Here is a 144179-nt window from a genome sequence, read left to right on the forward strand (position 1 = left end):
ACATCTGCCTAGCTCAGAAAGGAGGTGGTCAAATGCAATCTATAATATAGAATGCAATCTCAAGTGTCATGGAAATTTAATATTATATTTCTTTCCATTTTAGAAAAATAAAATTATAACAGAAGGAAATGACAGTAGTTGCACATGAGTTGCTTTTCCATATATATATGTGTGTGTGTGTGTGTATATATATATATACACACACACACATATATATGGAAAACATATATATATATCTTCCACCTAAATAATGTATATATATTATATATATACATACACACATACACACACACACACACACACACACACACATATATATATATATATATGTCATTGGTTACTGTGAATTTTGACTCTGCTACTAACAACACGACCTTTCCCATGTGATATATCCTCTTTGGGTTTCATTTTACTGAAGTGCAAAATGAAGAGTTTGAAAGTATGCAGAAAAGGACACGTAACTCCATAGTAAAGAATGTGCCAAAGTCATGAATTGGCATTTCAGGAAAGAGAAAATATAAATGGCCAACAAACATGATAGATATGTTCAACTCACTAGCAATCAGGAACATGCAAATTAAAGCAAAATAATATATCATTTTTCCCATTAGATTGGCAAAAAATAAGAAGTCTAACAAAATTATATGTTGGTGACAATTAAGATAATGAGAAAATTTGAAGATTATATTGTAGTACAGTTTGAAATTGACAACATGCATACCTTATAACCCAGGCATTTTACTTCTAGGTATATATTGTTGAGAATCTCTCAGTCAAATAGAGAAGAAAAACAGAATATTTATAGTAGCGTTGTTTGTGATACAAAAAAAAACTGGAAACAACCCAAATGTCAACTGGAGAATCGATAAAGAATAATATAGCCATACGACAATGAAAAACCTGGAGAAGAGATAGGCATAGTTATTAGAAATTTGCAAGTCTTCAGAATGTACATAGTAATTTAAACTTTAAACCTGAATAAAATCATACATAAAGCCCTGTACAGTGAAAAGAGAAATGGGTGGAAAATGACAAGGAAGAGGGACCAAAAAATTCCCTTTTGAAAAAGGCAGAGGAAACAAAGACATATAAACCTTTGTTGTAGGGGTGCCTGGGTGGCTCAGTTGTTAAGGGTCCGACTTCAGCTCAGGTCATGATCTCATGGATCATGAGTTCAAGCCCCGCGTCAGACTCTGTGATGACAGCTCAGAGCCTGGAGCCTGCTTCAGAATCTGTCTCCCTGTCTCTCTGCCCCTCCCTGTTCATGCTCTCTCTCTCTCTCTCTCTCTCTCAAAAATAAATATACATTAGGGGCGCCTGGGTGACTCAGTCGGTTAAGCATCCGACTTTGGCTCAGGCCATGATCTCATGGTCTGTGAGTTCGAGCCCCGTGTCAGGCTCTGTGGTGACAGCTCAGAGCCTGGAGCCGGCTTTGGATTCTGTGTCTCTTTCTCTCTCTGCCCCTCCCCAATTTATGCTCTGTCTCTCAAAAAATAAATGTAAAAAACTTTTTAAAAATAATAAATATACATTAAAAAATTAAACCTTTGTGTTTTTTACAATTTTTTTAAATGTTTATTTATTTTTTGACAGAGAGAGAGACAGAGCATGAGCAGGGGAGGGGCAGAGAGAGAGAGAGAGAGACAGAGAATCCAAGGCAGGCTCCAGGCTCTGAGCTGTCAGCACAGAGCCCCACGCGGGGCTCGAACTCACAGACCTCAAGATCATGACCTGAGCCGAAGTCGGACACTCAACCGACTGAGCCACCCAGGCGCCCCTAAACCTTTGTTTTAATAATCATCTAGTATCAATTTCCTTTTTCCATTGTAGATAAAATGCTATTTTCTGTGTCTTTTGTAAGGTGTCTTTCATCAGAAGTCCTTTTGTAATGTGCAAAATTATTTTATAATTAGTCACCATCTTTTTTTCCTTTCAGAATGTATTGGGTTTGGGGCCCATGGGTGGCTCAGTCAGTTAGGTGTCTGACCCTTGATCTTGGCTCAGGTCATGATCTCACAGTTCCTGGGTTTGAGCCCCGCATCTGGCTCTGTGCTGATGGTGGGGAACCTGCTTGGAATTCTTCTGTCTCTCCTCTCTGCCACTTATCTGCTTGTGCTCTATCTCAAAATAAGTAAATAAACTTAAAAAAAAAAAGAACATATTGGGTTTCTAAACTTAAGACACATCAATTTGGAATCATTTTATTCTTTTTATTTTATTTATTTTGCTAGAATATAGTAAATTAAATTTTAGAGGTTTCTTGAAGACACAGGTTATGCTTTTTACCCAGTAGTAACTTGAATATAGACTCTTGATTCTGATTTATCCCCTTTATGATATCCTTTCTTTGTAGATGTTAAGAAAATTCTTTGTTGAATTATTCACTCAAACAGTCAAAGAGAAATATGAAATTACTTGAGAAGATTACATTTTATTGACACCAAGGATACTTAGGCCACATCACCAAAAAAAATTATGGCAACATCAGTAGTGCCTTTTAAATTAAATGACAAATTGGAAGTGTTTAACAACATATGGTCGCTTTTCCTTGACATATATGATTAAGAATATATCTTTTTATCAAAATGTAAAATACCATCTGGCAGAAGTAACAATTATTTTATTGGCCTTATACATTAAATTAATTCACTGTACTTTAAAGAGTAAATATTTTCCTATTTTTCCTTTTTCTTGTGCTAGATCTATATTTATTTATAATACTCAAAAGCTGCATAACTTAAAAACTATAATTAGGTATAACAATCAAATTGATTTTAAATTTTGAGCAGAAAACAATGTGTTTCTTAAATTCCTTCCAAACATTTCTTTAAAATTCAAATGGCAACAGCTCTTTTCTGATATTCATAATTGTAAAGCTTGGCTATCTGGAAATTTACTGTTATAATTTCTTATTAGACACATGGCCAGACTTTGCATATGAAAGGGCTTATATGTATATGTACATAGTGCCCTTTACAAATAGGAAGACATTTTTATAATAAGGATGAGACATTTTGAACAGCTATGTAATAATGCTACTAGCCAGAGTTATCCATTCATTTAACAAAACTCTCAGGTTCAGAAGATACCAAATGAGCAGGAAACTTTGTCTCTGACACAGTGTACATTACATATTTAATAAAGTGAACTTTGGCAATTTATCATTTTAGGAAACATGTTAAACATTTCACAGTTCTGTTCACTGTAGTGTGTTCTCTAAAGCCACGTTGGGATTAATCCAAACAATGAATGCTTTAAGCATTAGCCTGTAATATTTTTTATCAGATATGTGGCCATTTAAATTCCATAAATTCAATTGTTTATTTTTAAAGAATTGATTATTTCAAGAGGAGCTGTATCTGGATTTAAAATGTTTCCAATCCTTTTGAGCATAGTTAGGAAGCAAAGTACTTTGATAAGTAATACTTCAATATTTAATAACAATTTTGAATACCTATTTTTGATGAGGCCATGTTCTCTACTCTGAAGAAATTTAAAGTTTAGACGGGAAGGCAGACAAGTACAAAAAGAGATTATAGAGTAGGGTTATAGGGTAAGATACATGAGTATCTCTCCAAAACTATGGGGTGGAGTGTGGGGATAGCAGATGGGAGAAAGGACATTTCAGGTAGGAGAAACAATAGGTTTGAATATTCTTGAGGCATAAAACAACGTGATTTAACTACAAATACTTCGGTATAAACAAGGAAAGGGATAAAATAACAAATTTGAGGATTTTTTCTTCTTTTATTTATTTTTAATGTTTACTTATTTATTTTGAGAGGGGGAGGAGGTATAGAGAGAGAGAGGGAGAGAGAATCCCAAGCAGGCTTTGTGCTGTCAGCACAGAGCCTGACATGGGGCTCCATTCTCACAAACTGTGAGATCATGATTTGAATCAAAATCAAGAGTTGGATGCTTAGCCAACTGAGCCAACCATATCTGCCAAGGATTTTTTTCTTCTTTCAAATAAACTTTGGGCATAAGAGACTCTTAAAAACTGAGAACAAACTGAGGGTTGATGGGGGGTGGGAGGGAGGGGGGGGTGGGTGATGGGTATTGAGGAGGGCACCTTTTGGGATGAGCACTGGGTGTTGTATGGAAACCAATTTGACAATAAACTTCATATGTTGAAAAAAAATAAAAATAAATAAACTTTTGGTAGTGTAAATAATATGCAATCAAATGTACCCATTTTAAGTGTACTGTTTGATGAGTTTTGACAAACACACACCACAAAAAAGATACATGCATATATATATATATGTATATATATGTATATATGTATATATATGTATATATATATATGTATATATATATCTTTTCCAAGAACCCCAAAAGTTCTTTTACACTCCATGCAATCAATTCTCCCATCTAATTCCACTTCAAAGCCCCAAGATAACCACTGATCTGCTTTCTGTTACTATATATTTGATTTCATTTGTTTAGAGTTTGATTAAAATGATGTTATACAGTATGTACTCTTTTGGTCTCACTTCTTTTCCTCAGCATGATGTTTTTGAAAGTCATCTTTGTTGCTGCACCTATCAGTTTCCTTTTTATTGCTGAGTATTATTGCATTATAAGGACATATTATACTTTATCCATTTACCATTTGGGAAACATTTGGATTATTTCCAGTTTAGGGCTATTATTAATAAAACTGCTATAAACTGTCACATGGAAGTCTTGGTGTGGATTTATGTTTTTATTTATTTATTTATTTTGGTAAATACATACAGTGGAGTTGCTAGGGCAAATGGTAGTTGTATTTTTAACTTTATATAAAAAAAAATAGGACAATGTCCAAAGTGGTTGTACCATTTTAGTTTCTGTTTGCATAGTATATATGTTTTTCATCTTTTTAGTTTCAATATTTTTTGTGTCTTTGAATCTAGAATGTGTCTCTTGTACTGCAGATAGTTGTATCTTTTTAAAAATGCATTCTGCAGGGGTGCCTGAGTGGCTCCGTCAGTTGAGTATCAGACTTAGGCCCAGGTCATGATCTCATGGTTCGTGGACTCAAACCCATGTTGGGTTCTGTGCTGATGGACCAGACCCTGGAGCCTGCTTCAGATTCTGTGTCTCCCTCTCCCTCTATGCCCCTCCTCTGCTTATGCTCTGTCTCTCTCAAAAATTAACAAACATTTAGGAAAAAGTAAAACATAATAAAAATACATTCTGCAGATTTCTGCCTTTTAATCAGAATGTTTAATCCATTTATATTTAATGTAATTACTGTTAATGTAGTATTTACACCTGACATTTTGCTATATATTTTCTTCATGTCATCTGTTGGTTTTTGGGTTTTTTTTGCTGTTTTTCTATTCCTTCATTACTGCTGCCTTTTCTGTTCAATACATAAAATCTAGTGTACCATTTTGATTCCCTTGTCATTTCTTTTATTATATATCATTTAACTATTTTCTTAGTAGTTGCTTTGGGGATTACAATTACTTCCTAAGTTATAACCATATAGTTCAGATTAATAGCTACTTTTATTTTTATTTATTTATTTATTTATTTATTTATTCATTTATTTTTTAAAGTTTATTTATTTTGAGAGAGACAGACACAGAGCAAGTGGGGGTGGGGCAGAGAGTGAGGGAGAGAGAGGACCCCAAGCAGGCTCCATGCTGTCAGTGCAGAGCCTGAGTCAGGGCTCAAACTCAGGAAACCTTGAGATCATTACCTGAGCCAAGACCAAGAATAGGATGCCTAACCAACTGAGACACCCCGGTGCCCCAATACCAACTTAATTTTAATAGTATACAAAAACTTTATTACTATATAGCTTTCTTCCCTCCCCCCTCCTTTGTGTTATTGTGATACAAATTACATCTTTATACATAATATGCCAACACAGAATTATTATTATTGCTTTATGCAGTTATTTTTTAAGTCATGTAGTAAAAACTTAATTACAACAAAAAATACGTTTAAACTGTCTTGTACATTTACTTATTTAGCTGTCTTTTCAAGTGTCCTCTATTTCTTCATGTGGCTTTGCGTTATTGTCTACTGTCCTTTCATTTCAACCTGAAGGACTCCCTTAAATATTTCTTGCAGGGCACATTTCCTAGTAATTAATTATCTCTATTTTTGTTTATACGTATATTTTGGGAATATATTAATTTCTCCTTCATTTCTAAAGAATAGTTTTCCTAGATATAGAATTCTTGGTTGAAATTTTTTTTCTTTCAGCATTTTGAACGTCATCCTACTGCTTTCTGCTTCCACAGCCTTGGTTGTAAAATTTATTGAGGATTATGTGATGAGTGGCTTTTCTCTTGACACTCTCAAGATTTTTCTCCTTGGCTTTAGCTCTCAGTAGGTTGATTATAATGTGTCCAGGTGTGGATTTCTTTGAGTTTATCCCATTTGGAATTTATTAATCTTCTTGGATGTATAATGTTTTTCATCAAATTTAGGAAGTTTTAGACCATTATTTCTTCAAATATTTCTGCCTTTTTCTTTTTCTGCTAAGACTCCCATTATACATACGTTGGTATGCCTGATTATATTCTACAGACTTCCATGACTCTATTCATGTTTCTTCATTTTCTTTTCTATTTGTTCCCCAAACTTGATCATCTTAACTAAATCTATATTCAAATTTGCTGATTCTTTTTTCCATCTGCTCAAATCTGATATTGAGCTCCTGTAATAAAATTTTTACTTCAGTTATTATACTTTTTTACTTGACAATTTAAAAAAAAATAATTCCTGGGGCGCCTGGGTGGCGCAGTCGGTTAGGCATCCGACTTCAGCCAGGTCATGATCTCGAGGTCTGTGAGTTCGAGCCCCGCGTCAGGCTCTGGGCTGATGGCTCAGAGCCTGGAGCCTGTTTCCGATTCTGTGTCTCCCTCTCTCTCTGCCCCTCCCCCGTTCATGCTCTGTCTGTCTCTGTCCCAAAAATAAATAATGTTGAAAAAAAAAATTTAAAAAAAATTCCTGTTTATTGATTTTATCTATTTGGTGAAATATTCTCCTCATACTTTCCTCTAGTTCTTTAGACATGGTTTCTTTTAGCTTTGTGAATGTATGTAATTTTTTTTTTTTTGAGAGAGAGAGGCCGTGCAAGGAAGAGGCAGAGAGAATCTTTTTTTTTTTTTAATGTTTAATTATTTCAGAGACAGAGAGACAGAGCACAAGTGGGGGAGGGGCAGGGAGAGCCAGAGCCAGAATCTGAAACAGGCTGCAGGCTGAGGCAGAGAGAATCTTAAACAGGCTCCACATTCAACGTGGAGCACAACACAGGGCTTGATACCATGACCCTGGGATCATGACCTGAGCCAAAATCAAGAGTCAGACACTCAGTTGACTGAGCCACCCAGGAGCCCCTAAAATATCTTACATAAAGTCTTTATGTAGGAAGTTCAACACATAGGCTTTCTCAGGGATAGTTTCTATTAATTGCTTTTTTCTCTGTGTATGGGCCATACATTATTACTTATTTGCACGTATTATATTGAAATTTTTTTTTTTTATTTTGAAAACTGGACATTTCAAATAATATAATGTGAGAACTTTGGAAATCAGACTCTCTCTCCCCAGGGCTTTTGTCTGTTAGAGTAGTTGTTGATTTAGTGACTTTTTTGAATGCATTCCTTAAAGTCTATATTCTTTGTTGTGTGTAACCAGTGAAGTCTTTGCAGTTAGCTTAGTGATCATCTGATGACTGGACAGAGATTTCCTTAAATGTCTTCAACCAATAATTCTCCTAGTCTTTGTTGAGGGGCTTAGTAAATGTGTTGGGGCAGGCCTTCAACACTGAGCCAGGGGGTTTACTCCTCTGTTTTAGTTTTCACTTCTTGCTTTTGTAGAGCCTCAAGGTCAGACAGAAGTGAGAGCTCGTGGCCTTCTCAGGTCTTTCCCAGCATTCACAGGGCCCTAGGTAGGCACACGCCCCTAAGCATACATATTACCTTCTAGATTCCCAGGAATGACTCAGAGTTTTTCATAGACCCTATGGACATCTCATTCCTTAGCTAAATACTTTCGTATGGCTGGAAGCAAGAGTGTTCTAAACAAAGTTGAGAGATTTTTGACCTTTGTATTGATTGTTGGCGGAGTCACTGGTGAAATTTTAGGCAAAGGGGCATGACTGTACTTATGCAGCTGGAAAAAAAAACTTTGTTAATTAAATGGAGAATGCATTGAAGGGGGACAAACTGAAGGCAGGGAGATTAAAATTATTGCTGCATTCTAGGAAAAAAGTAATGAAGGTTTGAGTTAAGGTTGAAGCAGAGGGAATGGTAAAAGGTGAGTGGTGGATCGGAAAAGGTCTTTTATAGATTTAAATCCTTCATGATTTCTAGGGTTATTAGTTGGGAGGCCAGTGGGAATAGGTGAATAAGAGGGAAATGTCAACTCGTAGGTCTGATTAGGGAGACCAGTTGAAGGATAGGCTCATTCACTGAAAAAAAGCAAATAGAAGAGGAACAGGTTTGGGGGTAAACATAAAGATGTTGATCCAAATATAGTATTACCTATGGTTAAAATAACCCATGTTTTTGTTTTGGTTTTGGTTTTTTTAGATAGAAATGGACTATCTTTAAGAGGAAAATTCAGTATAATTATGCCTACTCAAGTAGCTTTGGATTCAGATGCTGTAATCCCTCCTTTCCCTCTATCCAGGGCATTCATCATTTTTGATTTAGGAATGCTTTAAAGATGCTCATTATTTGGAATATATTTGATAAAGTGAGAGGGACTTGGTGAACATGTTGCCCTAAACAGAGCCTGTTGCGAAGTATGATATAAATTCGTCAGTAATCAGTCATTTCTTGGGTGGTTTTGCTATCTGAAAACCTAGCACAGAGCAGATAATGGGTGAAACGTTATTGATGCTAATTCTATGGAGAAACGTCAGTAAGTGTTTTTTTTGAGCCCTGTAAATTGGGCTTAAAATAGGTGGATTTAACATTTGGGAAACGTTGGTTTTCCTTGAAATCCAATCCCTGGAAAGCGGCGAAAACAAGGAGGCGGGCAGACTGCAGTGTGGAAAAGAACCCCTGACCGATTTCCCCTCTCTTTACACCCCTCCCTTTTCTGCTTCTCAGATGACCGAGTTCAAACGAACCTTTCAGTTTTTGAGTAGGACTGTGGTGAACACCCAAACGAAAGGGGTTCTGGTTTCTGCAACCCGGTAGTTACATTTCCTAGCCCGTCACCTCCTGGGCCCGGTAGGCGGGCGTCCCAAAGCTCGACCGCGGCCTGGACGCGAAGAGGAGAGGAGAAAAAGGTGGGGGGGAGAAAAGGGTGAATGTCTGAGGGGCGGGAGCAGCGCCGGCGCTAACTTCCGTCCCGCCCTCCCAGCCTCGCCTGGAGAAGCGGGGTTGCCCGCGCCGTCCGGGTGGCGCAGGCCTCCGGGACGCCCGCCGAACTCCCGAGCCGTCTCCAATTGGCCGTCGGGGGAACGGAAGCCGAAGCAGAGGAGTGAACCCGGAAGTGCTTCGCCGCGGAGGCCCGGGCGACTCTTTTGAATGGAATCGGGCTGATTCATCGCCGGTTCGCGGAGCCAGAGCCCGGCGGAGTCTGAGTCGCCGCTGCAGCTGCTGCCGTCTTCGCCGCCTCCGCGTCACCGCAGGTGGGAGACGAGAATCCAGACCGCGGCCTCCCGTCCCCGCCCGCTTTCAGGTAAGACGGGGAAGGCAGGGCCCCGGAGGTCCGCGGAGGCAGCCGAGCTAGGCCGCCGCCGGCCCCGCGCCTTCCTGAGTCACGTTGCCCAGCCGGGTTGCCGCTGGAGGCCTGGGCCCTGAGGGAGGAGTCCAGGCTCCTTCGTACTCCTCGCCGGTTATTCGGGCCTCTCTGGATGTAGTCTCCTTCTTCCAGGAGTTTCTGCTTCGCTGAATTCATCACATTTGGGGGACCCTCTTCTCCCGACACCAGGAGAATCCTTGTGTATGGCCTCTGTGTGTGTGTGTGTGTGCTCTATTGATAGTTACTCCGGTGTTGAAAAACTTCAAAGAAGGCAGAGGAAACAAGGGGGAGAGAATTAAATTAACTTTTTCAGTGAAGGCATGCTTGCTTTATCACTTGTGCTACCCATGGGCCTTGACCCCTTTTTTTCTTAGTGTTAAGATTTCAGCTCCCTTTAAAAAGCGGACAAAAACCCCAGAGATGCACTGGTGTTTAGCCTTGAAACTTTCCAAAGCAAGTGTGGTTTTTCGGCTATGCTTTTTAGCTTACTTTCAATTTGTCCTAATTGAGTAGTTGTTGGTGAATAGGTAGCATTTCCTGTTTTCAGTAAAGTAGAAATCTGCTCTGTGTTACCTCTTGGAACTTTTCCTTGGGACGTACTTTTGTGTCTGTCAAGAGAAGAAAAAAATGTAAACTTTTCGGAAGAGTTGGAATGTAAATTTGGTGACCGAATGAAAAAGTCTTGAAATAAAAAATGGTAACTTAAAAGTTGATAAAGATTCATGGGAAAGGCAGGGAAGAAGCCTTAAAAATTAGCATAGAAATGCAGTTCTAAGGTGTAAGTTTTTTTTTTATTGCTACAAAAATATGTTTTTTATCACTAAGTTAATGTTTATGAGTAAAGGAATAAGTCAGCCACTATAATGTCGAAATAACAAAAAAGAACTGAATACAATGTTAGTGGAGATAATTAACACAATGGTGGCTTTCTTGTTTTGTCCAGTAAGGCTAGCAACTGGCTCATTTAAAGTTTATATGTTTTAAACAAATTTAACAGAAGTGGGACATTAACTACAGTTAAGTTGTGTTCAGTGAAGTGATACTTAGTGAAAACCCTGGATATTGTCAGAAAACAGTTTTGAAGTCATCTTTCAATGAAGCCTCACCTGTTGACTTTGGGAGATTGTTTTTTCTCCTCAGGGTTGCTTGGTAAATAATATTTTGCTGTTTTAATGTAAAGCTTATTTTTGCGTTTATTTTTATGCTTGTGATGTAAACCTTGTTTTTAGTATGTAGGTTGACAACCTATGTTTGATTATCAGTAACAAGAGATTGTGCTTTTGTTTTCCATTGTATAGAGTGTTCATTTCATAATTCAGTGTCCACTTCTGAAAGTCTGACCTGAAAATTCACATGATTTATTACTAATGAACTTGTCATATACCCAGTTTGTTGCACTCCTTTGACATTCATATCCTGCTTCGTGATATTTTGGTGTCCCCATCTGTAAAATGAGAATTGGATTAAATAATCGCTTCTGGCTCTAAGATGATCATAACAATAGCAGTAATTATTGAGTACCTTATAAATGTTCCAGGCACTATAAGAGGTGCTTTGTATTTTTTCTTACACTGATTTGCAAGAGGTAGATTATTACCCCATTTTATGGATGAAGTCTAGAGACGAGAAGAAGGTAACTTTTTACAGATCGTACGGAGAGTAGGTCATAAAGCCCAGATTCAAATTGAGGTATGATAGCCTTCAGAGCCTTTCTGGCTCTACCCTGCTGCCTTTCACTATATGTATTTTTTTATGGGTTTATATCATGCCTCCCCAGATAGAGTATAAATTCTTTCAGTGAAAGGTAACTGAGTTTCTTAGTGGCTCTATTTCTGTATCACTTTATGCACAAAGTAGTACAAGTTTTCCCTGCTATCTGAAAGTTAGCTTTACCCCACTTCACTTTTACAGAAGACCTGCATTATACCCATTTTTGCTAACAGATAGAAATCTGAAGAGGATTTTCGCTTTTACTAAATGGTAACTGTTTTCTTCGATTTATACCATTTCCACTTAGGAAGATTTTCATAGGAACATTCTGCTTTTGGATAAGAGAGGGAAACTTGTATTTAATGAATGTTTAATTGAAAGTTGTAATTAGGAGACAGCACAAGAAAAGATATTTGTAACAGTTCCATCTTTACTGTTCTAAAATGGAAAAATCTTGCTTTCAAAATCCTATTTATATAATTAAAAGTTTAATATTGACTCTGTTTCTTCCCCTGAAGAAAGCCTTTAAGAAAGTAAAAAACATTTCCAATTACTTTCCACAAATCAGAGTAGAGGAATTAGAAATACAGTGAGATCACAAATATGGAGTAAAGGATTTAGCATCAGTCTGAAAAGTAATGTAACTGTAGCATGGATTGGGGAGTAAAAAATGAAAATTGAACTAAGAAACAATGATAAACTCGAACAACTAAGGCCTTCATGATTTGTTGAATTTTATGAATTACTAGGAAAATGGTGTCCCTTGTCCCTTGTGAAAAGATTGAAGAGTTAAAAAATTGCCACATTCCAAATCCGGATTAAGATAGTTTTGAAGGATCTGTTTTTAGAGTTATTCATAGTTCCATACATTTCCTATAATTATTTGAGAATTGATTTATTTTAATTCCATCAGGAAAACAATCTAACTGTGTCAGGTTCTAACCAGATACTAACTTAGGGAGATGAAGAAGTAGAAAATCATCAACTTTTAAAAAAAAAATTAAAAAAATTTTTAAATGTTTATTTATTTTTGAGAGCGAGAGAGACAGAACATGAGCAGGGGGCGGGGGCAGAGAGAGAGGGAGACACAGAATCTGAAGCATTCACCAGGCTCTGAGCTGTCAGCTCAGAGCCCGATGTGGGGCTTGAACCCACTAACTGAGATCATGACCTGAGCCAAAGTCGTATGCCCAACCCACTGAGCCACCTAGGTGCCCCGAAAATCATCAACTTTTGATGTACAACCTTTTGAAAGTACTGATACTTATTTTGTATTGTTACCAATTTGGATTGTAAACATTATATATGACATATTAGTTACAGCTAAACGCTTTGTTCATATTATCTGATAATGTTTTAAGTAAAGTTAATCATATCGTGAATGAGCTCTTGGGGTCCTCTGCTTTTTGGTAGGTGTAAAAACTTGGTTTAGATCCATAGGAGTTTTCTATGGCCGGCCTTTCCTTCCTTCCTTCCTTCCTTCCTTCCTTCCTTCCTTCCTTCCTTCCTTCCTTCCTTATTTTTGAGAGAGAGAGAGGGACGGGCAGAGTGAGGGAGACACAGAATCTGAAGCAGGCTCCAGGCTCTGAGCTATCAGCACAGAAGTCTGACGCTTAACTAAGCCATCCAGGCGCCCCTGTTTGGCTTTTATTTTGAAGAATTGGAAGTATTGTCTTTTATGTTATAGTTTAACACTTTAATTTTATAAACCCTTTTGCTAAAATCTGCAAAATTCAAGTCCCTCTTCTCCAGTGTAATTCATTTAGTACTGTGAAATGTACCTATTGTTTTGAAATTCAGTAAGTGGTAAAGCATGTGGGAAGAAAAATCTTTGTTGTATGAACTGTAGCTATACTAAGGAAAGTGGTGCTGAGGAGAGCTGCTAGCACTCCTTGTTTACTCACTATATGTCAAGCATTATGTTAAGTGTTGTTTATGTCCATTGTCTTCTTTAATCCAAACAACTGTATAAGGTGGATGCTGTCCTTATTCCCATTTTGCAGATAAGGAAGCTGAGTCTCAGGGAGGTAACTGACCCCAGGACACAGAGCTAGTAAGTATTAGAAACAAGATTTGAGTCCTGGCACTTGTAACACAGAGTCATAGATGTTAACCCTCATATAAAGTATGCATAACATAAAATTTATCATTTTAATCATTTTTAGATGTATAGTGGCTTTAAGTACATTCACGTTGTGCAGCTGTCACCACCATCCATTTCTGGAACTTTTCCATTTCCCAATTGCAATACTTTTGAAAACATTGATAGCTCATAATTTTATTGAAGAGAGGATGGCTATCATCTCTGCTCACAAAATGTTTTTTGCTTTTAGATTTATAAACACCAATAGAGTTAGTCCAATGATTTTTTTCATTCTACATTATCTGTTTACTTTTGTTCATCTTTGTGGACACTTAAGCATTTGTCCACATATGAGCTTCATCAACATCATTATACATCTCTTAGCAAAACAGGTTCTTGTTGTAAAATAGTCTGTAATGAAGTCCTTCTTGTTGAATTCCCAACTGGATGAGAAAGTTTTTCTTTTTTAGTCTTAGAAATATTGTTCACTCATTGATCTACTTAAAAAAAAGTTTTTTTAATGTTTATTTATTTTTGAGAGAGAGAGTGAGCAGGGGAGGGTCAGAGACAGAGGGCAAGAGAGAATCCCAAGCTGGCTCAGCACTATCAGCACAGAGCCTGATGTGGGGCTGGAACTTAGCAACCGTGAGATCATGACCTGAGCCAAAATCATTCACAGTGTTGTGTAACTACCCCATCTCTATCTAGTTCCAAAACAATTCCATCATTCTGAAGTAAAATCTCTTACCCCTTAAGCAGTTTCTCCATTTTACACCTTTCCTGCAACCTCTGGCAATCACTAATCTGCATTCCTTTTCTATGGATTCATATATTTGGGATATTTAATATAAATGAAATCATATAGTTTGTGACCTTTGTGCATGGCTTCTTTTATATAGCATAATGTTTTGAGGTTCATTCATAATATAACGTGATGGTACTACATTCCTTTTTATAGCTTAATAATATTCCATATATTCCATCATGTGAATTTGTTTATCCTTCCATCTTTTGATGGACATTTGGGTTGATTCCATCGTTGGGCTGTTGTGAATAGTGATGCTATAAATCTGCATGTACAAGAGTTTGTTTTGAATACCTATTTTCAGTTCTTTTGGATATATACCTAGGAGTGGAATTGCTGGGTCATATGATCATTCTTTGTTGAACTTTTTGAAGAGTTCCCAAACTGTTTCCAGCGATGATTGGTTCTTAAGATTGAGAAGATCTAGGGTATTGTCATTTGAAGATGTATAGCCTGAGATTTTGTTTATATCAGTGGTTCTGAACTGGGAGTGATTTTTGCCCTTCCAGCAGACATTTGGCAATGTCTGGGGACATTTTTGATTATCACGACTTGGTACGTATTAACGGTACCTAATGGGTAGAGGCCAGGGATGCTGCAAAACATCCTGTAATGCACAAGACAGCCCCCTGTAACAAGAAATTTGGTTCTAACTGTCAATAGTGCTGAAGAAACCCTGGCTTATACCACCAGTTTTATTGTTATTGTTAGAGACTAGAATGTTACCTGTTTTTACATTCACCTTGTGATTCTCTAATAATTGCAAAACTTTTTTTCTGTCAGTTTTCTCTTGGACATTATGAGTATAATATGCAAAGTTCTGACTTCTTAGCTGTGCTCAAATGAAAGCTAAAAAGACTACAAAGGTGATGTCTCTTGTCCTTTATGTGTTTTTGAAAAGTGGTAAATGTTTTGGACAGCACAATAAGAAGTGAAGGATGAAGCAATAGCAATAATGTATTTCACTATTGCATCATTTTGGATAATTCTTATTCTTCCATTTTCTTGGTTTTTTTTTGTTTTTTGGTTTTTTTTTTAGTCTTTTTGGTGTAGTTGGGAATAATTGACTAAGAAATGACAAACAAATTCCTATGATAATGAAATAGCAAACTTTGAAATACAGGAAAAATAACATTACTAAGATTCCATAGTACATCATAGGTTTGTATGTAATGTGCAGTGGACCTATATAGTAATTGCACAATAGAATGTTCTATTTAAAAATATGAGTAAGTTTTCTCTGGTCTTTGAAACACCTCTAGAAAGACTAAAAGTCATAAAATGTCAATCCTTACATATAACTAAAACTGCTCAAAAAAGAAACTTAGGAACAAAATTTGGATGTGGGGTCAATCCTTTGCTCTGTAGCTCTCTGGGATGCGATTTCTTCCATATTCTTCTGAAGTTGGTGATTAAAAATCAATTTTGAGTATTTCAATTTTAGGAATTTTGCTTCGTTTAAAGCTCTTGGCATATTTTCCTCCATAGTTCTCAAAGTAATCATATCTTATCTTATTTACTTTTCTAGGAGAGAGAGAGAAAAAAAGTACTTGGGAAAAGTTATACCTGTCAGTATTAGCAGGAGCTTAAGAAGAAATTTGTCAAACAACGAATTGGAGCTTAACACCACAAGAATTGTAGTTGCTGACCAGGTGAGAATTAAGAATGTATATAATTTTTGCCTACTGTTTTTAGGATATGATATATGAAAATGTATCTAAAACAGAAAATGTATCCTTTTTTTTTAACATACATCAAATTATAAATAAGTGATAGATGACCAGATTTAAGAGCTCATGAAAGTCATTTAGATAACTAGCATTTTTGTTCTTATTTGCTTTCTATAAACTCTTAGATAAGTACATAAACATTAAAATTTTTTTAAAAAGTAGTGTGATTTAGAACCTTTATCAATGTATTTCATTTCCAAATGTTAATATTTTTATTAAATCTCATTATGTTATCTAAACTGTTTTAGTTTGTTAAATATTTTTTCCTGTTTGCTGAGACATCTAATTTTGCTAAAAACACAAATTTGACCTGCCAGATTTTCTTTCCCTCTGCTCCCCACATCGCTCATGTATATTCACAGCATCTGGAGTCTGTGTAAAGTCATCAGAAACAACACAGGGGAAATAGATAAACTGAACACAGCTGGGAATCGACTTTGGCCTGGAATGTATATAATGTCTAAAGTATACTGTATGTTATTAGTTTTCTTACCATTTCTTCTTTAAGTTTATAAGCTAGAAGTGGTACAAAAGAATTTTTTCCTTTGGTAATATATTCTAGAGAAATGTCTTTAATATTTTAAAATATTCACGTTCCCCCCACCCCCCGTTTATAGACTTTAAAAAGTGCCATGTATTGAATGCTATATTTGAGTTGAGGAATTTTAATGAGAATTTGATGGAGATTTTGTTTGTAAATGTTGCTATTAGGAGGATGTGTTAACGTTGTAAAGCAGAAATTTTATCTGGACTATCAAGTTTTCTTGTGTGCCTTTCTTTTTTTTAAGTGAATTTATCCATTGTGAATCTCACAGACTTGTTGATATAAAGTTGTTTATAAATTGTTTATATAAAATTCAAAAACAACTAGTTTATGCCATTAGAAGTTGGAATTCTATCTTTGCGTGGTGGTAGGGACTCGAAAAAGGGGCATGACAGGTGTTTTTAGGTGCTGATAATGTTTCTTTATCTAGGTGGTGGTTATGGGAGAGTATTCACTTTGTGAAGATTCCATGCCTATATCATTTGTGCAAGTTTCCTATATGTGGACTTGAGTAAAGTTTAGAGTATTAACATTGTTAAATATAGAAGTAAATTGTTAGCAAGATTCAGCAAAAATGATTAGGCTGTAATGATCTTGAGTATATTATTAAGTTTTAGTTTGTATAGCAGTTCTAACTAGTAAAATAACATGAACAGATGACTAATTTGTTAGCATTTAATATAGAATATAAATTGTAATACCATTTTCTAAAGCATACATTTATTTTTTAAAAATTTTTTTATTAAAAAAAAAATTTTTTTTTTAACGTTTATTTATTTTTGAGACAGAGAGAGACAGAGCGTGAACAGGGGAGGGGCAGAGAGAGAGGGAGACAGAATTTGAAGCAGGCTCCAGGCTCCAAGCCATCAGCCCAGAGCCCGACGCGGGGCTTGAACTCCTGGACCGCGAGATCGTGACCTGAGTTGAAGTCGGACGCTTAACCGACTGAGCCACCCAGGCGCCCCACTAAAGCATATATTTAGAAAGAAAAGGAAATTTTAAGGCACTAGCGGTTTTCAAGTAGAAGAAGTGCTTCATTGCCATGTTTAACATTTAACAACATTTAGCTGTACTGATATTAATTTTTTATCATTTGGTTACTCTTTTTTTTCATTTGAGGTCATATTGGTACTCTTGCTATTTCTTTGATTTCTTCTGAGTTTTTCAAGCTTATAAGAATGTCTTCTATAGTTATTCTAGATTGATAAAATTAATCTTTGTATTGATTAACTCTAAAATTATAATTGAGACAGCAGTTGAATTTCCTCAGTGAAAAAGGTATATGTCTACACAACATCTGAAATAATGCAAAATGTCTGCGTAGGTTCTAGAACACTATCTTCATGCATTTAATGTTTACTTTATAATATTTCTTTTAGTATAATGAGTTCGTTTTAAAAAAGGCTTTGATGCTAATTCAGAGATCCATAATCTGCTCACAATGTCTTTCACATGTAGTTTTGATGATAACTGACAAGCTGTAAGTTAATTAGCACAGAACTTACTAATGAGGATGTTAAAATTTAATTTAAAAGTGAGGATTTTTATTTGTATACTCTGGACAAATTGAAGGAAATTCAATCATACATATGATAAGCATTTCAGGCACTTTTTCCTCATTTGGGTACTTTATTAGATAACAATGAGGAAATATAATTAACTTAATGATAGCAAAGTTTTGAAAGTATGCTAAGATTGCTTGTCTTTAAAATCGGGGATAACCCAAAACCAAAGCAGTAAAGTAAGGTCTGTTAATTAGCATGGAAGACAGCTTCTTGAATTAATATGTGGTGTTAATTAACAGGAAGTCTGATGTTGTGTTGTAATTACCACCAATATTTTTGACATACTGAGTGACTGAAGGTGAATTATATAGATAGCAATTGAGTAAACACTTTTGTGCTTAGGAACGTTTTCCTTTGTTTCTGTTTCCTAGAAATATGGACAGACTTCTTAGACTTGGAGGAGGTATGCCTGGACTGGGCCAGGTTAGTATATATAGACCTTTAGTATTTTTTTTGTGTGTAAACTACATGTCTTTCTCTAGTTACCCAAAGAGAAAGAAATCACTCCCAAGAAATTGTCTCACAGATAACCTTATGGTAAGAAGCTTACCTTATTGCCGGTTGTTGTATTGCAACAGTAAATAACATGTGGAGAACATTTTCTATTATCTTAATTATTTTCTCCTAGGAATAAGAATTTTCTACTTTTTAATTTAAAATTTGAGTGTATGTGAGAATTGTCAATCTTGCCTTTTAGTAAAAAAAAAAAAAAGGACTCAAAATGTCATATTTCTGGGTTTACAATGTAGATTTTAGAAGTAGCACATGAAAAAGTAAACATGGCATCCTCTTGGCAACATTGAGAAAACTGACCCATAGAATGTTTGTATGTACAATTTTAAAACTGATGGATTCCTTATAGTAGTTATGATACATGGGTGAATTAATATGTAATATCTCTTGTTTTTTAAATTTGGTATATACGGTTTCTTACATTCCTATTAAAACTAAATTTGTTTTCACTTTTAATACTATATTTACCTTCGTGCTGTTGGGCAAACAGTCTGTAGATAGATTTTTTTTTTTTGTCTCAAAGTATTTATTCTGCTTTTAGCTGAAGAAGAAACTTTTGCCATTTTTTGAGTTCTGCACTGATTATCTTTCCAGTCCTCCATTCACAAAAGTGATAACTATGTGTTGTTCTTTTCCTGAGACTTTTATGTAATATGTTGTTTAATGACCAAATTTTGGGAATTTTTTTTCCTAAAGTTTATTTATTTTCTTAGTAATCTCTACACCCAGTGTGGGGCTTGAACCCACAACCCTGAGATCAAGACTTGCATGCTCTTCTGACTGAGCCAGCCAGGCACCCCTGGGAATATTTTTTTTTTTAATTTTTATTTATTATTATTATTGTTATTATTTTGCCTTCTGTTGGGGCTGGTTTGTAGACCCGAGAATATTTTTATAACCCTTTTTTTTAGTTACCAGCTTTCCCTCATTTCCATATCACTGGCAGTGAGTTTGTCTCCTTCATTTAAAGTAGTCTGTATTTGGTGAAAGAAAGTTTTGTTTGGGATTTCATGGTATTTTCAGTGTGGAGGCACTTTTACCCAAATTCCTTGAGTAGATCTATTATGGCTTCTACTAATAAACTTTCTCCTGTTAGAAAACTGGAATCATTTTGTGATTCTGTATTGCATCCTTGTGTAGACATCAGCTGTTTTTACTTTTATTAGTGTTGAATATTTCTCAGGTTCATTTACTGTCAGCATGTTTCTTTATGATTCTTCATTTTTGTAAGAGCTGTGTAATCCATTCTAAGAGGACTGAGCCTCTCTGAATTTGACCCTTCCAAAGCTGTGTCCATACTTTTATAAGCATTCTAGATAGCCTCTAGAATTCCCTAATGTATTCTGAAATGAGCAATAACAACATTAAGGCATATGAAAGTGTCAGAAGTGAGCTGAGGTAGTATGTAGGTAGGTACTGCAGTTTTACCTGCAAAATGTAGGCAATGGTAATTGCCTTAGTAGAATTTTTTTCTTTTTTTGCCTTAGTAGAAGTTGCAGCAAATTTAAATACCAAAGTAATTTTTCTTAAGCATTAGATGCAATAAATTATATATCCATGCTGGAAATCCAAATCCATGCTGGGGAAATTTCTGGACGTGAAATAAGGTTTTATTGACCACAGATTGAGCTATATTGTATCTCAGTGACCACTGCAAACCTTTGCAGTAAGTGAAAAACTTAAGTTTGGTTCAATAACTTCTCCTTGGTTTCTGATACTTAATCGCCTCATGTGTCCTCTGTATTCTTTTTTGAACTTAAAAATATGTTGTTTGAGAATCTGTTATTTCATGTATGTGTTTCATCTTCCCAGTTAGATGACAAACTCTTAAGGGAGAATTTGTGGAGTGCTAATTTCTGTGATAACTCCTTTATCTAATACTAGTGTGCAATGATTAATTTTTTTCTTAACATTTTATTTTACTCTTGTTCTAGACTTATTTGACAAATACTTAAGTGTTCCTTTTGCAACAAGTGTTATAATAACAAATAATGTTATCATAACAAATGTGTGTTACTTTTCAATAAACAGGAATAAAATGTTGTGTATTGTTTATTTTTAATAAAGACAAAGATATTTGGATTGGTAATAACTACTCTTTCCATTCAATAATGGATAGTAGCCAATAAAAGTAAAAAAGGAGACATAAGCTGCTTTATCCCTCCAAAAATAAATGGGGAATGTTACTTTCTTACTATTTAACAGAAAAGTCATAATGTCGTTACAAATAGGGGCAGAATACTTGCTGGTAAGTTTGCAGATGCCCCTTTTAAAACGTGAGACTACAAACAGAACAGAGTTCTTCATCTTAACAACTCTTAACTGTCTCTGAAATTAAGTGATTTTCTTTTCTCCATGGCTAATCTTTCCACTTATTCTCTGATCCCATCCTCTCTTGAAACTTTGCTCTTTTCAATTGACCCCTTTCTCTGCCTACAAAAATGTTTGTCTTCTGTATCCAGGAACAACAAAACTTCACTGCATTCTGCCATTAAGCCTTTTCTTACATTTATTTCTAAAATTTCTAAAGCAACAGCTTATACTCAAAGATTCTACTTCCTTACCTTTATCGACTCTTGTGAGGTTATATACTGGCCTCTTGCATTACTGTTTTGGAATTGCTCAAATTGCCAAATCTATTGGCCTACTTTAGTTCCCTTTTCACTGGGCTTCATTATTTTAAAACTGTTCACAATGTCTTTATTAAAACTTTACCTTGGTACTTTTTCCTAGTTCTTCATTATTGTGTCCATACCTACAAAACAACTAGAAGCTTTATTTTTTTTAAATATTACATTAAAAAAAACTTTTTTTTAAATGTTTATTTATTCTTGAGACAGAGACAGAGCGTGAACAGGGGAGGGACAGAGAGAGAGGGAGACACAGAATCTGAAACAGGCTCCAGGCTGTGGGCTGTCAGCACAGAGCCCAATGCGGGGCTCGAACCCACGAACTGTGAGATCATGACCTGAGCCGAAGTCAGACGCTTAACCGACTGAGCCACCCAGGCGCCCCTAAATATTACATTTTTAAATGTTAATACTTGAACAGTGATAGGCTAACATCATTAAATCTATCCACAGTCTCCTATATAAACCTATCAGTAATTTGAAGTAGAAACAAGCAGATGTTTTATTAGAACTATTAAAATTTGTAAACTAGTGGCTTTAAATTTCAAATGTATTTTTTTATTTGCTAACGTGCTTACAAACATGAAATTACTGTAAGACGTGAGATGATTTATTAAATGCATGTACTGTTGTAAATTTGGCTACTTGATTGTCTTTATAACTATCCCAACTTAGGTCTTGACTACTAACCTTTCTGCAAGCTGTGAGGACAAAACTCAAGAGATAGGTATAGCTAAAGCATAATCTCCAGTCTCTTAAAGTTTTAGTTTAAGTCTTTGGGTCTATTTTAGCTTTAGAAACAGGGCAGTCTTTTCAGATTTTAATCTTCTCAAGCTTAAAAGTAAATGAATTCTTTTTTTTCTTTTATTATTTATTTATTTTGGGGGAGAGAGAGAGAGAGAGACAGAGAATCCCAAGCAGGCTCCGCACCGTCAGTGCAGAGCCTGATGTGGGGCTTGAACACTCAAACCATGAGATCATGACCTGAGCCAAAATGAAGAGTGGGATGCTTAACCAGCTGAGCCACCCAGGCACCCCAAAAGTAAATGAATTCTTAAGTAAAATGTCGGTAGCATCTGTTGGCTTGTCTTGTATTTGAAATTGTTAGGCCAGTATATTGATTTTCTAAGAACATTGTTACTTAACCTAGGTATCTTACATTTTAGTAGACGCATAGCAATTATGTTTAAGTGTTTGGCACATATTAACTACTTTGAGTGGATACTGGTGCTCATTAAAAACAATATGATTTGTAAGTAGAGTGGATGTGGGGTTTCTAACTTTTTACACAATAAAGGTAAATAAGACAATTGAGAAGATGATGTTTGAGCTAAACTTTGGAATGAGCATATGGCAACACATATTCAAAATGTTGGAGAATAAGTGATGTAAGGGAAAACAGTGAGGAAAGAATCTGGTAAATGAATTTGGAGTAGATTGTGAAAGGGTTGAATGCCATTCCTGTTGATTCTTGCTTTTTCTCCCCATAGGCATTATAGTTTATAAACTTTTTTTTTTTTTTTTTTGTAGCAGAGTTACGAGGTAATTCAATCTGTATTCTTGAAAAGTAATTCTAATGGTAGTTTGCAGAATAGATAGAAAGGAAGAGATTGAAGTCAGAGTCCTCAATTATATGAAATACTTCTGACTTTTAACCTTTCAGGCACATAGTAGGATTTTACTTCTCCATAATTTTTTAAGTTAGCCTGAACGTGATTTTGCTTTGACCAATGGAATGTGAGTTGGAAATTAATAGGTCACTTTTATGTGGAAGCTTTAAGTATGATTTGCCTGTCCTGGTAATCAAGGAAGCATGGAGATCTTTGTTAGCTGGGTCCCTGAGAGGGAATGAAAAACCTGCAAGTCAGAAATCCTGGACTTTTGTGTGAAATGTCCTAATTATTTTGGTCTCTGGTTTTTGTTTTAAGAAACATGATGTAGGCCAAACTAAGCACGTATGCAGACCTGTGTTGCCTATAAGTAAGTTATCAGTCGGTATCTTTTCTGATACAGGCCCTTAGTGATTTCCAGATGCAAAAATAATGGACAATACTATAGATGAATGATCAGAGGAGGCTTTCTGAAAGTGGTGAGATGTAAGCTGAATTTTGAAGGAGTATTTCGGGTAGCGTGATTTAAACAAAATAAGTTCCTGAATTGGATGTGTTCTAGTGTATTTGTTATAACTCTCAAATCCATGCAGTGTATGGCTTTTGTATACATAACTAATAACGAGTTTTCTGTTTCCATGGGTCTTTGAGTAGAAATGTTTGTTCAGTTGTTTGTCTTTTGAATTTTGGTCTAATGTTTTATAGAAAGGATTAACTTAACATAGTAATGGGAAAAAATACTTGGAATAAATGAAGAAATAATACCATTTTCATAGATAAGGAGTTTTAATATCAGATGCCAGTTTTCCAATTTAATCATAAATCCAGTGCAGTTCCAGTAAAAATGTCAACCAGCATTTTCATGGAATTAGAAAACTGATTCTAAAATTCATATAGGTGGGGTACCTGGGTGGTTCAGCTGGTTAAGCGTCCGGCTTCTGTTCAGGTCATGATCTCGTGGTTCATGGGTTCGAGCTCTGCATTGGGCCCTCTGCTGTCAGCACAGAGCCTGCTTTGGATCCTCTGTCTCCCCCTCTGTTTCCCCCTTCCCACCCCCCAAGGGTGCTCTTTATCTCTCTCAAAAATAAACATTTTAAAAAGTATGAAATTCATATAGGAAAAAAATAATCCAAAAATAGCAAAGAAATTGTTAGAAAGGAAAAGGAAACTTGCTCTACCAAAAATCAAAATATATTTTAATATTATATGCCTCAAGTAGTATAATATTGGTATGTAGATAGATCAGTGCAATCAATTAAGAAGTCCAGAAGTAGAATTATGCATATATGGGAACTTGATTTGTGATAGAAATTGTACTAAAAATTAGGAAGGAGAGGCCTGTTCATTAAATGATGCTGGAACAAGTGGCTTTCTATATTGAGGGAAAACTAATAGTAGATTCCTACTTTATTCTATATACAAAGATGTATAGCGCATGGATTGAAGACATGACTATGAAAATCAAACTTTATAAGTTTGGAAGACACACCAATTAGGATGGCTGTTATCCCAAAACAAAACAAAACAACAACAACAACAAAAACAACAAACACAACTAGAAAATCACAATTGTTGATTGGGATGTAGATAATTTGGAACCCTGTGCATTACTGGTAGGAATATAAAATTATGTTACCTCTGTGGAAAACAGTATGGTGGTTCCTCAAAAAATTAAATGTAGCATTACCATATGACACAGTAATTCTATTTCTGCTTATATATCCCAAAGAATTGAAAGCTGGGACTCAAAGATTTTTGTACACCGATGGTCATAGTATTATTCACAGTGGCCAAAAGGTGGAAACAACTTGTATCTTACTGATAGATGAGTAGATAAACAAAATGTGATATGTACATGCTATGGAATATTATTCAGCCTTAAAAAGGAAGGAAAAATCTGACATACCGAATTCAACATGGATAAACCTTGAAGACATGATGCTAGGTGAAATAAGCCAGTCACAAAAGGACAAATATTGAGTGATTCTGCTTATATGAAGTACTAGTCAAATTCACTGAGACAGAAGGTAGAGTGGTTGTTGTAAGGGGTTGGGAGACCTAGTGATGTGGTTGTTAGTGTTTAATGGGTACAGGGTTTCAATTTGGGAAGATGAAAAAATTCTGGAAATGGATAGTGGTGTTGGTGGCACAATAATGTGAATGTGTGAATGTACTTAAAGCCATAGAACTGTATACTTAAAAATGTTTAAATGATAAATTTTGTGTTGTGTGTTTTTTACCACAATAAAATTTTCAATTACTGTATTTTTGTAATGAGATTAATACCTACCGTAGATGTTTCTTAAAAGGATTAAATAAACTAACGTGTCAGTCACACAATAGACAGACCTCATAAAATTTTTTAGAAGAAAATTTTGCCTTTATGACCTCAAAATAGGAAAGCAAAATCATAAGGTTGCTAATTTGACTGCTTCAGTACATTACTATCTCTTGCCCCAGCAAAGACGTAGAAACAAACTTAAAAGACAAGGGATAGAGAAGATGTTTGTAACACATTTGTCTGCAACACATTTAGCAGAACCATAAATCAGTAAGACAATAAAAGACAACCTCAGAAGAAAGAACATGTAATGGCAATTTGTAGAGCAAGAACTGCCAGCAAGTAGGAAAAGATACTCAGCTTCACTGTACATCACAGAAATGAAAATTAGAACAAGTATTAGAGTTTTTTAAAAACAAAAGTCTGTTAAGTGTTAAGATTTTGGAAAGCAAAGATTTTCCCGTAAGTTTTTTCCCTTTGGTTAGGTGTGGGTGTGCAGTATGGGTGTGGGAATTGGTTAAGGATTGTATATCAGTGTTTTAGAACATTACGTGGCAAATAGAGAACCATAAATATACGTTGAATGAACACACTGTGTATGGAGTGTAAATGCTTGAAGTCACTTTGGAAATTAATTTGACGGGTATGTAGTAAAATTGAAAATGCCCTGACTTCTGTGACTCAGCAATTCCATTTATTCACTTTAGAGAAATTCTCACACACATGTGTCAGGACACATGTTTAAGGATATTTATTGTGACATTGTTTAGATTATTGAAAAATTGCAAAACACCTAAATTTCTGTCTGTGGGAAAATGTGTTACTGGGATATAATGGAATGGAATTATTATACTCCAGTTAAAATGGACTAGATTCTTAGACTTATAAACATATGAAGGGAAAAAGTCAGCTTGTAGAGACATATACAATATGAAAGCATTAATGTTAATATAAAACACAATACTTTTTTAAAGGGTACGTAACTTAAGTAAAAGTATAACAAATTCTACAGCAACACTATCGAGTAGAGCTTTCTGCGATGATGGAAATATTCTATATGGACTCTAGTACAATAGCCACTAGCCGTATTTGGCTGTTAAGCACTTGAAATGTGCTTAACAACTGAAGAACTGAATTTTAAATTTTACTTAATTTTAATTTCAATTAATTTAAATTAAGTCTCCTCGTGTAGCTGTTCAGTCCATGAAGTATGCCCAGTGTGATCTGAATTTTTAATTTTAATTAAATTTATTGTTACATGTAGCTAGCAACTACCTTAGGCCTAGATAAACCAACACAAATTCATGAGAAGGGAGGGAGGTAAAAGGAACTTTTACTTCATATATACTGTTTTTTATTTTTACTTTTTTTTTAATTTTTAAAGTTATTTGTTTGTTTTGAGAGAGAGAGCACAAGTGAAAGTGGGGGAGAGCCAGAGAGAGGGAGAGAATCCCAAGCTCTGACAGTGCAGAAGAGCCCGATGTGGGGCTCGATCTCACGAACTGTGAGATCAGTCATGACCTGAGCAGAAACCAAAAGTCAGAAACTTAACCGACTGAGTCACCCAGGTGCCTCTGTTCTCTCTTCTTAATAGACAAATGAACAAACAAAAAATAAGCAAAAGAACAAGTCAGTGAGTACCACTAAATGACGTTAAATAACATTTTCTTGTACTTTTTTAAATGCTGATTTATTTTTGAGAGAGAGAGGGAGACACAGAATCCAAAGCAGGCACCAGGCTCCGAGCTGTCAGCACAGAGCCTGACTCGAGGCTTGGACCCACAAACTGTGAGATCATGACCTGAGCCGAAGTCGGACGCTTAACTGACTGAGTCACCCAGGCACCCCTCCTTTAGTACTTTTTTTTCAACGTTTATTTATTTTTGGGACAGAGAGAGACAGAGCATGAACGGGGGAGGGGCAGAGAGAGAGGGAGACACAGAATCGGAAACAGGCTCCAGGCTCTGAGCCATCAGCCCAGAGCCTGATGTGGGGCTCGAACTCACGGACCGCGAGATCGTGACCTGGCTGAAGTCAGACGCTTAACCGACTGCGCCACCCAGGCGCCCCCTGTAGTACTTTTTTTAAAAAGTCACCAAGTAAAACAAAACCAGAAATGCATCTTAATTTATTTTTCAGTACTTCTTTTTCATGCCTTGCTTAGGCATTCCATATAAATCTAGAGAGGTTGCCAGAGGCTAGACTATGTAGGGCCTTGTAGAAGATGCTTTTCCAACTGATTGGAAATCATTAGAGATTTTTCAGCAAAGGAGTTAATGCTTGAAACATTTTTTAAAAACCTGGGTACTCTGGAGAGGAGAGGTAAGATGGCAAGAATGGAAGCAGAGACAAAAAGGCTACTACAGCACTATTTTAAGATAAATTACAGATTTTCATAAAAGGCTTTTTTTTATATGTTCCTTGAGCTCTTTAGCTTGTTTTGACAACTTTTATATACTGATGGATGCTTCTGGTTACCTTTTTTTTTCTTTGATTCTTTGAGTATTCTATCCTTAGGTGATCCTCTGAACACTTACAAAGAGCCCTTCTAAACATTGGTAGATTAATTTGGCCATTTTTCTGCCTATTAAGAAGTAGGGAAGGGTCAAGAAATTGTATTTGTTTTCTTTGCTTAACTACAAATAAATAGTGATTTTGCTTTAGAAACAAAGCAAAAATATAATATGCCTTTATTTTTTTCATTTGCTGTGCTTGCCAGGTAATAATTCTATTATTTTTAAAGTATAGTTCCTAATTATTCATGTACTTGAGCTGGTGTTTCTACTGTAGAAAATTAGGAAAGGTCAGGTCAATAGCAAGCTAATTAGAGTATACTCTTTCTAGTTGTCATTGTAATGTAATTCTGCTGAATAGATATTAAGCCCCATGAAAAATGTGGTGCTCTTGAGAGGTCTCAAATCTACTCTTGAGAGTTCTCAAGTAAAAGGAAAACAAATTCCTGGCGGGTGCATTGTGGTTACTTTCTGTCATCTTGTTTGAACTTTCTAGTGAGTGGTCTTTCAAGGGGAAAGATCTTTGACACTTGTGAATGTTAAACTTCTAATTTGATGTGAAATTACCATAAATGGTTTTGTTTGAGTTCTTTAAGGGGAGCAGTTATTTTCTTCTTTCTTTTTTCTTTTTCTTTTAATTAAAATTTTTTTTCCATTTTTTTAAGTTTATTTATTTATTTTGAGAGAGATAGGAGACAGTGCGAGCGGGGAGGGGCAGAGAGAGAGAATCCTAGGCAGGCTTCACACTGTCAGCACAGAGCCCGATGTGGGGCTTGAACCCCACAACCGTGAGATGATGACCTTAGCCGAAATCAAGAGTTGGATGCTCAAACCGACTGAGCCACCCAGGTGGCCCGGGGAGCAGTTATTTTCAATTACAGTGAGATTATCTTCCAAACTTACATTCTGATGAAATAGAGCATCAAAATTATGAGGAAAAATGAAACATTAAAATTTTAAATTTGAAGTCAAATATATGACGGACCAAGACATTTGATACCATTTTTGGTAGAAAAAGTATATGGGATGAGAAATAAGAGAAGATACCCCTGTTTAATATAGGAAACTAAGATATTGCAATGTAATCTCAATATGCCAAATGTGTGGGATGTTACGATCTTGAAAATCTGGTGTATGTCGTTTTCTTCCCTACCCTCAACATTGTTTTGCGTATTTGATTTATTGGCCGTCTTGCTCATTTGGAGCACTGATCTTTGGGTTTCCAGTTTTAAACTTTTGTGATGTAACTTGTAACTTTTCAGATCATATTACCATTTGGACAGTTTTCTAGATAAAATACTAATACTCATTTAAAATCTGGACAGATATGGTTAGTGTTCTCTCCCACAACACATTCAAGGTGGTTCTTTGTTGGATGTTATCTGGGTTGAGTGCCGGGGAAGCATATGCCACCAGAGCAGGGCAATAGTCTCCCTCAGGCAGCTTCCCAGCGCTGCTCTTCACACTGCTGGTGGTTTCACGGGCTCTTCCTGCCGGGACACTGAATGCCTATGTTGAGCACAATGGGAAGGCTTAGGGACAATAAAGAATAAATTAATGATTTTGATAGTTACACTTTTCTCTTACTCCTGTGTACATTTTCCCTCTTTTCACCCAAATACATTCTTACCTGCCTATGGTAGCTCTCTGTTAATTAGTTCTTTGTTCTCTAGCATTCTAAACACCAGAGCCTAAGTAATTAATTGAAAGCAAAATGCCAATCAAAAGTAGATAAACTAACAAAATCTAGTTTTGGTAAGGCACCCTTTAATGTTTTATAGAAAAGGTGTTCTTTTACTTCATGGAAACTGCTTATTTCATTACCTAGTAGAATATATTTTTGTTATCTTTAAATAGCCATATCAGTATAGGGAGACCATTTTGATTTTACTTTAGTTTGCACCTGGTTCCACAGTTTCAGGCTATTATTTCCTTCCCATTTTACCCTCTGATTTCTATTTAAATTTTTTTTAATTTTTAATTTTTTATTTTAGAGAGAGTGAGGGAGAACGTGAAATGGGGAAGGGGGCAGGAGAGAGAGAAAGAGAGACAGACAGAGAGAGAGAGAGAGAGAGAGAGAGAGAGAGAGAGAGAATATTAAGCAGGCTCCACACTGAGCAGGGCTTGATCCTACAACCCTGGGATCGTGACCTGAGGCAAAATCAACAGTTGGATGGATGCTCAACCTACTGAGCCACCTAGGCACTCCCCTAGTTTCTGTGTTATAGACTAAATGAGATCTTTGAACATTTTATAGTTCAGTCTTTCAACAAGGCTCTTCCTTAGGGGTTTCCTTCAGGGCTGTGAAAATTGTAGCAATATAGGGAGATAGCCAAATACTCCGAAGAGGGAATGTAATTGTCAGTGGGGTCTAGGGCAAGTGTATGGATCCATAAAGAGAAACCACATATTTTTACAGTTATCAGGATTCCCCTAGAATTTATAGAAGTGGTCTTATACCGAATATGGACAAATGCCGAATGCTTCCCATGTTTTGATGTGAGCTGTTCTATGTACTTAATCTCCTCATTTAATCCTCATAACAATCCTATATGAATGGGGATAATTATTCCTGTATTATAGGGTTGAGTCACAGAACTAAGAAGTGAAGTTAGACTTGGAACACAAGTCTGATGCCAAAGTCTATTCTATATCAACAACATCTATATCAGGTAGATAATCTTATAGTGTTGTCATTGGCTACTTGCTTCATAAATTAAAAAATCTTAATTAGTCTGGAAATTTTTATTGCAAAATGTAGGTGAAGAGTAAGATGCTTGCTTTTTAAATTTTTAGGAAACCTAAAATATTGGAGAGGATTTTTCTTTATTGTGACATGTAATATCAATTTCATGTTTTAAGAATATTTAGGGATTGACTGCTTATTTCATTTTATTCCCTATGATAATGTATAATGTATACCTTGATATATTGGCAAAAGCAGAGTATACAAATAGGACAACTTTTTAAAGAAGGTTTATGTTCCTTTCTCCTTTTAGTTTATAAAACATTTTCCTTACTATTCAGAAATTGATTAGTGCTCTAAATTGACTGCCAAAATAAAGTTGTTATATTAAAAAAATTACTTTTGGAAAGACGTTCTTTACTAAGTGAATTTGAATGACCAGTCTTGTTGTACCTTGACTTGTAATAATGAAAGAAGAGGTACAGAGAGCTGTTTTATTTGAATAATAGACTTGCCAATTAGCCATCAAGTGCTTCCATCTGTGAAATTTTTGATCAGATGGGTTAGCTGGGATGTTTCCAGACTAGGGCATCATAAATGGCACTTGAAAACTGTCACTTTGATGATGAGGTTTCAAGTATTACACTGCTTGATGCTGTGGAACCTTTTTTTTCCTTTTGCAGTACCATGTTTTTTTAGAACATACTGATCCCACTTATGAATTCTGTGGCATCAAGAGAACTTGGGAGACCTGCCACTGATGTAAAGTTCTGCTTAATCTGCTGCTCTGCCCTGTGCTGAGATTAGTTTTTAAACCAGAGTATTAACAGCTTCTTTAATGGCCTGCACAGTAACGTTGGTTGGAGATCTGACTGGCACAAGCAGGCGATGCTCATTGCCCATGAACCATGAAGCTGGCACACACTGGCAAGTTTCTTTGTACTTTCCTGGTAACATACATTCATTTTCAAACGTCTCCCTCCCTTAAATAAATGTAGAGTAGTCTGAGGCCACTTAAGTGTTGAGATTTCTACATGTAGCAGTTGTATGGAATGAATTGAACATCTGTCTTGTATATTTTTTAGGATTTAAATTACTTACTGGTAATTATTACATTTTAAGATTTGTTTAGTAATTTGGAAATATAGATTTCTGGAATAATTGTCATATGTTTTTTTCTCACTGTGCCATATCTTCCTTGCTTGGTCTTATAATTAAAAAAATTTTTTTTAATCTTTGTTTTTGAGAGAGAAAGAGACAGAGTGCGAGCAGGGGAGGAACAGATAGAGAGGGAGACACAGAATCCAAAGCAGGTTCCAGGCTCTGAGCTGCCAGCACAGAGCCCGATGCAGGGCTTGAATCCACAAACTATGAGATCATGACATGAGCCGATGTCAGACACTTAACCGATTGAGCCACCCAGGTGCCTGCTTGGTCTTATATTTTATAGGATGTTTTCCTTAGTAAGTTGACTTCTTCGAATGCTTGTGGATATGGTTAGATTATGGAGTCCCTCTCTGGTCCTCAATTTGTGTAGGGACATATTCATGCCTTTGTCATTTTGTGGACACCAGCCTGGCTTTCTCTCTGCCTTGGCACAGATCTCTGATCTGTCTAAACTCCCTGAGAAAGGCAGTAGGCAACGATGAAAGCCCACATTCTGGAACTAAACTAGATCTGAATGGCCTAGAGAGACTAGAGAAAATGACAATACAGTAATATCATCCTCAGTCCCTTCAACCTCTCTGAGTGGACTTTGTCCCAGTGAGAAAAAAGTATCAATTCAAATGTTTTGTTGTTTGTTATTTTGGATTACCTAACCACTGTGCCCTTTTTTTATTCTTAGGTTTGGCTTTTCTTCCCTCTCCTAGGCAAAAATGTCCAGGAGTTCATAAATAGCATTGATTAAGCAACAGGTTTCCATTTTTGAGGCATATGGCAATTAAGTAACTATGACATTTGAAGGAAAAAATAATGATTTCAGAGTGGAACTGAATGACTTGCTTTTAGGTGTTCCTATGTAGAGCCTTAAACAACAGTATAAATGGATGTGACAGAGTGTGATCTTTGCCTTCCTTCCCAAAAGAATAGAATTTTCCCCTGGGCGTTTTGACCACAGCTTTAATGCTCTGTAATAAGTTTTGGTTGACTTTATTTTTTTTCCTGTCCCCGTTCCTTTAATTCCTCTGAAATAAGAACTCTGTAATCTTTTGGTTGGTATCCCAATTGTATTGGGCATAGATGAATGTTTAATGACGTTAAGGCAGAGGTCAGTAGTATTTCTAGGAAATCTTGGAGAGATGTTTCCTATCTCTTAATCTCTTATCTGTTATGCCTCAGAACTTCTGAGATTTTTATGCTTCTAACCAGCATAAATCAAGGAGTTTTTTTGAGAACTGAACAAAGTAGTTTTAAATAGTTACTTTTAAATAGGTAGTATGACTTCTTACAGAGTTCAGAAGTTAGAACTGTTTATAAGTTGAATAAATGCCTTGCCATTTCTGTCATCTTCTCTAGAAACAACCACTGTTAGCAGTTTCTGTCCTTCTAGAGATACTCTGTATTAGTGCTGTCCAAGTAGCACCTTCCGTGAACAAAGAAACATGTTATACATAGCTGTGCAATATGGTATCCACTAGCCACATGTGGCTGTTGAGCCCTTGAAATATGGGTGGTATGACTGAAGAACTAAATTTTTAAATTTAATTTTAAATAATTTAAGTTTAAAAGTTTATTAGAGAGAGAAAAAATGAACCAGCAGGGGAGGGGCAGAGAGAGAGGAAGACAGAGGATCTGAAGCAGGCTCTGTGCTGAATGCAGAGAGCTAAATATGGGACTCGAACTCATAACCAATAAGATCATGACCTGAGCCAAAGTTGGACGCTTAACTGACTGAGCCACTCAGGGGCCCCTCAATAATTTAAGTTTAAATAACTACAATTTAGCCAGTGGGTACTGTATTGGACAGTGGGAATATACATACTTAATAGTATATCCTGGATATTGTCCCCTCCCATATTCAGTACCTATAAAGCTACCTCATTTTTCTTTAAGTGATTGTTTGCTATCCCCTTTTATGGATGAACCATGACTTATTTAACCAGTCTTCTGTTGATGCACACTTAGGTTGTTTCTTTTTTTTTTTTTTTTTTTAGTATTTATTTATTTTTGAGAGAGCGAGAGAGACAGAGCATGAGCAGGGGAAAGACAGAGAGAGGAGACACAGAATCTGAAGCAAGCTCCAGGCTCTGAGCTGTCAGCACAGAGCCTGACATGGGTCTCAAACCCATGAACTGGTGAGATCATGACCTGAGCCAAAGTTGGATGCTTAATCGACTGAGCCACCTAGGCGCTCCTAGTTTGTTTCTCGTATTAATGTTTATGAAAAGATACTTACTACAACATTGGCAGCTTTGAATTTTTAGGTGTCACCACTTACCTTGATCACTTTGCACACATTGGTTAACTTCTTTGAGCCCCAGCTTCCTCATTTATACTACAGGCACTATAGTACTTATTTTGCAGGATTATGTGATTATTAGAAGTAATGTTAGGTAATGGACCTCCAGAATGGTGCTAGAAACCCATATTAGGAGTGGTAGATAATGATAGCCTTACCGTTAACTTATTTTAATAATGAAACCATAACAACTCAGGACTGTATTTAATGTTGAATTATGGCAGAACATTCAAAAGGCTTCAGTTAGCCTAATTTAGGTTTGTAAGTGCAGATAGTTTCCACCTTTTATTCAGCCGACTTCTCTGAATTGTATATAGCCATCTGTAGATTACTTTTCATTTGCTAATCTAGAACTTTTTTATATCAGCTGGCAAGTTGTACATTTCAAGCTCTTACATAGTGCCTTCTTTGTCAGACAATGGTTAAATTTAAGCAGGGTCACTGATTTTTTTTTTTTTTTGGTAGTTGACATTCAACATTATATTAATTTCAGATGTACAACATAGTGATTTAGCATTTCTTTGCATTACAAAGTGATGTAGCTGCCATCTGTCACCATATGAAGTTTTCATAATGTTATTAACTCTGTTCCCTGTGCTATACATTGCTTCCTCACATATTATTTATCTTATAACTAGAAGTTTGTACCTTTTAATCTCCTTCCCCTATTTCGCCCTCCACCCCTCTTCCTTGGCAACCACCAGACTGTTCTCTGTATCTAAGAGTCTGTTCTATCTTGTTTTATTCATTTGTTTTGTTTTTAGATTCCACATGTAAGTGAGATTATATGTATTTCTCTGACTTATTTCACTTAGTATAATACCCTCTAGGTCCATCCATGTTGTTGCAAATGACAAGATTTGATTCTTTTTTGTGGTTGAGTGATTTTCCATTGTATATATACTACAGCTTTATCCATTCATCTGTGGATGAATGCTTAGGTTGATTCCATATCTTGGCTATTGTAAATAATGCTGCAGTGAACATAGGGGTGCATATATCTTTTTTAATTAGTGTTTTTGTTTTCTTCAGATACATATCAAGGGATGGAATTGCTGGATCATATGGCAGTTGTATTTTTAATTTTGGAGGGAACCTCCATATTGTTTTTCATAGTAGCTGCACTAATTTACATTCCCACCAACAATGCACAAGGGTTCCTTTTCCTCCACATCTTTGCCAACATTTGTTTTTTCTTGTCTTTTTCATAATAGCCATTCTGACAGGTGTGAGATGATATTTCATTGTGATTTTGATTTACATTTCCCTGATGATTAGTGATGTTTCATGTGTCTCTTGGCCATCTGTATGTTTTCTTTGGAGAAATATCTATTCATGTGCTCTGCCCATTTTTAAATTACATTGTTTTTTGGTATTGAGTTGTGTGCGTTCTTTATATATTTTGGATATATATCCCCTTATTTATATCATTTGTAAATATCTTCCATTCAGTATGTTGCCTTTTTGTTTTTTGGTTTTTTTGTTGTTTTTGTTGCTATGCACAAGCTTTTTTATTTTGACGTAGTACCATGTGTTTATTTTTGCTTTTGTTGCCCTTGCCTGAAGAGACATCCAAAAAAAAATATTGCTCAGACTGATGTCCAAAAGCTTATTGCCTATGTTTTCTTCTAGTTTTATGGTTTGCGGCCTTACATTTAAGTCTTTCATCTATTCTGAGTTTATTTTTGTATATGGTGTAAGAAAGTTGTCTTGTTTCATTGTTTTGCATGTAGTTGTCCAATTTTCCCAATATTTTTTATTGAAGAGACTGTTCTTTCTCCATTGTTTCTTGCCTTCTTTGTTGTAGATTAATTGATCGTATAATCATGGGTTTATTTCAGGGTTCTTTATTCTGTTCCATTGATATGTGTGTCCATTTTTGTGCCAGTACCATATAGCTTTGACTACTATAGCTTTGTAGTATTGTTTACATTTGGAACATTATATACCTCCAGCTCTTTTGTTCTTTCTCAAGATTGCTTTGGCTATTCATGGTTTTTATGGTTCCTTACAAATTTTAGGATTATGTATTTGTTCTAGTCCTGTGAAAAATGTCATTGGTATTTTGGTAGGGATTGAACTGAATCTGTAGATTGCTTTGGATAGTATGGACATTTTAACAATATTAATTCTTCTAATCCATGAACATGGTATATCTTTCGATTTATTTGTGTCATCTTTAATTTCTTTCATCAGTGTTTTATAGTTTTCAGAGTACAGGTTTTTCACCACCTTGGTTAAATCTACTTCTAGATATTTTATTCTTCTGGTGCAATTGTAAATGGGATTGTTTTCTTAATTTCTCTTTCTGACAGTTCATTAATAGTTCATAGAAAGAGAACATTTTAATTTTGTATCTTGCAGCTTTATTGAATTTATTCTAATAGTTTCTGGTGGAGTCTTTAAGTTTTTCTATATGTAGTATCTTGTTACCTACAAATAGTGACAACTTTTCTGATTTGGATGCCTTTTATTTCTTTTTGTTCTGATTGCTGTGGCTAGGACTTATAATGTATTGAATTAAAGCAGGTCACTCTGTTAATATAACACTGTATTTGAATATTTTATGGTATATTGGAATATTGGTGAATAACAGGGATATAAAAAGGCGGTAATACTATTTAGAAGCAGCTGTAGATCCTAAAATTATATGGATTATGGAAGCATATTATGAGTTTTGTTATAATTTTTTTTCTTTAGTATTTTCAGTGCTGTTGCTTATTTGAAATAAAACCTATAGAGTTATATTGAAGAAGTAAACTTTTTTGAGCACAGTGTATATCTCTTTATTAAGGTTTTAAATTTTTCTCAGCAATTTTTTGTAGTTAAATGTACAGAATTTTCATGTTATATTATATTTATGTTATATTTCATATTTTTGATGCTATTATAATAAGTAATTTTATTTCATTGATTATGTTGTCTGTAAAACAGTTTTACTTCTTTCTTTCTAATCTGGATGCCTTTTATTTCTTTTTTTTGCTGAACTGACTGGAACCTGCAGTTAAATGGTGAATAGATGTAAAAGTGGGCTTTCCTGTCTTGTTCCTGATCTCAGAGAAAGCATTCATTCTTTTACCATCAAGTGTATTAGCTATGTGTTTTTAAATAGGTGGTTTTTATCAGGTTACAGAAGTTGCTCTTTAGTTTTACTTTATTTAGCTTTCATCTAGAATGGATATTGGCTTTGTTAGATTCTTCTTTTGCTTTTGTTGAGATGATCACATTGACCCTTTATCATTATATAATGAGCTTCTTTAAATTGTTATTAACACAGATTCCAGTTTTCTTTTTATTTAGTGGTAATGTGGTACATTTTTTCCAGTGAATTTATTTGGGTCTTTATTTAACCTACTTTCAGTACCTTATAAGCAGCATATAGGTGGGTCTTGTTTGTCTTCAATCTAGTTTGCTAATCTTGGCTTTATGTTTTATTTCTTTTATTTTTTCTTTTATTTATTTCTTTGTTCCTTCCTTCCTTCCTTCCTTTTTAAGTTTATTTATTTTGAGAGAGAGAGAGAGAATGAGTGGGGGAGGGACAGAGAGAGAGGGAGAATCCCATGTAGACTCTGCACTGTCAGCACAGAGCTGATGCAGGGCTCAAATTCATGAACTGAGATCATGTCTGAGCTGAAATCAAGTTGAATGCTTAACCGTCTGAGCCACCCAGGTGCCCCAATCTTGGCTTTTTAATTGAGATATTTAGGTCATGTATATTTAATGTAATTATTGATATGGTTACATTTAAATCTATGATATTACTGTTTACCTATTTTTCTCATATTACAATTTACCTATTTTTCTCAAATATACATGACATAAAATTTACCACTTTAACCATTCTTAAGTATACAGTTCAATGGCATTCGGCATATTTTCATTGTTGTACAGTCCACCACCATCCATGTCCAGAACTTCTTTATCTTCCCAGACAGAAACTCTGTACTTATTAAACAATAATTCCTCATTCCCCTCTCTCCCAAGTCCTTGGCATGCAGCAGGAGAGGGGCAGAGAGAATGGTGAGAGAATCCCAAGCAGGCTTCACGAACTTGAGATCATGACCTGAGCTGAAATCAATGCTAAACTGACTGAGCCACCCAGGCACCCCAGGACATAACATTTTTTACATGCTGGTCTATTGCCCATTTAAACAATTGAGTTATTTTTCTTTTTAATATTGTGTTGTAAATATTATATTTTATATATTTTATATTAAAGATCTAAATATCTTTATATATTATGTTTATATGCTCTTTTATATAGTTTGCAAATATTTTATTCGAATCCATGGGTTATCTTTTCACTTTCTTGATGGTAACTTTTGAAACACTAAAATTTTTCATACTTATTTGAAGTCCAGTGTATCAGTTTTCTCTTTTATAACTTGTGCCTTTGATGTTGTACCAAGAAATCACTGTCTAACCAAAGTTCGGGAAAAATTACTCCTCAGTTTTCTTCTAAGAGTTTTATGATTTTAGCTCTTAAATTTATCTTTGTGATCCACTTTGTGCATGTTGTGAGGTGGGGATCATGCTTTTGCATGTAAATATTCTTAGCACCATTGAAAAAACTCTTCCTATTGAATTGTGTTGGTCCCTTTGTTAGGATTTATTTCTGAAATTTTAATTCTGTTTTATTGATCTCTGTATTTGTCCTTACTGTACTGTAATACTTTTAAGATTTTTCTCTTTATCACTGGTTTTTAGTTATGGTGTGCTCTATGTTGATGTTGTTCATGTTTCTTGTGCTTGTGATTCTTTGAGATTCCTGTATCTGTAGGCTTATTATTTTCATCAAGTTTCAACAAATTTTGAATTACTTCTTTAAATATTTTTCTGTTCTCCTACCACCTATCCACCATTCAAGGATCCCAAAGACATGTATATTTTTTCTCATTGTAGTTGACCTATAGTTCATTTATGGTTTCTGTTAATTTTTTTTCCTATCTTTTTGGTCTCTGTGTTTCATTTTCTATTGCTGTGTCTTCAAGTTAACTCATTTGTGTGTGTGTGTGTGTGTGTGTATGATTTAATCTTCCATTTATCCCATCTAGTGTATTTTTTATCTTAATATTTTTTCACCTTTTGGTCACCCATGGGCACCCTAGGGTTAAAGCGCTACCATGCCTCTCAGAATTCACCCCTACTTCATCCTATTACCACTGATAAAATTACAGTTTTCACCTCAGGAACTTTTATTTGGGTTGTTTTATGTCTTCCATGTCTCCACTTTTTAACAATTATAACATTTTAGTATCCTTGTCTGCTAATTTTATTATCTTTGTCAGTTCTGAATTGGTTTCGATTGATCTTTGCATGCCTGGTCATTTTTCACTAGTGCCTAACATTGTGAATTTTGCCTTGTATGCTGGCTGTCTTTTATTCTCGTAAATATTCTTGATATTTATTATGGAATGCAGTAAGTTACTTCAATCTGTTTGATTCTTTCTAGTTTTGCTTTTAAAAATTATTAGGTGAATTTGGAGCAGTGCCTAGTTTGGGGCTCATTATTTTCCACTATTGAGGCAAGACCCTTCTGTCTAATTAATGCCTCTGCATTTGGAGATTTTTCAGTTTTGTTGGTGGGAACAGGCACTATTGCCAGTGCTATAGGAGAGGTAAGTATTCTTCTCTCTAATCCTTTTGGGTGGTTCTTTCCTCAGCTCCTGGTAGTTTCTTCATACATGTGCTTATCAGTACCCAGCTGAATACCCAAGAAGGAACCTCAAGGTCTCTAGGGTTTTCTCTCTTAGCAGCTATTTTCTCAGCTATTATCAGTACTCTGCCCTGATAGCTCTGGCTGCTTTGGTCTCGCAGTAATCTCAGCTCCATCACCTCAACTCAGAGGGTCCACTAGATTCTGCCTGTTTTCCTTTCCCCTGCACTGTAGCCTGGAAACTATCTTAAGGCAGTCAGCTTGGGTGGTAGTAAGGTTCATCTCTGTGTTGCCCTGTTCTCAGAAATCATAGTCCTTTATTACTTGATCAACCATGTCTTATAAACTATTGTTTTATATAATTTTATCTTTTTATTTGTTTTAAGTGGGAATGTAAATTTAGTCTCTGTTATTATATCTTGGACATAAGCAGATCTCTCTTTTATTTACTTTTTATTTTAAAAAAAAAAATTTTTTTTTCAACGTTTATTCATTTTTGGGACAGAGAGAGACAGAGCATGAACGGGGGAGGGGCAGAGAGAGAGGGAGACACAGAATCGGAAGCAGGCTCCAGGCTCCGAGCCATCAGCCCAGAGCCCGACGCGGGGCTCGAACTCGCGGACCGCGAGATCGTGACCTGGCTGAAGTCGGACGCTCAACCGACTACGCCACCCAGGCGCCCCTATTTACTTTTTAAAGGGTAAAATTTGTTTGGGACTAGATATTCTAGATGCGGTTCTATTTTCTACTTGAACTTTAGAGAGATCAATATTAAAATTATACTGAATAAAAAATGCTGAAATTGAATAATTAATTGAAATCATGTTAACTGAAAGTGCCATTCTTAGCATTCAGAGGGAGTAATAAACAAGATAGGTTGAGACCAATATTACTTTATGGACACATAAAATTGAATGTATAGGGCTGGATTTCTTAAACAAGATAGCATGAATACTAACAGGATAGGTTGATAAATTAATTTACATTGGAATTTAAAATTCATTTTCCTCCAAAAACACCATTATAGAATAAACAGTTAGTATTTGTGGAGCACTTGTACCAGACACTCTTCTAAGTACTTTATATACATTAACTCATATACTCTTTACAACAACTGTATGAAGTTGGGTTATGTTGTAATCCTCATTTTTCAGATGTAGCTGAGACATGAAGAAGGTTACAAAGCAAAATGGTGAGCCACAGATTGGAAAGAGGTATCTAACATATAGTGGAGAAAGCACTGGTTATCAATATATATATTTAAGAAACCAGAAAGATACCCATTTTTAGGTGGGCAAAAGATACAAACATTAGAAGAGACATGAATATGAACTATAAAAAAACTGTAAAAGTGTATAATCACCTTGCTAAAATCTAGTAATGATAAAGATTTGCCTGCTCTACAACCTAGCAGATCTTTTCCTAATTATGTTCCCTGGTGAAAGTCTCCCACATGGAGACAGGAACATTCATAACAGCATTGTTTATATCAGGGGTTGGTACCCTTTTCTTAAAGGGCCAGATAGTAAATATTTTAGGCTTGTGGACCAAATGGTCTTTGTTGCAGTTATTCAATTCCACCCTGCCACTGTAGTGTTAAAGCAGCCATATGTAAAAAAAAAAAAAAAAAAATGAATGGGCCTGGCTCTGTTCCAGTAAAACTTCATTTTCAAAAACAGTCAGCTGGCTCACCCACAGGCTGTAGTTTGCTGATCTCTATTTCATAATATCAAGAAATTGAAAACAGCCTATTGTCCATCAGTAGGAGAATGTGTACATAATTTTGCTTAACAGTGGAATTTTGTAAAGTAGGTGATCTTCACATACCAACATGATTAATCCATACTTATATAATGGAAAAAGCAAGTGGAGGAATATTACATTCTATATGAAGTTTTTGTATACAATTTAAAACATGAAAATGCTAATCTATATTTTATCTATGTATATTTATATTTGTATAGTGAAAGTATAAAGAAATGCATGATAATCACCAAAATTAGAGTAGTGGCTATACCAAGGGTATGGAGAGGATGCAGTTAGAAAGGATCACACAAGAGCTTCAGCCCAACTATTTAGTGATGTTTTATTTCATAAGCTGGGTAATGAGTGTATTACATTATTTATTACATGTTTTTGGACCTCTTAAATATTTTATATAAGTTTTAAAAGAAACAAAGTTTAAAAATAACAAAATAACAATGATTAGTTAGAAAAAACATTAGTTGTTCACACTTTGGATGTTTGTCACTTGACTCTCTCTTCCTCTCGTTGCTGACTTAGGAGTATCATTTGCCTCTCTTACACCCAAGAAAGCAACTTTCTACTCTTAGTCCTAAGATCAGCTCTCAGTATGAATAACCCCTGTGCATAGTGTGCTGCCAACTTGGTTTACTGTCTCAGTCTCTTGTTCTCTTTCTAGTATGCTTCAAGCACCTTAATTTCCTTTTCTGTAGCCTCTCATTTATTCTGCCTTTTGGATGTATTTATCCTTCTGGGAGAAGGGATCTAAAGTTCTTAATGGAGACCACACAAGCAAAGGATTGCCTTTGGCATTTTCATGTATGCTTGGCTCACAGAGGCATCAGAATGCCTGCTGGCATGTTTGTGGGTGAGATAGTGATCAAAAATAAAAGCTAAAACTGCATTTATTTATAAAGAGATTGAAGAGTTATTTATTGAGCATCTTTTTTGTGGGTGTTGGGTAATCTTTATCTAGTGTGGAATTCTTTCAATTACATCCATAACCTTCTCTTAACGTTTTGATTTTTCTATAAAGATACTCCAACAGGGAGGGGTGTGTGGGTGGCTTAGTCGGTTGAGCTGAGCGTCCCGACTTCAGCTCAGGTCATGATCTTACAGTTCGTGAGTTCAAGCCCCACCTCGGGCCCTGTGCTGACAGTTCGGAGCCTGGAGCCTGCTTTGGATTCTGTGTCTCCTTCTCTGCCCCTCCCCCACTCATGCTCGCTCTCTGTCTCTCTCTGTCTCTCTCTCACTCTGCAAAAATAAATAAACATTAAAAAAAAAAAAGATATTCCAACAGGGAGCAATAGTATTATGCAGAGCATGCACCCAGATGCTGTGTGGAGTTACAAGTGAATGCAAAGCCCTTACAGAGTGTTTTACTTAATGGAGACTTAATGACATAAGAGTTTGTAGTAAAGAAAATCTAGTGGTGCTAAGGCGCACCACTTAGAGCCTGCGTGGAGAGTCCACTGTTAACCTACGCTAGAGACAGTATAATATGAATAGTGAATGTTTTCTTGCCTAAAGTAAAAGACATATTTCTTGGTTAATGAAAAATTATTTTAGCATTTGGTAAGAGAAGACATTTCAAAGTAGATGCTGTTTTATGACAAGAACAAAAGTATCATGTGTATATCATAAAATGTAAATTTCATTTGTATTCTTTTTATTAGAGGGAACTGCGGGACCTTTTAGTCAGGTGCTTTAGTCTTAAAAGTATTACTTATTTAAAGATAAAGAAGTAAAAAAAAAAAAAAGGCAGGGGGTACCTGGGTGGCTTAGTTAAGCATCTGACTTTGGCTTAGGTCATGATTTCACAGTTTGTGGGATCCATCCCTGCTTCAGGCTCCGTGCTGGCGGTGCAGAGCCTGCTTGGGATTTTCTCTCCCTCTCTCTCTGCCCCTCCCCCACTTGTGCTGTCTCTCTCAAAATAAATAAATAAACTTAAAAAAGAAAGATAAAGAAGTAGCATTAGGTTTTGAAAAAGTTACTGTTATATGTAGTAGTATAAAGTTGCCTCTGACTAGCTTAAGCTAGGCATAACAAATAAAATGGGAAAGAGACTTCCAATATGGACTTAAATTAGAAAGTACTGTACTTAATAGTTACTTGGGTATAATAGAGTTACCATATTTAGCAAATAAAAATATGGGATGCCCAGTTAAATTTGAATTCTATTTGAACAATGAGTATTTTTAAAATATAGATATGTCCCAAATATTTCATGGAATGTACATATTTAAAATATTCATTTATCGAAATTCAAATTTAACTGAGTATTATGAATTTTTTTATCTATCAACTCTGCTTGGGGATGAAGAACTTTAGTGGTTTAGATCAAGAGGGAAGAAAACTAGTGTTATTAAGAATAGATGTTAGTGTGTTTAATTTTGAGTAAATAACTGATTGTTATCATGATTTTTGATAGTCTTAAATTGTTCCTCTTTAGGCAGGCCTAAACCATTGTTTGTATACTGTATATAATGCTATTAAAGTTGCATTGGATTGAATTTTTTTTAAGTTTATTTTAAGAGAGAGAGTATGCATGAGCAGGAAAGGGGCAGAGAGACAGGAAGAGAGAGAATCCCAAGCAGGCTCTTTGCTGTCCGCACAGAGCCCCACATGGGGCTCAAGCTCATGAACTGTGAGATCAGGACCTGGGCCTAAATCAAGAGTTGGATGCTTAACTGATGGAGCCACCCAGGTGCCCCTGCATTGAATTAAATTTGAACTTTGTAATGCCAGGTCTTGATTAATCAGTGTGATAGAAAGGAACAGAGAACTCAGATCATTTCTTTTTTTTTTTTTTTAAATTTTTTTTTCAACATTTTTTATTTATTTTTGGGACAGAGAGAGACAGAGCATGAACGGGGGAGGGGCAGAGAGAGAGGGAGACACAGAATCGGAAACAGGCTCCAGGCTCCGAGCCATCAGCCCAGAGCCTGACGCGGAGCTCGAACTCACGGACAGCGAGATCGTGACCTGGCTGATGTCGGACGCTTAACCGACTGCGCCACCCAGGCGCCCCCTCAGATCATTTCTAATAAGAGTAAAAACAAAAACAGTTATAATGAGATATGGATGGATTTCATGTCCCTGTAATATTTATAACTATCAGAATGCTATGGTGGTAAGCAGTAAGATTCTGTTGGTAGGAAATAGTTAGATTCTGGAGATTTTGGATATGGCTTGAAGGTATTTCCTATCTTGATTAATGGTATTGATATTTGCCCCGCTTCCCCAGGAAAAACATGCAATCGCAGTGTGCTAATCCATTTCCTCTACATAGTTAGTCCTCAAGATTTGTAGTATGGGGTCTGTTTTCTAAAAGTCTCTTGAATGTATTTCTTCTGTCATTGTATCTGCTTAATTCAGACCTTTACATAATTTTTATCTGTACCCTTCTTGTCATAGTATCCCATAGTAAATCTTGCTACTACCAGCAATACAAGTCCTTTTTAAGATGTAGAGCTTATTATTTTATTCATTTGCTTAAACATTCTTTGTAAGGCTTTAGTCATCTTCACTGTAGGGTAAAAATTACAGTCCTCAAGCCAAACTCTAGTGATTCTTGAGGATTTAGGGAAAGGGGAGTGCCATCTCTCCTAAAAGTGGATCAGAATCAACTGGAAACTTTCTAAAATGATATGTAAAATAGTATGTCATTGTTACTGGTGAAAACGCATCTTCTCACTTAGGTGTAACAGGGCAGAGAGAAGATTGAAGACTAGTATGTGAACCGCTTTGTGGAATGGCTGCTTTGATCCTTTTTTGAGTTGATCTCTTGTCTAGATATTTAGTTCCTTGTAAGTTGTCTTTTTCCAGCTTTCTCTTGTTCAAACCTTCTCATATCTTAAACTAGCCCTATTATACTATTCGGTAATTCTTCAGGAGTCCAGGTCATTCTGCTTCTATTCATTCATGACTCATTCTCTTGAAACAAATGCCCCTTGCCGCCATTGTTTGTCTAATGAATTGTACTTTTTTTTTTTTTTTTTAAGTAATCTTTATACCTCATGTGGTGCTTGAATTCACGACTCCAGGATCGAATGTTTCATGCTCTTCCAATTGAGCCTGCTAGACACTCCTGAATTACACTTCTTAACTTTCCTTCTGGACTGCTTAAATAATCTTCTTCCTCTGGACATCTTCTATGGTGTGTCAGGAAGGCTGGGTTATGCTTCAAGAACAACCCGTAAATCTCAGTGACTTAAATTTTTAGAACTCAGTGAGTTCTAAAAACTTCAAGAACAACCCGTAAATCTCAGCTCCTTTGATTAGTGATTCAGCTAATCCTAGCCTTGAACTCTGTGTCTTCTTTTCCAGCGGTACCCATTGCTTGAATGTCGGGTAATCAGCTTTTTAGAATACTGTTGGTTACAATGACTTAAAACTACAAAGTTTTCCTTTTCACTTACACTGTATGTCTGTCATGGATCAGTTAGGTGCCATTTGGTGGTGTCATCCTTACTCTGGGACTCAAGCTGACAGAATGCTATCATTGAGCTCTGGCTCTTAAAAAGCTTTGACTGGAAATGACAGGTCACCTCTATTTATATTTCATTGGCTAAAGCAAGTCACATGTACCCACCTAAATTCAAGAGGTCAAGGAGGTGTAGTCCTATTATGTGCTGGAGGGAAGGACCAGAAATAATTTGGTGGATAACAGTAATTATCACTTATGATGTCTTCAAACCTGATTAATCTCTTACTTCCTACTGTAGCACTTTGTAAAACCATTCCATTTCACTGAGTTGAGATTATAATAAAATCCTATTGTAATGTGATTTGTGTATGTGATTTGTTTGGGGATTGGCTGTAGATCTCTGAAATTCCTCGCCAATTAGCCAGACAGACTTACTCCAGTCCTTTCATTAACCTCAAAATAATGAAATCCTTTGGTTTACAAGTTTGTATCAGTGGTTCTCAACCTTGGCTGTATTTTAGAATCACTTGGAATGCTAAAAAATAAAAAAGATTACTGAGCCTCACTCCAGAGTAATTTAAATCAGAGTCTCTGAGGGTGGGCCTAGACATCAGGATTTTTTAACTCCTCCAGGGGATTCTGAGGAATAAAACAAGGTTAGGAACCACTGGCTTACGTGTTTATTTCTTTGAAATAAAGGGGAAGGCTCTTTGAAAATAGGCCTTGTTTTTATTACATCTCCAAAGCTTGTTCTCTTTCCTATTATTTTGAGTTATCCTTTGATAACTCAAGTTACAATTATATGCTCATTTTTATTTTTACTTGTGTATTGTCTGTCTCCAACATACATTTTAAGGACTAGCACCACACCTGATTTATTCATCATATACCCGGTGCATGTCATACATGGTGTGTCACGCACAGAGCTTTCCTGTCTTTTTTCTTTTCCACCTAACCATGCCTATATTCACCCATGTTTTTGGATTTCCTCCCCTGTGTATGGTGCTTTCCTATATTGTTCTTCGTCTTTATTTTTTTCCATGAGGTGATATAAATAGCATATTTGAAAAATACAAAACAAGATAAGATACACCCACGCAGGCCAGGTTATTAGTATTCTGTGTTAACAACTCTAGGGCCTGCTTTTATGGCTGAACATTTAGTGGCTCTAACAGCTGATCACAGTAGCATCCACTTACTCTCCAGCTCCTTTGATTAGTGATTCAGCTAATCCCAGCCTTGAACTCTGTGTCTTCTTTTCCAGCGATACCCATTGCTTGAATGTCGGGTAATCAGCTTTTTAGAATACTGTTGGTTACAACAATATTCAGTTCTGAGAACTATATGTGAAAGGGAAATTGTTCTTAGCCTTAGATTTAATATTTGTACAAATTCTATAAATTAAAGAAATATTACATATTATTATAACATTTTGTATAGAAAAACACATCTTCTTTACTGTTTTATAACTGTATATTATTTTAAAACATGTCAGAGAATTCCAGACTGTTTGATTTATATTCTAAAGTGCTAAATATTTTTTGTAAAGGGAAAAGTAAGGATAGAAAGAAAAAGCATCTTTTAAAGATGGCCTTTTTTTTTTTTAATTTTTTTTTTTAACGTTTATTTATTTTTGAGACAGAGACAGAGCATGAACAGGGGAGGGGCAGAGAGAGAGGGAGACACAGAATCGGAAGCAGGCTCCATCCAGGCTCCGAGCCATCAGCCCAGAGCCCGACGCGGGGCTCGAACCCACGGACCGCGAGATCGTGACCTGAGCTGAAGTCGGACGCTTAACCGACTGCGCCATCCAGGCGCCCCTAAAGATGGCCTTTTAAAAAAAGTCATATCTTCAGGGGCGCCTGGGTGGCGCAGTCGGTTAAGCGTCCGACTTCAGCCAGGTCACGATCTCACGGTCCGTGGGTTCGAGCCCCGCGTCGGGCTCTGGGCTGATGGCTCGGAGCCTGGAGCCTGTTTCTGATTCTGTGTCTCCCTCTCTCTCTGCCCCTCCCCTGTTCATGCTCTGTCTCTCTCTGTCCCAAAAATAAATAAACGTTGAAAAAAAAAATTAAAAAAAAAAGTCATATCTTCAGAAAAACACCCATTGAAATTGAAGCACTATTAACTTATATTTAACTTAAGAACTCATGCTTTAGCAGCCCATTTTATTGTTTAAAAAGCTTTGAACAGAAATATGCAGGATGATCACTGTTTCATATCTCTGTGTCTTTCAGTATGTCTTTTTTTTTTTCTTGGAATACCTTTTCCCAACATTCCTCTCCCGTTTTTGTTTGGAAAAGTTCTGCATATTCTTTAATTCTTAGCCTATGGAAAGATTTTATCAAGTAGATTGCTCTGACTTTTGTGTCCCTTATATACGCCTCTATTTTTGCACTTAATCTACTGTGTTGCATTTACAGTTTTGTCTCTTTCTTGCCTACCTCCTAGTTCATAAACCTTTTGCGGGGGTGGGGGGGGCATGTTTGCCTTTGTACAGCCAGCAAGTAGGCTCCAGTTTGTGGTTGTTCAGTGAATAAATAAAAACATACATTCTGTGTATGTGTAAGTAACATACCATACATGTATTGTGTACTAATTCAGAAGGTGGGCCAATAGATTATGAGTGCTTCCCAAAATAACCAGTTTGTGGCTGACTTATGTTTTACATGTTTTGTGATTTAAATTCAGAGATAAATAGTAACATTGAACATTGTAAAAGAAAAAAGGGGCACCCATGACTACAAGAATTTTAAAGTCTGAGCTAGTTAGTAGTAGAGGGTCTCTTGTGGAACAGTTTGGATAACTTCATGTTCTGTTGTAGGACATGGAAGGTTCTGCTTGATTCTGGGAATTAATTTCCAGTTATAAAAGACAGCATGTTTTAGCTACTCAGACATTTGTAGTTATCTTACAGTTTCTGAAGTTTGACTACCTGATCTTCTGTGAATGATGCTTCTGTATAACAAAGGTAGTCAAGCATTGTGCTTGCTCCTTCCTCATTGCTGTGGGGCAGAGTGAACGTAACCCAGAGTGGGAGATAGTAGATCCCTATTCCGGAGGGACACATTTCTTAGATATCTAAAGTGATTGATGCTTACAGTATATTTCACATACATATTTTTAAGTACGTAAAAATTATTTCAAAGTGAGTGTCTTAAAAGAGAAATGTAACATTGGGCAGTGTGCATTAGGCCTCCAGATCCTTTGTTACTTAGATTAGTTGTCTTTATAACCAGGTAATGTTGTCATCTTACCCTCTCCCTTACTATTCTGTAGCCCCACCCTACTGCCTTTTTCCCCACTGAAATTTTTATATTCTCAAAGTATTGGTTCCATGGTAGCTATTTAGGTTTGCTGTATTGGAGGAGGTCAGTAGACCTAAGGAAAGAAAATCTGTTTGCATAGAGGAACTGAGTTTGTCAAATTGGAAGACTTGGAAGAAGAGTAGGGTGAGGTAGGGAAAGGAATATAGAATTGGGTGTAGTATAATTTCTATTTTTTATATCCTTGAACCATTATATTGCCCATTGTTATCTTAGCCCTTGCTAACCAAGTTTTTAATAAGCATATTTTTAGTTGTAGTTACTCAAGAGTCCAGCTATATTACAACAGTTGATGAAATTATGTCTGTATTGTCATGTTGGTAATTTTTTATTGATCACAAGTTACATAATTTTAGGTAGTATAAGTTTTCTGATGTTTAGTTCTTACTCTTACTCTTTTTATTAAAGGAAGTATTTTCAGGGTGACTCAGAGATGAAAGACATAAATATGTTAATTTAATTGTAATATTTAAAATGTTATTTATTTAGTTGAATTTTATTTAAAATGCCTGTAATGCTGAAGAATATATAAGAATATTAGTATTTATGAATACAGCATTTCAAAAGCAATGCATCATTATTTTGATATTTTCATTCTTATTTTTCTTTCCTTCTTTTTGTATTTTTTTTTTCCTTAAGAATTAATGTGCCATCTGGAAACCTCTGAGATCATGCCATAAAAGGAATTTAGGCTTTTTGGCAACCAGTCATTAGGATATGCTGTGACTATGCACCTTATCAGAATAATAAAACATAATTAGAAAGGTGTTTAACTCATATATATTTCAAAATATTTTTAAATTGAGGATTCGTGTATGGACATTATGGGAGTGAAAAAATTAATATTACCCTATCCTAACGGTAAGGTGATTAAGTCATCACCATAGGACAGTTGGATCCTTAAATGGAAATGTAAATCAAAACCTTATATGATTAAGTGGTTCCAAGCTATTTCTAAACACTATGTCCTATATCTTCTTTACAGTGTTAAAATAAGCAAATATAACTAGTTTATATGTTTTTTAGAAGGGAGAGTTGCTATTTTACATTGCAGTTAACTTGCTCTATTCTTCTCTTCTGAATAATATAGTCATTGGAACTGTTAGCCAAAGGACCTTTTTGGGAGGAACACTTTTTTTTTTAACTCTAAAAAGTAACAAGTTTTTTAAATTAATTGAGAGAAAACAGCTGAAATCATGCATTGAAGGGGTTAAGTCGACATGAAAGAATTCATTTCCACTTTAATGACCTAGCCTTGCTGGGTTAGGACGATGGGGAACATGCTTCTGACTTGTACTCCTATTGCCAATTAACACCTCCTATAACAGGTTGCCTCAGCTAGTCATTGAAGCTCAGGCAGTAGAAATAGTTTACATGCAGCTTGTTTTTCACACTAGTTGTTTAATACTCACAAAATTAAAGTATTAAAAGGTTGTTTCTTACCTTGCTGGATAGGAGATAAACAATACCATCGTGGTTATTTGTAGGTGTTTGAATTTGCCTCTTGTGGTCAGTTGGTTTTTTTAAGGATGTTTTAATTGCAGAAACTGAAGGTCGTTCATCAAATTTTTAAATATTTGACAGAATTTGTTAAATTTCAGTTATATTGGATACTATAAATTAGAAAATATTTTCTGTCAACTATTCAGTATATGTTTAGGTTTTATTTTGTTTTTCAAATGTAGTCACCTATTTGTTAATAAAATTTGTTTTCTCTTTCTTGAAAAATACATATTTTAACACACTTTTAAAAATAATTCTGTGATGCAGGACCAAATATACACCTTTAAACAACCATTGTAAAAATAAAGCCTGTGTGATATTTTAACCCTAGAACAACTTTTTAACGAATTTTGAAATGTTTTATGTCGTTTCCCAAAATAACTTTATATTTTTAGATAGTTTTAGAACGTTGCAGTTCAGTGATACTATTTATTTTACATTTCTTTTAAGTGACACTTTGGTTCGTGTTTAATCAGCAGGTATTTTAATAACATAATAAAATTGGCTAAATAATTGATACCAGTTCACACTAAGAGAAAGGTGGAGTAATATAACTAATAGTGTTAACAAATTTGTTAAAAGGCCTGAGTAGGTAACACTTTGAGGCGTTAGTTTTATCCTGTTATAATGGCAAATGCCTTTTTTTTTAGCACTTAGTCAACAAGGGCTGCCCAAGTAAAAGTCACAGCTTTTTATGCTGGATCAGATTTTAACCTTCTAAATGGGGGTGGGGTGTGGGGAACCATGTCTCATTTAAATGAACCACATTTAAAATTTGTGGATCTAGAAGTTAATTTTTGTTTTACTAAATGTGGCAGATGAAAACTTACTGTACAGAGGTTAGTTTAATGCCTTTGTGGAGTCCATCATAGGTATTATAACACTGGTTGGGTAGATTTTCATGGTATGTATAAAGGCGCTGTTTGTGCGTATGGTTCACCTATTTTCTCTGATTTTATACTCTTAGATTAAAGGTAGAGACTTTCTCTCCTTTTAAAATAAACTTAGTTTTGAAGAGTCAGACTTATGTAAGTGATTTTAAAGTTGACTGTAGGAATTGAATATTGAGGAGTTGTGTAGAAAATGTATTGCATTTCAATTTCTTGTTTATCCTAGGGGTATATTTTCGTTATGTGTCTTATACAGCAATATATAACTAAATCATATTTCACTTTTTAAATTGTAACGTTAATTTAAATTTTTAACAATAGACTATAAAGCTGCAGAACATTTAGGTTTTTTTCTTTTTTTACAGTAAACTCTACCCCCAATATGGGGCTTGAACTCAAGACCCTGAGATCAGGATCTACCACAGACTGAGCCAGCCAAGGGCCCCATAGATGTTTCTTATTTTACTTACCTGTTATCAATGATACATGCGTTTCTATTTTGTAGTGGCATTGTGTGACATACAGACCAGTTTTCTTTAGTTTTTTATTTTAGTTTTTCTTTTGCTTAATACCACGTTAATAATACCAGTGCCTTCAGTTATTCTATTGCTTTTAAAGAACCTTGAAATTTAAGTTACATCATGTTCAATCTCCAAAAAAATGACCTTCTGTACTTGTTTATCGTGGTAGTAAAATCATTATAAGGTCAGCAGAGAACTTGAATAGTTCACACACTTTATAAGCTGATTATTTTAGAGCTATGCTGTTTGACTAAGCACCAGAAAGAAAACATTTTCTCTATTATTTTTTATAGTAGTAAATCCCAAGTTTAAAAATTCAAAAAATATTTGGGTTCAGGTTTTCATTTGCTTTAATCATTGTATAATTTTTCACTTTGGTTTACCCAGCATTTAGCTTAGTTTCTTAAATATAGTAAGTTCTCAAAAAGTGAAAGATGATTGAAGTAATTCCAATTCTGTGCATTTATTCAGATTTTTTTCATCCTACAAGTGGGACATGGATGATTTGTTGTGATCACCACATGTCCATTTTAGTTGAATGTAAACAAAGGCTAAAAATAGTTAACTTAGGCCTAACTTAAAACAATTTGTATCAATTTCTACTTGTGAAATCCTTTGTTTCTCATTAAAGTCACAGGATTGCATATGTGAGATGTGAGGGCAGGGCTAGTTAAAGGGACTTGGAAACGTCAGTGGATAAGGGAAAAAACCATTATGTCTGTGTTTGCTGGATAGTGCCTCACAGTCCTAGGATTCTCATTACTACCTCATTACCCTGATCACTCCTGCTCTATACATTTCCCCTTCTTGAAGTCAATGACTCATACATTTTGTTTTTCTTAAGTTATTTGAAATACAGCTATACCTTGATATCTTTGCCTAGGGTATAGCCATCTAGCACCTGAAGTATTTTGAGATCTCATCATAGGGAACTTTTTAAAAAATTTTTATTCAAGTTAATTAACATACTGTGTTATTAGTTTCAGGTGTACAATATAATGATTCAACAATTCTTTACATTTCTCAGTAGTCATCAAAATAAGCGTAGTCTTGGGGGACAACTGGGTGACTCAGTCAGTTAAGTGTCTGACTCCTGGTTTTGGCTCAGGTCATGATCTCACAGTTTGTGAGTGTGAGCCCTGCATCGGGCTCTGTGCTGACAGTGTGGAGCCTGCTTGGGATTCTGTCTCCCTTTCTTTCTGCCCCTCCCTTGCTCTCTCTCCATCTCTCTCTCAAAATAAATAAAAATAAACTAAAAAAAAAAAAAAAAAAAAAAGTAAGTGTATTCTTCATCCCCATTATCTCTTTCACCCATCCCCCAATCCACCTCCCCTCTGGCAACCACCAGTTTGTTCTCTGTATTTAAGAGTCTCCTCTCTCTCTCTCTCTGTCTCTCTCTCTCTCTCAAAATAAATAAGCTTTATGAAAAAAGGGGAGAGCCCTGGGTGGCTTAGTTGGTCAAGCATCCGACTTTTGATTTCAGCTCAGGTCATGATCTTATGGTTCATGGGATTGAGGCCCATGTTGGGCTTTGCACTGGCAGTGCGGAGCCTGCTTGGGATTCTCTTTCTCTCAAAATAAATAAACTTTGCTAAAAAAAAAAAAAAAGTTTAAAAAGTCTTTTTTGTCTGTTTTTCTTTGTCCAGTTGTTTTGTTTCCTAAATTCCACATGAGTGACATTGTATGGTGTTTGTCTTTCAGAGAAAGGGATATTCAACAATATTCTTTAATTATTGTTTTTTTTTTCCTAGATTTATTTGTTATTAAAAGAAGCGTCATGAACATTCTGGTTCATGCAAACATCTCAGCTTATTTACTTAAATAATTTCTAGGAGTGCAAAAGTAGGGTCAAAAAGTTTGTGCAGTTGTAAAGCTCTTGATACACAGATTTTCTGATGGATTATACCAGTTTACATTCTCACCAACAGTGCTCAGAGTATTTCTTTTATAATACCATCTCCACAATTGGGTATTATAAAGCTCATGTGATAGAAAACAACAACATCTTAATGTGTTAATTGGTATTTCTTAATTAAAGAAGGTCAGCTAGTGAGGTTGAACATTTTCATATTTATTTCATCATGTATTTATGTAATTACTTGCTTTATATTCTTTGCCCATGTTTCCATTACAGTTTTTGTATTTTGTTTGTTAATTTATATATTGACTTTTTGTCATAAATGGGGCAACTATTTTTTCAGATTTTTTCTTTTTAGAAAAAATTTTAGATTATGTTGTCAGTTTTATATTTTATATGTGCAAATTAGAATGTGTTTCCTCACCCAGATCAGATATTCATGTATAAACACACACACACACACACACACACACACACACACACACAAATACCCGTATATATATGTATATAAAACTCTTCACACTCCTCTTCTGCCAGCCTCTGGCAATCACCATTACACTTTCTGTCTTTTTGATTTTACTACTCTAAGTACCTCATCATATAAGTGGAATTATACTTTGTTTTTTGTGATTGGCATATTTCCCTTTGCATGATGTTCACTTCATTCATATTTTAGTATATTGCACAATTTCCTGCCTTTTTAAGGCTGAATAATATTCTATTGTATGTATATACCACATTTTGCTTATCTTTTATTATTTTTAATGTTTATTTATTTATTTATTTTGAAAGAGAGAGAGTGTGAGCAGGGGAGGGGCAGCGAGAGGGGTTGGGGGGGAGAATCCCAAGCAAGATCCACACTCAGAGTGGAGCCCGACATGGGGCTTGATCCCACGACCGTGAGATCATGACCTGAGCCGAAATGCAAATCAGATGCTTAAGCAGCGGTGCCCCCATTTTGCTTATCTTTTAATCTCTTGATGGATATTTGGGTTGTTTCCACATTTTAGCTATTGTAAATAATGTTGCTGTGAACATTGGTATACAAATATTTCTTTGAGAACCTGCTTTCAATGTTTTTGGGTGTATATCCAGAAATGGAATTGCTAGATCTTATAGTATTCTATTTTTAATTATTTGAGGAACTGTCATAACTGTTTTCCATAGTGACTTTACTATCTTACATTCCTGTCAGCAGTGCACAAAGGTTTGAATTGTTGTTTCTGGGTTTTTTCTTTTCTTCTCTCCCTTTCTTTCTTTTGATAATAGCCATCCTAATGGGTATAAGATGGTATCTCATTATAGTTTTGATTTGCATTTCCCTTATGATTAGTGATGTCGAGCATCTTTTCATGTGCTTATTGGCCATTCACATATCTTCTTTGGATGAATGTCTGTTCAAGTTGTTTGCCCACTTATGAATCAGGGTTTTTTGTTGATGAGTTTTAGGAGTTCTCATATAATCTAGATATTGAACTGCGGTATTTTCTCCCATTCTGTAGGTTGTCTTTTACACTGTTGATAGTATCTTGTGATGCACAAATTTTTAAATTTTGCATGAGGTCCATTTATCTGTTTTTTCTTTTACCTGTGCCTTTGGTGTCATATCCAAGAAATCATTGCCAAATCAACATTGTGAAGCTTTTGTCCTTTGTTTTCTTCTCTCATTGTTAGATCTTATATTAGGTCCTTGATCCATTTTGAGTTAAAATTTTTAAGGTGTTAGGTAAAGTTCCAGTTTCATTCATTTGAATGTGGATATTCAGTTTTCCTAGCACCATTTGTTGAAAACACTGTCCTTTCCCATTGAATTGTCTTAGCACCCTTGTTAAAAATTATTTGACCATATATGTAAGGGTTTATTTCTGGGCTCTCTCGGCTCTTCATTGGTCTGTATGTCTATTTTTTGTGCCAGTACCACACTTTTGATTACTGTAGCTTTGTAATAAGTTTTGCAGTCACGAAGTTTGAGTCCTTCAGAAGGTTTTGTTCTTTTTCAAGATTGACTTGGCTAGTTACCATCCCTTGAGATTCCATATGAATTTTAGGTTGGGTTTTCTGTTTCTGCAACAGTCACCATTGGAATTTTGATAGAGATTACATTGAATCTGTAGATTGCTTTGGATAGTCTTGACATTTTAATATGAAGTCTTTAGATCATGGGCTGTGTTTCCCATTTCACATTATTTATTTATGTTCTTTAATTTCTTGCAACAGTGTTTTATAGGTTTCTTCATAAACTCTTTGATGTCCTTGGTTGATTGCTAAGTATTTTATTCTTTTTGATGTTACTGTAAATGGAATTGCTTTTAGAATTTCTTGTTTCATTTTGTTTTGTTTTTTAAGTAGGCTCCACACCCAATGTGGGGCTTTAACTCAACCCCAAGATCAAGAGTCCCATGCTCTATTGACTGAGCCCGCCAGGCGTCCTGCTTTTAGAATTTCTTTTTCAGATTGTTCCTTGTTCATGATAAAAATCAATGCAACTGATTTTTGTGTGTTGACTGTAGCCTGCTATTTTGTGAATTCATTTATTAGTTCTAATAGTTTTTCGTGTGTGTGTAATTGTTAGCATTTTCTACATGTAAGAGCATCTTATCTCCAAACAGGGACAGTTTTACTTCTTCCTTTCTAGTTTAGATGCCTGTTATTTCTTGCCTAATTTCTTTGGCTAGAACTTCCAGTGCCATGTTGAATAAGTGGTGAAAATAGGCATTCTTGTCTTGTTCCTGATTTTAAAGGAAACACTTTTTGTCTTTTGCCTTGGAGTACTATGTTCACTGTGGGCTTTCAGATACGGCTTTTATCATGTTGAGGTAGTTTCCTTCTATTCCTTGTTTGTTCAGTATTTTTATTATGAAACGGTGTTGAATTTTGTTAGATGCTTTTTCTTCATCAGTTGAAATGATTGTGTGGGCTTTTTTCCCCTTTATTCTGTTCATGTGGTGTATTACATTGGTCAGTTTTCATTTGTTGAACAATCCTAGCATTGCAGGAATAAATCCCACTTGGTCATGTGTAGAATAATCCTTTACATATACAGCTAAGTTTTGTTTGCTAGTATTTTGTAGAGGAGTTTTTACCAGTGTTTGTAAGAAATATTGGTCTGTAGGTTTTTGGTTTGGGTTTTGGTTTTTTATAGTTTATTTCGAGAGAGAGCACGAATGAGGGAGTGGGAAAGAGGCAGAGAGAGGCGGGGAGAGAGAATTCCAAGCAGACTCTGGGCTGTCAGTGCAGAGCCTGATGTGCAGCTCCCATCCCATGAACCGTGAGATCACGATCTGAGCTAAAATTGAGAGCCTGGTGCTCAATTGACTGACCCATCCAGAAGCCCCTGTAGTTTTCTTGTAGTGTCTTTGGCTTTGGTAGCAGGTAATGCTGACCTCATAGAATGAATTAGGAAGATCCCTTCACCAATATTTTTATCCAGATTTTATAATTTGATTTTTTTAATGTAAATAATCTATCTGGGTGGTGAGGTAATGTGATATGGAGAAATAAATTTAGTTCTAAGTGTTTTCAGTAGTGGGATGCTCAGTCGGTTAATTGTCTGACTCTTGGTTTTGGTTCAGGTTATGATCTCATGGATCATGGGTTCAAGCCCTGCATCAGGCTCTGTGATGCTGGTACAGAGCCTGCTTGGGATTCTCTCTCTCTCTCTCTCTCTCTCTCTCTCTCTCTCTCTCTTTCTCTCTCTCTCTGTCTCTCTCTCTCTCTCTCTCTCTCTCCCTCCCTGTCTTCCTCTCTCTCTCCCCCCCGCCCCACCCCTGCTTGCTCTCAAAATAAACTTTAAAAAAAATGTTTTCAATATTAAATAATTAAAAAGTAAAATACAATACAATACAATTCTGTGGCGATAATTTTGTAATCTAACTGGAGCAATATAATACCAGACATAGATAACGTAAATTTATTAATACCACTGAAAAAGTTACGACAATTGGCTTCAAAATCAGCTTTAGAGCCAAATATTTAATAGTGAACTCTTCCAAAATTTAAAGACATAGACAATTTAGGATATACAATTGATCCTTGAACAGTATGGGTTTGAACTTACACGGGTCCACTTACATACACAGAGTTTTTCCAATAAATACAGTACAGTAGTGTAAATATATTTTCTCAATAACCTTTTCTCTATTATAAGAGTAAAGTATATAGTCCATATAACATACAAGATATGGGTTAATTAATTGTTTATATTATCAATAAGGCTTCTGGTCAACAGTGGGATATTAAGTTTGGGGGGGGAGTAAAAAAATTATATGTGGATTTTTGAGTGCACGGGAAATTGGTACCCTTAACCCCCTATGTTCAAGGGTCAACTGTATTAATATTACCAGAACACAGAAAGTAGGAAAGTGTAAAATTTCACAAGTATTTTATAAATCTAACATAATGATATCAAAAGCTGACAAATTTAACAGAAAAAAAGAAAATTCCCAGGTCACATGGGTGGCTCAGTTAAGCATCCAACTCTTGATTTAAGCTCAGGTCATAGTCTCACGGTTTGTGGTGTCGAGCCCCATCTCTGGCTCCATGCTGTCAGTAGAGCCTGGTTGGGATCTCCCTCTCCCTGCCCCTCCCCTGCTCACACTTTCTCTCTCAAAATAAAGAAATAAACTTTAAAAAAAATAGAAGGAGGGGCGCCTGGGTGGCTCAGTCGGTTAAGCGTCCGACTTCAGCCAGGTCACGATCTCACGGTCCGTGAGTTCAAGCCCCGCGTCAGGCTCTGGGCTGATGGCTCAGAGCCTGGAGCCTGTTTCCGATTCTGTGTCTCCCTCTCTCTCTGCCCCTCCCCCGTTCATGCTCTGTCTCTCTCTGTCCCAAAAATAAATTAAAAAAAAAAAAAAATAGAAGGAAAATGCCCAACTGGTCTCTAGTCTCACTTATAAACAGGGAAACAAAAACTAAAAAAAAAAAAAAAATGTAAATCATATCAACCGTTTATCCCAGGAGTAGAAACTTGATTTAATACTGGGAAATCTATTACTGTAGTGCATTGCTGGACAAAGGCAAGCCGAGTAAAACATAGTGGCCATTATGGCTGTGTTTACAAAAAGAAATACAGATATGTCACTGACTAACAAATCTTTCCAGTCCTTTGTTTCATTTTAATTTTTATTTGTAAGTAGTATATCCATGAATTTCCAATTTAAACGTTATGAGAGGCTTTTGACAAGGGACTTTAATTCATTTATATTTTTTCATAGCCAGTATATTTGATCTTATATTTACTGTTTTTATTTTGTTCCCTTCTTGGTTCCCTACTGTTTTGTTTTATTTTATTGTCAGTGTTGTATCTGCTTTTCTTCCTCCAGTGATTTTATAAGGTGTACATTCAGTTTTAATGTTTATTGTGGTTATTTTAAGGTTGTTCAGAAGACTTTTTAATCCATATTTCTTTAGTAGTCAAAATCACTTAAACAGATTCCTTTTTCTTTTTCCCCTCATATTTGTGAAACAGAGAATTTTGTACATTTCATTTCTTTCCACTGCCCTGTATAGTTACTTGGACAGTATCTGTGGTTTGGAACCTGTTTTTTTGTTTTTGTTTTTGTTTTTACATCTATATGTATTTTTAACTACTCTCAGTAATCTTAACAGATTTTTTTAATGTAATGGCTTTTCTATTTTTAAGGTTTTAATTTTAATTTGTGGTGCCTCAAGTGGATGATTTATTCAAGAAATTCTTTGAAGAAGGATACATGGAATTATATTTTCCGAGTCTTTGTGTATTTAGTAACATATTTGTGGGTCTAAAGACATTTTTAAAATATAAAATTTCTGACTCACATTGTTTTTCTATTAAAACTTGGGAACTTCCTTTCATTGTTTTCTGCTACTTAATGTTGCAGAGAAATATCCAAAGTCAACCTGAGTTGCATTTTTTCATAAGGTTAGTTTTTCTACCTTCATGTTTTTAGATATTTTGCTTTTATCCTTGTAGTTAAGATTTACCTAAGACTTTCCAAGGTATAATAGTTTCTTCGCTGATTATTGCCTGACATTTAGTGATCTAAAAGTTGAAATTTTATTTTTTTCATTCAGGAAAATTTTTCAGCCTTACTGTTACTTATTGATCTTTTCTATTTCTTGTTTTATCCTCAGGAACAACCGTATTTCTTAGCTTACAGCTCCTTTGTCCTCTCTTATCATTATATTTCTTGTAGTTTTCATCTCTTACTTTTTATTTTACATTCTGAGCTATCTTTTTTGTGTTCTGTATCAGTGAGTTAAACTTGTCATGTTTATTTTTACCCTTGTTTCCTCCAGTGCAATTTTAGTTCTTAATTATTTTTCACCTTTTCATCTTGGATGTCCTTGAACTTTCTATTTCAAAGTTAGGAAAGCTTCTTGTATTCTACTGATGCCAAATAATTTTCTAAAATTTTGTTTAGGAGTCCTATTTTTAGATGTCTTTCCTCTCTTTGAATAGCGAGGATGCTATTCCTTGGGAGTGTTTGCTAAAAGACAATGTAGGTATATTGTCCATAGCCCCACATTTTTCTTAACTTGGGTCATCTTTGATCTACCGTTGTACAGGTCCTTATACAAATCTCTTAGCTCAGTTTCCAGGGTCTTGAATTGGGTTTTCTTCTTTGCCTGATTGTACATTCTTCTGGACAGGTGAGCATGTGGGAAAATGATAGCCTCAGATATTCACAGCTGCAGGAGATCCTTAGCAGCTGTCCCATAGACAGTATATTCCATGGGTTACTCTTTTTTTTTTTTTTTTTAAGAATGCAGTTCAGGGGTGCCTGGCTTGCTCAGTGGGAAGAGCACATAACTCTTGATCTTGACTCTTGATCTCAGGATGGTGAGTTCAAGCTCTATGTTGGGTGTAGAGATTACTTTAAAAAAAAAAAAAGCAGTTCACCACTACTTCTTTTCTACTTCTTGCCAAGTTTTTTTTTTCTAAGAAATTTAGTCACTGACTAGATCAAGAAACAGAATAGTAGCGGAGTGAGAAGAGTAACAGGAAATAATCACTGACTACTGTCTCAAAAAATAGCTCCCATCCAGTAGAGAAAAAGCTGCATGGTTTTCTGTTAGTATGTTTCTGAACCAGAAGAAAATAGTGAAAGAGGAGGTAATGGTCTTTATATCTACTTGCTTATGGCTGTGCTCTTTCAGAGCGTAATTAGTGGGTATTTTTCATTTCTGTTGCATTGCCTTGCAGTACCTTAGTTTATTTATTCATTCATTTTTTCAACCAGTACTTACTAAGTTCTTATGATGTGCTAGGCCCTCTGCTGTGTACTGGTTATATAAATGTTAAACAAATTAAAGTTGGTTTTTTAATTGATAGCAGGGGTAGTTTCTGGGTTTTGTCAATAATATATTTTGGTGATGGTGTGATGTTTTATTTCCCTGTTTCTTTTTTTCTTAATCATCTCTGGCAAGTTAAGAAGGACTGTATTAAAAGGAAAAAAAAAAAAAAAGTGGTGCCTGGGTGGCTCAGTCCGTTAAGTGCCTGACTCTTGATTTTTGGCTCAGGTCGTGATCTCACTATTTGTGGGATTCAGCCCCATATCCACCTCTGGGCTGACAGCGGACAGCGTGGAGCCTGCTTGGGATTCTCTCTCCCTCCTCTCTGCCTTTCCCCAGCTCACACCCTGTGTCTCCCACATCAGATAAATAAATGAATAAACAAACAAATATTAAGCAGAAAAACTGTAGCCTAGATACCAGTTTAAATTCTTTTTCTCCATATGAAATTTTAAGTTGCTCTGGATTCAGGAAATAATTTCTATGAATACAATTTCGATGAATACTTCCCTAAGACCTCTCATCATGGCTAACTTACTACTGTTCTCGCTTTTTTTTCTTAAAGTTTCTTTACTTTCTTAGATGAATAAATCATATCAACAAAATTATCATGTTTTATATGATGATCTCAACAAATGTTTTGGCATGACAGCACTTCAGCTTAAGAGTTTTCATTCTGAAAGACACTCCTATCTATTTGAAAGGCAAGCAGTAAACCTGCATTAGGTGATAATAGATGAATTCGTTTTGGGTTTTAAGTTTATTTTCTGGCATTTATTATTAAAAATAAGGTTTGAAAAATTTTTTTAACGTTTATTTATTTTTGAGACAGAGAGAGAGCATGAACGGGGGAGGGTCAGAGAGAGAGAGGGAGACACAGAATCCGAAACAGGCTCCAGGCTCTGAGCTGTCAGCACAGAGCCTGACCTGGGGCTTGAACTCATGAACCGCAAGATCATGACCTGAGCCGAAGTTGGACGCCTAACCGACTGAGCCACCCAGGCGCCCAAAAATAAGTTTTAATAATTTTATTATTAAAACAGTTAAGTGTCTGACTCTTGATTTCAGCTCAGATCATGATCTCATTGTTTGTGAGTTGAGCCCCGAGTGGCTCCTCACTGGGCGGTACCTGTTTGGGATTCTCTCTCTCCCTCTCTCTCCCTCTCCCTCACCCTCTCCTTCTCTCTCTCTCTCTCTCTCTCTCTCTCTCTCTCTCTGCCCCTCCTCCGTTCGCATGCACACACATGCACATGAGGTCTCTCTTTCAAATAAATACTTTAAATAAAATTAGAGGCATTTGATTTTTCACACCCCTTTCTACATAAAGAAACAAATAATTTTTGTATGTAGTTTTTATACTTAGAGAAAACATACATAGAACTTTATGCTTCTGGCAAATATTATGAGCTTTTAAACAAAACCAAAAAATAAAAATTGAAAAATCAGAGCATTTAGCAAATAGACAAGAAGCACAAAATACACATAGACCTACAAGTCTGAAATGTAACAAGTGAAGTAATTGTTTAATTTTAGTAAGTAAACCCATAAAAGCAAGATAGAATATTGATTTATAATTGGATAGCTAACATGTTTGTTTTACAATTTGTAATAGAGTTATTGTCAAGGAAAGGAAACTTTAAGCAACACAGAACCTGACAATTATAGGACACATCTCATTTTAATTTCTCCAAGTGCCAGTTTTAAAAAACAATAAAGCTTTCTGTGTGCAGAAATACATGTATAAGATTGTAGTCATCTTGAGGGTAATGACCCTATATAAATTACCTTATGTCTCCGAATGTTAGAGTCAAAAGAGGCTTGTTGCTTTTGATGAAGAAGACACAATCCTTAGGGAGAGCATAATGTGTCCCTTAACCTGTGGTAAGATTAATGGTAACATTTGTTTTAAAGATAGTAGTCCCGATTTAAAAGTATTTTCATATTAGCTACAGCAGTCTCAACCAGTTTGTTCACACCTGGTGCACTTGTGTTAAATTTGTTGTATTGGGGAGGGGAATAACTTCATCAGGTGGAGTGCATAGTATGTTGTTCACAGCTCTTTCACCTAGGGATTAGAAATCTTCTGTCCCCTATCCCCAACCACATCTACGTATCTGCAGAGATCCCATAGCCCTAAATGTACATGCTGTCCGTAGCTGAAAATCAGTCTCAGATTGTGGTAAGAAACATGGCTAATTGGTGCATGGTAATCATTTTGTAGCAGAGGTAGATAAGCATTGCTGGAAGATTTAAGCTTTATGTCCATTGGACACTTGCCTGAGTACTAAGTTTGTTTTATTTTGCCAGCAGGTTTGATATTTGCAAAGTTGTTTTGATTATTTGTGTTGTACCCGACTAAAAGGATACTTGACATATTTTCCCAAAACTCTTAAAAACAATCGTTTATATAACATGTAACTAATTTTAAACTCATAAACTGTGTGTTTATAATAATTGATATGCTTATTTCTAGGGGCCACCCACAGATGCTCCTGCAGTGGACACAGCAGAGCAAGTATATATTTCTTCCCTTGCACTGTTAAAAGTAAGTATTGAAAGTTACTTGCTTTAGAGAGCTTTATTGCTTTCACTCTCTGTCTTTTAGTTGGGAATACTTGTTAATGTTAATCCTCAAACGGAAGCTGTTGTTCTAGGTACATCTATAATAAGAGTGTTTTTATTTCTACTGAAGCAAAATTAGGTTATTAAAAAAATAGAAAGGACCAAAGATTTTAAAGCTTCGTATCTACCTATGTTCTCTTTACAGATGTTAAAGCATGGTCGTGCTGGAGTTCCAATGGAAGTTATGGGTCTTATGCTTGGAGAATTTGTTGATGATTACACCGTCAGAGTGATTGATGTGTTTGCTATGCCACAGTCAGGAACAGTGAGTACTTTTTATGGTTGCCTGCTGTAAGTAAATGTGTTTCTTTTCTCTTTCCTCTTCCTATGCAAAATCACTTTCATCATATTATATTTTCTCTTCCTGATAGGAAAAATCCATCATAAGATTAATGATAGAAATATCTAGATTGTATTGAATTAACTCATTCATCTTTTGAATGCATCATGAATTCCCTGTAGGTCCACAAACTGAAGGATGCTAGCATTAAATCCCTTTACTCATACTTTCAGCTTTAACTAGCATAGCATCCTAGATTTATGTTAATTGCTAAAATAGTAGGGTATTAATTGAACGCTTCAGATTTTAGAAACTCTCTTAGATGTAATTCAGATACATTATCTAGTCCTCATGTTTTGTTCCTATTGTTTTGAAATATGGTCCCTTTTTTTATAGATGGTGATAAATGACTCTTAAGCTTTTCCTATTCAAAATGTTAAATTTAATGAAACCAAAAAACTATGGCAAACTTTAGTTCTTTTGCCCAGGTATGGTAATTTCTTTATAGAGGAAGCATATACTACATACAAACTTTGGAAGTCATCTACTTTATCTTTTTAGAATACATTGTATTATTCTCTCTGGAAGCTTTTTATTTTGTTTTGGTATTTTATGTAATGCATTGGATTTGTGTGGCCAAACAACAGTAACTCTTCTACCTTTCGTACAAAAAACTGTACACATATCCTTCTCATCTGTTTGCCTAGAAAAATATAACATGTATATTTTTCTGATGGATTTTTTCCCCTAATATTCAACATTTCTCTTATCGAGCTTTGTAAAATATCTGGATAAAAGAGATTGTTGTCATACAGCTGTTTGCTCTGTTTGAGACTCTTAACTGTAAGTATTCTTCAACAAAGTAGATAATAGAGAAAACCAAGTTCTATTTTTAAATAGTGTAATATATACATTTTATAGATGGTTTAGAGTTGTTATTACAGATTGTAGTGTGTTTGTAAATGATGCAAAATATAGAAAAATACACAAATTCTTCTCCAAATAGACAAGTTTGTTGAGGTAAATTAATTTAGATCTGCTGATTTTGTCCACCTGGCTATCCCTTGTCTTTATTTTGTACAATTGGATATAGAGAGATATGCTGCATGTTAACTAAAAATTTAGATTTATGTCTTAGGCTGTTGTTACTTGTATTTATCTTTTCATGTCTGAATTTGAAAAACATAACAAAATTAACTAGTATTTCTGTTATATGTGGTCTTTATCAATTATAATAAAGAGTTCTTAAGTTTTAATATCATTTCCTTCTAAATGTTTGTTTGACAGTTTGAAATAGAAGATTTTGATCTTTGTGTTCATTCTATGTAGTAGATTACAAAGGTTTTCTTTTGGCCCAAGAGTTAACAGACTTTCTGTAAAAACATGTTTCTGTCTCCTACTCTTATGATTTTTTTTTTTTAATTTTTAAACCCCCTTTAAAAATGTTCAAAACAAAACAACTACAACAACAACAAAAAACACCTATAGGCAACCTATGCCTATAGGCATACCCCTGTTCTTGAGGATGCTTTCTCCATTAAGATTCAAAATATCGGGGCGCCTGGGTGGCTCAGTCGGTTGGGTGTCCGATTTCGGCTCAAGTCATGATCTCGCAGTCCGTGAGTTCGAGCCCCGCGTTGGGCTCTGTGCTGACAACTCAGAGCCTGGAGCCTGTTTCGGATTCTGTGTCTCCCACTCTCTCTCTGACCCTCCCCCATTCATGCTGTCTCTCTCTGTCTCAAAAATAAATAAACGTTAAAAAAATTTAAAAAAAAAGATTCAAAATATCATTTGTTTTGGTGGAAAGGAAGTGCTTAAATATTAACTGTTTTATTGAGATAGATTAAATTCCTGATGTTAGAAGAAAACCTTGTAGGAGTTATAATGGCAGTGATCTATCACTGGAGAGGTGACATGATTGCCTTTAATTCTTCCATGTTCTAAAAATCTTTTGAACTAGCAAGACAATGCAGCATTTAAAAGACTTGGTTTTAGATCTCTAATGAAGAATTATTTGTGATTGCTTTTATATTTGAGATGATATTCAAAAGTATATATTTGCCTCCAAGCACTTAATCTACCAAGTAGTTCTTAATGAAGCACTCACTCAGCTTCCTCCTCTCCCAGCCCACCCTGCAAAACAAACAAAAACAACTCTGGGAAATTCATAAACTGTTATCCTTCTTCAGAGTATTTATATTGCTGAGGAACAAAAAGTCTTTAGGTTATTGATTATTATAGCTGAATAGTTGTAGAACTTTGGATGGGATGGAAGGGATATAATGCTAATCAGGTATCAGAGATGGCATTTGGAACTATGCTTGCCAAGATAGGTCTAGCCAAAAATAGTTAGTTCAGTCATTTGGTATTTCTGGTATTTGTGTGTGTGTGTGTGTGTGTGTGTGTGTGCGCGCGCGCGCGTGCGCGTGTGTGTGTGCATAGCAATGGCCATAAACTCTTAAAGGATCCCCAAAACTTAACTCATTAGCTAACAGCAGTTTGGTAAATGGCAATTTTAGAAACTTTATTAAAGTATGGCTGATAATTGAATGACATAAATGGGAATCAATTATGAGTATCCAAGCCTATAAAATTATTTTGGCATCCCAAAATAATATACATAGGGGTTTTTGGGTTTTTGTTTTTTTGGTTTTTTTTTTTTTTTGGTAGCTTTTTGTTCATTTAGATTGTTAAAAAAAAAAAAAGTTTCTGGGTATTTATTCACAGTTCTAAAAGCTAGTTATTTTTCTTTTTGTCTAACCCAGGGTGTCAGTGTGGAGGCAGTTGATCCAGTGTTCCAAGCCAAAATGTTAGATATGTTGAAGCAGACAGGAAGGTAAGTATTCTAACTAATTTTATACAGGAATAATGGGAAGTAGTTTTAGAAATGTGTTTCAAAAATCTGGATGTTTATGACTATCATACCTGGAAAAAAAAAAGCCATGTACTTAATGTAAATTATCACTGTCAGTCCTGTGTACTACCTATCTAGTATCTCTTTCTTCTAGAATCAGAGAAATTTGCCAATGAGAAAACTGCCTCATGTTAAAATTCTCAACCATCACATAGTAAGCTTGGGCTGCAGCTTCCCTGTTCAGCATATGGAGTTACTGTCTGGTCATTTATAATTGAAAGAGCTTGTATGTTCCATATATTGGAGAGTTGGGACTAAATAAGATTCTGGCTATTTAATTATATTAGGCATATGATTTTTAAAGACAGAGAAAGTAGAATTTAGATATTTTTCAAGTTTTCCCCCAGATTAAATCTCTCAATAGTTGTCATTCTCTTGCTCAAATTCTTCTACTGTGGAAGAAACTTCAAAATTAATGTTAGCAAAAGGCTCAGCAGCTGAGCAGAACAGTGCAAATTGGTTTTTGACTGAGTTCCTAGTTCTACTGCTGGTTTAATTGATATTTAATCCTTTCACAACAGTGGATCCTGGTGTCCATTGTTAACAATGTACTCTGCCTGGAAAATCCTATTCCCAGAGCTAAGGAGTTAAAGAGTAGATATTTACTTGAATGCTGAAAGGGTAAAAACTGGCTCAGAGAAAGTGTGGTAACAAGGTGAAAAACTGAAAGCCGTATCTACCACTGCTAATGTGCATCTCTTAATGATAGCACTCCTTTGTCATGCTTATTCATTTCCATGTTTTCTGGATAATATGGTGTATGATTTCAGTGTTTCTAATGGTGCTTTTTCACACCTGTGTGTTTTTCATCTCTTCTTCATTTATACCCTGTTAGTGTGTTGTTTCTTTTCATAGCATACATGTGTATTACTTGTTCTGTTCTGAACTGCTGAATGCCCTCTTTGTTTCAGGCCTGAGATGGTTGTTGGTTGGTATCACAGTCACCCTGGCTTTGGTTGTTGGCTTTCTGGTGTGGATATCAACACTCAGCAGAGCTTTGAAGCCTTGTCGGAGAGAGCTGTGGCAGTGGTTGTGGATCCCATTCAGAGTGTAAAAGGAAAGGTAGAGTAGATTCTATCTTTATTAGCACCTACTGCCACATTCTGTTTACAGATACATTAGATTAAAATTTCTTTTGTTTAGAGCAGGATTTGTACGCACACAGAAAAAAAAAAACCCCTGACTGTGTATTTAAAAACACAAACAAAAAACTGTACAAGTCGAAAAATGTGTCTTGGTATAATTAGCAATATAACTATTTGGAGATTTGTTTCTACTTTAATCAGCTAAAATTGTCTAATCATAGATGTTTATTTTTAAATTTAATTTTATTTCATAGATTTAGGAACATTAAACCACATAAAAGCCTGCTATGCACATTTTATTATTATTTTAGTAAACATTGTTTTATCTTCCTTTATCTTAAAATGGTGAATTTGGGATTGGCACAACATTTTATGTCTCTAGTTAAAGACTCTCTGTTTTGCAGACATTGTATAGAACATATTCTGGAGTTGGATGTTCCAAATGTTTTAGACAATGAAAACTTGACCCAAAGACTTGGTATCAGCCATTCGCATTTTTGGAGTGAGGACGCAGATGAATGATTAAATATGCTAAATGATTCAGAAAAGAGATTAACTTGCAAAGCATATTGGGTTATAGTTGTTCTTTGTTGAAATCTTTTGTTCTTGTTTAGTTCTTTTTATTCCCCCCTTCGTTCTCTCTCTCTTTCTTTCTTTTTTTTTTATTTCTTTCTTTCTAGCCCCATATGCCATTTTCCTATTTCCTGCCTCATGACAGCAGGGAGCAGCTCTATTATCACCTTCACAGAGCTGTCTGCAAATGTGAGAGGCAATTCGATTTTGCTCAACCACAGGGAGAGTGGATTAGAAAAACTACAGAACATACAGAAATTGGCTAGGTGGTTACTGCTTTAAAATACTGCTGAGGTGTCTTGTTTGAGCATGTACTTCCATTGTAGTGTAGAATAATTGTTAAAATCACAATACATTTATGGAATCCTTTTTATGCAGCTTTTACAAATAATTTTTAGAGCACTTAAAAATAAATATTAGCTTGCTATCTATCAGACCTGGAATTTGCTAGTATTGCAGATTACATTTATATCTGCTCACCAGCTCAAACAAACTAAATATGGCTATTAAACGTGGAGTTTTTATCTGTTTTGAATTTGAAGTTGAACACTTTCTGACATCCTATCATTATGACGAATAAAAATTGAGGTCTTCCCTAAATCATGATCCTATTAGATGTGATTTAGTTTTTCAGAGGTGGAAACTAGCCACAAAAACAATAATAATAGAAACCAATGTAGTAGATAATTCAAAGAGGATCACTTCTGATGCTTGCTGTATACCTGTATTTCAGTTTATTCTTTTTAAAACTATATTGTTACTTAACTAATACAGATAAAAGGAGTTAAATCCTTGAATTTTGTTAGTTTTATGAATTAAAATACAGTATGATACTTCCCTAAGTTTAATTCTCTGATATGGTACCTTTTTAATAGCTCACAATTAACTCATTTAAGTAATAATTATTATTTTAGAAATATAACAGTTATCCAGTTAAGTACCCCCACCACAATATTTACAAAAGATAATTGAAGCTTAATTTTAAGTATAATTAGAGTTCTGTCTTGTTTATAGTATCTTGATGTCAGTTTTAGTTTCTAAACCTAGTTTAGGTATTATATAACATTGGTGTTTGCATTGTTTATTTCTGATTAATCATAATTCATGTTAAAAGAATGACTTTCATTAAAACACTTGCATGACAGGACTGTTGTCATATGGTAAATGTAGTTATTTTTTCAAAATAATATATCTAAAATTACTTTATAAAATCATATGTATCATTGTCTAGTTTTACATGTCATAAAAAATATTTTTGAAAAATAGAGTATAAGTATCTGTCATCGATGATTCACATCACTTCTTGCACCCAACATAGATTCGTATAGTTAATATTACCTGAAATAAGGATCCAGTTCTGTCTCAATAGTGTAACTTCATCTGTAGGATGTCTGAGTTTGGTTATAATTTATGGTTCTTTTAGTGTCAAGACTTCTCAAAACTGTAAGCCAAACTTACGTATATAAACTTAAAAAAAACAAGAGTAACATAGGATTCTCCCTCTCCCCTTCCCTGCATGTGATTTATCAAAGCTGTCAAAATATTTAGCAAAACAATGATTAGATCAAGAGTTAAAATGACAATCTATATATAAATTATTCACATTGAGTCTCTGTTCACTTAATACCTCTTTCCTGTATATTTTATATTTTCATTTTCATAAATCCCAGTATTATCTGTTTTTGAGTGATGAGGTAATTACTAATTCTTTGTAGTCTCATTAATTCATAATGTTTGATTTCCTTTTATAGTGACTTGAGTGTATATTTATGGAATTATTGCTGTGTGCCAGGTATTGTGGTGATAAATTTTCAACTTGTCTCATGTATTCTTTAGTAATTCTGGGGATACAGGCAGTATTATTACTCCATTTTATCAATGAAAAGGTAAAAAAAAAATTAGGGTCAAAGAGATTACTTTACCCAAAATCATAGCATTATTTTTTAATTTTTATTTTCTAATGTTTATTTTTGAGAGAGAGAGAGAGAGAGAGAGAGCGCGCAAGTGGGGGGTGGGGTGGGGTCAGAGAGAGAGAGAAAGAGAGAGAGAGAGAGAGGGAGATACAGAATCCAAAATAGCTGTCAGCACAGCTCTGAGCTGTTAGCACAGAGCCTAGCGCAGGGCTCGAACTCACGAACTGTGAGTTCATGACCTGAGCTGAAGTCAGATACTTAACCAACTGACCCACCCAGGCGCCCCCAAAATCATAGCATTATTAAGCAGCAGAACAAGGATACAAATCAGGTCTATAAAATTTCAGAGCTCAAACTGTTTTAATGGCTCTTTAATATTAGACAGTTACGAACTATATAATTAGAGTAACACAGAATTGGAAAATGAGTACCAGAGGTCATTACCACACCCTTTCTTAACTTATTTGGATAGGTATCACTTCCCTCAGGGTAAGGCGCTACACATTTTGTCTAAGTTCTCAATAGTTCCCTATACTATTTATAGTAGTTATTTATTAATTGATTTTTCTTATACAGTATTCTGTTAATTAAAAAAAAAAAAGACAATTTAGACAGACCTGTTCCTGTCAGCTTTTGCGACATCCCTAGGGCCAAACATTGAGACCTACGTAAATAATAAAATACACTATATGATAAAGAATCCACAGTATTCTGTATATTATGTAATCCTGTAAATGTTTAAAAATGATACAGGTAGAAAATGTTAATAACATGCATAATTTAAGTGGAGAGTAAGCTATAGAAATTACTGGTGAGTCTCACTCTAAACTTCTCAGTGAAATAGTTAAAAATCTGTTTTAGTTTATTTGTAAAATACGCATATTCAGATATTCTCAACTTCAGTTCTCAAGTAATAAAGTGACAGCCTCTTGCTTAAAGTTTTGTTGTCTTGAATATATAGCCCACAACTGGACTTGATCCAGCAGCAAATTTCAAAGTTGTAACATGATTATACTGCGTCCTTAGGGCAAAAAGAATGATGACTGTACAAAATCATAAAACTACCATGCAACTATTACTTCTTTTGAGAACCTATTTCCTTATCACAATTCCTATCAGTAAAAATGTTCAGATGTTACCTGCTGTTAACAATCTCCATGTTTTGTTTCCTATTTTGAAAACAGTAAAAGAGAAAAAAAAAACCCTCATAACCCTTTAGTCCATATAAATCTTCACACTGGCTGGGTTTTCTTGGGAAATTTCTGTTTACTCTGATCAGAAATCCTGTTTATCAGCAGGGATTTCTTAAGTACATCTGATGTGCCTGTGTGCTAATGATTCTAAAAAATGTCTTTTTGTGAAGATAAGTCATATACATTTAGTGTCACTAGTGAGCTAGATAACATTCTGCCAATTATATGCTTGATAACCCTATGTTGCATACTGGTAGAATACAAATTATACTGATACTGCTTTGTTTCTGTAACTAAGTATTAAGGTGGTTGCTAGAGAGAAATAATCCAGCAGATACTTATTTGGAACCTTGTATGTGCCAATATGCAATAAAGTAGTACTTGCATAGCAAACATAGTAAATGGAAATTAAATTAGAAAGAAATTGGTATGGCTGCACAAAGTAAATGAAGCTTGGACTGAGTCTTGATAGCATATTACTCAGAAAAGATAAGTTTGTACCTTCTGGAGGAGAATGTAGAAACAGTTCTATTCCAGATTGTATACCTAGCCTCTTTGTTCATGCTTTTTCACAGATACGTTAGAATGTAAAATGAACAGTTTTTGATGATGTTGTTTTTAGTCAGCATTTTATAAAAAAGATAGGACTTTGAAGAATAAATGCAAATATTGGAGGAAAGAATTAAGGAATGAACATAAGAGCTTACCTTTTATTTTCAAGAGATTTAGAAGGTTTTGTCTTTTTCAGGGTAAGGAGGGCAAATATTTTACTTATCCAGAAATTTTGTATTAGAAGTTTTAAGATGGTGGAGATTTTAAACTACTCAAAAATAGTTTTGTTTTAGCGTTTTCTTCTTATTGTCATAAAGGCAGGGCATAGAGTAATGAAGAGCATGGGCTTTGGGATCAGGCCTGCATTCGAATCCCATTTTTATCTCTTTATCTCCTCTCTGTAGTATGACTTTGAGCAAGTTGCCGAATCTAGAACTTCAGTTTTCTCATCTATAAAACAGGGGTGTTGGTACCTGTATTATGAAATGATCTATGTAATGAGTAGGGTGTGCATGCCATACAGGAGATGTGCAGTAAGTGACATTATATTCTGAAGGTTAAAATAATTGGTACGTTTTAAAGAGATTTACAACTAGCATATTTAAAAATATGGAATGTGAGTATTTCTGACAGTCTTTTAAGAACAAGTCTATACATTAACTGACTTGCTCATTTTAAGAAGATGAAGGCAATGACTACAAAAGAAATGGAAACTTCCCCTGTATTTTGTATTTCTTAATTTAAGAATACTTAATCAGCTGATTCTTTTATTGAGCAGTTACTATTTTTCTGACATATTTCTCTAGGACATTCTGATGAAAAGAAAAATAATTACATTAAAATTCTGGCCTTTGAAATGCAGTCAAACTTTCAAGTGATTAATGTATTGCACCCAAAATTGTTTTGTTCATCTGCCTACGTATTATCTTCCCTCTACAAGATTGGGGCCTCTTTCAATGGGGAAATGTTTTCATATCTGGGAATTTATGTAGTGTCTTGGAAAAAAAAATCATTTTCTTCATAAATGTTTATAAAATAAAATCAAAGAATGAATGTGTGAGTGGTCAGCCAGCCATTACCAGTTTTGGCTTTTAGCATACAAAAAACTGGTTAATTTTATGAGGTTTAGTAATTTTTATGTTATTGGTTACAGAGTCATTTATTAAATAAGTGAAATGTGGGATTGATAAGGTCAGTGAGCCAGTTCATAGATATTAGCCTTGATGAGTATGAACTTTGTGTAATGTAATCAGAGCTAGAGTTCATGTGTAACATGCTATTTGCCTTCTAAAGATAGTGAAAGATACGCAGAATACCTGTTATTCATAAGTTGTTTGTTTGTTTGTTTGTTTGTTTGTTTGTTTGTTTTTAATCGGTATCCCATAAGGGTCAGTTTGGGCTCGATAGTCCTAATCTCAGATTGTATACACACACACACACACACACACACACACACACACCTTCATCTAGTTTTCCAGATTGCAAGAGAAAAATAGAAAATAGGACACATAAAAATTCTATTTCTACTCCTAATATAGCTCTGTGAGCATACCCATCCAACTCTTGGAACAAGTTTAGTTACTATATTATCTTTTGTTTGCTTCCTGTTTTACACTCTTATTATCAATTTGAAGTTTTATAAAATTCTCAGATTTAATTTGTGAGGCTACCTAAGAAATTATAGGTGCTAATGTGCCTACAGTATTCCCGATAGACAAGCTTAATAGTTTACAATATTTATTTAGCTGATATTATCAGAAATTGTCAGCTACGAATGTTAAAGCAATTTTATGTTTGAAATTCTAAGAAACATAAATCTTATATAGAACTAACAGTTCTTAGTATAGTTCTTTTAATTTATAGTTCCTGTATTAATAATGTAGTCTCTGACCTACTTTATTATTGTTTAGTACTTATTATGCATTTTGGATGATATAAATCCACTTCAAATTAAGCTGTTTCAGTAAAGGTATAGGAGAACCTTTAAAACTCTTTCCATTATCTGTAAGAATATTATTTATTGACTTTTGATTCTTGAATACTTTTCTTCCCCCACTCTAAAGATCCTTGGTCATTGATTTAACAGGTACTTCCTGATCACTACTGTGTCCCAGGCATACACTGGAGACATAGAAAAGAACAAGATCTATCCCATTATTAATTCCAGTATTGTGCCAGCATATGGAAATCATAACTTTGTAGGGGAAGCTTTTCCATAACCCATATATATAGTAATTGTTTAAGATCATACTGAAATGATTTGACATTAGCCCTTGTTAATTGTGAGGATGTTTCTGTACCCGGGACTTAGTTTTAATAGATTTAATATGTTCTTATCATTGGGGGTAGATACTTTTGTAGGTCATAGTTGATTCCTGAATGATTATTCTTAGATGACTAGGAAGCTAATTAATAGATGCCCAGTGCCACTTCTTACATTCCAAATTGCTTTACTGTATGCAGTTTTTATTCCAAACGTAGGTCAGTACTTGGTGATGTTTGGGTTTTTTGGTTCAGTATGTCATGGAAGAGTACTTTATGAATTTCAAAACTGATCAGTGATAGGAGGTGGGAAGTATATATTTTGTAAAGATAGTGATTAGATATTTGTAGATAATGACCCTTTTTTGAGGAAGAATGAACATGAATGATAAAACTTTATATAAAATGCTTTCCTTGGAGCTCTTGGTTTTAATAGGTGTTTATTCTATACCATATTATGTATGCCAGGTACTCTTCTGGGGAATGGATATTTATTTGATGGTGAGTAGCACACAAAGCTGCTGTCGTAACTGATCTCAGAGTAGTCTTTTCTTGTTTTGTGATAGGAGAAAGTGTTATATCAAATAGCTTCGTGGTGAAGAGTACTGACTTTGGCGTGTTGTGTGTGTACAGATCATAGTGGTATCACTTGCTGGTTGTGTCACTTCATTTAATTTATCCAAGTTCTCTGAGCCTCCATTTTCTCATCCATAAATTGAGAATATTAATACTTACCTCTTGGTTGTTGAGAGATTTAAACAAGATAATTTCTATACAGTATTTAATTAATAAGCTCAATAAAAATACGAAAATGATACCAACAAAGTATTAACCATTACATATTTTTCTTACAAAAATGACCTTTCCTATTGAGAGATGGCAGTTTGAAGGATATGTTTGCATTTTTCTTTGAAGGTGATATTACAGCACAAGAAATGTATGTAAGTCCTTTATTCCTCGTATCCACCTGCCCTACCGTCTTGTTAACATGGTTGAGCTTCAGCCTTTAGTCTCTAAAGTCTTTTCTTTCTCTCCTTTTTGTGGAACTGTCAAGAAGCATATCAACTATATTGCTTTAGTTTGTGTATACCAGAAAGGAATCTGAAGTCACTTGTTCATTTAATATAGACTGTGGGTGAGTAGCCACCAGATAGAATTGGTACTCTGAGTTGATATCAGACCAGTGACCCAGAGATGATAGTCTCTTGTATCATTAATAGTCCTCTGAGAAGTTCAGTCTTTAAGTTTAGTGTTTATTTGTCACAATCTAGAAATATCTGTTATACCGGAGTGTCAAGCAAGATTCCAGGCATATTACCATTTTTAAAAAGAGATAATAATATTTAGCATAACTCTATACTTCTTAAAAAACTTTAATTAGGAATTTTCCTAAGGAAATAGAGGTCTTTCAATGTTTCTCCCTTGGGGTACCTGGGTGGCTTAGTTGGTGAAGCATCCGACTGCGGCTCAGATTATGAATCTTGTGGTTCATGAGGTCGAACCCTGCATCGGGCTCTGTGCTGACAGCTCAGAGCCTGGAGTCTGCTTCAGATTTTCTCTCCTTCCCTCCCTCCCTCTCTCTCTCTCAAAAATAAATAATAAACATTAAATTTTTTTTTCAATATTTCTCCCTCATTTTCTGTTGATGTTTTCATATGTCAAGTGCCTGCGGATGCCAAATTTATAATTCTGATTTGGTTTTGGAGTAGCTTTTTTCTAACTTTAACACTGTTGTAGTAGCAGTATTCTACCTTGTTTACCAGGTCAGTTTGGGTGTTCCAAGAAGCAGGTACCAAAATGGGATTAGTTGTGCAAGAGATTTATTATGGTAAGCACCTGTGATGGATAAAGGGGAAACCCTTCAGACAGCAGTACAGGTCTGACCCTGTAGAAGGAAAAAGGAAAGGTAGAATTGGGTAGGAAAAATACCAGACTACAACATGTTCCTGAGAAAGTTTCAGCCAGACTGATGGGAAGTCCTTGAGACAAAATTGCCTTTAGAGTAATCCTAGGTGCTAGTACCCCCATGGTACTCATTCATTGGCTGGGAGTAGCCCAAGGAAAACATGACTTAGGGTGAACTCCCAGAAGATCCAAAGGTGTAGCATGTGGAGGTGGTGAGTCAGCGATGCTCTCTGAAGCAGGTTCTGTCTGAAAGGAGGTCTGAGCTGGCTACTCTGTGACTGCCACGGTTAATAACACTAAGAACTACAGTGGCAAGTACACATACGTTTTATTTAATCTTATCACCAACTCTGTGAGGTGTCGTTCATGAGCAAATGGAGACATTGAGAGCGTAAATAACTTACCCTGGATCGCTGAACTAGCCATTGAAGAACCACAGTTGTAACTTAGGCAGGATTCTGACTCCTATGTCTCAAGCGTTTAGGTACCTATACCAGACCGACTACGTGCATACCAGAAAAAATCCTGCTGAACTTACTGTTTGCATTTTTTGATGCATGTCTTCACTTGTCAAAAAAATACATTATGCTAGTTCCACCCCATCCCCCTTTTCTCCCAGTATATTGAAGTTGTACTACAGATCTCTAGCTACAGTAAGCAGTTCTCCAAGGATGAAGAAAGAAAATGTACATACACATAGGAATTTCTTTTCCAGAGCTAAAATTGACATTTTATAAATAATTTCCGTGTTGCAAACTTGAGACTAAGAAATCACAGCAATTCAGTGATATGCATTTGGCATGAGTCAGTTTTAGTTCTTAGTGCTTTTCATTGGAAATGGCATAAAAAGTAAGATTTCTTTGAATTTTTTATGCTGTGGGCTTACAAGAGACAGAAGATGTTTTTCTCTTATAGATGTCTGGCAGTGCATGGCAGCAGAAGTAACGAAAGGGTCACAAACCCCAGCAGTACTCCCAGGTCACATGCACCCTTAATTTTTAAAGAATCTAGAGACAACCTAAGCAGTTGATAACAGGTCATTTCTAGGTGATAAAGAGTATTTGATATGGAGTGCTGCTACACTAGCATTTTTATAGTCATTAGATACGGTAGTAGGTGTATGTACTTTTAAGTATGTAACGTAATTGGTAACTGAATTACAACCTTTTTTCTTTTTTTTGACATTTGACATTGATTTTGAGGTCTTAAAAGTTTTCTTTCAAGCCTTAAAAAAAATCTGCTTCTGTTTATTTTTATGTAAACACTTTCCATAGTCATTGACTTCAATATAAATGCAATTGGAAATGCCAAAGGAAGCTACTGTTATAAGAGAGACACGGAGACGTAGAGATTATAATTCTAGTAACTACTGCCAAAAGTGCTTATGCATTTTTCTTTCAGAAACCTTTGTATTAAACTAATTTTAAGAGCTTTGCTTAAGAAGAGAGCCTCCTTTGAAAGTAAACATTGGGTTTACATAGGTTGATGCTTTAGAAATTTAGTCTCTCAGTGACCTAGCAGTTGATATGAAAATATGAATTTGAAAATAAATAGCATATTGGATAAACTGTACTATACTTATGAAAGAAGCCAAAAAATTATGGATTAAGCTGAATTTGGAAATAATTACAGTTTTGAGTCCTAAACCAGATTCGTTATTAAAATGAAATGATAGGTCCTTGACCCTTGGGTGTGCTTGGAATAAATATGGAACACAGTATTGTTTTTAAAACTATTTTGCTTTTATAAGCTAAGACAGATGTACAAAAAAGATGCAGTTTTTATTTTGTATTGGCAGCTTCCAAATATTTAGTATCTATTTCCAAGAGTTGCAATTAGTAAAGCAACCATGGTACTGAAATCTGCACATCCCACAAGCTAATTATATTTGCAAGGTCAGAGTGAATACATATTTTCAGAAAAATAAAGGGTTATATAAATATGTGTCTTCTACTTGGCTGTTATATCACAGTTTGTTGATCTGGAGTATAATGTGTACAATTCACAAATTTGTCTGATAACAGAAAGTGGTGTGTGATTGTGTTTATTTTACTAACCAGTATATTCACAGCAATCACTTCCAAATATCTCTCCAGTAAAGATGTGTTAATTACAAAACAGACAAGGTCTTCTATTATATTAAAGCTACTAACAAGAAGACAGCAGGAATCACACATGTAAATAGCATCATCAACCCCTATTTTAGTCCTCTGTTTTGATCTGTGAGTTGCGCATAGACCAAAGGTGCTATTAAAGACTGAGTGTATGAAATAGGCAGCATTATATGAACAAAATTTATTCAACAAGAAAACAGACCTTTAACATGAATTTAACAAGCCTGAGAAATTATAAACTATCATATGCTGCAGATTCATGCAGTGATAATAAACAAAAAAGGAAAGTAAGAGGTTTCCCTAAGCTAGCCAAACTGCTAATGGTTTTGTTATAAGCTGTCTACTGTTGCAGTGACCTCTGAAAAGTCTCAAGGCACTTGTACCAGAAAAAATTAAATGGTCAGGCTGGTGGATAGATTCAATGTGGTATATAGGATTTCAGCATGGGAAGGAATTATAAAAGTCTAGCATCATATTCCTGAAAATATTCTTTATAGTTTAGTTTGGAAGTTTTTGTTAGTACATATTAATGAGGTAGTTTTTATGCAAAGAGTTTTGGCTAAATTACTATTTGGATTTATAAGATATAAACTGAACTGGTTTAATGTATGTATATTTTAAAACAAACTGTTTAGAAAATTCATATAGCTCCAAAAATGGATTCTTTCCCTTGTCCCCTCCCCCAAACCTTAATTAATCTTTGGGGGTTCTTTGTGCAGTATATTGTATCTAAGATACCGTTCTTATCCATGGAGTGACCACTTTGCTGTCATTGTGTTGCATCATGCTGTAAATACATAAACATGGAGAAATGCCTTCAGCTTATACACACCTCCAAGTGCTCACCAGGGCTTTTTCTTGAATCTTACTGTGGCATAATTAACACCTTCTTCACCCATTGCTCATTAGTGCACTGGACATTAATGAGTCTATTTTGATAGGTTGCTCTAAAGGAGAAACCCACTTATTCTCACAGCGCAGAAGGCAATTATAAAATTGTACAGAAATTAAAATGTAGACTATATTGCCATATTTATATTTTTATTGCGTACTAAATCTAATTTTGGTCTGCAGGTTGTTGAACATGTTAGTTTCCTTAAGACAGTTGCTATAGCGATGGCAGCAAATTCCTTTAATCTTGGTGTAGTTAAAGTATTATTTTCTATTGGCTATCATATTGCTGTTCAGGAATTGTCAATCTAAGCATGTAATTTCACACAGGCCATCGTTTATTAGTTGAGCAGTGTATCACCTTTAAAATGTTTTATTTAATATAATTTAATTTTTTCTATTTTAGATTTGTTTCTAACTGATCGTAATACCTACTTAGCTGGTATTTTCATTTCCTTTTTATGAAGTTTCACACCTGCTTATAATATTCCAGAGAAATATTACAGAGATTTTTGCATGTAAAATAGCTGCCTGCTGTTTGTTTAAAAGCGTTCAGTATAAAAAAAATACATAGACATTTTATTGTGATATATGATGGAATTTTCATAGTTCTGTAGGATTGTTTTTTTCCTACAAATGATTTTACTAAAATTTTAAAATGGAATCAAAGGTTTCTAAGAACAGTGGGGCCAAGATGATGCTTTGCTCTTAAGTTTACCACAACACTTAAATGGTGGAAGTTCTTAATCCTGCATTTATTTAAGTACATCTGTCTATTAAAATGGTCATTTTTCTCCTTTTGCTTACATTTTAATTTTATCTTATGTGTTTTTTAGTAGAAAATTTTACTTCTTTGTTTTTTAAACAAGTGATTGAAATTATTTATGATGTTTTACTAAAGCATGCGTGATATTAGTACCTATTTTTATTATTGCTATATGAAAATAAATGATTAAAAAATTTTAAGTATAAGCAGGAGGTATAAACCTAGGCCATATTCATTTATATATAAATGTGAACGTTGAGTCTGAATTTCAGTTATTGTAGAGGAAAGAAAAAAGTTTCCAAAACTATTAAATCATGTATGTTCTGGGGATACTTGGTTTTATTTTGAGGCAGGAGGACTCTTTGGGGAAATTCAGACTGTTAGAAATAAAAGCAAAATTCAAAGTTGATTTTTTTTTTTTTTTTGGCCTGCTGGAGTGGATACTTCTTGTAATGCTTCGGTCTAAGTTTGTATTCTTTGATACTGTTTGTTGACCCTTCATGGTAGCCTTTTAGAAAGGGTGATTTTCTTTTTATTTCTTTAGATTTTGTTCTTTAGTGTACAGCATGCATACATAGCTCTGAACAGATTTTTCAGATGTGATTAGATTTCATGTGGCTTAACTTAAAAATAAATTTTATTTTCTACCTCTTACTCAACTAAACTTACTCAACTATACTCAAACTAATACAGATGGGAAACAGTCTAGTTGATGGCTGCTTTTATAACATTAATAAATCTCAGTTAAAGCACCTTTAAGGCAAATATAGAAAAATACATTATCTTGCTTAAAATTTTTTTTATGTGACGGCAGTATTGAGTTTATTATCTAGGTAATTGATTTAAATTCCCAGGAAGAAGTATCTGTCTTAAGTCTCAGTGCTTTACATAAAACTTAAACGAGTTCTATCAAATCCATGACAATGAACAGAAAAAAAAAAATGTTAGGATACTATGTGATGGGTGTTAAATTTCTTAATATAAAAGAACAGATGATACTGTATCATGTAAGACTATGTACTCTTTTTTATGGAAATATTGAATACACTTAGAAAAAGATGATACCTACTGTTATTTCTGTACTATGAACTTAGGGCCATATCATTCTATACCATGTTCCTGGCTTAAAGCACAGATGACCTTGGTTTTTTTGTATTTGCCTCCTATTCTTGACAGTGGCTTGGATATTTAAGGCCATCAGACAAGGTATAAAGTCTTTTATAGTCACAAGAAGTAAAAGGTATCTGACTAGAAGAGAATACGTGGAGCAAGTGCCTTGCTGGCTGTAATTTTGTTGTCATTTCAAGTACTGTGGTAGTATAATTGATGTGACAGGGCTGGGCTTTACATGTGGTCCCTTAGCTTGTGCTCACTTTCAGTTTTAGTTTCTCTTTGTCATTCATTTTGATTAGGTAAAATTTAGGTGACAAACATGCACACCAATGAAGGCTGTTTGGTTATGTAAGTTTAGTAATGATGTATTTCAATACTAAAGATGCAAAGTTAATGTTTTTCTTTACTGCTTCATGAAAATTGCAATAATTGGTGTCACCTTACATTACAAGATAGAGGGTGGTGTGCTGATGGCACAGTCAGCAGGAGGTTCTTTTTTATTAATATTATAATTAAATGATTTTCTGGAAATAGGCCAGAAACAGATGCAAGTTGATCATGCCTTGTCCACTGTTGCTTGGCATCATCACTTGCTTTTTAAAAAAGAATTGACCAGACACCTTATTTTTACAGGTTGTTATCGATGCCTTCAGATTGATCAATGCTAATATGATGGTCTTAGGACATGAACCAAGACAAACAACCTCAAATCTGGGTCATTTAAACAAGCCATCTATCCAGGTAATGCCTGTATTTGATAATGTGTTAAAACTCTGTTTTACATTTTAAAAGCCTATTATAAATGGTCATATTAAAATCTGATACTTAGCATTTTAATTTGTTTGCAATTAGTTTTTCTTGTGCTTGAGAAGATGATTATGGAAATTCTGTTGCAAAAGTTAGATTTGCTCATTTATGAGTCCATTTTTTGTGAAGTCTTTAAACTTTCCTAACATAGTTTGAGGATACCCTTTTTGGGAGCATAGGGGAGCCTTTATCTTGAGAGTACCTTATGGCTTTGCATGGTTAACATTGTAGTCAAGGACCAACACAAGTTTCAGGTAGACTGCGTTAGGTATCACTATTGATTGGTTAGTAGACATTTCTCATAGCATTAAAAATGGGAAAATTGATACACCTTGAGACAGAGTTCCTAAATGGTACTTAAAGTTTTCTACCTTTTCTTTGTTTACTCTCCACATTTAAAACAAATTCTACAAAACATATCTGTGTATCACTTTTGATTCATTTATGTCTTGTTCTAATAATGTCAACCGTCGTTCTCACAGTTATGTGGGCATTTAATATCCTCCTGAGTGATTAATGTTTTCTGTGTATCATTCACGTGTCTCATTGTTTTTACACAAATCTTTATTGTTTGCAAAGATTATTTTAAATGTGTTTTTAAATGCACCACAAACTGTGTCTATATAGTTAATTGCTTCTCTGAAGATTAATTAAATGGACAGAAATACCAGTTTGGTTTAATAGAACACATAGGACAAAGACATAGTAGCTATTACTTCTTGCCTTCTGAAACCTTGCTCTGTCATATGATTGTCTTTGGGGAGTTGTGGCTTTGATAGTTAACCATGGTTAAGCCTGGGTTACACTCATAACTTTATACCTTTAGATGCTTACTTGTGTAGCAGTCGCTCATCTGAAATTTTCTGAAGTGAAATGTTTTGTTTCAAAGAATTGAGGTGTGTTGCTTTTGCATAAAATTTTTTTACAAGTCAGGGAAAACTGCAGAGTTTAATGAGTATGAAATAAGCTACCAGTGTTTTTGATTGGGTACAGACAAGCCCATGCTTGTATGTTCCAGGAGAATATATTATTGGACCTGTTTAGCCTGTGATAATGACCTTTCTTATAAACCCCCATAGTATCATACTGCTTCATTATTTTTTTACAAAAGGTTAAGTAGCATCTCACAATCCAAGATCATTGTGATTACTACATGGTATATTTCTGCCAGAAGTTTTTACTAATTGCAAGTCAACAGCCACCTGTTGCCAATTTCATGTCTTAAATGTAAACACTGCTTTTTAACTTTATAAATTGAGTAAAATCAATATTAAAATCTGTTTTTTTTCTACAGCAGTCCAGTTTTTATTTTTCGGTGCTACCTTACCGTCTGTCATTTAAGGTAGACCTTATAAATAAAGCAAGTTCCAAACCCAAGTTAGAAAGACCTGTGTATATAATAGCTACAACATCATTGTTTTTCCTTTCATTTTAGTTTGTTTTGCCTTGTAATTAAAATCTGTAAATATATTTATTTCACAGTTTAAATAGCGCCCATCAAATGTCATCTATCTGAGTGCTTTATAGTTTTAAGACAATTTCAGTACTAAAACACTCAAATGGGATTAAGCCAACAAGTGACAGAACAAAGCCACACCTTAAAACTATTTCTCCCATCCAAGTACTAACCAGGCCCAACTCTGCTTAGCTTCCGAGATCAGACGAGATCGGGCGCGTTCAGGGTGGTATGGCCATAGACAAAACTATTTCTTAGTTTTCTAAGACAAGCTAGAAAGAAAGCAACCCAGAAGAATCTGAAATGAATGGTAATATTTATAATGGACTTTTAATATATGTTAGCAGAATCTTTGACTTGGGGATCAGGAGCCTTTCCAAAAGGCTTTTATTTTGGAGGAAAATTAGTTCGTGTTAAGAGGAGCCTTCCTCCTAAACCAACTTCTTTGTAACTGGGGATAGAAACCACTTATGCTGGTGTTACTAATGCTTCTCTAACATTGATTTTTTTTCTGTTATACTTACAGTAGTGGGGAAAATTATGATTATTTTATAGATTACTGTTTAATAATTTGAGGAAAATTCAAAATATGTTAAGAAAAAGGTTATAAAATAGGAAAGGTTCTCTTAGCAAATACATATTTTATAAACTGTGCCTATGTATCTATACCAAGATATTAGCATTGATTACTTTTGGTGGTGGCATTATGGAATTTTTTTCCTGTTTTTCCTTTTCCGTGGTTCCTAAACTTACTACTGTGAAACGTTTATTACTTAAAGAAAACATTATTTTTAAAACACTAAAACAGGGTTGAAATAGGTACCATAAAACAAAGCTAATAGACAAAGTTTATGTTAACTTCCATGTTTTAAATAAGGGAAGCCATTTTAATCCTGATAGGCAGAAGTATAGTGCCCACCCTATGGACTTTTGTTTTAATATATGAGACTTTGTATTATTTTGTCCTTGGAATATTTGACCATTATTGTCAAAGGTAATAGGATTGAGAGTTAACAAGCATTTTATTTTAGTAACTAAAAATTTTAAACTATATTCCACTTAAACTGTTAAGAGCATTTCAAATCTTTGAGAACCATAGTATAAGTGAAGCTTGGGTTGTGAACTGCATGGAAATTTGGTAACTTTTGATGCACAGATGCATTGTGCAAGGACCGTGAGCCTCTAAGTGTAGCCCTGAATACAATTGCATTGTCTAACAGAGTTTTAAGCTGTTTGAAAAACTTTTTTTTTTTTTTTTTTTTTTGAGGAGTTATAAAACTATTGCCCTGGAAGGAACCATTGAGGCCCAGAAAGTTCAAAATTTGCCCAGGTTTCATAGTGAATTAACGTAGGAACGGATATTTATAACCTGTGCTCCTGGTTCTTTATACTGCACTTGGAAGTTAATTATGTAATGAATTTTAGCACAGATAATATATTTATACAGTTCAAAATTTAAAAGGTACAAAAAGGTAGTTAGCAGAATTTGAATAAATATTTGAATAACTCAAATGGCGATTGATTTTGAAGTTTATTTCACTGTAATGATTACTTGTATACTTGTTTTGAATTTGTCATGCCAATAAAATTATGAATCTCTACTCTAAAGATGAACTAAAACAGCATAGAAGTAACCTGGAAATTAATCAACATATCTCAAAACTCCCCTTTGTCTATGGTCCTCCAAACCATTCTTAATCTAGAACAGATAGCACCTTACTCTGATAATGAGTACCAACATAGGCAGAATTTTCTTCTTGAAAGGTTACAGGATTTGAGCATAGAAAACCAGGATCAGGATATACAGGAAGCACATAAATAAGCTAAATGCTGTTAGTAAATCCAAAATATACTATCATAGAAACAGCGTTGTAAAAGGTGGCTGGTTTCCCAGGCCAGCCACTGAAAGCTTATTTAGCCCATAGTATACAATATTATAGAATAGAATCAGACTTTTATAACAGTGCTTCTCTGAGAAACTGCTACGGATTTAAAAGAAAAAAAATTTTAATGTTTATTTATTTTTGAGAGAAAGAGAGCATGAGGGGGAGAGGGACAGTGAGAGATGGAGACACAGAATCACAGAGCCTGATGTGGGGCTCATACTCACAAACCATGAGATCATGACCTGAGCTGAAGTTGGATGTTCAACCGACTGAGCCACCCAGATGCCCCGAAACTGTTGCGGATTTTAAGTAGCCAATTAATGAATGAGCTTTGGGAATGAACCCTGTTTTAATGAAGATTTTCCTAAATTTTCCTAAGTCCATCATATGTTTAAGTGTAAATCAAAAAGTTATGTAGTGATGTTTTAGGAACTTTCCTAGCTGTATAACTTTCTTCTTTATCTCTCTGACATACTGTGGCCTTTTTTGTATATTCTGTTTAATTTGTAATTTGACCCTTCCAAATGGTTAGTTCTCCCTCTTGATAAAACTAATCTTATGTTTGGTATATGCTGCCTCAACTTGTCAACTAAATTGGTTAATTTTTTTTTTTTAATGTTTATTTATTTTTGAGACGGAGAGAGACAGAGCATGAACGGGGGAGGGGCAGAGAGAGAGGGAGACACAGAATCGGAAGCAGGCTCCAGGCTCTGAGCCATCAGCCCAGAGCCCGACGCAGGGCTTGAACTCACGGACCGCGAGATCGTGACCTGAGCTGAAGTCGGACACTTAACCGACTGACCCACCCAGGCGCCCCTAAATTGGTTAATTTGAGAGAATTTAATATTCACTGAGGCTGAGTTTGGGGGGCTTATGTGGAAGGAGGACTGTACCTGGCCGAATTATTGTGATTTGGAATGTGCTGGTGTTACACAGTGCTCACTTACGCAGTGAGTAAGTGAAACTGGAAGACTGCTTGGGGATATCATTTTATTTAAGCTTAAATATTTTTTATTATGATAACTACTACTCTTTCATGCTGTGTTAGTTTTACCTCTTTTACCTAAATAATGTTAAGTGAAAAGTAGGTAGTGCCTTCAAATCCCAAACTGTATATTTTAGCAGTATAATTACCCTCCAAAATGTAGACTGTGGGCACACTGGCTGATTTTTGCGTTTATTGGCTATAGGTGTTACTAGCTTTATGGCTGCTATGTAGAAGTATGTAGTTAGGGCATTGTACAAAGGCACTTCAATGAGGGGACAATTGGCAACTGAAATCTAGTGTTAAGTTCCACTCTCCACTTGGGCTTTATCCACGGGAAGGACTAGTACCTTTTTCTGATTCTTCTACCCAGAGGATACACTTCCTAATTTACATAAATACTAGTACATATTTTTTTTTTTTTAATTTTTTTTTTCAACGTTTATTTATTTTTTTGGGGGGACAGAGAGAGACAGAGCATGAACGGGGGAGGGGCAGAGAGAGAGGGAGACACAGAATCGGAAACAGGCTCCAGGCTCTGAGCCATCAGCCCAGAGCCTGACGCGGGGCTTGAACTCACGGACCGCGAGATCGTGACCTGGCTGAAGTCGGACGCTTAACCGACTGCGCCACCCAGGCGCCCCAATACTAGTACATATTAAGGGAGGCCCTGATTAATTCCACTTTTAAGAAAAATTTTTTTTAACGTTTATTTATTTTTGAGACAGAGAGAGACAGAGCATGAATGGGGGAGGGTCAGAGAGAGAGGGAGACACAGAATCCGAAATAGGTTCCAGGCTCTGAGCGGTCAGCACAGAGCCCGATGCAGGGCTTGAACTCACAGACCGCGAGATCATGATCTGAGCTGAAGTCGGAGGCTTAACCGACTGAGCCACCCAGGCGCCCCTAATTCCACTTTTTGATCTGCATAGCACAGCATTTGTGAGCACTGAAATTTGACTCACTACTGATGATTATTGAGATGAATAAGGATTTAATAGATACATTTAGTACTTTAATTTTGCACATCAACCATTTTATTATAGCAGATGTTAGGATAAGAATGGATTGTTATAGTACATATCAAAATGTTTTAGTACTTGGTGGAATGATTTTTGCTAGTAGCAAAGTTTTAAAATAAGACTGGCTATGGTTTGTTTTTATCCTGGTCCTTTAAAGTGTAAAGACTTATGAATCCAAGAATTTCCTAAGATACGTTGTGGCATAGTATGGTAGAAAAAACATGGGCTTTGGAGCCAGAAGTACTCAGGTTCAAATCCCATCTTTGCCTTGATATAAAACTGGTACAGATTAAGAATTGTGTTATATTTTCTTCATCTGTCAAAATACAAATAGAACCAGTCTACCTTACTGGGTTGTTGTGAAGATTAGAAGACTTAATGTGCAAGACAGAGGCTGAGTATTCATTAAATGTTTCCTTTCTACCCCTTCCTCCTCTACCTCAATACCTTAAGACCTTAACTGTAAAATTCCAACAATTAGAGAGTGTGGTGGTGGTTTTGGTCAGCTTTAGCTTTATATTTGAGTTACGCCCCGAACGCTTTTTGTTCTTACACTTGTTGAACATAAATCCAAGGTGTATTTCTGTACTTAAATGTCTTACTAGGCAGATAGAGAGTCTCCCAAAGTACCATTCTGAACCCCATTTGAACGTCTGTTGCTAGCGTTCCATTATTTGAGCAGTTGCACGTGGATTTCATCACAGACAGATTTCATTGTTTCTTAATAAAGCCATGTCATTAGCTTAAATTTTTATTATGACCTTCCTCTTTGTCTTAGAAGACAAGTGCAGTGGAAAAAATTCTGGTTAGTGAGATTGCTCTCACTGGTTAAGATCATGAGGTAAGAAATGGACTTTGTTAATTTGGAGACATGTGTAGACACAATTATTTGACTCTATATATGACTCTGTAGAACTGAATCAAGAAACAGGGAAACCCCAGATTAATGTTGTGTGTGAAAAGATAAGTGTATTATTATGACTAAATTTTAGGCTTTTCTTTTGAAATAACAAAGAGCCCCTAGATATCATAAAATCAGACTTAACAAATTAAGTATTATTTATAGATTATGAATAGTTTGTAACTTAAATTACAGTGAGGTCAGACCCTGTCTCTGACTCTGAGCAAGGCTACTGAAACTGTTGAATTTGTGCTGCTGTGTATGATATTTTGAAGAATGTGTGACCTGTACTTCTAAACCTTCTAAACTTATAGCTGAAAAAAAAATACATTTTCATTTATTTAGGTTAAAAGACTTTTTTTAGAAGATGGTAAAGATACTATTTACAGGATATGTCAGCAGTTTTGAACTTTTACATGCAAAATATTAATTTGTCCTTTTCTAATAATTTATATATATAGGCGTTAATTCACGGACTAAACAGACACTACTACTCCATTACTATTAACTACCGAAAAAATGAACTGGAACAGAAGGTAAGTTAAAACTTTTATCTTAGAAAGCCATTTAAACTATTACCTAGTATGTTTGAATTTGATATGTTCGAATATTTTTTCATTCCAAATGAATTTCAGGAACATAAAGGAATATTTTATTGGACATATTAAAGACATTTACCTTATTGGTAGGTGCTAAAATAGAGAATAAGTAGGAAATAAACGTTTATGTTTGGTTGTATGAGTTACTATAAAAATCTTTCTCCTCATTCTGTGATGTTTCTGATTAATGTATCTTTTCTAATAAAATAACCTGGGCGCCTGGTTATTCGAGGTGTGCCTGGGTGGCTCAGTCGATTGAGCGTCCAACTCTTGGTTTTGGCTCAGGTCATGATCTCACAGCTCACGCTTTCAGGCCCCACATCAGGCTTCACGCTTCACACACTTCAAGCAGTGTGGAGCTTGCTTGGGACTCTCTCTCTCTCTCTCTCTCTCTCTCTCTCTCTCTCTCTCTCCCCCTCCCTCCCTCTCTCTCCCTCCCTCCCTCCCCCTCTCTCCCCTTCTCTCCCCCTCTCTCTCCCTCTCTCTCCCTCCCTTTCTCTCTCTCTCTCTCTCTCTCTCTCTCTCGGCCCCTCCTCTGCTTGCTCTCTGTCTCTCAAAATAAATAAATAAACTTAAAAAAAAATTAAAAAGGGAAATGCAGTAGTGTTTTCAGATATTTACAGCTACATTCTTACCCTTTTTATACTAGGCAATTTTAAATTTTGATTACCTTAACAATTACCTCACATCTTGGTTATAACATTCTTTTGTTTCTACTATTTTAGGATTATTTCACCTAATGCCAAATATTTAAGTCTGCCTATTGCTTTTTGAAATTATAATCAGAACTGCTTTTTTCTTTCTTTACTATTACAATTAGTCATCTTCCAAATTAGTTTCTTGTATTTCTCTCTGAGAGAGACTTAACATAATTTTTAAGAGCAGTAAGTACTATTGATAGCCAATACATTTTGATTCTCATGTGACTCTCTGGTCCAAATGTGACGAGTAATCAGTAGTAAACAAGACGTTTCTTAACTGGTTGAAACTGTTTCCCACAAAGGTACCTTAGAAGGGTATTCACCTGTAGCACATGAGGTGGATGGGAAGTGGGATAAGTTGGGCTGTTCATAGTGCCCCCTCTTTCATTTTTTTTAAATTATTTTTTACTTTTATTTATTTGTTTGATTTTTTTAATTTACATCCTAGTTAGTTAGCATATAATGCAATAATGATTTCAGGAGTAGATTCCAGTATGGAATCCCTTATATATAACACCCAGTGCTCATCCCAGTAAGTGTCTTCCTTAATGCCCTACCTATTTACCCATCCCCCCTTACCCCTTACCTATCCTCCCACCCACAACCCCTCCAGCAGCCCTCAGTTTGTTCTCTGTATTCGAGTCTCTTATGTTTTGTCCCCCTCCTTGTTTGTATATTATTTTTGCTTCCCTTCCCTTATGTTCATCTCTTTTGTATCTTAAATTCCACATGTGAGTGAAGTCATGATACTTGTCTTCCCTGACTAATTTCGCTTAGCATAATATACTCTGGTTCCATCCACATAGTTGCAAATGGCAAGGTTTCATTCTTTTTGATTGCCAAGTAATATTCCATTGTGTATGTATATGTGTGTGTGTGTGTGTGTCTTTATCCATTCACCTGTCAATGCTGCCTCTTTTCAACCAGATGACCCCTAGTTTTAATCTCATTCATATATTGTGGGGAGGATGTGCTGTATAAGGCTTTCATTAAAAGGAGACTTTTGTTTTTTTAAGTTTTATAATACATATTTTAAAAGGTCAAAGCTATATCCTTTTGTGGTTCATAAGCGTGATTGGGTGTTCACACCGTTGTGTGACATGTGCCACCCTTAAACTTTGTTATGGGGGCGCCTGGGTGGCTCAGTCGGTCAAGCGGCCGACTTCGGCTCAGGTCATGATCTCGCAGTCTGTGAGTTCGAGCCCCACGTTGGGCTCTGTGCTGACAGCTCAGAGCCTGAAGCCTGTTTCGGATTCTGTGTCTCACTCTCTCTCTGACCCTCCGCCATTCATGCTCTGTCTCTCTCTCTCTCAAAAATAAATAAACGTTAAAAATATTTAAAAAAAAAAAAACACCTTGTTATGACATTGGCACATTACCCGTCTGACGTAAAAAATAAATAATAAATAAATAATAAATAAATAAATAAATAAATTATAAAATATAAATAAAAGGTCAAAGCTACCAGTAAACTCACCCAAAGGTCCTGTGTGCTTTGAGCATGGTGATGAGTGAGGGGCTGCAGGGGCCAGTTCTTTGCTGTCCTGAGGGGAGACATAGAGCCATTGAGCTCTTTTGCAGCTGCTTGCCTGTGTCCCAAAGTTTACATCTGCCGTGATACATTTAGTTGATAGCTTGGAGTATATTTTCAACACCTATTTTTAATTTTTACAGAATAGATACTGGCCATGAAAAAGAGCACCTGTCAGATACAAACTAAAAATTTCATATATGTGAATATTTTTTTAGTCTGATACCTAACACCCAACTGGTTAGAAATATCCAGCTAATTACATCAGCTTTCCCCCTTTTTGGTACCCCCCAAAATTTAGCCACTATCCTTGACATTAAAGACACATGTGCAAATACCTACATAAGTTAATTAATGTTATGCTTATGCTCCTAATAGCTTAGTTCAGGAGCTTTTATGGTAACAAAAGCCCTGCCTTTACTCTTACCCACCAACCTGTATAATTAACTTTAAACTTCCTCAGGGGTCCCAGTGGAATCCTTGTTCAGGCATGGTAGAGATATCCTCACACTCTGTGGAAACTTTGCTTTGGAAGTGGTAGAAAAATCCAGTTCTCCACACTTAATTATAGGTAGTTTTATAATACATATAGTTGCAGCTGCACCAAAATTTCCTGAAGATATATTATCTAGAACACTTATCAGTGGAGAAGATGGGAAGCAGTCAAAAAAATTGGAGTTAGTTGTGTAGGATTTTTTTCAGGTTACTCTTGTCTCTCCTTGGGCCCTTGAATGGGAATGGAGGAATTTGGAGCTTTGTGTCTGGCAAAGTCTCATAGGTGATTTTTGACATGCACCTTTTTCTCTAGCATAAGAAAACCTTTGTACCACATGTAACTGCAAGGCTCTGAACAAGTAGAATCGTTTTTCTAAACTATTCTAGCTACGTCTTCAGATTACAGCTCATGGATCTCACAAAATGGACTGGCTGTAATGGCAACCAGATTTTTTTCACAGTGATTTTAGCAGTCATTTTAAAAAGTTACTCAATTGTAAGTTCAACTAAAGAACATTTGTAGAATAAGACTAAGAAAAACTGTCTTAAATACTCTAAACTTGAAAATTTAGGAACTTCCAGGAATTACATACTCAGAACTAGGAGTCCAGTTTGAGAAACAGTCAACTAAGGTATTTAGTTCCACGATCACTAATAGAGTCTGGTCCTAGTTTGCTGATTTGATTGCACACTGGATAAATCTGTGATTTCCTGCCCAGTTTCATGACTTTTCATTTAGACAGTAAGGAAGTTTTCATCTTAAAAATTATGGATGGAATATTAGAATTGAAAAGAAATTTATTATCTAATATAAGCCCCCAATTCATAAATATGTAAACTGAGGCACAGTAAGATTTACATGAAGTCATTCAGTAAATGGGGCATTTACCTCCTTACCTTGGTATTTGAAAGCTGGACTGTATGAACTATTAGAGACCTTGTGTGTAACATAGCAGTTTTATCCATCCATCCATCCATCCATCCATCCATTCATTCATTTATGCATTCAACAGGTGTTTATTGAATGTTTGTTATGATTAGATATTGTTCTAGAATCTACATCCTGGTGATCTTGAAATCAACTGGGAAAGTTTCTACTCTTTTGATATTTTAGTGAGCGAGAAATGCAATAATAAAATTTTCAAGTGTTGATAATGTTCTAAAAATAATGATAAGGGAAGAAAGATGTTTGAGATAGTGTGAGGTGGCTTTTTTATATAATGTGATGAGGAAAGCCACCTATTTTTAAGGAAATGAGAAACGTAAGACATGCAAAGATAAGGAAAATAGTCTTTGTGACAGAAGGACAGCAAGTACAAAGGCCATGAGGTTGGAATACTCCTTAGGTTATATTAATATAAATTTAGGAGAATTCTTACTAGAATTTAAGTTAATAAAATTAAATTTTAAATTCATTAATTCCAATTTTGTGAAGTTGTTTCTCAGGACAAGTGAAGAGGTATCCTCAATACAGGAAAATAATCACTCTTTATATTTTTCAGATGTTGCTAAATTTGCATAAGAAGAGTTGGATGGAAGGTTTGACACTTCAGGACTACAGTGAACACTGTAAACACAATGAATCAGTGGTAAAAGAGATGTTGGAATTAGCCAAGAATTACAATAAGGTGAAGGTTACTTCCCACATTTATTTCTTATAATCTTTAGAATACATATGATTAGATGGCAAGTATTGTATAAATATATACATAGTTTAAAAAATAGAGTGGCCTATTTTATAAATCAAATAGGAAATATTTTGGACTTTGAAAGCCATCCAGTATGTTGTAGGTACTCAACTCTGCTGTCGTAGTAGAAAAGTAGCCACAGACAGTATGTAAAGGAGTGAGTGAGGCCGTGTTTCAGTACAACTTTAATAAAACAGGCAGCTGGCTACATTTTACATTTGAAATTTTTTGATTATCCAAAGGGCTTTTTCTTGGGAGGGAATGGGAAACAAGTAGATGTAGGATAATAACAACAGCATTTAATACTTCTACATACAGTTTAGTTTACGAGCTTTTCTTTTTTCCATTTAATAAGTGTCTCTTGAAAACCTGCTATGCACCAGGCACAGAGGGTATGGTAAGAAGCAATACTTGTCCACACAGAACTTATTTTCTGGTAGGAAAAACACAAAGAAACACAATATAATGTATTAGGATTAGTGCTAATTCTGAAATTAAGAAAATACTTGAGCTGTGACTAAAGTATATCTGGGGGTGCCTGGGTGGCTCAGTCAGTTCAGCATCCACTCTAGATTTTGGCTCAAGTCATGATCTCACAGTTCATGAGTTTGAGCCCCGCATTGGGCCCACATTGACAGTGTGGAACCTGCTTGGGATTCTCTCTTTCCTTCTCTCTCTGACCCTACCTCTCTGTCAATTATTTAGACAGTCAGTATATACAAACATGCATATACACACATACACAAACAAACAAACTAAAAAATAAAATAAAATGTTTCTTCTGTGTTCTATTAGTTTCCAAGGACTGCCATAACAAACTGCCATAAACTGGGTGTCTTAAAACAAATACATTCCCTCATGATTATGGAGGCTAAAAGTCCCAGGTTTTCTTAGGTTGTGGCAACTTTAATCTCTAACCATGGTTAAGGGTTCAACATATCTTTTTTGGGGACATGATTCCACCCATAACATGTATTTTACAGCTTTCTTGACTAAAACTCACATGAAAAACAGATTTTGGGGGCACCTGGGTGGCTCAGTCAGTTAAGCGTCTGACTTTGGCTCAGGTCATGATCTCATGGTTCGTGGGTTTGAGCCCCTGCATCAGGCTCTGTGCTGACAGCTCAGAGCCTGGAGCCTGCTTTGGATTCTGTGTCTCCCTGTGTCTCTGCCCCTCCCCTGCTCATGTTCTGTCTTTCTCTCTCTCTCTCAAAAATATATGAACATTAAAAAAATTAGAAAACAGATTTTACATTTTTAACCAAGTACATGCAAATGTATATGTGTGTATATGTAGTTGCAACAAAAGTTTTATAAAACAATATTTACCCTTATTACATGTGATATATTTTTTTTCATTTGACTTAATTTTATTGTTTCAGTTATATACATACATATTATATACACGTACATATAGCTTGCAACCCATTAATGGATTGAAAACCTGTAATTTGTAAAACATACAAGTTTTGCAGGGTTTTGTTTACAAATATCAATTGCATATCTCCTGTACAAGTTGCAGTGGAAAACAGGGATCCTTCCTTCATTTTTAGGAAAACAGGCAGTAAAAAAAGTTAACAAATAATCAGAGTTGTAGGCTAAAATTGGTGTGTTCCATAACACGTCAGTATTCAAATAGTCCACAAACCAGCTGTATCAGTGTCACCTGGGATCATGTTAGAAATATAGACTCTCAGACCTACCGAATGAAAATCTATAGTTTATCAAGATTTCCAGGAGATTTGTGTACTCATTCAAGTTGGAAGTTAGAGAACACTACCATAGAGAATATAGTGAAGTCCTATAGAGATTCAGAGGCTCTTGCTTTCAGTTGTGGGAGACCCAGGATGCTATCTTAGAGAATACAGCATTTGAACTAGACCTTAAAGCATGACTAAGATTTGGACATACAGAGAAATGTCACCGTAGGCAAAATAAACATCACAGGCAAAGACCAGGAGACAGAAAGGCAAAGGCACCTTTAGGAAACTGTGTTTGGCTAGAGTATATACTATATGAGGGTGAGTGGGGAAGAGTGTTTTTTTTTTTTTTTTTTTAACGTTTATTTATTTTTGAGACAGAGACAGAGCGTGAATGGGGGAGGGTCAGAGAGAGGGAGACACAGAATCTGAAACAGGCTCCAGGCTCTGAGCTGTCAGCACAGAGCCCGACGCGGGGCTTGAACTCACGGACCGCGAGATCATGACCTGAGCTGAAGTCGGCTGCCTAACCGACTGAGCCACCCAGGCACCCCGGGAAGAGTTTTTTAAAGTTACTGAATTCAAGTAACAGGATTTAGAATACCAGGATAGAGTTGTTGGGTTTTTTTTTTTTTTTTTAATTTTTTTAATGTTTGTTTATATTTGAGAGAGAGAAAGAGACAGAGGGCAAGTGGGGGAGGGACAGAGAGAAAGAGAGAGACAGAATCCAAAGCAGGCTCCAGGTTCTGAACTGTCACCACAGAGCCCAACACGGGGCTTGAACTCATGAACCATGAGATTATGACCTGAGCTGAAGTCTGACGTTTAACCAGCTGAGCCACCCAGGTGTCCCAGGATAGAGTTATTTTTGACTAGGAGTATGATATCCCAGAACCTAATTTTAGAAATGTAATTTGACGACAGTGTAGAAGAAGGGCTGTGCCGGAAGAGGAGATTTGACATGAAGGTTCTGTTCAGGAGGAGCTTGCTGTTACCCAAACAAAAGGTACTAGGTATTTTGGTTTACCAGAGTAGCATTGGGAACAGAGGCATCAGCAGACAAATAAAGAAAACATGGCACCTGGATAGATGGAGTGAAAGAAGAAGGAGGAATCAGAGATGAATTCAGGGTTTCCTACCTAGGTGACTAAAAGTATGTTAGTACCATTAAAATTTTCCAATTTTGAAGTAGAAGGATTGAGAAAGGAGATCGAGTTGTATTTTAAACAAGCAGGTAGAAATACAGGACTAAAATTTAATGATAGGAGCTAGAGCTTAAGATTTTGGAGACAGCTAAAATTTTCTTTTGGTTGTCACACCAAAAAGTAGTATTTCTCAGGGCTCTTGGGTGGCTCAGTCGGTTAAGCATCCGACTCTTGATTTCAGCTTAGGTCATGATCTCATGGTTTCTGAGATGGAGCCGCACGTTGGGCTCTGTGCTGACATGATGGAGCCTGGTATTCTCTCTCCCTCTCTCTGCCCCTCTCTCGCTCATGTGCTCACAGGCTCTCTCTCAAAGTTTAAAAAGAAAGTAATATTTTTCTTTTTACATTAACCTACCAAATAAATACTAGCCAAGGGAGAGTGTATAAAATTTGCTGCATGTAGCAAGAAGTCTTTGGAGAGAATTCAACTTTGAAAAAAGTTGATGGGCCTATACAAACTAAATTCCAGCAGAATTAGGTCTGGCTTTGAAGAGCATGCCCTGATTTATATGTAGTGTTCCAGCTGGAAACCGTCATTGATTCTAGATTATAGGGAAAATTTTTTTTATCTTTCTAGTGTATGATTTTCATGCCGTGAAGATTAAAGAGAAAGAAATAGTTTATCATACTTAAAACAGTTAACCTTTTATACATTAGTGACTTAAGTAATATTATTCAGCAGACTGTAGGAATGGTTTTCATTTCTCTGTAACATTGCAAGTTTTAAGTAAATTCATATTGGTACCACTGCCAGGAAATAACCTATTTATGGTTACTGCTGCCCATCCACAGAAGTTTTTCCTATTTTACAGTTTTAAAAAATCTCTGTAGTACTCAAAAACTTGTAAGGTTTGGTTATAAAATGAAAACAATGTGTAAGCTGTGATATGAAGGAGTCCAAATTTGAGAATGTAATTCCCTCTGTGATTGAAAGAGAATGTGGTGGAGTTTTTAGTAACACTTAAAATATAAAAAGAAATGCCCATGCTACCAATTCTTCATAGTATTCTTTTTAATTGGTTGGTGTTTTAAACTAAGGTAATTACTGTTAGGTGCCAGTTAGCTCCTAAAGTGAAAGAAGATTAGAAAATAATTAAATTCCTTTGTCCCAACTTTTCTGTTTCAAGTCTGAATTCCACACAAAGATTCTGCTTGATTACTAGTCATTGATTTCTCTAATTACTGAACTACAACCACCACACTCTGTTATTCTAAATCTCCTCTAATTTATTCATGCTAAGATGTATCAGGTTTTAAAATATTGATAATATTTGATTGGATACTTGTGTAAATGAATGTGCAAGTGAAAAGTGAATTATAAAAGGAGCATTTTAAGAATAAAATAAGGGGTGCTTGGTGGCTTAGTTGGATGAGCGTCTCTTGATTTTGGCTCAGGTCATGATTTCAGGGGTGTGGGATTGAGCCCTATAGTGAGCTCCTTGCTGAGCCTAGAGCTTGCTTAAGATTCACTCTCTCTCTCCCTCTGACACTCGCCCCTGTACAAACCCACACAATCTCTCTCTCTCTTTCCCTCCCTCTCTCTCAAAAAAAAAAAAAAAATAGCATAAAGAGGGGAACCTGGCTGGCTCAGATGGTAGAGCATCAAACTCTTGATCTCAGGGTCATGAGTTCGAGCCCCACGTTGGATGTAGAGATCACTTAAATAAATAAAACTTAGAAAAAAATAACAGAGACATAAAAATTTACCTTGTTTTCAAACATGTAGCCCTATAAATTCTGAGATCTGACACTTTACCTTTCAGGTAGAAATAGTACCTACTCTATAACCTGAAAGAAAATTCAGGTATATTTTTTATGTGATTAGATATAAAACATGTAATTATATGATTACATTGGTTTACTACAGTAGCTATTTTAACTGGGAAAATGTTGGTTTATGCTAGTGCAATAAGATAAGAAAAACAAAATAATAAATAAATATTGGGAAGACCAAGACAGATTATCATTATTTAAGTATGATAGGATATGTTTACAATCAAACAGTAATCTAAGAGACTAAACTAGAAGACCATCAGAACTGTTAAACTAGAGAATTATGTATGTGGTAACCATGCAATTACATAAGCTGAAACCAGGTGAAAACTGTAATAGGCAAGTCAGTTCATAGTATCCAAACTTATAAAATACTTAGAAATAATTACCATAAGAAATACATGTTTAAATGTATATGGCTTATTTCAATAATACTAAAAACATTTATAAAATAGATTCCTTTGTTTTCACATAGGAGGATTCAATATTGTAAATATTGTTGTCAATATTGTAAAGCTTGCCACATGTAGCAAGAAGTCTTTGGAGAGAATTTAGCTTTGAAAAAAGTTGATGGGCCCGTACAAACTAAATTCCAGCCGAATTAGGTCTGGCTTTGAAGAACGTGCCCTGATTTATATGTAGTGTTCCAGCTGGAAATCATCATTGATTCTAGATTATAGAAAAAATTACTATATAGGGAATATATGCTATTATAGGGAAGATTACTTTAATGCTAGTAAGAATATCAATGAGGTAATTTACAGTTTTGATAACTTGACAGTATGGTTTATCTGCAACAAAAATAATAAATTAACATTTATTGACTGCTTGTTAGGAGTCAGGCTGGGAGAAAATATTTGTACTGGTAACACAGAAAAGACTAGCATCCAAAAAATTGTATAGTATCCACAAGAATCCCTATAACGTAGTTTTAAAAAACAATAATTTTGGACAAAACAGCTGGAAAACTCACGGAAGACAAATGGCATATAAACATGAAAAGACAAGTTCAACCTTATTAAGTAGTCAAAGAAAATTTTATTTTCAAATTTAAGAAATGATTTGGGAAAATGCATCACTAGTGGGTAAGTAAAGAGTTACAGCACTTTGCAGAGGGGCTATGTTTCAATTATAAATGCATATATCTCTTAAAACTAACATGTTCTCTTTTAAGGTTTATTTTGAAGAAAAAATTCTATAAGTACCGACTTATAGAAGTATTTACAACCTGCTCTGATGTGTAGAAATTGAATTGTATAACAATTTGAAAAGTTCCTACTATGTTACCTTCCTTTTCTTTTTCAAAGATACCTATCTCACATTTATCTCAACATATTATGTTATGAACAGTGTCACCTCAAAGGTGGAAAGTAGAGGAATAATATACTTCATGTAAATCCTGAATTATTTTCAGTTTTTGCATTAACCAGATGTTGCTTATATCTAAGATTGTGTTACCTCAAAGTAGCAATGGTTTCAACAAGATAGAAATGTAGGTCTCTTAATAAAAAAGAAAAAGAAAAAGAAAGAAATGTAGGTGTCTTGCAAGTCAAGGCCAGTATGACACTTTGAAGTCTTCATGAACCTAGATTCCTCCTATGTTTTGCTCCACTTTCCTCATATTGGCTTCCATCCTCTAGATATCCTCATGATTCAGGGTGATTGCTAGAGCTTTAGCCATCCCATCTGAGTTCCCAGTAACTGGTTAAAAAGGAGGGGCAAAAGAGAGGGATGCGCCCCAGCTAAATCTGCTCCGTTTCACAGTCCTTATCGTAAACCCTACCCAACAGCACTTCTGATTATAGTCTCGTTGGCAGAACTCAAGTGGACACATCTTACTTTGAGAAAGGCTATATATATAGTGTGGTCTTTTACCTGGGAGCAGCACTGTCTTTAAGGAAATTAGGGTGGTATTACAAAAGAAGAAAGGGAGGATACATGTTGGGTAGGCATCTAGTAGATTCTGTCATAGAAATTTTTCAACAAGCTGAACTATAATTTCTGTTATGGGTGCATACACATACACCTATGATGTTTATTGTATATCCCTATTTCATGTAGTTACACTTTTAAATTGGATTCCCTGTAAGATTTTTAGAATTTATGCTGTTTAGGCTGCTTATTAAATTATGGATTTGGCTTTATTATTATCCAGGATATGTCATTATAAAGTAATTATTTCCTGAATTGTCATGAATATTGCTTCAAGGTCTTTGGAGATAGATAGTACTGTTGAAGTCACAGTTGCATTGCTTATTGGCTATATTCTATATGTGGCCCCATTGTTCTTTGTGCACATTCCATTTTTGTATATTTCATACTGCATTGCAGTTTGAGATTTCTAGGCAAGTAAAGCCCAAATGTGAGCTCCTTGAAGAGAGAACTATCTTATTCAGAGGGAGTACTTAGTAGTGATTATTGAATATGTAAATGAAAATTCTGCTGTCGAGGACATGCATAGAATGTACCTAAAGTGTTACAAGCTATTTCAAAAGGAGAGTTAGAAATACATTTTTTTTATATATAATAGGAGTATTGCTGAAATTAACATATGGTTCTCCCAAGGAGATAGTGCCTAATTCCTTTACATATAAAATGTATATTAACTTACTTCACTGGGATGTTTTAAGGAGTCAGTAAATCAATATTTGTAAAAGCAAGTGTCTGGTAATATGTAATTACTGATAGTTGTAGGAAAACCAATTTTATGTTCTCCAAACTCACACCTCTTCTCCTGTCTCAGATTTCTAATTGTTTCGTGTGTGCTAATTTTGCTTTCTCAAGTATGTTTTATAAAAGCCATTTCTTTAAACTTGTTCTTTACCCTTAACCCAGTAATGTGATTTTCAGTTATATAGTCAATACATTAACTTCATATAAAATCAAGAAAGAAGGAAAAGACAATATCTTGAAATTCACTAGCAGTTATGCAGAGATTGATGGTGAAAAAAATTACCATCTATGTGATTTTAGAAAGCACGTGCTTATTAAATGGGATCAGGGAATGTTATAGAGTAAAGAAAGTTAATATTTCAAAGGGAAGAAAAGAAGCCCAAGGACCAGAGAAGTATGGAGTGGAATAGGAGACATGGTGTTATAAAAACAGAGAGGTTAAAGGGTTAGAAGAGAAAACAGCGATTGAAGAAGCTCTTTAAGGCGTTCAGAAAGTTCAAGAAAACTGAGTTCATTGGATTTTACCTGGTGGAGATCCTTAAAAGAGTGTAAATGAAGTGCAAAAGATCCAGTCCATATTTTTTAAAGGGTAAATAAAATGGTAGAATCTGAGATACCTGTTTTCCATTTAAGAAATTTGACCATTACCAGAAAAAGGAGAATGAAGTTAATGGGTTTAGTAAAAGACTGTTTAACATGGGGGTACGTCTGAGGGGATTATGATAACATAACAGACCAAATTCTAGGAATTTCTTAGAACTGTGCAGACCGTGCATGATGGGATAGCCATCTGGGGGTCTTTGTTGATAAACTGTTAAAAACGTTTCTAGTGTGAATAGCCACAAACATTTTCAGTGCTTTTTTGTTGGTTGAGTAAACCGAAGAGCATGAATGCAAAAGCAAAATTTGATGCCAAATCACAGAAGTTGCCATAAACACAGAAGTTCCCCTAGTGAGGACACTGCCTGTGCCTGAATTTCATTTGTTTCTGCTGCTACCATTTCTTAATTTTTCCTGGTGACTAGCCAGATTAGAACTATGAATGAAGACAAACTGGTCATGCCCAGATGGCAGATGAGATCTAGGTAACTTAGGTAAGTGGAGAAAACATTCAAGGTTTTGATGTGATGATCTGGTCTGATCTGGTGTATCTTAGAATGAAAGAGATGTGCTTATTCTTTGTCATGGGGTTTGCAACCTTAGTATATGCCTAAATCTACAGCTGCTCCTCATTTTCCAGATGGCATCTATGGCTGGGAGTACTTTTTACCATCTGCACTTCTCAAAGAGTTTGTGAACTCTCTCTTTTAATTATTGGAAATGGAAAAACTAATTGGTAAAGTGGTTAAATGATGTAAAAGATTTTAAAAATTAAGTTAGAACTTTTTATGTTCTGTTTAACCTTTTTAGAAAAGGACCAGTGAAGAGAAAAAGTGAAAAAATGCTTTTTGACTTTCATCTTTGCGTACCCGCCATCTTTGATATTTGTGATACTCCATAATACTTTGTAATAACTATTTTGTACATTGACTGGTATTTTGAGCCAAATTCCAAAACTCTTACCTCCTTCCAGTACTGTACTGTTTTCGACATGTGCATGGAGCAGCTAACACTGAATGAATGCAGAATACAACTTAAGTGAATTGTTCCATTCATCAATAATGTTTTCAAGTAGGTAAGGTATAGTGTCAGGATTTGTCAAAGTAATTGAGGAAAAGAAACTTTTTTATGTGTTGTCTTTGTTTCTGTATATGTAAATCATTGGGATAGCGGGGAAGCAATTTCCCACTTAGGTAATACTTTTTTAACTAGCTGAGAATAATAGGAGTGACATCTGACTCTGAAAATGAACATACTCTCTATCTAGGGAATTCTAGATTTGGAGTGTTATTAACTTTTATTTTTCCTTCTTTCAGTTTTATGAGTCATAAATGTATTTTCTTGATGATGTGTTGTAAATAAGTATCCTCTAATAATCACTAGATACAGTACTTCTTCACCATCTTTTCTCTTTAGGCAGGTTCTACTGGGGAAAATTCTCTAGATAGTTTGTCCATTTATAAAATTAGACACTTGCCATCTTTGCTCATTTTCAAGTTCTCTGTTTACAAAACTATTAAGAAGGTGTGAAATGCAGCCAAACTTCCCAGTTTATGGGAAATGTCTGATGATTGCATTTCCTACATGTTCATTGTTCACACATGAAGAAATTTGGCAGCTGCAAGATTATTAAGTTTAGAGTATCCAAATCTAACCCTCACTGGGATTTTGGTTTCCTGCTTTCTACCCCCACCATCTCACCCTCTTTTGTAACCATCTTTGTGGTAAGTGCTGTGGTGTTATTTCTTAAGGTTGGTGACCCTTCAGTTTTCTTTGTTTTCCGTTTATCAGGCACTAAAGACAAGGAGTTCACCTGATACAGAGTCCTGGCTTCATTCAGACAGAAACATACCCAAACTCTTTAGGAGGTTCCTTCTCAATAAAGAGGTTTTATGGTGGTGCTATTGTTGAGAGAGGGTGACAGTGATGGTAGCTAATCTAAATTCTGTAATTTTTCATAATTACTTGCTAGAAAATTTGTGGTCATGCACCTATGTGTTTGTAGCTAACTGATAATACTAGAAAATGGTTTATGTATATTTTGGTTGATTTCATTTTTACTTGATTTGGATTTTAATTCAAGTACGTTTTTCATGCTGAAAACTTCACATTACTCTGTTTCTTCATGATTACTAAAGATCACTCATGGAGAAGTGAGATTTTTTTTCTGAATACATGTACTACTTTTAGAGATTTTAAATGTGTAGAGTTGTGAAGGGAGAAAACTATATGATTTGTTAAGTGGATCAAAAGTGAGCAGCTCCTTGGGGCGTCTGGATGACTCAGTCAGTTGAGCATCCAACTTCAGTTCAGGTCATGATCTCACTGTTCATGAGTTCAAGCCCCACATCGGGCTCTGTGCTGACAGCTCAGAGCCTGGAGCCTGCTTCGGATTCTGTGTCTTCCTCTCTCTCTGCCCCTCTCTCTCTCATGTTCTGTGTCTCCTGTCTCTCTGAGTCTCTCTCTCTCTCTCTCTCTCTCTCTCTCTCTCTCTCTCTCTCTCTGTCTCTCTCTCAAAAATAAATAAATAAATAAACATTAAAAAAAAAGCCAGCAGCTCCTTTGATCTGAAGAGATAACTGGTAGTTAAATAGATACTGGGTATATAAAGATTCAGTTGACAAGAAAAAGGAGACAAAGAAATGGGAAGTTGGGGCAGAGGTGTGACGGGAGTAGGAAAAGGGAAAGAACACAGAATAGGACTAGTTAGCATCATGCTGCCATAAACAGCTGCCTCGGGGGCTTCTGTCCTCCAGTTTAGCCATCCCTCAAAGAATTCTGTAACGGCTTCCAGAGAGTTAATACTATCATTTGGTGGTCCAGTTTAACATATTCAGTGTCTTTTACATATTTCTTAAGTCTGTTTTCAAAATGATGGTGGTAGTCGTTTTTACTACAATTGCAGGTTATTCTAAAGAGTAGCAAAATCACGTTTTTGTTTAATAAGTCACTTGAATCAAAGATTCTGTGAATGAAAATTATGGTCACCATTGTCTTTGAATATTCTACAGTGGGAAAAGTAAATTTAGAATTTGAAACTCTGTCCTTTGTGTTTCGTTCACAGGCTGTAGAAGAAGAAGATAAGATGACACCTGAACAGCTGGCAATAAAGAATGTTGGCAAGCAGGTGAGGTATACCGTAATAGGTTATGCAGTCGCATAATAACATGCTCTTGTAGAGTTAAAACTGTTTTAGGGCCTGCATGATTTTTTTTCCTGTCTGTTCACTCTACATTTTTCTTCTGTCATGTAAATACGATGCTAATTTTAAAGGTCACTGAATTACTTGATGTCAAATTCTCTTTGCCATATATAGTGAAGTCACAAATATACCTGTGAGATACTATCTTTAGTGAAAATAATTTACTAGAAATAAATTAGGAAACTTAGGTCCTGAGTTGTATTAATTTTTCAAGTATTATTTTTACTGGAAATAACATCATCAGTGAATAATAGAATGGTAGATTTATTTCATATGTAACAATTTTTTAAATGATACAGTTTGTCAATTTCTAGGCTTCAATATGTAGGTAATGTTCCTGAGAAGGCTTAGAGCCCCATTGGAGTATAGTGAGTGAAGAAGGGTTTTAAGTATTTGCTCTTTCACTTTTCCAAGATGAAATCTATATTTTAGTTCCTAGTTTCTGAGGGTTGGGGGAACACACCAACCAATTAAAAGAATCTACAGATTAATTAAACTGTTTTTTAAAGAATGTTGATTACATTTTTTTTCATTTCATGGAACATGGTTATCATATTGCTGATGTTGGCAGAATCTTGATATTTCAGATGCAAGACACTAAGCTGTCTTTGCTTTCAGCCATCCTACCATATGCTCTGATCCCATCACATCTCACAAGCTATGTAGGTTTGGGCCAGGACCATTCTTGGATGGGAAATCTCTAAGAATCACCCAGCTGCCACAAGAAGTAATGTAGATAACTGAGGGAAGTGTGTTACCAATTCACTACAAAACCAGTTACTCCAACAAAGCAGGAGGGGCAAAGGTCTGACTTAAATATCATAATCAGGGAAATTAAATCTCAACTGCAGTCTGAATATTATAATTTAAAAACAACAAGAACTCTCCCAAAACAAAATGAAGTATAGTTCATCTTAATCTCTCATCCTGTGTGATACAGTTACTCTCGTTGTCTTTTCCCACTATTTATTGTAGTCTCATATTTATTATTAGATCACCAGCTTGGAGCCTTACACTTTAGAGAATTTAGGATTTTTTGACTAAATGAATCTGAAGCTACGATGTAGATTGTGGTAACAGTTAGCAACAAGTAAAAGGTCTAAATTAAAGGCAAAGCTGAAAAATATGTAATGGGCAAAGTTGAATAATGATCAGAATCATTTTTCAAAATACAGTATTTCACCGGTTTAACCTATCGCATGGCAAAAGCAAACCTGTCTAGAATGGAATCAGATCACTATCTTTTTCTCCTCCCGGGCTTTCAAAAAGTCACTTTCACTAAAATGTCCTAAGGTGTATTTCTGAAATAAAGAAAATTTAATATGTGGTCTAGTTACTTAAAATTATTTGTATCATGTTGCATCCCTGGGTTGTTTAAGGAAATCAAGCATATATTGAAATTGTAATTTAGGAAAGAACAGCCAAGAAATAATTCCAGTGATGAACATTTGTTTAAAGTTAGGAGTCTTGGGTATTTTAGCAATACCCAAACGAAAATAATGCTTTAATTGAGAGTTTTTTTAATGTGTGCAATATATATATGTATATACACACACACACACATATATTATTTTAAAGCTTTCATATTTAGCTGATAGATTTCATTCAGCTCAGCCTTAGACATGAATATAAATTAAGCATTTTAATTTGACTTCATTTATTATAATGTTATTTTAAGCCTCATTTTTAACTAAGACATAATTTTATATATGGATTTAATTAGGTTTCAGTTAAAAGACTATACCTATATACTTTACTATGATAGTTTTGTTTTCAAAATAAGCGTATAAAATATATATTCTTAACAATGTAGAATTGATCCAAATTGTATTTAAATGTTTAAACAACTAACATTGACTTTTGATCCAAGAATATTTCCTGAATCATTTAAAGCACCTTTCCTGAAATACTAAAAATTATACATGAATTAAATTTAAATTAAAATTACAGAGGAAGTAATGAGAATTCACATTCAACTCTTACCTATTGGTATGTCTGCTTTGAGTAAAGAGCCCACTCGGTCAATAAATATGAAAGACACAAAATACGCACACATCTTGGGCTTATGCACACATATAAATGCTTAAACTTTGTTTTTTAAAAAATCGGATGCTGCGGCTTTATAGAATTCCTTGTTACTCTTTGTAATTTCTGGTACAGAGTCATAGCATCGATTGTGTAAATCAGTCTTTCTTGGTAAATCTTATTATTTTATCAGGTACTTAATTTTTAATTAATTTAGAAATCCTAAGAATGTAGCGATATATTAGGAAAGTTAAATTGTACATATATATATAAATTTAGGTTTGGCTTTCTTTACCAGTTTCATCAGCTACTTTAAGTAACTGTTCTATCAGTAACATCGTTCTTTTTTCTTTTTCTTTCCCCATTTTTTTTTTTTATTTAGGACCCCAAACGTCATTTGGAGGAACATGTGGATGTACTTATGACTTCAAATATCGTCCAGTGTTTAGCAGCTATGTTGGATACTGTCGTATTTAAATAAAACAATGCAAAAGGCTATTAGTGATACTTTTCAGCGTATATTCCTCTATTGTTCCTAATGCTCAAAATCAAGGGACCTCTGAAGGTGTGTTTGGTTCAATGTAAGACATCTGGCATCATTTGCAGCACTGTAACACCTTCAGTCTCAGTTGTGCAATTACTTCTGTTTCTTTAGTCAGGGTCTTTGCAGATTCCAAAGTTGTATAAGAATACATCAAAGTGGACAAATTTTGTTAAGATCCCATTTAATATTTGAAGAAAACAGTAACACAAATATATTTTGATTGTTGCTTACAAAATAAAATACATTTACAATCTATGTCTCCTGAGGTTTTTTGGCACTGGGTGGAATTGACAGAGTAACATTTGACAGTGCTCTAGAAATCTCACACAAAGATATGTTTCTCTTTGCAATTTAAGATCTTATAATACATAAAACATCAATGTGATAACAAAACTTGACAAATGTAAAATGATTGCCATTAAGGAGTTGCTGCCCCATTAGTGAGTAACCCAGAAAAAAATGTTGACACGTTTTATTTGAAGTATCTGTCACAAATTAATATTGTATATTCAGTTTCTTAATGTATTATACTTTTCAGGGTTCCAGAGGAGTACATTTAAGAAGAAAAAGGTGACAATGTTAATTTAGACTTTTTCATTTTCTTAAAGAGTACATTCTACCAACAGCGTTGAGATTATCTGGGAGTGGCCGGCTGCGACTCCCATTAGACTTTTAGCTAAGACAGCAATAGAAGGTATATAATCTTGAAAGCAAAATGAGAAAAGTCACCATAATGTGAGTTTAATATGAACACATAAATAATTCTGCTTTCTCTCATCTTTTCCAAATTAAAAATACTCAGTTTTCTGATAAAGACAAAAATTTGACTAATGGCAGGTTTTATAGATGACCTTACCCCTCAACCTGTTTCTAACCTAATTTACATAAATAACTGCCCCATTAATCCTCATGGCACAGCACCATACTGGGTACACCAAGGAGTATGGGAAAACATATGGAGACAGATTTCATTCTTGTCTGTACCCTTTGTGAAAATATGGTAAAAATGTTTGTTTCTGAGGCTTCATTAAAAAGAGGGTTTTACTTGGGGGCTTGGAATTTAGACTTGACCTCTACTAGAAGTGGTAGGAATGACGTGGTAGACCACATTACTGTCCTACTTGAACAATTCTAGGCTCTTATTGGTCGCCTAATGAACAGTTACCAGAAACTAAAAGTAGAAATGGCTTAAATTCCCACTGTGTTTCATAGACTTTTTTGGTGGAATAAGAGATATTCTGAGCATTTGCTTGTCCTGTGGCTTTTTCTTTTACATATAGTATGTTTTATGTAGGGCATGTAACATGTATTAATAATTTAATTGTTGAAATTACAACAGCTAACCATTTACAATTAAAATATAAGTGGAAGTTAGCAGAAGTTTTCCTTTTGCCTAATTTGATCTTGTGTGCAGACTTTTTGGATACATGGTTTTTCCCTTTACATAAGTAGGGTTCTATCTATGATTTGTTTCACAGATACTGTTCATTAGAGCTAGTCAGGATTTTTTTTTTTTTTCATACAGTATGTATGCCCCTAGAAGAAGGCCTCAATAATTCAAGGGCTATTCTCAACATTCCATTTGAAAATAGTTTTTTGTTTTTCATTTTACTCTTCTGAAAATGTCTCCTGAGAAGGTTTACACAGTGCCTGCCTTTTGCTCTCATTTGATCACCTCACCTTGGACTTCCCACGGCCAGTAGCACTTTCTCCTACTTGGTTCATGTTAGAGACATTCCCAATTTCAAAACCTTATCAGATCCCTCCTAGCAAAACCCTGCATTTTCTTTGGAGATTTGGAATGGATCGAAATGAGGATGCCCTGAGTCTCAATGAACACTTTTGTCCTGGAATGTGCAGCTATTTCAGCAGCAGCCTGGTGGCTCAGGTCCAGTTAAGCATTGAAACGACTTATTTAATCACAGGCTCAATAAGGTGTATGTGTGTGTGTGTGTGTGTGCTTATGTGAGCATCTTTACCCATCTATTATGCAGTGTTAAAGCAGCATAAGAACCCAAACTGCTTGCCTCTAGCATTGAGCTGTCCCTGTTTTCCTCTCAGACTGACATGGGGACATTGGAAGCTCCAGCCTCAACAATTCAGTGATCTTCCTGGACCAGGAGCCCCTGGGTCTTCTGGGAGCTCATTATATATACAGAATATACATTATATATACAGACCTGAATCAAGAATCCTGGCATGGTTCGTATGCACTTTCAAGTCTGCACATACTTGCTGCACACAAGTATGGCTCAAGAGCAGGTGTGCTGATTTTGAAGAAAGTCTAGAGTTTTCCTTTTTGAACATATGTAAGTTCAAGGCATAGCCTGTAGTGAGGAATCACTGAATTTAGTACTGATAAAGTCAGAATGCACATTAATCTCCTATTCCAGTTCCTTTAAAATGAGGAATTTATCCCTTTTCTATCCCTCTTCTATACTTTAACATTTCATCATTCTCCATTCTTTAAAAAAGAAAAAGCCAAGTCAGGGTGCCGGGAATGAGCCCAAAAGGAATGAGCCTCGAAAGGAGCCCAGGTGCAGTCTCGCCTTTTTGCTACATACTTAAGGCTTTATACCCCACTGAAAAAGGAGGGGGGTAATCTTGGAAGCAGTGGACAGAGAGGCGCTCAGGGACAAAGAAGTTAATGATCGAAGAAATGAAAAAAACCAGAGTAACCAAAATTGGGCAAAAACCTCGGGGAGAAATGGTGGTGGAAGGTAAAGGGAAGGGCAGAAAAACCAAGTGTCAAAAAGTGTCATAGCCACTGTCTCCTCCCCCGCAACCCGATGCCTCAACACCAAGGCCCTGCTTGTTTATGAAGCTTCATGGCCAGGAGCTGAGATTTGCTTCCGAAAGGGGGGGAAAAAATGGGTCTGGCTGTATTTTTCTATCAGAAAGCTGTCTCGGCTTGAGTCTGGGACATCTGGTCATCAACTTGTCCAGCCCAGGGCCGTCCGCCCTGGGCCTTGCTCGCGGCGCCCTGCTGGAGGCCACAGCTGGTGCCCTCTGCAGCCAAGGCGCCCAGCCCGCCTCGGGGGCTCGGGCTGGGCTCCGCGCTGACCGCTCGGCCCACCGAGGCAGCGCTCTAAAATCGCGCCCGCCTAGGCGGAAGTCGGGTCTGGTTAACCCCTCTCTGCCCAAGCCCGGGACCCACCCAGTGTCCTCAGCGCCGCTCTCCATCAGGGAAGTGCCGAGGCCCGAGGAGGGCTGACGCGCTTCTCGAAGACTTCGGCTGCACGGGTCGGAGGTGCCGGGGCCGTGCCTCCGGCACTGGAAGAGTGTGCGCCCCCGGCGTCCGCGCCATGCGCGGCTCTCCCCACGCTTCCCTGCGTCTCCCGGGCGGCGGCTCCCCCTCGGGGCCGCCGGGGAGCTGGGCAGCCTACGCTCAGGCAGCTCGGGGACGTTAGACAATGCACCAGAGCCGGGTGGGCCGCCGGGCTCGGGGATGGCCGCTCACGCTGCCAGCCCTAGCGGTGCTCGGCGCGGGGCCCGCCCGCCCGTCCGCCAGCCCGCAGGGCCGAGCTCAGCTCCCGCCGCGCGCCTCCTCCTTCTTCCCGCGCGGCTCCGCGCCCCGTGGAAAGCCTCAGGAGGGCAGGCTGGCGGGTGCCGGGCCACGGGAAGCAACTTGGGCCGGATAAAGACGCTGCTGCTCTTGGCCCTCTGGTCCGGGCGCAGGGCTGGGTTCCTCTGGAGAGCCAGTGCTGGGAGATTTCTTCCGACATCCCAGGGTCGCTTTGGGCCTCGTGCTATTCATTCGTGCCAACATCCTTTTAAATTGGTTATTTTCTCTATTCCTCCGTAAGTTCTTCCTCATTTTAAACTTACTGGCATGTTTCTTTTTTCCCTCTCCCCTTCAGATTATATAAACATTACACACACACACACACACACACACACACACACACACACAGACGACCAGTTTTCAGCATCGATCACTGCGTTGACACCACTTCCACTCTGTCTCCCCAGATCAGCGCTTCCAGCGAACCCATTTGCGCGAGGACTCGGCCCTCTCCGTTCCTGGCGAGGCTTTTGAACCTTGTCGCCAAGCCAGTACCTCAGAGAGAAGGAAGTGCAGTGGGACGCGCGTGCATGGCGCCTGCCCCCAGTTAGATGCTCTTCAGATAATCTGCAACCAAGCTCGCTGATAAAATATTTAGTAAAGACCTCGTAAACATCACTGCAAATACATTAAGGCACTTCAGCCCGGCAGCTTATGATTATTTCAAAACTTAAAAAGGTGATCATAGATTGTCACTGTTTCTGTGCTCGAGCAAGAAACCGAACCTTCCCGAGGTGGGTGGATGGGTGGGTGAGTGGCTGCTTTTCGCCCCCACTTCTCCCCCTCCCCCTCACTTTCATCGCTGTGGCTCTCAGCGGCAGTGATTTATTTATTTATGTATGTAGTTAAAAAGGTGTGCGGGGGGGGGGCGGTTCGTCGAGGACACGCAGGACCTTCTCACAAAGGACTGGCTCAGGTGTTATGTGCTTCTGTATTAACTGGAAAAGACAGACTCTGGAACTTTTACAGGGCGAGAAGAGGCCACCGGCTCGCGCTTTGTATACTTTGCACTTGAAATCGTTACATTCAACTGAATATTTGGCTCATTCAGATCCGAAAAGTCTCCTAGCATCATCGAATTCCCTCCTCCGCCCCTCAGCTGAAAGGAGGGAGGTGGGGGGGGAAGGTAGGAAAATGTTTAGTAAATTGCACATCTTTGAATCTTCCTAAAGCAGTGGTCACAAAGCTTAAAGGTGACACAACAGTGCTCACGTAAAGCCAACACACATTCCCCACCCCCCAAGCCAACAATAAAATCATCCCCTTCAATTTGCCATGATCGTCGCGACCAGGAGCCAGGTGATTATCCTAATTAATGTCTATCTAATTAAATTACTGTCAGCAGTTAACCAATGGCAGGAGCCGTTTCATCGGCTGCACAAGCAGCAAGATCAAAAGTGAGCCTTTTCTGATTGCTGCATAGTGTCAATTGGCCAATCTCTTCTCCCAGGGAAAAAAAAAAAGTAAATCAAACCTTTGAGAAGCATTTGCTGGTTGAAGTGCTTTCTGTCTAGTGAGGGGGTCTGTGGATTTCTAGTTTATGATAAATAGGACTTTAAAAACCAGGGACAGGAGGGCGAGTGTTCAGGTTCTAGAGCTATGCAGCTGGAGCACTGCCTTTCTCCTTCTATCATGCTCTCCAAGAAATTTCTCAATGTGAGCAGCAGCTACCCACATTCAGGCGGATCTGAGCTTGTCTTGCACGATCATCCCATTATCTCGACCACTGACAACCTGGAGAGAAGTTCACCTTTGAAAAAAATTACCAGGGGGATGACGAATCAGTCAGATACAGACAATTTTCCTGACTCCAAGGACTCACCAGGGGACGTCCAGAGAAGTAAACTCTCTCCTGTCTTGGACGGGGTCTCTGAGCTTCGTCACAGTTTCGATGGCTCTGCTGCAGATCGCTACCTCCTCTCTCAGTCCAGCCAGCCACAGTCTGCGGCCACTGCTCCCAGTGCCATGTTCCCGTACCCCGGCCAGCACGGACCGGCGCACCCCGCCTTCTCCATCGGCAGCCCCAGCCGCTACATGGCCCACCACCCGGTCATCACCAACGGAGCCTACAACAGCCTCCTGTCCAACTCCTCACCGCAGGGCTACCCCGCGGCCGGCTACCCCTACCCACAGCAGTACAGCCACTCCTACCAAGGAGCCCCTTTCTACCAGTTCTCTTCCACACAGCCCGGACTGGTACCCGGCAAAGCTCAGGTGTACCTGTGCAACAGGCCCCTCTGGCTGAAATTTCACCGCCACCAAACGGAGATGATCATCACCAAACAAGGAAGGTAATGCTACATTCTTGGCAGTCGCTGTTCCGAGCACGGCCCGGGGGCAAGTGCGCCGGGTTGTGACCGCGCCGGTAGCGATGATTTGGGGTCGGGAGCGGAGTGGAAGGCGCTCTGGTGCGCCCTGGAGTTGGCTGGTTTTGGAAAAAGGGAAGGTGGAAGGTATAACCGCCGCGGTGAGGTTGGTAAGGGGATTCCCGCGCTAGAGAGGTGGTCTGAGAGCCAGTCAGGGGCGGGAGAAAGGAGAAAGAGAGGGAGAGTCCCGGCCTGCGGCTGGGAAATCGGAGGGACGCAATAACGGCCGGAACCGAGGACAGGTAGAGAGTTGCGGGTCGCCAACCTCACTCTCCACCTGGGCAGTGACACCTGCCGACTCCCCACGCCAGCTCGCCGGCCGGTCTCCCCGACTTCAGCCCCACTTCTTTTCCTCCCCCACCGCCCCTTCTCTAACCCAGCAAACATTCGCTCATCGACGCTGGGAGAACAAGTTTTGCTTTGCTATCTGGCGCCGCGCTTCTTGCATTTAATCTTTAACATTTATGTTTTTTTTTTCTCTTGTTTTCTCCCCCCCCCCCCTTAATTTAAATAGGCGCATGTTTCCTTTTTTAAGTTTTAACATTTCTGGTCTCGATCCCACGGCTCATTACAATATTTTTGTGGATGTGATTTTGGCGGATCCCAATCACTGGAGGTTTCAAGGAGGCAAATGGGTTCCTTGCGGCAAAGCGGACACCAATGTGCAAGGCAAGTCCTTCCAATTAACACATTTTCCTGACACTTATTTAGGTGAGAATGATTAATTAAAGCCTTTGTGGACTGGCTCGAGAGACTTTTAAAACGATCGGCCAATGACTTCTAAAAGGAAACGAGGGGGATAGGGGGACAGACTGAGCAGCGAGAAGGGGGAGGATTATGCAAAAGCTATTTTAATCATCTCCAGTTAATAAGGAGAAGCGAGGCCTAAAAAAAACCCCAGCTAATGGGCCTCACTGTGGTATAAGGTGTGTGTGTGTGTGTGTGTGTGTGTGTGTGTGTGTGCACGTCCTACGTGGTGAGGAGTTGGGACTGGGCAGTGCCCCGGGCATATGTAAACAACGTATTTCTTTCTCTAGGAAATCGGGTCTATATGCATCCGGATTCCCCCAACACGGGGGCTCATTGGATGCGCCAAGAAATCTCTTTTGGAAAATTAAAACTTACAAACAACAAAGGAGCTTCAAACAACAATGGGCAGGTCAGTGGCTCAAGCGCTCCTCTCTCTCTCTCTCTCTCTCTCTCTCTCTCTCTTTCCTTCTCTCCCACACATGTCCCTCACTAACGTTCAGTCCATTAGTTTAAATCAGCATGAGAAACTGGGCATATGTTTCTTTGCTTCATTAAAAAGACTTTTTAAAAATTCTATTTCTATCCTCCTATAAAGTTGCTCTTGCCCTCTGCCCAATTCCCGAGTTCCCGGCCTTCCCTAGTACTGTCCAAATACTTGATTGATTTTGAGAAGGAACCCCCACAGGACCTGCTTGTTGTAAAAATCTTTGTTCCTCCTAAATAAGGAGGGCTAGGCGGATCGGGAGGACCCGAGGATCAGGCAGTCGGGTTCGGTTTTCCTCCCGTGCTCCGGTGCTCTAGGCTCCGGGAGGAACGAGGGCTGGTCTTGCCCCAGCCAGCCAGTCACCAGCCAGGGGAGTCCCGCGGTCAGGTAGCCGGGGCGGCGGGCTCCAGCCAGACCCCGCGCGGCCCGCGGCCCCAGCCCCGCGCACGTTGACCGCGCTAACGCGCCGCCCCGCGCTCCCTTTTCTCTCCGCCGGACAGATGGTGGTTTTACAGTCCTTGCATAAGTACCAGCCCCGCCTGCATGTGGTGGAAGTGAACGAGGACGGCACGGAGGACACCAGCCAGCCCGGCCGCGTGCAGACGTTCACTTTCCCCGAGACTCAGTTCATCGCCGTCACCGCCTACCAGAACACCGATGTAAGCAGGCCTGGGGGCTGGGCGCGCGGCGGGCGGCTCCCGCTTCCCCCGGCAGCGGCCCGCGTCCCCGGCGGTGCCCCGCTCGCACTAACAGCAGCAACAGCTGGCTCCGCGGCGCCTTTCGGGCGGAGGGCGAGGGGCCTGCCGGGCGCCTTCCCTGAATCCCTGGCCGGTGGGAAAACGCTTCTTGTTCGTCTCCATCGCGGGTCACACGGGCCACCTTTGAGGGGCCCAGGATTTCGAGGGCCTCTTCTCTTGGGAATTTTAAGTCAGTTCTCAAACTAGAACAGGTTTAAATCTCCTCCCTCCCTTCCTTCCTTCCTTCCTTCCTTCCTTCCTTCCTTCCTTCCTTCCTCCCCGTCCTGCTTTTCCTTTCGAATCCTTCTTGCCTTTAGGAAACAAGCAGACTTTCCCCTGCATTTTATTCTTGGCAAGCTTTGGCATTATCTTAAACAAAAAAAATTAAAGTATCCGAAATAAAAAACATCACTTTTGGGGGGAGCAAAAGAACAGACACATTCATATATCTGGAAAGTACAATAAATCAAATTCCCGGAAGCCTTGGAATGAGTTTTTTTTTTTAGCACTTGAACTTCAGAATTTGTAAGTTCACGAAAACTTATTTTACTTCTGTTGATTTCACTGCTAGGAGTGATGGTGGGGTTTTTTTTTTTTAACTTAAATGAAAGTATCAGAAATGAAAACATGCATTTATTTTAATTTAAAGCTGGTTTTTTAAGATGCAGCTAGGAGTTCTTGGGGTTATGAATTGGAAATGACCAACTTTTAAAAATGTGGTGAAATGTTTAAAATAGACAACGTTTGGTGATGAATTCAAGTGCCCCTCAAAGATATTTGTCTTTTTATAACGAGCATTTTTAAAATGTGCATTTGAAGTGACTTAGAACACATAGGAGAGCTAGTTGAAAGCAAAGCTTTAGTGTTAGGCATCATTAACTTAAACATGTTCCTCATAACTTTCATGATGCTCTCTCTTTTCTCCTTTCCATTCATTCCCTCAAAATCTTTGGGTAGGGAAACCTGGCTACTTAATGAAATTGCAGGCCTTAAGCCCTTGTAAAAAAAAGTGGTGATTTATTTGCAACACCTAATCCACCTGTATAGAAGGTGAGATCTTATTCATCTTTTCTTTTTCTTTTTGTCTTATCCAGATTACACAATTGAAAATAGATCACAACCCCTTTGCAAAAGGATTTCGGGATAATTATGACACGTAAGTAATCTTGCACCTTCCTTCTCAAGTAGTTGTGGAATTGGGCTTTAGGTCAAAGGTGGATGGTCGTGTACAAGGCTTTTGGAAGCTGGAGTGTGTGAAGACAAGGTGTCTTTAAGGTTTTCCCTTTCCTTTTCATGGGCTCCCCTTCTCTCTGCTGACCTTCTGGCTTGGTACTTCTGTAGTTTTGGTCAAAGATTTCCTCCACTTATTTCTGTCTTTCTTATGGGTTACAAAGTTGGTGGCGGGCCTCTGGGGCTGGCTGGCTGGGGGAGCTGCCCTGGTTCCCGGGTGCATGAGCTGTATGTGGCGCTGCAGGTGCTCAGCTCAGATTGTCTGTGTCTGAAACCGCCCGATCCTGCCGGAAAGTGCATGTGGCTCTGGCAGTTGTTACAGTCTCCTTGGCATATGTGGCTTTTATTTACCCGTTTTCAAGTTTTGTGTAATAGCTTTTCCTGTGCAAGTTTACTATGGACTGAATAAAAATGTGCACCCACCATAGGCAAGGTCATGAGCAGAGCCACTGTTGCAGTTATTTAAGGCTTTGGGAAGGACCCAGGTGCTGTTGCTGTGTATTATTTATAAGCTTCAAAAGAAAAATATTTCCTTTTATCCTTTGCATCTAGGCGTGTTTTAATTAAATGTGTTGGTACCCTTTTCTCCAGGCTTCCCTTACCTATCTCCATTTCTTTTCTATCAAAATGCTGTTCTCTGGGGGCAACGGTAGATGTAAACTTAGTGCTTTCTGGGTTTGTTCTTGCATTCTTGCTCAGAGTTCAGATACAGTGCCCAAGAGTTCAAATACTGTTATATAGAATATATATATATATATATATATATATATAAATCTGGATTATAGGAATCCCCCACTTTTTTCTGGCCACAAAAGAGAGGGGTATTTAAATTGTGAATTTCATGGCTTGCATTAAGTGCCTGGGATAGAGCTACAAACTTGAAGTTCTCTTTGACCAGCAATAGATGAAATTTGTGGAGAATTAGACAAGTGGCTGCTTCTATTCCATCTCCAGGTAGATTGCAAACTTCCCTTCTGGTATTTTTATAACAAATTGAAAGGAGAGTCATTGATATTTCTGTCTATATCTGTCATGTGCCTCCCCCAAAAGTAGTTCTGAGGAAGCAAGCCTTGTCAAGATGATTCCCTAGAATAAAAACTCAGCTACTCTAGTCCTCACAACCTAAAAATGTGGACCCGGCACTGTGGAAAGTGTGTGGCCCAGGAGACCAGGGATATTGGTCTCTGTACTAGGGTGTCTTGTAGATTTTGAGCTTTTAATTCTGTTGTGAACATCTGTTCCAAAGCATTTTATTTTGCACAAATCAGTTCGGTAATCCCATGTGGGTTGGGACCTGGATGGGCATCTAAACTGTATCTTTTGCAGGCTGCTTTTTTCTTCTTAAAATATTGTGGTGGTAAACAGAAGATATTTGCACCTTGCTGGTTACGTTCCCTTCCTGCCTCCCTCTGCTTCTCTTATTTGAACCTGGGATTAAATTTCAGGAGGGAAATTTTGTAGAGTGAGCAGAATGGACTTGAGCAGCAGCAACATTACCCTCATCTGCCCTCCTCTGGCTGACTTCTGTTGGAAAAGTCACTTCCTTTTGATTCTTAAACTGTGTATTTTTCATAAAAACGTCTTCATCTATACAAACGGACAGGTTTTTAGGGGGTAGGGGAGAGCAGAGTGGCTTATGACACCCACCCTTTCCCCTTTTATGTTGAATTTTTGGGCATGGCTCACTTTTGGAGAAACAGGGAGAGCAATGAGGGTTCAGGGGGGACTAGAGGATCGCTTGGCCACTCACCAGGGAATCTCCTCCCCAAGGGATTAAGGTCTGACAAAACTGAGGCTCTCTCTCAAAACAGCATGTTGATCAAAGATTAAAACGTTTATGTGTGAGCTAAATAGAAAGGGAGACGTGTGTCTATGTGTAGGAGAAAACACTTCTACCAATCTTGATCCAATCTCTGGTTCTCCCTCAATTCTAATGGGATTTTCTAGGCCCAGGGCCTACAGTGAATCTTTCATTATTTTACCTAAGGTGATTCCCAGGAACACAATTTCTGTCTGTGGGCAATTATTTAACTTCCCTTTGCCTCAGTTTTCTCATCTGTAAAGTGGGATAATAATGCTACCTAACTGGGAGGATTGTTGTGATGGTCAACTAAATTACTATCTGTACAGTCCTAGATAATGGTGCCTGGCACATAGTCAAGTTGTGTAATGGTTAGCTATTATTAGTGGGAGATTGCTTAGAGGAGGTCGGTAACCACTGTTAAGAGTTTGCCCCTTAGGTGTTTTTTGGTGTTTTTTGTTGTTGTGGTTTTTTTTGTTGTTGTTGTTTGTTTGTTTGTTTGTTACCAATAAAGGTCAAAAGCTAGGGAGAGATCAGAGTAAAAAACATGTTTTCTTGGAGCTCCTGGCTGGCTCAGTCAGTAGAGCATGCGACTCTTGATCTCAGGGTCCTGAGTTCAAGACCTACCTTGGGTGTAGAGCTTACTTAAAAAAAAAAAAAGTGCACCTTTTCTCTGTAAAAGAATTGTATTGATTGATGACTTTGTCTCTAAGTAGTAATTCTTGTTAGTATTGGTAGAGGTGGGGGGTAAAGGATCACCTGGGGGAAACGATGGACAGCAAGTACAGTAGAGGCTTCCAGCAGCAAGTCTTCAAGTCTCAGAAGACTGGTGAAGGCCAGGCTTCCATGATTACTACCTGGACACCGAGTGTGTGTCAAATGGAAGAAAGTGTTCTTAAAAGAGTGAAGAAATGGATATCTTGTTTAGAAATTTTGCGCAGAAACTCTCACTGCACAGGAAAGGCCCACAGGGCAAGTAACACCGTAGTCCCTGGGCGAATCTGCCCTCATGTTTATAAATACATTGGAGAAGTGGGATGAGTATCCCCTGCTGTGCTCTGCTCTCTGATCCCCCGTGCAGTCGGTGAGAGAGAGCGAGGGAGAGGGAAGACTTCCTCTTGGTCTGCATTTTGCTTAGCTTCCTGTATAAGTACATTGATCCCGCTACAATTTCACGATTTATTTTGTTTTGGGGAGGACGCAGGTCTGTGACCTTTCGTCTCTCTCCATCCTGGACGGCAAGTTACAGATGGACAGTGTGGGGGTGGGCCACAAGTGGAGGTGACCTTCCCTTCTGCCTCCCGAGGGGACCTCTCGGCCACCCCTCGGTTCTCTCTCTCTCTCCTTCCCTCGCAGGATCTACACTGGCTGCGACATGGACCGCCTGACCCCCTCGCCCAACGACTCCCCGCGCTCGCAGATTGTGCCCGGGGCCCGCTACGCTATGGCCGGTTCTTTCCTGCAGGACCAGTTCGTGAGCAACTACGCCAAGGCCCGCTTCCACCCCGGTGCGGGCGCGGGCCCCGGGCCGGGCACGGACCGCAGTGTGCCGCACACCAACGGGCTGCTGTCGCCGCAGCAGGCCGAGGACCCGGGCGCGCCGTCGCCGCAGCGCTGGTTTGTGACACCGGCCAACAACCGGCTGGACTTCGCCGCTTCGGCCTACGACACAGCCACGGACTTCGCGGGCAACGCGGCCACGCTGCTCTCGTACGCGGCCGCGGGCGTGAAAGCGCTGCCGCTGCAGGCGGCGGGCTGCACCGGCCGTCCGCTCGGCTACTACGCCGACCCGTCCGGCTGGGGCGCGCGCAGCCCCCCGCAGTACTGCGGCGCCAAGTCGGGCTCGGTGCTGCCCTGCTGGCCCAACAGCGCCGCGGCCGCCGCCCGCATGGCGGGCGCCAACCCCTATTTGGGCGAGGAGGCCGAGGGCCTGGCCGCCGAGCGCTCGCCGCTGCCGCCCGGCGCCGCCGAGGACGCCAAGCCCAAGGACCTGTCCGACTCCAGCTGGATCGAGACGCCCTCCTCCATCAAGTCCATCGACTCGAGCGACTCGGGGATTTACGAGCAGGCCAAGCGGAGGCGGATCTCACCCGCCGACACGCCGGTGTCCGAGAGCTCGTCGCCGCTCAAGAGCGAGGTGCTGGCCCAGCGGGACTGCGAGAAGAACTGCGCCAAGGACATAGGCGGCTACTACGGCTTCTACTCGCACAGCTAGGCCGGCCCTGCCCGCCCGGCCCCGCGCCCCGCCGCGGCCCGGCCCCCTCCCGCCTCCCACCCCCAGCCAGCCCCTCGCAGCTCTCCCCAGCTCCTCCTCCCCACGCCCCACCTCGCGCACCCCCTCATTTCACTTGGCCCTCGAATACCGTCTGCGACGAATAAGTACAGGTCTCCGAGTGCGATTTTAACCTTTTTTTGCACAGCAGTTTCTGCAGTTAGCACACCGACCTTCAACTTTGCTGTAAACCTTTTGGTTTTCCTCCTAACTCTTCTTCTGTGAAGTTACACTCCTAACAAGCCTCCTCCCTCTCGTCTTTTTCTCACCCTCTCCTTCTCTTTCTTGTAATGAAACTCTTCACCTTTAGGAGACCTGGGCAGTCCTGTCAGGCAGCAGCGATTCCGACCCTCCAAGTCTCGGCCTCCCCATTAACCGTAGGATGTTGACTCTAGAACCCGGACCCACCCAGCGCGTCCTTTCTTATTCCCGAGTGGATGGATGGATGGATGGTAGGGATGTTAATAATTTTAGTGGAACAAAGCCTGTGAAAATGACTGTATATAGTGTTAATTTACTGTAACGAATGGCTAGTTTTTATTTTCATCGTCAAGGCACAAAACCAGTTCACGCTTAACCTTTTCATTCGTTTCTTTTCCTTTCTTTGCCATTTTCTCCACCCCCCTCCACTTTAAAATTTTTTCTTGTGAGATAATTAACAATATTCTAAGAGGCTCTGGAAACGTGAAATACTTGATAGATAATGATGGGCTTCTCACTTTCCCTCAATCCGTTGCATGAAATAATTGCTCTGTGCTCTAATGCACACACATAGCTAAGGAGAATCCGACCAAACACCTGTAAAGGATAGGTGTCTTGTTCATAGGCAAGTCGATTAAGTGGCATGATGCCTGCAAAGCAAAGTTAACTGGAGTTGTATGTCCCTCCCCACTCCCCACCCCCCCCCCCCTTCTAAATAGAATAGCTCGACATCAGCAATATTATTTTGCCTTATTTGTTTTTCCCCAAAGTGCCAAATCCATTACTGGTCTGTGCAGGTGCCAAATATGCTGACAAACTGTTTCTGAATATCTTTTCAGTCCCCCCTCCACCTTTATATGCTGTAAATCTTTGTAATGAATATCTACTAATGATATAGATGACTGAATTGTTGGTAACTATAGTGTAGTCTAGTGAAGATAAATTGTGTGAGTTGTATATTTTACTGCATTTTAGTTTTGAAAATGATTTCCCTGCCACCTAGAAACAGCTGAAATTTGACTTCCTTGGGAAAACACTAGCATTAATGCAAGTAAGACTGGTTTTTTCCCCTCTTAAGTCTTGTTATATTTGATAAGGAGCATTAATCCCCCTGGAAATAGATTAGTAGGATTTCTAATGTTGTGTAGCAAACCTATACTTTTTTTTTGTATTTTAAAATTAATGTGAAATATGCATCATACACAATATTCAATCTAGATTCCAGTCCATGGGGGGATTTTTCCTAATAGGAATTCAGGGTCTAAACGTGTGTATATTTTGGCTCTTCTGTAAATCTAATGTTGTGATTTTTATATTTGTTTCGTTTTGTCTGTGAACTGAATAATTTATACAAGTACACACTCCATTGAGAAACGTTTTGTTTTTTGCTCGTTTGTATCGTCTGTGTATAACAAGTAAATAAATCTGGTAAAACGCTATGGTGTTTGAAAGCAGTTTACAGTTTGAAAATAATTTATTATAGGTGATTACTTTTAAGGGTTAAGGAAGAATAGCCTGTTCCCACTCCAGGATGGGGCAGTCTGTTTAATGGGAATCACCTCCCATTTCCCACTTAAATTTGTTTTATAGCAGTACCAGTAATTACTTTTTCCTTCTTACTTACAAAGTACTTAGTTCCCTATGAGTCAAGTTTCACTTTGTTGCACTTTTTTTTTTTTCCCCCAGGAAAACGTAGGCAGTTCCTCATCATAGCTATCTGATTTTCTCTGAAGTAGGAAATAATGCGAGCAGGAAAAGGAGGGTCTTAAATAAGGAGTTAAGAAAATTTCTTTCAATTTCACAGGCGGGAGGCTTTGGGCAAGAGTAGGGTGTGATTGAAATGCATGTCAAAATAGGCTGTTGACCACAGCTTTAGGCAGATGTCGAAAATCCCGATCTTTAAATACGAGGCCTTGGAGATGGGTGGCGAATCTGTAAATGCAAACACAGAATGGCCTACATTTCTTGAGTGGATTGTTTCGGGGGGATTGGGCGGGGCTGCAGCGGGGTAAGGACTCATTGAACAAACTCGGAACGGTCGGTATTCAGGCACTGAGTTTAAAACTTGCTTTGGGAGGTATCTGGACGGTTACCACTCCATCTCTTCTACAGTGGAATTCCTGGGCCAGCCCTACCCAAGCCAGATCCCTATCCCTTGAGAACGAATGCAGAAATGTGGATACCCCAGCGTGTGGGGGGTGGGGGGTGGGGCGGGGAGGGGAGGGAGGTCCGCTGCGTCTTAGTCAAGGAGTCCGCAGAGCGCTGACTTTATTTCGTGCAGGAGCGATTTTTGTACTTTTGTCTCCAGAGAAAGGAGATCCAGGAAAGAGGTTGAAAATGGTTCAACATTCTTGCTTAGTCTGGGTCAGTCTCAGGTTATGGGACTAAACGTACCACCACCTAGAGATTGTCCCGTAACCCCTTTGCAATTTGAGAGATGCAAAGGGGCTTCAAAGTTCCAATTAAAATGAAAATTGAGAGGGGGGGAGCAAACCCGATTTGTTGTCCCTGGGCAATTTCGCCACTAGACGGCGTTCCGCGGAGTTTTGTCTGCCACACCGAGAGGAGATGGCTGATTTTCCTTTGTGTTTCTTTCACCCTTCCCACACCTAAGACCTGAACGAGAGGACCAAAAGTACAAAACACGGTGCCTGTGCAGCCAGTGAAGTTGAGCAGTGTACTCTTGTAACACCCCACTGGGTCTGCGCTCCTGTGACCCGGCCGCCCGATGCTGCCGGGGAGGAGGCGCACAAGCGGTCAAGGTCCCGAGGGCGCGGGGTGCGGGGGCCGCGCTCGGCCCCGCCGCCCTCGGGCCACAGTCACGGCGAGCAAAGGAGCTGCTGTCATGTGTGGAAACGAAGCTCTCAGCAGCCGAGGATAGATTTCACAGGAACGTAGTGCCTTGTACCGAAAGACGCACTTTAGCTGCTATTAGGAAGTACTTCAAAAAATTGGGGAGGTCGTTTCCCTTGCAGCTCTGCCACCATCTCCACCATCTGCTGTGTGGACTGAGTCAGCGTGAGGTAAATTTGCAGCTCCGCGCTCCTCTCGGAGGCAGTGTGCTTTCGGGTCCCTTTCAAGCATGATCAGTTTTACTGGCTTTCAGTGTCTTGGGTGTCTAGTGAAGGGACACCGTCGCTGTGTCTGAGAAGCTGCTGCTGTTCCAAGGAAATCAGAGTTTGGATTTGGGAGGGCCTGTAGCAACCAAAGTTCGCGTCCCGGGTTAGATTTCGAGTTGCCTTTTCTCCGTGAGGGTAAGGGTCGGGCGAGGACGGAATCCTCCCCGCAACCTGCAGATATCCTCAGTTTTTAAAAGTGTGTTTTCAACGGTGTATTTTCTAAAAGAGGCAGGAAGAAAAAAGGCGAGCGTGCGGCGAGCACTGCATCCTGGCTCACGCCTTCCCGCCACTCACATTCCGCGCCATCTTAACTCACTTGCAACCACCCGCTCGGGGCCGAGTGCGGTCGCCTGCGGGCGCAGCTCCAGCCAGGGGAGCTGTGCCCTCGGTTGGTACCTCTCGTGGCGGACGCCGCGGGTCAGAGTAGACGAGAGGCGTGGCCAGAACGCGCTGCGGCCGCGGGCGGCCGGTGCGTGCTGCTTCGGCGGGCGAGGCTGCGCTTGGCCCGGGCCTAGCGCCGTCCGGGCGGGCGCCCTCGAGCCCAGGCCGGTGCGGACGGGCGGGCGTCTGCAGGAGCTCGGCCGAGTGAGGCCGTGCGGGAGGCCTGCTCCCCGACGCTGAGCCTGGGCCGAGGCTTCCCTGCTTCGTCTGCGGGCCGGAGGCTGCACCCTGGCTGTCCTGTCCCAGTCCAGACAGGGATTCGGGGCGGAGGTCCAGGCTGGCAACCCGGGCCCAGCTGCAGGCCCGGAGCCCAGGAGGCTCGCTCTGTGCTCTCGGAGGTCCGTTCGAGCCAGGCCGAAACCTTGGCTGTGTCGGAGGGCGCCCTTTCCAGCTTGTAGCTCCTCGACGGCCACGGCCAGGCGAACGACTGGGATTTAGGGCGGACAGCCTTTTTAGGCCTAGCAGAAGCTTACTGATCAGTTTGTTTCCAAAGCCAGGTTGTTTCTGTGTCTTTAGGACTGACGTCACCCGAGCTCTTAAAATGTAGTAATTTAGGGGCTGTAGAGAACTTTCTGAACCCTCTTACCTCCTGCAGTTACATTTTCTTACAAATCCTGCTGCTAAAACTCTCTGACCCACCGTTTTGGCGAAGTATTTATCTTTTTAGCACTGAGGCGTTCAAGGATGTTCTACCTTCTGTTGTGGGTGCAGGCTAGGAACAAAAAAGCCTTGTTGCATAGAGGCCATTTATATTCCTGGAGAACTTAAAACGCTCTATAGCAATATTTGGGCAGCGTGTTTGTGTTCGTAACTGATTTTATAAAACGTTCGGCCTGTGCTCGGGTACAGCACTTTTTTTGTGTGTGTATATTAGTTACTTTATCATGTAGGCATTTTAGCCATGGGGATAGGAAAAAAGTAGAACCTGTGTGAAAACAAACCAAAATAGGTCCTCCAAAGGAAAAGCAACTATTCTTATTTTTAGACAAAGTTACTTATGAGGAAGTCAGCATCTTTTTTTTTTTTTTTTTAAGATTTTATTTTCAAGGAATCTCTACACCCAACCTGGGGCTCAAACTCACAACCCTGAGATCAAGAGTCTAATGCTCCATGGACTGAGTCAGCCAGGTGCCACAAAAGTCAGCATCTTTAACGACCAGTGATAAGAATTCAATTTAAAAAAATATTTACTTTGCTCTGCTATGTGGGCAATTACTTGGCTAATTTTAATATTTGAAAGAATAAAATTTTAGTGTAAATCACTAAAATCAGGCTTTTAAAAGGTCAGCTGAGGCTTTTTAAGCAAGATAAGTCTATATGATTTATTTAAGTTACAATATGAGTGCAAGATTTACGTTTGGACAATCAGATTTTCTTTTGCCAGAACAAGATAAGAGTCTCACAGGGAAGACCGAGACAAATTAGACGAGATTTCAGGCATTGCATTGTACTTGGTTTAATTCAGTTGCCTTGAGATTTGTGGGCCTTTCTGGTTCCCGTCTTCAGGTTGTTAAGTCAGGTTGCAACATATTTAAAAATATATTCACTTGAAAGAAAACCCCACTGCTTTCACAATAAAGTAAACTTGATGGTGTACAAGTCACTGGTCGCATCTGAGCTGATTATATCCGCCTTGCATGTATTTTACACCCACAGTATGGTTTGCAGCAGTGTTCAAGGCATGGCGTGAAAAATTTGATTTGAATAGTTCCATTAAAGCAATGAAAAAAAACCCATGGCTTAATAGACCTTCTAGTGATAGCTCCCCCTCTTACTATGCTAACTCTGAAATAAATATGTAATCTAGTGTTAGGCACATGGCATTTAGAAGACCCTTGCTGGTAATATTTAATTTAATAAACATACTAACTGTGACATTATTAATGCAATGAAGCTTGTACCACAAGCTGATTCTTTCAGGTTGTTTGACCTATTACTTATCACTAGATTCCTTAAAACATATCTTGTGATTTATAACTTGAATTTTATATTAACATTATTTTGGATTTCAACTCTTTAAAAATATCTGCATGATGGCACTCATTTTATATACAAAGCGTTTATACTTGGGTGTCTTGGCATATCTTTTATGAGGAGGAAGAGGGAATTTAGGAGGGGTGAGCATCTCCACGGTTATGTCTCTGGTCATTTTAGACAATACAGTTACTTTGTTCTAATACTAGCAGGAAAAATAAAAGAATATAAGATTAAGTTTTAGGGCAAGGGTTATACTGATTTCTTATATATTGGTTATATATATGTTTTATCATATGTATGTGACAATACTAAGTTTTAAGAAATGGCACATTAATTAAACTTTCTGGTTGAAAAATAAAACAAATCTTGCTTATATTAGGGTTAGTGCTTATATTAGATTTATTTAGGTTTCAGTTTAGTTCCTATCTTCACGGTAGCAAAAGTGTACTGGATGGGAAAAAGCCTTTTCATTACAATCTTATTTCAGGTTCCTAAAAAAAGAGAAAGTCAACAGTGTTGTTCTCAAACCACAGTATCTTCCTAGCTCACATTTCAACTTTCAAGATGTATTTGTCTTTTATTTTGTCATTCCTAGTATGAAAGGGAAGGCATTTTTCAATCTTAGGATAATTCAGAAGCAATTTTTTGGTTCTCAGTTAATTCAGTTTCATCTTAAAAGTTCAAATTTAGCAAAGCACATGTTCCCTTGTTCATGCCAAGTGTGATAAAAACTAGTCGAAAAATAAAACCATTGCAAACAAGTGGAGCACTGCACTTCACTGCATACTCTACAGGCCACATCATTTCTAGGTCTGATGTCACTGCCTGCTGGGCTGCCATTTGTGGGCACAAGTAAGTCTGCCTTTGAAAGTCGATAGAAGTCACGACCATTACAGACACATGTGCTTAAATTGTGTGTGTGTTTGAAACCTCCTCTTTGAATAGAATAGTGATATGCACACCCATGAACATTCAAACATTTGCTCTCTTCTATCAACAAAAGGTTATTCTCTTTAGTCCGGGGGGTGTTTTCCTTCCTCTGCATTGGAAGAGTTTCTTTGATTGTATCTAAAACATGAATTAGCAAAATCATCTCTCCCGTTTTGTAATACAGTTGAATTATAGACTACTTTGTGGAATTATAACTTTCTTAATAGTTTCATCTTTGTGTTTACAATATTGAGCTACCACATTTATGTTTTTAAACTTTAACATCCTTGAACTTCAGTTAATAAAATATGCATACATGTTATGTAGATTCAGTGTAGGCCATCTGCAATCAACAATGATATTTTATGAGAACTTTTCAGTTATCATAGTGGTTTCTATTTTGAATAGCTTTTGCTCAAGTGGAAATTTACTAAAGACAAAACCATTATTTCCAATTAAAAATGTTTCAAAGGTGGTTAGTACTTTTATAAATTGCTATGTTTTTTAATTTAAAGTTTATGATTTTGGATATAATTTTACCAAATAATAGCAATGTTTACTATTCAGTACCTTCTTTTGAGAAGCTATAATGAGGACTTATTCCTTTCACAGTTTACTTACCACTGAATGCTATATATTTTGTTCCAATAAAATCTTTTTTTTCTACCTCTGTCTTAATTTGCTATATATTTTTTAAAAAATTGACTGTGTTCTAAATAATCCTTAGAGCTCACTCACCTTTGGGATTCACTCTCTTAATTTATGTTCACATTCTGCTTTGTTCCTGTGGAGAAAGTCAAAGAAACATACTGACTTCCTCCTCAACAAATTTGTTCTTTCCTCCTCCAACTCTGCTGTCTTTCTGACACTCATTTTGCCCTTGTTGACTCTCTTGCCAACAACTTTTTTTTAACCTCCTCTTTTTTTTTTTTTCCTCACGCTACCACACTGAACCTGAATCTTTATAAAATCTATGCCTGATTCATCAGTTTGTTTATTTCAGGTCAGAATTTTTAAGCTTTCCCCAAAAGCAATTGTATAATTTTCAGGGCAAACATCAGATACGATATGTCTTTCAATTTAACCTCTCCCACATTGTTTTTTAAGATTTTGTGTTTTTTTCCCCTGTATACTTCTATAATCCCTTCATCTCTCGACATTCACTTTATTATCTTTTTTTGTGTGTGTTTGTGAAGGGCCAACTTAATATTTTTGTCTCTTATTGGTATTTCTGTGTTCTTCTTTACCCCTAACATTTTTAGCTCTGTGAGGCACTCCATTTACCCCCGCTCTCTTTTGTACTTGGGACCCATCTTTCAATGCTTTCTTTGATCCTTTTCAGTTCAGCTTCCTCATTTGCACAGACATTAAAATCTTTCTTATTACATTTGTCAGTGTGCTCTTGACTGAATGTAATGGCCTTATTACAGACTAATCTTCATTCTTTTAGCTGTTTAAAGTCATAATTAGCCCTTCGGGTGATTCAGAACCACTGATTCTGCAAGTCCTTCACTTTCCCCCCCTTCTTCCAGCTTTTTCATGGGTCTCTCTGCTTATTTATCTATGCATTTATAGGTTTCTATAGGATTGCTTGCCCAGGGTGTGTCCTCATATTCTTCTAAGAAAACTTGGTATACATGTGCTAGGGAAGAACGGGGTGGGAGAAAGATCTGGTACCAGTTTTCTTAATATGTATCTTCCACCCACTGCCTAATAGCTTTACCTATTGAATGGTTTCTTATTTTTTTGTAGCCCGATACATTTTACTTGACATTCTGAATTTTTCTATTATCCTTCCTTGAACCTTCTGATACTGACACATGTTCTCCTTGCTCTTAAGTTTAGCATGATGAAGATTAAAATTAATTTTTTAAAAGTTAACTTTTCTTAGTTAATGTTAGCTTAACCCCTTAAGGAGATTGCAATATGAAGTATATATGCCAACACCATTAGGAAGGAATTTTTTTTAATGGCTATGCAATCGTGTGTACTATACCTTATTAATGACATCATTATTAGCCCTTTCTCTACATAGCTTCAAAAAATAAAGTTTCAAACCTAGGAGATTCCAAACCTAGCAGATATCAGATCCTGAGAAACAGTTCTACTTGCATCACTACTTCTTTAGGAAACTCTTTGTTTCTGAATTTAAAATTACACAGATTTTAAATTTCATTTTCAATTCTTTCTGCTCTACAGCAAATGTGTGTGTGTGTGTGCATGTGAGTGTGAGTGTGTGCGTGTGCGTGCGTGCGTGTGTGTGTATACAACACCATGATGCGTTGGGAGAATAAGAATATAAACTCAATAAAAGCAAGTGGAGAATTTTGGACATTCCTTGCACACACAGTGCTGCCCTAGGTACCGTCATGATTGTGTGCTTTGTGAGGACCTCCCGTTGGAACCTGAAAAAATACCCTTTTAACAATCTCTTATCTATGAAAATAATTCTCTACTTCTAAGCACTAGAATCAAGAGCTTTTACATTTATCACTTAATTTGCACACAGTATAATTTCCACTTGAGTAAGAAATTGGTGAAAATGCCACCACGTCAAAGAAATGTTCATGTAATATGACCGAAAACTCCGGGTTGGTGCCATGGCAATTTAGTATGTAACATACCTGCATTAAATTTATTTTGAAAATCTAAGTCTCAAAGGAACCTGACTCCCAAGTTTTAGCAGAAAACGCTGGAGACAAATAAGACACTTTATTTCTATGATCTTCAATATAATCACTTGTAAGATGAAATTATAAGCCAAATCTTTCAGGTATCTTTCAGCTTTAAAGAACTTTGTGGACCTCTGAGTTTCTCTGTAGTTTGAATTCAAATGTTTTGAGTTAGAGTAGGCTTTCAAAGTTTTTAACTGAAATGCACAGTGATAAATAAACACACACACACACACACAGGTTTCACAAAATATTTACCTTTACCACATTTGATGCACTCTGGTGGTTTTCTTCTTTTGTTTAATTTCACTCTGGTTATGACCTAGTACATTTATTTCAGGGTTCTCTGATGGGCAGTGCCTCAAAGTGAGAAACATTGTCACAGTGGTGATGTTAACTAGACTAGCATAGAATGTCATCAGTTTACTGTTGTATCTCTGTGTTTTAATATTTATTTTCTGAAATGGCAGACTATACATCTTAGCAAACTAGAGTGAGTCATTTTTTATTTTATAACCTACTTGAAGGTATGGCATGAAAATATAAGATTGAGAGACTGTCCCTTACAATGTTCTTTCCATTATGATCTGCACATTTAAAAAAAATCTTTACATTCTGTCTTTTTAAAAAAATTTTTTTTTTTAACATTTATTTATTTTTGAGACAGAGAGAGACAGAGCATGAACGGTGGAGGGTCAGAGAGAGGGAGACACAGAATCTGAAACAGGCTCCAGGCTCTGAGCTGTCAGCACAGAGCCTGACGTGGGGCTTGAACTCACGGACCACGAGATCATGACTTGAGCCGAAGTCGGCCGCTTAACTGACTGAGCCACCCAGGCGCCCCTAAATTCTGTCTCTTTGAGATTGCTAATTTTAAGACTTAACCTAATTTATATTTTTTGGGCATTTCATATTCTTTTCTCTTTCTTTTAAAAAAAAATTAAAAAAGATTTTATTTGTAGGGGTGCCTGGGTAGCTCAGTTGGTTAAGTGTCTGACTCTTGATTTTAGCTCAGGTCATGATCTCATGGTTCCTGGGGTTGAGCCTCCATCAGGCTATGTGCTGACAGCATGGAGCCTGCTTGTGATTCCCTGCCCCCCGCTTCCCTCACTAGAGTGTGCAAGAGTGCTCTCTCTCTCAAAATAAATAAATAAACATTAAAAAATATTTTATTTTTAAGTAATCTCTATACCCAATGTAGGGCTCAAACTTACAATCCTGAGATCAAAAGTTGCTTGGTCTACCCACTAGGCCAGCCAGGCACCCCTCATTCTTTTTTTCTTTCATGCATACACTCATGCTTCAAGTGTACTGATTTATTGGAATTAGGGTCACTTCTAGTCTTGGAGATAAGCAGGTGCGTACTTGCTGTTGTGGTTCCTTGCATGAATTGCTTCTTTCCCTCTCTTGACACTAAGGCACAGCTGGAAAGGGGCAAAAGAGGATAGCAACAGCTCTTATAGCCTTTAGGTCAGTGGCTTCACATTAGAATCACCAAGGGAGCTTTTAAAAATTAAAAGTTTTTAATGCTCAGATTCACACTCCATCCCAAATAAGTAAGACTGTATTTGGTAGTGAGAGCCAGGCATCAGTACTTTTTAAAGATTGCTGTGTGATTACAACATGCAGCAAAATCTGGGATAGGGGTGTCTGGGTGGCGCAGTCCGTTAAGCATCTGACTTCAGCTCAGGTCATGATCTCACGGGTTTGTGGGTTTGAGCCCCGAATGGGGCTCTGCACCGATAGCTTAGAGCCTGCTTTGGATTCTGTGTCTCCTTCTCTGTCTGCCCCTCCCCTGCTCGTGCTCTCACTCTCAAAAATAAATAAAAAAATAAACATTAAAAAAAGTAAAAAAAATCTGGGAACCACTCCCCTAGGTTTTTTGTTTGTTTGACTTTTGTTGTTGTTGTTTTTGTAATGAGAAAAAAAAAAAGGCAGAGGGTTTGTTTGTTTTTCAGTTTCCTGGCTATTAACCATGGTGGCAAACTATCTATTCATTATAATTTTGTGCCTAGGAACTCTGGTAATGGCAACTTTCTTAAAAATAAGTACATGGATTTGAAAATAACTATTTTCAAATAACTTTCCATTTTTTAAAAACATTGTGACGGTATGGTCATGTTTTAGAACAAGCAGTTTATGCCCTTGACTATAAGAGAAAAGCGACCTGAAGAACACTGTCTTCTTACTTTCTGTATAGAACAAGCATTTGTATTCCTCCTCCAGCTTAATTATGATTAAAACATGGTGATTAGTACTGGCTCTGGAAACTCTATAGTCATCCATAAGGTAGCCTTTATCTAGAGAGACTGAAATTGGAAGGTTGTCCCGAAGCATTGCATATTTGACATCTGATATCATTCTCAAAACAATAAATGCCAGAGTATTCAGAATAGTCCTAATTCCATGGAATAAATACAGAATTATAAGGTGGGAATTCAGTTTAGCAATGCCAGCCATATATCATATTTCAATTCAGATATGGAGGGATTACCTCCAAAATGTATCAGATGGAAAGATTTCTTCCCCTTAATATAGGCCAGATATAAGCAGCTTACTTACTCAGATAGTCCATGGCAACCTCCCAAGTCATTCATTTTTAAGTGGTTACATCCATTTGAGTCATGATATGAACATCACCCATCAAAACTGAGTCACAATTAATTTGTGTATTTGAGAGTTTGTTGTATTAAGCATATTGCAATAGAAATATCATAGAAACTTTGCATTTTGTTTCATTTAAATTCGGAATCCACTAAAGTGTGGAGAGTTATTATTTGCTATTATTATCCCTAAGAACAATCAGTTAGCATAAACTGATCTGCGCTTGTGTTTTACATAATATTTACATATAGAAACATTTTACCATAACTAGAGGATAGGATGAAGTGAGATCTGTTTATTTGCTGAGAAACATCACTTAGAATGCAAAAATTCACCAGCTCTAGGAATCAAAATGGTTAAAGCTTGAAAGGTTAAAAGGAAAAACCTTGGATAAATGTATTTGAGGATTTGCTGAGCTTAAAATTGATGGAGTATTTGTCACATAGAAACAATTCAGCTTGTCCAGTCTTCAGAAATTTCCAAGTTCTGGGATTTAAAAATAAAAGAGAAACCACAAGAAGAAAAGTTAAAGTTATTGATTCTCCTTATTTTTACACTGCCTACTACCCACCTCTCCAAATGCAATATTTCATCTGTGCTGGAATTAAGTATTTATTAATGTTCAAGAAACTAGGCAGTCATCTGACCATGGCTTATTATAGCTCACTCCTAAATTTAGAAGTGTTCCCAGATTGAAAAATGGTAAAGGGAATGGAGAACAAATGCACAGTTTTTAGTTTACTCCTTGTTTTAAATTTTACATATTTTTTGAAACTAGATTTCATGATCCTTCCTAATCGTGCTGTGTTAAGCCTTTTAAGAGAGTGAAGTAAGATTGTGTTAGAATTCTCTGAGGTCTCTAAGTTTTATTTGTATAAGTTATACCTCTTTTGTTTGTCCAATTAGCATACTTTCTAGATGGTAGTCAATTTTTAACAAAATCAGACGTTTCCTATTTCCGAATTATCTGTGTGAATTGCTTCTCACTTGCTTCCATCTGCCAATCTTTTGATTACTTTTACTCCTTATTTTTACTGGATAACAAAAAAGGGAAGTTTATGGTAAAAATGAAATCTGTTTATCAGTGAATGCAATTTGGCAGGAAGGAGGATACAAATATTTCTAAAATGAAATCTTTAGACTAATGGATTTAATTTATCCTTGCTCTTTTTGCAGTCTTAAAGTACAATTAAATGAAAGGTTTTAGTTTATTTCTATTGCAAACTGAAAACAGCATTATAGTTATTCATTTCATATACATCTTAGTGACTATGGACTTAGCAAGGTGAACAAAGATAGGAATTCCTGACCCAAACCTTAGGATTTCCCTGCCATTGTTCTGAAAGCCTCCCGGATAGATCTCAAAAGTGATTGTTTGATCACTTCTCTTTCTTCCTGCGGATTGAAGGTTGAGAGAAGAGTAGTGATGGGCAGTGGTATCCCCCCATTTCCTGTCCCTGTGTAGGATTATTGTAGTTTAGATGAATTTCTTTTCTCTCCTACTCCTCTGTTGCATTCACAGCTTTGAGGAATGAAAAGACACTCCTCTTTGCAGAAAGATTGGGGATTCTTTTTTTTTTTTTTTTTTTTAACTTTTTAATGTTTATTATGAGAGAGAGAGAAAGAGAGCAGGGGAGGGGCAGAGAGAAAAGGAGACATAGAATCTAAAGCAGGCTCCAGGCTCTGAGCCGTCAGCACAGAGCCCTACGTGGGGCTCAAACTCAGGAACGGAGTGGTGAGATCATGACCTGAGCCAAAGTCAGACTCAACCGACTGAGCCACCCAGGTGCCCCTGGGGATTCTTTATCTAGATAAACTGATGTAACAAGAACTTTCTCTGTTGATCTGATTATTTTAATTTACCAAGGCTTTGTTGAGATTGCTGCCTTTAATTAAGGTTTATAGAAGGCACCATGGAGACCGTAGGATGAATTCGGTATGGATTCTTGGTAATTTATGAAAAGACTGTATTACAAGGTAAAAAGTAGTGAGGATGAATTCTAGAAGAGAAGCATGGGTAAAATCCTTTGGGACCATAGGGGCGGTGTGCTTACACCTAGCCGAGGGAATCACGGAAGGCTTTATGAATGTGATACTTGTTGAGCCTGGACTTGCAGAGGCGTTTGAACGGGATTAAAAAAAAAAAAAAGCATAAGCAAAGTCTGGGAGGTAGAGAAGCAGAGGTCTGCTGGCAAAGTTTTATGCTTGGGAAATGGAGCGTGTAGAGGAGGCAACGGGAAGGTAAGTACAGAAAGGCTGGGTGCCAAGTAATGGGACACTTTGAGTAGTAGGTTTAGACAGACTGGGCCTCTGATTAAATGGAAATAACTCAATCTGATCAAATATAACTGACTTTTACTATGAATTCCATTAGAAGAAACCATATGTACTGTTGTGCAACTTATATTTTTTATTTAACATTATACTTAGGCTATATTTCTAACTCAGAACATATTTATCTTATTCTTTTTAACATCTTTACTGTTAACATTTGTATGGATAAACTACAGCTAATTTAACTAGTCCTACAAATGTACATATAGTTGTTTATAGGTTTTTGCTATTGTAAAAAAATGCTACATTGTACATTTCTCTCTGTATACTTGTGTTAGATGTCTATTGGATAAGTTCCTAAAAGTGGAATTTCTGGGCTAAAGGCTGTATCAATTTACAGTTACTCTATAAGTATATGAGAATTTGTTTCCTCACCCTCTTACCGGTTCCAACTGTGTCAGTCTTGACATAATTAAAAGTTTGATCGTATTGATGAAATTAGAAATTGGCATCTAAAATAGGAAGGTATCCACTAACTAGAAAACATATCCTGTGGTATGGGATGGTGTGACAGTATAAGAAAACTTATAGGAATAACGTTACATGCCTTTCTAGATTGTTAAGTTTTAAAGATTTGGGAGGAATACATGTTATTTTCGTTTTAAAACTAGCTGAAAAATGTGAAGATAGAATGTAGAATTCATATGATTTTTATTAATAAAATGAACATTTTTTTCTGTTTCATTATTAAATATTGTTTGTGATAGCACTTTGCATTATTGGGAAGTGCTATACAAATTTTATTACTGTGTTAGCCAACAAAAAATTACAAGACATAAAATCTTTCTTCATTGTTCAACAAAACCATCAATATATAAGAAAAAAGGAATGTCAAACTATTCCTTAAATATTTATTAAAATGTTCTGATAGAATTGTCACATACACAAATCAAAAAGCATTGTAAAGTAGAATTTAGTTAATACCTATTTCTCTTTTTTCTGTTCAGGCTGTGAGCAAGTTATTGCCTTAAACAACTTTAACTTATTTCTTATACATTTTGCTTTTAATACAAAGGTCACTCTTTTGGAAGCACCTGGGCATCTCAGTTGGTTAAGTGACCGACCTCAGCTCAGGTCATGATCTCATGGTTCGTGAGTTCGAGTCCCACATAAGGCTCTCTGCAGTCAGTGCAGAGCCCGCTTCAGATCATCTGTCTCCCTCTTTCTCTGCCCCTCCACCGATCACACTCTCCCCGTCTCTCTCAAAAATAAATAAACATTTAAAAAAGCCACTTTTTTAAACTGGCAGACATCAGTTTTTTGGTTTTTTTTTTTGTTTTATATTTTTTATAGTTCACATAATCTGCACTACTTTCTTGACTGGTAGATGAACTGAAGGGAACAGAGGCTAATTCATATTTAAGATAACACATCCAATGGAAAGAAGCACTAACAAAAAATTCATTACTTTTCAGTCTGTCTGTTTCCCTAGAAGGACTATGGTCTTCATATTTTAAAAATATTTAGTAACAGAATTGCTTTTCAAAATGCACTGATATGCAGAATATGAAACATGTAATTGTGGGAGGGCTCTGTGGAAGCAGGGTGGACCTGTGGATTTCTGGTCACCAGGCCTCTCTTCCTTAGTTCCCCCAGTGACTCCTAAGGTGCCTCCAACAATATCTAGGTTGTGGGGAACACAGTTTAGGAACAATAGTCTTCTAGGAGATTTTGGTGTCCCTGATTTTTAGGAAACACCAGGTGAAAACTCCCAGATTGCACGATAAGTTACTCCATACTCTTCTACTTTATTCTTGGAAGACATGACATCCTGAATTTGATATATTAAATTCTTAAGGCCCGAAGTTTTAGGTTTCAGGTGTCTTGGCTGAAGCAGGCAGGTATTTGAACTTCAGTTTTTCATATTGTTTATTGATTTCTATGAGCTGGAGAGCATAATAATACATTAAGCTACCTCTGTGACCTCAAAAAAAACTTCTCTGTTGTGATTCATTGATCCTTTCTTTATGGATGTCTTCTAAAACGTGAGTCTTGAGGCAAAGTTTAGGGCTAGATGTCTTGGGGTCTGCTCCTGACCTCTAGGATCTCCTAAACCAAGATAGTTATTCTGGTGGAAAAGTTAAAAGATAACTCATTAAATTTTATGATAACATTCTCTTTTATAATAATCATGTATTTCTGAGGTATGTTAAATAAGCTTTGATGATTGGCTCATTGATTCATTCCTGTAGATTTACTCTAGAAATTCTGCCTTAAATATTGCGTTATAATAATACCACATTTTTATCAACATGCTGCATATAAATCTGGCCACGTAGCAGGAGAGCGATGACATGTGGCAGATGACTGAAGTCACTAATGCCAGTGCTGTGCATTAAAACTTGTGACTAAATCCAAAAGGAGATTGGAGATGCCATAAAATGATCCTATTGACATTCAAAAACTTTCTTCGTGAAGTATGAACCTAGATTGAATTGAAAAGATGGTAACTTTACAGAGATTTACTTTTCTTTTAATATTTTGCTCAACATGTTTAAATAAATACTTTAAAATATTGTAGTAGTTGGGGCTCCTGGGTGGCTCAGCCGGTTAAGCGTCCAGCTCTTTGTTTCTGCTCAGGTCGCAAGCTCAGGTTTCATGACACGGAGCCCCACGCACGGCTGACAGTGCAGATCTTGTTTGGGATTCTCTCTCCCTCTCTCTCTGCCCCTCCATCCCTCAGACATGCTCTCTCTCTCTCTCCTCTCTCTCTCTCAAAATAAATAAATGAACTTAAAAAAATCATCGTAGTAGTTAACAGTGATGAGCAGAGGACTGTGTATGTTCTGGGAATGTTCTGGATAATCCTCAGTATAAAAGTGGACATGTCCATGAAATCAGTTCTCTTACTTAATGTCATATTTTGCAAAGATATTACATTAACTCTATTAACTTCTGGATTTAATTGGAGTTTTAGGAAAACATTCTTTTCACCTGCGACTAATGAATGGCTAAGAGAAAATTGGTTATTCTGCCTCTTCTGGTGATGTTCGTAGCTTTTTAAGTTCCAGTCAGCATCACTGAGTCTTCTGACCATTTAACTGTCATTTTTTTTTAAAGGGAATATTTATAGAATGCTAATATATTATTAAGTGAACAAGTAATACAATATGTGATAATTTTTTGCACTCTTTCCACAGTGTGTAAAATTTTAATACAAACTTAGTGTATACTTGATAACAATTTACATGTTTATTTTACCATCTGGTAAATGTGTAAACGATATTTTGAGAAGCACATTTCATATTCACTTTAACAACTTATCCTTGACAATATGTGCCCTATCTTATGTATCGACTGGGAAGGATCTTGGAAAATTTTTAAAAAGATGAATCCAGGAAAAAAAAAAAAACACCATTCATGTCCTAGTTTGTTTGTTTTAAAAATATTATGGAGATTTAAGAGTTAGTTTTTAGTACCAAACCCAGGCATTGCGTTGTTTGCTGACTTTTACCAGACATCCTGCTAATTAGGGTAGAATAATCAGAGCAGCTTCCAAACATTATATCATGTACATCAAATCAGGTTTCCTACGAACACTATGGGCCACATAGGTAGCAGTAATAAAATAAATATGGTTCTGTGTGTTGTGTAACAGCATCACATCTTCTCAGAGTGTTTGGCTTGCTCTCGCATGTGTCTAAATATGGGAAGATTATTTTTTTTTCCAGTGTGTTGCAATGAACCTCAAGTGGATAGCTTTTATCGAATACTTTAACAGCATTTATGACACTTTGGCCTTCTGCCTTTTTTATTTCATTCTCTCTGCTTATTGTTCTCACTGGAATAAATCTCAGGGACTTCACACAAAACAAGCAAATAGATAATTTCCTATTTAGTTTTGTTTTAATGCACTCTTTCTTAGCTGGTAATAATCTAGGAATCTTTGTAAAATTTCATGGACTACCTCTGCATATTAATTGCCATTTGCGTATCTATAATGAAGAGGCTTGGTAAGCAAATTGCAAATGTTGACTTTAACAGATATATTCCTCATCACAAAATCTTTGATTTGAAGTCAAGATCAACCTCAAAGCCATATATTTTTTTCTTAAAAAAATTTTTTTTAATGTTTATTTATTTTTGAGACAATGTGAGAGACAGAGTGCAGGCAGCGGAGGGGCAGACAGAAGGAGACACAGAATCTGAAGCGGGCTTCAGGCTCTGAGCGGTCAAGACCAGAGCCGGACGCGGGGCTCGAACCCACGAACCGTGAGATCATGACCTGAGCCGAAGTCGAACGCTTAACCGACTGAGCCACTCAGGTGCTCCATGTTTTTTTTTCTACTGGATTTAGAAATTAAAGTACAGGTGTATCTTAAAAATGTTTCTGTAAATGTATCAAATCACCGGTTACTTTTTAAAACAATTTATTTATTTATTTATTGTGAGAGAGAGAGAGAGATAGGGAGAGAGAGAGAGCTCGTGAGCGAGGCAGGGGCAGAAAGAGAGAGGGAGAGAGAGAGGACCCAAGCAGGATCTGCGCTGTCAGCACAGAGCCCGATGTGGGCTCAGTCTCACGAACCTTGAGATCATGACCTGAGCCAAAATCAAGAGTCGGAGGCTTAATGGACTGGGCAACCCAAGTGCCCCAACTTTTTAGTTTATTCTAAATTACATTTTAAACTTAAGTCAGTTGTCCTTATCATTTGTTTCCCAACAGAATGTGTATCTCACTGTTATGATTATATAACATAATTCTGAGAAATATTGTCTGTGCCTGTCTTTATTTACAGCTGTGATGTTAAGCTACATTGTTCCTGATGCTTTATAAGGCTTATAACCTACTCTTTATAACAATCCTGCCAGATGGGCACTGGCTTCCAGATAAAGAAATTGCACAAAAAGTTTAAGTTATCTTTCCAATGGGTATACAACTAGTAAATGTTAGAGTAAGAATTTAACCTCAGATTTGCCTTGCCGGAGACCCATGCTCTCTTTAACACATTATTGTCTTAAGCTTTTAATTAGGAGGACACAGAACCCACTTTTATTGAAGTATTTGAAAGTCCACCATAGTGTCATTGGAAGGATGAAAATTCTTGATACAGGTGTGAGATGGTAGGTGTGGAAATTGGGAAGAGAGGAAAGAAATGGAGATGACCTTGCAGAATCCAGCCAGCACTTTGATTTTATAGGTCTAAAATCTGTTTCTGTTGAAATTATTATATATGCCTCCAACTCTTACCTCAAACTAATGTACTTGGACTTTGTTATAAAATGGATTAGAAATTCAAATGAAGTATTCAAGAATCAACTAATATTCAGATTTAAAAAAAAACAAGCAAAAATAGTATCTCAGACACCATGGCAACTCTGGAAGAAAGCTGATTTTTTTTTTTTTTGGAAATGCCACAAGTGTTAAATTGATAATAATGATAACAAATATTTATTGAATGCTTTATGGCATTTTCCTAAGATGTTGTTAAATGTATATTAACTAATTTAATTCTCATAACAATCTTATGAGATAGAGACTATTATTCCCATTTTCCAGATGAAGGATTGAGACGTTAAGTACCTTGTCTAGGAACACAAAATAGTAATTGAATCAGCATTTGAACTCAGGCAATCTGGTTTCAGAGAAATGACTATGATTAACAATAGTATTAAGATAATGAGATGTTAACTGATTTCTGTCAAGACTGGTACTACAGACAGCAGTGTGAAGAAAAACATTGAATGAAGTAGGAGTTACCAAGTCAAGAAAGAAACTAAATCTGCAGTGGATCTTTTAGAACTTTAGTTTACTTACGGATGGAAATACGAACAAAACAAATGGACAATTTGCATTTTTCAAAAAAGAATTGGGACTTTATTTCAGGTATACAATAATCATTATTTTTTCCGAATGGAATAATAGGAGAGTATGTTGCTTGTGAGTCTGCCGAATATTTCCCCTTTATTGTTCTTTAGTGGTTCTTTATAGTTTCTAATAAGTAGAATTAAAAACAGTTTAAGCTATGTGACCTTATTTTATAAATCACTAACTGAAAGAGTTTCCACTTTCATTCATCAGTGGTATTTTTGTTATATAACTTCCTTTGTACTACTGAATAAACTATATCTGGTAAAATAAAGTTATTATTTTGAATTAGAAAGAAGCATTTTCACCAATAAAATTGCACATTTTTAAAGATAAGACAATATTTGTAGAATTTATTAGAAGCTTGTTAAATTCGTGCAAAATCATCTAGACCCTCATTTGGCCAATAGTAAAGGTCAGAATTTTGCATGAGATTACTAAATGAAAAGTTTCAATACTACTTTGATGTTTTACTGAAATACAAGATCTACTAAAATACTTGTACAGAACACATAGTAGGCCTAATCATTGGGGTATTTAAACTTAGAGAGTAAGATTTTTTTTTTTTTGGTAACAGTTTTTGTTCTAAAGTTGGAAATCCTCTATTTTATTTTTTAGTATTATTATTATTTTAGATTTTTAAATTTTAATTAAATCCAAGTTAGTTAACATATAGTGTAATAATGATTTCAGGAGGAGAATTTAGTGATTTATCACTTACATATAACACCCAGTGCCCATCCCAACAAGTGCCCTCCTTAATGCCCATCTCCCATTTAGCCCAACCCCCCACCAAACACCCCTCTAGCAACCCTCAGTTTTTTTTCTGTATTTAAGGATCTCTTATGGTTTGCCTCCCTCTCAGTTTTTATCTTATTTTTCTTCCCTTCCCCTATGTTCATCTGTTTTGTTTCTTAAATTCCACATGAATGAAAGCATATGATACTTGTTTTTCTCTGACTGACTACTTTTGCTTGGCATAACACATTCTAGTTTTGTCCACATTGTTGCAAATGGAAAGATTTCATTCTTTTTTTAATCACTGAGTAATATTCCATTGTGATACACACACACACACACACACACACACACACACAAATGTATCACTTCCTCTTCATTCGTTGGTCAATGGGCATTTGGGCTCTTTCCCTAATTTGGCTATTGTTGATACCACTGCCATAAACATTGGGGTGCATGTGCCCCTTCAAATCAGCATTTTTGTATCCTTTGGATAAATATTTAGTAGTGCAATTTCTGGGTTGTAGGGAGGTTCTACTTTTAATTTTTTGAGGTACCTCCATACTGTTTTCCAGAGTGGCTGCACCAGTTTGCATTCCCACCAATAGTGCAAAGGTGTTCCCCTTTCTCTGCATCCTCACCAACATCTATTGTTGCCTGAATTGTTCATTTTAGCCACTCTGACAGGTGTGAGGTGGTATCTCATTGTGGTTTTGATTTGTATTTCCCTGATGATGAGTGATATTGAGCATCTTTTCATGTGTCTGTTAGCTATGTGGATGTCTTCTTTGGAAAAGTATCTGTTCGTGTCTCCTGCCCATTTCTTCACTGGATTATTTGTTTTTTGGGTGTTGACTTTGATAAGTTCTTTATAGATTTTGGATACTAACCCTTTATCTGATATGTCATTTGCAAATATCTTCTCCCATTCTGTTGGTTGCCTTTTAGGTTTGTTGATGTTTCCTTCGCTGTGCAGAAGTTTTTTACCCTGATGAGGTCCCAGTAGTTCATTTTGCTTTTATTTCCCTGCCTCTGAAGACATGTCTAGTTAGAAGTTGCTGTGGCTGAGATCAAAGAGGTTGTTGCCTGTTTTCTCTTCTAGGATTTTGATGGTTTCCTTTCTTAAATTTAGTTCTTTTATCCATTTTGAGTTTATTTTTGTGTATGGTGTAGGAAAGTGGTCCAGGTTCATTCTTCTGCATGTCACTGTCCAGTTTTCCCAACACCATTTGGTGAAGAGACTGTCTTTTTTCCATTGGATATTCTTTTCTGCTTTGTCAAAGATTAGTTGGCCATACATTTGTGAGTCCATTTCTGGATTCTCTATTCTATTCCATTGATCTATGTGTCTGTTTTTTTGCCTGTACCATCCTGTTTTGATGATTATAGCTTTGTAATACAGCTTGAAGTCCAGAATTGTGATGGCTCCAGCTTTGGTTTTCTCTCTCAACATTACTTTGGCTATTCGGCATATTATTTTTTCATTGTTTATTTATTTATTTTTGAGGAGTGGTAGAGAGAGGAAGAGAGAGAATCTCAAGCAGGCTCTGTGCTGTCAGCATAAAGCCCAATGTGGGACTCAATCCCACGATCCTGGGATCATGATCTGAGCTGAAATCAAGAGTCAGACTCTCAACTGACTGAGCCACCCAGTATTACAGAAATCCCCTATTTTAAATGCTTTGTATTATTGTTGATTTCAAAATGTAAATCTACTTGTCTTTTTCTTAAAGTGGAGCAATTTCTATCAAAAAAGGAAACAAGACATGTAAAAAAGAAAAAAAATAATAATGATAGTATTTGTTTTTTACCTATATGGCTTATTTTGAGTTTCAGTTAAGTATTTCTATGTGCAAATTGAGAAATGTTCTTTTTCCTGTACTTTAAAAATGTTTATTTGTGTACTTTTATGAATGGCCTTTTAGTTTGTGGTCTAAACTAAGCTGAATTCATTTCTATATCCATGATCTGAAGCCAGATCTTCATGCATTTTTTCCCCAGCAGAATTACTCCTGCTCCTCCAGTTCCAACAGTGTCCCTCTGTCCTAGATTTACATGGTTGGCCAAGGGCAAAACTGTAACCCTTGTTTTTGACTGCATTAGTCTCTCCATACTGTGTCTCTGCTTTATACTGCTTCTCTCTTATCTCAGTTACCTCACATCCTTTTGCTTTCTCCTATATCTGTTCAGATTTGCTCGAATATCCTACCAGTGACTTGGAATCATGGCTACCCATTAGAATCACCTGTCATTTGAAATGAAGGAAGGAAGGAAGGAAGGAAGGAAGGGAGGGAGGGAGGGAGGAAGGAAGGAAGGAAGGAAGGAAGGAAGGAAGGAAGGAAGGAAGGAAGGAAGGAAACAGATAGCCAGGTGAAAGTAAGAATCTCTGGACTGAATCTAGGGCATCAGTGTTTTAAAGAAGTGCTCCAGATAATTCTAATGATTAGCCAGGGCTGTGAACCATTAAGATAAATAATGAAATGCTTGCTTCAGGAATCAGCAGATAGGGTGAGAAGAAAATAGTTTGGGCCTGGAGCATTTCTGGTATCTTTAAGCTCACATTACATAGGTAATGCCTCCTTAGTTTTTTTATAAGACTAACCAGGATATTGCTGGCAACCCAGGAAGGAGAGCCTGAGTAGAAAAGCGTATGTATTAAAAGCCTGTAGAGTTTGCTTTATCAGTGTTTATTATTTCCAAGTAGCTGACATTAAGAAAATAAGAGGTAAAATTTATCCATCCCCTTCCCCAAGAACCTGCATTGCTAATTCTCTTAATGTTTGGCATTTTGAATAACATTATCCTGACTTAATCTATTCCTACCTAGTATTCACAAGAATTTCAATACAGAATATAATGGGAATTGATGGTGGTTTTGATAGCTTATCTGTTATTCAAGTACATTCATATAAGAAAAAAAACAACCCGTAACTGTTTTTGGATAAGTCAATAAATAATGTCCAGAGCTTGATTAAATCTGGTCACAAGCTCTGGCATTTAGATTGGGTGTTATCTGAAACTTGTATAGATTAATTGATTCTTTTCTTTTAAAGATCTTACATGGAGATGCACCATAGTGGATCAAATACTTTTAATTAACTCAAATGAAAGCAGTATCCAGCATCTACCGATGTTTTTGGAAATTG

At 36.9% G+C, this 144179-nt stretch overlaps 2 protein-coding genes and 1 pseudogene across 3 annotated transcripts; all 3 read left to right on the forward strand.

The window, feature by feature from the left end:
* Nucleotides 1-9301: 9301 nt before the first annotated feature.
* On the forward strand, nt 9302-107261 carry PSMD14 (proteasome 26S subunit, non-ATPase 14). 2 transcript variants are annotated; one of them, XM_043576892.1, is made up of 13 exons: nt 9366-9642; nt 13419-13468; nt 15832-15955; nt 18514-18565; nt 63504-63575; nt 63798-63917; nt 66698-66768; nt 67758-67908; nt 81847-81954; nt 88732-88806; nt 93099-93224; nt 104300-104362; nt 106845-107261. In XM_043576892.1, the coding sequence occupies exons 4-13, from the start codon at nt 18518-18520 to the stop codon at nt 106941-106943; spliced, it is 933 nt and encodes a 310-aa protein (XP_043432827.1). In that variant the 5' UTR covers nt 9366-9642; nt 13419-13468; nt 15832-15955; nt 18514-18517; the 3' UTR covers nt 106944-107261. The 2 variants fall into 2 exon arrangements, with proteins under 2 accessions (XP_043432826.1, XP_043432827.1); XM_043576891.1 differs by lacking the exon at nt 13419-13468 and having other exon boundaries at nt 9302-9642.
* Nucleotides 90621-90713, forward strand: LOC122482384 (annotated as a pseudogene).
* Nucleotides 107262-111500: 4239 nt separating the features above from the next.
* On the forward strand, nt 111501-120238 carry TBR1 (T-box brain transcription factor 1). Its single transcript, XM_043576893.1, has 6 exons — nt 111501-112862; nt 113452-113606; nt 113975-114096; nt 114672-114830; nt 116003-116064; nt 119296-120238. Exons 1-6 carry the CDS (start codon nt 112171-112173, stop codon nt 120152-120154), a joined length of 2049 nt encoding a protein of 682 aa, XP_043432828.1. The 5' UTR covers nt 111501-112170; the 3' UTR covers nt 120155-120238.
* Nucleotides 120239-144179: the final 23941 nt, after the last annotated feature.

The sequence above is a fragment of the Prionailurus bengalensis genome, chromosome C1, assembly GCF_016509475.1.
Source record: "Prionailurus bengalensis isolate Pbe53 chromosome C1, Fcat_Pben_1.1_paternal_pri, whole genome shotgun sequence".
Classification (NCBI taxonomy): domain Eukaryota; kingdom Metazoa; phylum Chordata; class Mammalia; order Carnivora; family Felidae; genus Prionailurus; species Prionailurus bengalensis.

Excerpts from the sequence above, each read along its gene's own strand:
- PSMD14 (XM_043576891.1), top strand. The coding sequence starts at position 18,518 with ATGGACAGACTTCTTAGACTTGGAGGAGGTATGCCTGGACTGGGCCAG. Across the intron at positions 18,566-63,503 it reads GTATGCCTGGACTGGGCCAG|GGGCCACCCACAGATGCTCC; the intron begins GTTAGTATATAT and ends GCTTATTTCTAG. Across the intron at positions 66,769-67,757 it reads ATGTTGAAGCAGACAGGAAG|GCCTGAGATGGTTGTTGGTT; the intron begins GTAAGTATTCTA and ends TCTTTGTTTCAG.
- TBR1 (XM_043576893.1), top strand. The coding sequence starts at position 112,171 with ATGCAGCTGGAGCACTGCCTTTCTCCTTCTATCATGCTCTCCAAGAAA. Across the intron at positions 114,831-116,002 it reads CCGCCTACCAGAACACCGAT|ATTACACAATTGAAAATAGA; the intron begins GTAAGCAGGCCT and ends TGTCTTATCCAG. Across the intron at positions 116,065-119,295 it reads TTTCGGGATAATTATGACAC|GATCTACACTGGCTGCGACA; the intron begins GTAAGTAATCTT and ends CTTCCCTCGCAG.